Below are 143,521 nucleotides of genomic sequence, written 5' to 3'. Positions count from 1 at the left end.
CTCCTTAATAATACTCATATTGCTACTGAAGAAGAGAATATCATCAACATACAAACAAATATAACACATCCAAGGTTAGTAACTTTGATATAAACATATTTATTAAAGTCATTTATTGAAAATCTATTTGACAAGATGATTTGATCAAATTTCTCATGCCATTTCTTTGGGGCTTGCTTTAAACCATATAAGGATTTCATTAGTTTACCAATCTTATGCTCTTGACTCAGTATGACAAATCCCTTTGGTTGTTCCATATATATAATTTTTTCAAATTCGACATTTAGAAAGGCAGTTTTAACATCCATTTGATGGACTTCCAACTGATATATGGATGCCAAAACTATAAATACTCGGATTGTCATAATTTTTGGTACTAATGAATAAGTGTCGAAATAATCAAACCTTCCTTTGAGGAATAACCTTTTTCAACTAATCTTGCCTTGAATTTTTTTATGGATGCATCTAGCCGAAGTTTTTTTTTTTTTTAAATATCCACCTATAGCTTATAGGTTTACACCCCTTGGGGCAATACAGTCAAAACCCAAGTTTTATTATTTATTAAAGACTTCATTTCAACATATATGACATCTTTCCAAAAAGGAAAGTCTACAAATGATGTAGCCTCCTTGTACGTTCAAGGATCATCTTTCATTAGATAGGTATAAAAATCGTTTCTAAAATTTTTCTTTACTCTTTCTCTTTTGCTTTTTCCAAGACCTTCCATATTGATCATATCTTCTTCTTCTAGCTCTATCAAAATTGGAGTGCATTCAAAAGATATTGATTTATTCACCTTAATTTTCGAAGGTAAAATATACTCAAGAAATACAACATCTCTCGATTCTATAATAGTGATGACACTTCTATCAATAATTTCATATTTATTACTAAAATCCTATAAGCGACACTATCTTAAGAATAGCCCACACGAACTCCATCAATGGTTTTAGGTCTCAGTTTCTTCCTTTGAATTTTTGAAATTTTTACTTTTGCCAAGAACCACCACATTCTTAAATAATTTAAATTGGGTTTCCTGCCTTTCCATAATTCATACGAAGTTGTGTTTAATTTCTTTTAAGGAACTCTATTTAGAATATGATATGCAAATAAAAGTGTTTCATTCCATAAATTTTTTAAGAGTTCGGAACCTGAGAGCATATAGTTTACCATATCTAATAAAGTTAAATTTTTTCTCTTTGCCACATCGTTTGATTGGGGTGTCTAAGGTAGGAATATTTGATGTACAATTCCATTCTCATTATAAAAGTTTGAAAACTCTATAGAATTATATTCTCCTCCCTTATCTAAATGAAGAATTTTAGATTTTTTTTTCTTTCTGATTTTCAATTTCATTTTTATATGTTATAAACACAACCAAAGCCTCATCTTTTGTTCGAATTGGAAAAAAATAACAATATTTAAAAAAATCATTTATGAAAGTAATAAAGTATCTCTTACCATTCTTAGAGTAAACTTGAATATCATAAACATTGCTATACAATAACTCTAAGATTGCAAATTTTCTATTTACAAATTTAAAAGGCTTTCTAGATAATTTAAATTGCACACAAATTTCATATTTTTCATGCATGTTTATGTTAGATTTAGGAATAAGATCTAAATTTATCATTCTCTTAATGGACATATTATTAATATGCTCTAAACAACCATGCCAAATATTAGGCGAAAGAACAACAGTATGAAAAGAAAAACTATTATTACTTTCATTACCATGACAAATAACATTAGATACATTTAACTTGAAAAGATCATCGGATACATATCTTTACTGACAAGAGACTCATTTCTATTAATTACAACTTTATCGGAATCAAACAATACATTATAACCTTCTATAATAAGAAAAGAACCACCAATCAAATTTCTTCTAATGTTGGGAACATGTTGCACTTTATGAAGAGACAAGGTCTTCCTAGAAGTTAGTAATAAATCTATCCTTCCTTCTCCTTTCACTTGTGCGATTGTAGAATTACCCATGTTCATGTATTCTTCATCAATGACTTGATATTTTAAGAATATAGATTAGTCAGCACAAATATGGTTATTAGCACTGGTATCTATCCACCAATCGGTAGACTCAAACACTAAATTGACAACAAGAATGTTAGAAACAGACCTTTTGTCATCCTCACTAGTCACAACATTGATCCGTGAGATCGTTGTTTCAGACGTTTTCTAGCCTTTGGGATGTCGACAAACTATTGCTAAATGCCCTAGTTTTTCATAAGCAAAGCAACATCTCTTCATTTCTTCTTAACATTAGATGGTTGTTTACAAAATTTAACTTTTGAAAACTTTTTTTTTTCAAGTTTGAATATATCTCTTTTACAATGTTTACTTTGTCCTCAAACTTTTTAGACAGTTTATCTTTATCTTTGTGGTTTTGTTCAATTTGAAGAGAAACAATTAAATTGTCCATAGTCAAAGTCTCACGTTTGTGTTTTAGAGACAAAGCAAAAGATTTCCATTTTGGAAGAAGTTTTTCAAGCAAAGCACCCATATGAAATAAGAACTTGAAAAAGGTGTGCTTGATCCACATTAGATTTATTATCAGTCATTTTAAAGTCCATATATTTTCCTATAATATAGTTGTCAAGTCCTTCATCCTCTTTACCATATTTCTTTTCTAATGCTTCTCATGTGCAATTTTTGAGTGCGAAAGATATCGTAAAGATTACTGGACAAACAAAATATGACTATGACTAATGGTGGATCCAGGATTTTGTATGAGCGGTGGCAAGTAATCATACAACGTCATGGATCAAATGATTCGATTCGGAGCAAAAAATTAATCATTTTTTAAATTAAATTAAATTATAATATAAAATTTCATTAACAATTTAAATAAAAATGGTTAGATTCACCAATATTAATAGACATAAAGTATAAAGAAAAATTAACATTAGATTTTTACATTAGGCATCGTAAACTGTGCTCGATGTACTTTCATACTTTCAAATTCATTTATGACTAAATCCGTGCCAATGATCCTAACAATATTTTTCTTAATGTAAAGAATAAGTGAACTAGTAAGAAAATCATCTTCCATCTGATTATGCAATCTCATCCTTACAATTTTCCTAACTGAAAATGCACATTCTGTAGTTGCTATAAAAATTGGAAGAGTTAAGATAAGTCAAACCAATCGATTGAGGAAAGGATACACAATTGATTTTTCTATCTTTAACATTAACTAGCATAGCTCTGAAAGAGTTGAAAAATTTTGCAAATATGGATCTTACCTAATATCAAGATCAAAATGCTCCATTTTATATTTCATATGCAATTAAATGATCTAGGAGAAATATACAACTAATTTTTTTTACCTTTAACATTAACTAACATAGAGCTCTGAGAAAGTTAAAACACTTTGCAAACATAGGTCACGCATAATATCAAGTTCGATGTCATCAATATTGAATAATTAAATCCATCTTTAGGATCAAAAGATGAGTTAAGGAAAAAAGGGCAAAATAAAAAAGAAAAATAATTCCAAAATTTGGGCTTAAATGAGTTAAGGAAAAAAAAGAAAATAGAAAGAAAAGAAAAATAATTTCAAAATTTGAGCTTAGGAAAAAAAGAAAAAAAAAACATGAATCTCGCATAATATCAAGTTCAATGTCATCAATCATGACTAATTAAATCCATTTTTAATTCAAAAGATGAGTTAAGGAAAAAAAGAGAAAAAAATAAAAGAAAAATAATTCCAAAACTTGGGCCAAGATGAGATAAAAATAGAAAGAAAAGAAAAATAATTTCAAAATTTGAGCTAAGGAAAAAAAGAAAAAAAAATAAACATGGATATCGCATAATATCAAGTCCATGTCATCAATCTTGAATAATTACATCCATCTTTAGGATTAAAAAATGAGTTAAGGAAAAAAAAATAAAAGAAAAAGAATTCTAAAACTTGGGCCTATATGAGCTAAGGAAAAAAAAGGAAAAAAAAAAAGGAAAGGAAACAAATTTCAAAGTTTGAGCTAAGGAAAAAAAGGAAAAAAAAGAAAAATAATTTCAAAATTTGGACTTAGAAGGGATTGAACTTAGGCATTCAAAATTTAGATTAAGTTCCTTACCACTATTCCAAATCAACTATTTTAATTTATTTAGGGTGGTAAAGTTATATTTTTTTTTTTTACTTTGATACATACAAAAAAAAAATTGAAGGGTGGTGACCGTCACCCCCGCCACCCTTCTCCTTCTGCCTCTAACCATAACAAAGACAATCCTTATCTAATTGTGTTTGTGTGCTTGTATTCTCAGTAAAGTTAAAATCAAAATTTTGATTATGAAAGACCAACAAAATCAGGATTTTCATTTGAAGAAACAACAAAATTGGAGATAACAAGAAAAAGTTCTAAGATTGTTAACTAATAACGCATTTGATTTTGTCATCTATAATAGTTTTGTTTAGAGAATTTCTCTGGTTTTGTAGAAAGTTATTTTTCAATATAAGCCATTTTTATTAAAAGAAATGTAACAACAAATCTACTCTAAAATTGTTGAAATTTATACTCAATGAGATAAAGAAGAACATATGAAGAAATAACAGAGATTTAACAGTTAAAAACAAAAAGAAATGAGAAAAAGTTTGAACGTGAAAACCGATTCGAAGCATGCTATAGAAGGCACTGACTTTAAAGTAGATTTCGTTTCCAACTCAATGCAAATAGCAATTAATGATGTCTTACTCCTAAGATACAACGAACCACTCAAAGATCTTCTAATGCGCACTCAAATAAAAAATCTAGCGAACTCTGTAAATTTCTTTGCTACTCTTGAATGAATTTTAAAATGAAAAATAATAGAGTTTTTGGAAACATAAAATGCTTAGAATGAATTTTTCAAACAGATTGATGGATATTTATTGATAGTTTAACATCACCAATGTACTTCTTCATTCAGACACACTTATTCAGAAATGAACAAATGTGTTCTTGTAAAAATATATGCTTTTCTACAATCAAAGGTTATTCTTTTCTCAATAGACACATTAAATTTTGAATTATCAAAAATAAAATAAAAATTAAAAAGCTAATAAGAACAGTATTTGAATTTTATTAAATGATGCTATAAAAATTTTATTTTTACTCATTATTTTGATATAAATTTATTTTTTATTTCTTTTTAAAAAAAGAATATAAAGAATATACTACTAAAATTGACAATAGACGGCACCATTTCTTCAACTCTCCATGGAAAAAAAAAAAAAATTAGGGTGTCACACTCCCACATGCGTCCTCCCAAGTCTAAGGTAACCTACAGTACGCCATTTACTTTAATTTAATGTCAGGATGTGTCACCAAGATAATACGTGATTTGTTCCTTGATGAAAAGTTCCGGATAATTTTGCACTTAGCATTCTTTCGGGGGCAATTCAATCACAATCATACCCATCCAATCCAACCCTTCAAATCAATTGATATTTGACATTATGTGTAGCTTCCCTTGCTTTTCCATAGGTCTTCGCAAGTGCCCCACCCGGTTTAAAATCCGTGCTGCACGTAATCATAACCATTTACCTCCAATATTTCTCGCGCGTGCCCCATGATGCGCATGCACGATGCAACCCCCCTCTCTCTCTCTCCTCCTTTCGGACAGCTCAATTTGACATGATATAAGGTTGAAAGAGGTGCCAAGACCATGAAGCTTGCAACAGAATTGTCTGGAATCTATCTTGTGTCAGAGACAGAGTTCATCTCGGTCTTGCGTCAAGGGTATATGGTTTGTCTCACTCACACAGTCCGACTTCTCCCTCCACGATCTCTCCCCTCACCACATGCAGTGCCATTACTGTACTTTCCACTTCACAACAAAAGAAAAGGAAAAACATTTTATGGGAACAACGAAAAAGAAGAAAACGACTTTTTAACTACCTTTAAAGGGGTAAGGAATGTATTATTGATGTCAAATCCACTACTATTATTCTTCTCATTTTCCTGTGTTGATGGACGTGATGTAAAAGACAAAATTAGTTGTAACAAAGATTTTTTTAAGGTGTTAAAGATTGGATTAAGGAGGGATCATTATCTTAAGTTCATTGAATGAGGGATCAATTGGGATGATGTAATCTGGAGCCCTTTAGAGTTCGATTAATTGGTCTATGGTTGGAAACATATTTTCAAAGTGCATGTGTAAAATAATGAGAATAAAAGTGAAAGTGAAATTGGAAATGAGCAGCGTCCAAAGAAAATGCACCCGGAAAGTTGCTGAGCGTAGAAATCCGACAAGGGATGTCAGTAGATTCGATTACTATTGGAAAATCGACACCGCAAAAGGAAATGCAATGAATGCTCCTGCTCTCAGACCAAAAAAAATAAAGTTGGCCACACGCAATTTTCAAAGGCAAAAGTTTTTGGATAAGGTTGTTGATCAGACCAGGCTTAGATATTTATCGCCCTCCCCCATGCTTTGCATAAGGTGGAATGGCGTACACTGTTTTTTGATGTTTATACAAAAATGTTCTCCTTCCGATGAAACTAAACCAAGTTTCCTGCAGATTAATTAGCCAAATGGCAAAAATTAATGCCACGTGACTGCAAGTCAAGTTGTCAACAACCCTTTAAGCCTATAACCAGGGGCGGAGCCTCCTTAAGATATGCCCCCCAAAATTTAAATTTTTTTTTATATTATATAAAATTTTTAATATATTCTTTTAATGACCTTTTAAAATAATTTTTAATTTAATAATTAATACAAATAAAAAATAACAAAAAAATTCTACATGTCTCACTCAATTTTAAAATTTTTTTCTTCTTCCACTTTATATTATTTTTATTTTTATTCTATTTACTCATATGTTTTAAATTTTTATAAATTTTTTATCTAAATTTCTATGAAACATTAAAAATATCTTTTTTCTTTCTTTTTAGTTATTTCATATGTAGACTATCTTCTACTTATCATGTTTTCTATTTTTTTGTTATGTGAATTTTATTTTTTATGATTTTAATTTTTAAAAATTAATAAATTATTATGTAATTCTCAAATATAAGTTGTAGTATTTCACTATTGCTTAAAAATTCATCAAAGTATCATTTTTTATGAATCTTGATTAGATAAGAAGAAATAATCTTGAATATATTTTTTTATGTACTTTACATTTTATATTTAGTTAAAAGAAAATTATCTTGAATATGTAATCTTTAAACAATCTTAATTATATAAGGAAGAATTATTAATTCTGAATATCGTATTTAACTACTTATATTTCATGCATTAAAATTTTATATTTAGTATTATAAGTTTAAATATAAATAAAATAAAAATATTAGATATTGAGTGCATTAATTTTTTTTCAAGTTTGATTAAAATATAAGTAAGTTGAAAACAATTGATAAATTCTTTAAAAAAAATGTAAATCGTCTAAATGATTCTCTTACACTTGAGCTATCAATCTTCAATGCTTCAACTCACAAATAAGAGTAATGTGAATCAAAATGTTGAAAACTTAATTCTAAAGAAATAGATGTTTTTTAATATATAATTAATTAATAATTGATGAATTTAAATTAATAAAATATGATCAAACATAACTTTCTTAAAAAATTATTATAAGTTTTTCTTTTTTTTGATTTATATGTTATATAATTTAACATATTTATTTTTTAAATTTTTAATTTTTATTCCTCTGTCTTTCACTTTCTCAATAAAAAATTGGCTAAATGGTCGCCGCCTATAACCACATTTGGTTTTGGTATAAAGGGGAAAGTCCACTAGCAAACACGCGCCCATAGACCAAGAAACATCAATATGCCATATTGAAAGCAGAGGCAAAATCAGAAGAGGAGAATCCTCAAAGCAAAATCAGTGAAGGAAAGTTCGTTTGGAGGTCTCTCTCCCTCTCTCTGCTTATATTTTGGGCCACAAAATCATTGAAAACAGGTTTAGTTCCGCGCCCTTTTTGGGCTTAAGCCCATCCCAATTTAATTTGCAATATGGGTTTTCACCATTGCATATTTACATGTATGTGAAAAAACTATCAAATGAAAACAAATTTCATCGAAGACAAAAAAAAAAAAAAAAAAGAAACAGTAGATAGATGTTATTATGAAATGCGAATCATTCTTAGTTATTAATTTCCAATAACCATAGTTGTTAAACCGAAATATATATCGTGTATTGAAATTTTATTTTTTTAGTATTGAGTATAGAGTATCGTATCATATTGTAGGATACGGTAAAAAATTTTAAAATTAATTATAAATAACATATATATATATATAAAATAAAATAATTAAAAAATATTATATGTTTTTATGGAATTGAAGATTATAGGATGTAATTTGAAAAGATGATTGTTTTTTTAATTTAAATTTTCAACATATTCTTTAATAATATAGATTTTGAATAAAATATATATTTTTATATTAATTTATCAATTAAAAAATAAAAAACATTTATCATGTTAAAATTTAAATGGAATTCAATTTTTTTAATATTTTTTTAAAATCTAAAAATTGAAACTTATAAAATATAATTTTTCATATTTCAATTCAAAAAAATAATAAAACATATATTTTTTAATAATTAATTAAAATTAAGTTAATAAAAAATTTATCAACTGCATCAAACGATATATCTCATATCATAAAATATGAATAATATATTATACAATACGTTTTCGATACTTGATTAGATGAGATATAATTATAAATATATTTTACTAATATTATGTTATCTCATATGTACGATGATGATAATTATGTCAATAACCAATCCATTCAACGCTCCTTCCGATTGTTTCTGAATTATTCTAATTGTTTAAGCATCTCAAAGTAGATACATAGCTGAGAGCTTTTAGACAAATCAATTAAGGAACGCTCTTAATTAATAATCGTCAGAGGTGGGCTCTTGGAATATTCCCATTCGCGCCCTCGGGAAAGAAGGCCCCTGGCTTATGCTCATCGCCATCTCCGTACACCATCCTTAGAATCTCTGGCGGAGTTCTTGCATAGGAGAGTGAATTGGTGTCAGCTGATAGGACGTTACCGGTAGTTCGATTCTCAGCCCCAAGTTCCAAGGGTACTATTAGGCCTTCATCTTTGATACCACAGTTGGCAAGCTTGTTTCTTAGCCCTGAGATCATGTTTGTGAAGTCCGCTACCGTTATGTCATACGGTTCCACTTTCTCACAGGCCTTCTCATACAGCAGTGCTCGTAAAACCGCATCTTGCCCAGATTCCACCCCCAACAGTGACGCAACCAACTACGAAAAGTAACAATAGCTTAAAATATAAGAGTCATCAGAATATTCTAGCGAATGGGAAATTAATTTGTAGTTATGATTTGATTACATAAAACTCATATTATAGTAGAAAAAGCTTTTTAATTAGTTGATCACGTGTTTTGGAAACTTGATTTTAAGTTCAAAAAAAATTTTACAATAGCTAATATTAATAAATAATATATTTTATTTAATTTTAATTATAACATATTTAAAAGATATTATATTAATACAAAATTTATTTAATATTTTATAAAAAACCTAATTTAAATAGACAAGTCAAGCCGATTAAGTACATATATGGACACTTCTATCATTACGAGAAAAAAATTAAAATCTATTCTCAAATGAAAGTGAACAGCACATGGCTTTTATGATGACATCTAGTGTGAATTACAGAAGTTAATTTTGTTTAAATATACATATAAGTTTGATTTAAACATTTGACTTGAGAATTTGATGAATAGGATAGATCAGGTACGGGGCATTACCTTTCTTGAAGTGTAGTTGTGGAGGAATGGGATAGTGCCAACATAGCCTTCAAGTCCCACATAAGGGATGGCATATGATGCTAAGAGAAAGTTGTTTGTGTTTGCGTAAGGGTCGAATGGAGGATCCAGACAGTACCCTACTGCTTTGTCAAATAGTTTGGCAAAATTTTCAGAGCTGGTATCTAACAGAGGCCTAGGGATTCCACCTACTTTTGTCACGATAGCCCTGCAAAATTAGACAAATATATTTTATGCTCGTGTCAACATGTTACTGCCAAAGGAGGCATCTGATAATTTGGAAGGAAGGAGAAGTACCTGAGATGACCAACTTCCTGATAACCAAATTCCTCGATGATTCGACGAGTAACGGGTCAAGATTGGCCTTCTTAGCACCAATTGGAGGAGGTCCACCCTTAGCGAATTCGGGAGCATAAGCGCCTAGACCTTCCCCACGTGTGCCATTCATGAAAAATTCTGTTTCTAGGAATTCCAAGTTTTGAGCAAATTGAATTCGAGCCTTATCGTCGGCCTCAATAGGTGCACAGTCACAGAGATGATGAGGAAATCCTGCAATCGTGATAAGTTGCAATGAAAATAGAAAGAGAAGTCAAGCAAAGGAGAGTGATGGACTAGCCATTTCTAAGCCAAATGATTTTTAATTTGGCTACGTGCATGCAGGAAATGGACCACTCTGGCTATTTGCTTTTATGCAGCAGAAAATCCCCACACATGGGACTCGTAGTTTTACAAGATAAATGTTTGGGAGTGTTTTGGAGATGTACGTGTTTGCCATGTTTGGGGAAATTAACTCTAAAATTTTGCCAAGTTTTCCCTCTTCTCTTTAATAATGCAAGTAATCCTAAGAAACAAAAGAAGTCTTCTTATCACCGTATGGTTAGAAAAGGCTTGCGCTTAGCAATTGGTTAAGCAAATTTCTGATATTGCTACCGCAAACTGCTAAGTCCAAATTCTTTTTCATATTTGGGTGATAACCTAGATGCATGTTATTGTTACTTGACACAAGTTACATGGTTACTATTCTATTAAGGGTAATTCTTAGACGAAGTCTGCTTAAATTAGCTTAGTAATTTGACAATTGAAACTCATTACATGGCATGTATTTCAACTAATTTGACGATGGAGTTGGTAGAAAGCAACAGGTTTGTAGTTACAATTAGTTAAATAATTGAAGAAGGCCAGAAGCAACTTCAAATTATATATATCTACTCATCCCATGATCCCGTGCCCTACTCCACTTTGAAAGTGTCCTTAGTTAAATAATTGTTGGAGATGTTGGATGTCCCTACGGACAATGGTCATAGAGGCAATGCAAGTATGCTGCCATGAGTCTCTCGCCATGGATAGAGCAATAGACTCTCTTGGCAATATTTGTATCAATGTCCTCTCTTTTAATCAATAAAAATTACTTTTCCAAAGAAATTTCTAAGACTAAAACTAAGAAGAGGAATCTCAAAAAGAAAAAAAATAAAGTAAGAAGAAGATTTATTTACAAATATGTGAGGAGAGAAAGAAGCCATATACATTTTGAGCCGAATTGTTTCATAAATACTGGCATTCTTTCATATGTCGGCCAAGGACCATTGCCATTGATCACCCCTCTATCTAACACTTACATCCTAGAAACCTCAAAAATATCTGTCTCTCTTTTGGATCTACACAATCGAATCTCTCTTCATCTTGGACAATTTACTCTTAAAACGTAAGAATAATATTGTGGCTCAACAATTTAAGTAAGTATATATTTCTTTATAATCACATGTTATATCCAAATTAAGTCTGACTTTTCTGATCCACTATCTCTAAATAATTTAACTATCATGACTCCTAGCAATATGTAACATCTATGCACCAATAGAACCAGCTTGATTATCAAGAAATACAGCCTCTAATTAACATTGGGGGAGTACTCTCCATCTAAGATAATTCCAAATAGAGAAGAGTTTTCAACATTTGGTAAATTATGTGTCACTATATTTCATCATAAGTCAAAACCATTTCAACTTACTTTTACAGCTCAAAATTTGGGAATTCAAGTTACACAGTCACTTTTCACAACCTACAATTCCACAATTGTAAATCAACAACTCAACCAACAGTCATCATTTACTTTCTCATAATGCTATATATATTCTTTGACCTTACCATTCATTGACATTAAATAAAAATTAAGTCTATTCCTCAAAAAAAAAAAAAAACTTTGCATCGTAGCTAAGTGATAAAGCCTTAATTAATGCATACCAAACATATTCTCACTTCCCTCAAATTAACCTTCCGAACCAAAGGTTAAACTCTTAGTTGATAGGGACGTCAAAGCTCTAATCACAGCTTTATATTTCTTGGGTGTTTGTTTACTGGTAGTTACATACTGGCCCTCTGACGGGTTGATCGGGGATGGGATTTTGCCAAAGGTTGGTCAGGTGTTGCTTCGTAGTATAGGTGATGCCTTTTGTAGGTGTACTACTTTACGGGGGAAAAACTCGCTTTAGACTTTTGTTTTAGACGCGTCATTTTATTGAAGTTTGAAAAAAGGGTGCAAATCATTTTTTTTGAAAGGCGTGCCAAATCATTTTTTACCCCATATAACTCTACAAGTAGCGACCTTCTTAATACAATTCCAAAAGAAAAAAAAGGCACTCTCAATATTCGATTGAGCATCCAATCAATATAGCTATAAGAAATAATAAAATGATTATTTTTATAAAGAAACTCGCGAGTGAAATTGATGTGATCATTTTCAAATTAAAAGATTGTAGTCTAACATTTTTTTTCCTTTTAAACCTTCTACAAAAGGAAAATCCTCAATTATTTTATTGTGTATACCTTTCAATTACTTTGTTCACTTCCTAGATGAGCCCACACTTCATAAAAGAAAGTTGACATAATATTTAAAAAAAATTTTAAACTATCCAAAAAAAATTCAAATACATTAATTAATTGGTTGTGGCATCATTGTTTTTTCTGTTTTGGATTTTACTATACATAAACTACTTGAAGTTAACTAATTGGTTTGTTATTAAAAAATAATATTACAGAAAAGAAAAAATATTAAATATTTAAATAGGTTTTCAAATTATCTTAAAAAAATCAATTTAATTTCTATCATTTTATCACATTCAAACAGATAAAAACATTCTTATAGCGGTTATTCCACCATGGATATTTTGGGCCTGCATATCCCTAATCCCTTGATTGGCAATCTTTACAAGCTCCACCGAAAACTTTCATCTGGGCTTCTCTTCTTTCTAGTCCCCCTCTTTTTCACTAGCAAAAAGTATCTCATTAAAATCCCCCATGCATAGCTAAGAGAGTTGTGAACAAGCTCCAAGTTGTCGAAGAAGAGACTAATTTAGATGTCTATGCGTTGTATCTGGCATTCCATGAAAACTAGTAAAGCACCATTTTTGCCCTCTGAACTGCATCTTTGTGTCAATATGGTTCTTGGAAAAGAAACAACAGAAAGGTCAATATCTCTTTTCCATAATAATGCCAAGCCTCCTGCTCTCTCTATAGCATCCACACCAAAAGCTACTCTTAATCTCTCCATCTTCGTATTGCTTTTTCTTGTCTCCATTAAGAAGACAGCATCCGGATTTTGGCTTTTAAAATACTTAAGGAGCATTTGAATTGTTCGAGGGTTCCCGAGCCCTGACAATTCTAACAAATGATCTTCATTTATCTAACCGGTGCTGGTTGATGTGACCAATAGGCACCGCTGGTTCCATTTGTTCCCTCTCATTTTTTCTCCATTCGTTTCCCACTTTCCATGTCTTCTTTATTCAACATATCACCCTTGCTTTTCAGTCTATACGGTATTCGAAATCAACACTCCTACATGTAACCCAACCCATTCTTCACTAGAGACACATGCTTTTCATAATTTAAAGCATACTCATCGAATCCCTCAGACATAGGTTGAACATAGGGCTTACTGATCTCTTGTTCATGTGTCCTATTTCCAATCGCACCCGGGTCCGGTTCATCTCTCTCCTCTGACCTGTTTTGACAATCAGATGCACTATCCTCCATGTTATTATCTGACAAGATCTCATTCAGAGTCCGTGAAGTAAATCTGCTTTGGGCTCCTACACCATCATTGCTTCTAGATCTATCATCAGCCATACCATCTTTTGCTTTGTCCTGTCGTTGTGTAGTCCCTTCTATAACTATTTCCGTAACCCTTGTTCTCAATTAAGCCACTAAAAAAGAGCCGTACTGCTTTTGCACCTCCTCACCATTGTCATCTAAGCATGTATTCGTACAGTCCTTGTTGTGACCCATAACGCCACAATTATAACGAAACCGGGGTAATCTTTCATATTGGATTGCCAGCCACCTCGCTTTCCCATCCTCCATAGATAACATGATTCCTCTTCTCAATGGTTTAGATAGATCCAACAGTACTCTTATCTTCATGAACCTATCCCGTAAGTCCTCTTCATCACCATCTACTCTGATGAACCTAACAACCATATTACCAATGGCCTTTGCAACCTCTTTATTCATTAGCCTTGTGGGTAGTCCCGTTGTTTGTGGCCAAAACTCTTCCTTTCCAAAATCCAAGTCTTTGGGTTCCATGAATTCTTCGTCATAATCTTTTAAGACCATAACGTTCCTATCAAAACACCAAAGGTGTCCCTCCTTAATGCGATCGTAATAATCTTTCTCGACAAACCTGAATAGGAAATTGCTTTCTCCGATTTCCTTTACTGTAAGTTTCCCTTTTGTCTTACAAACAGTGCCTAGGGCTTTAATCATGGCTTCTTTGTTATCTTTCTTCCTTGCCATACAGAACCTAATAAACATTGACTCGTTTTCCATCAGAAGATCTAGCACCCGTTTGTTTATCAATTCTCAATTGAAAAGTCTCGTTCTCTGACAGTTTAAAGGTTTTCCATTTGTCTCGTAATTCCTCCATCGTTATCTCGTTTCATTAACAATCGACCACAACCGTCAACCAAGTAAAACACCACAAGACAAATTGATAACTTTGCTATATAGAGTTATTTTTAACAGATTTTAGAAACTTAAGTGGCTAGACCCTCGAGTTCAAAATTGAATTTTAACCTTTTAAGCTGTTTTGTTAGTGTAAGTTAGATTACATATTGAATAGTTAAATTATTTGGTATTAGTTTAATTTTACTTTACTTCGTCTTAATTTAATTTAGGAAAAGTGATTGTCTATTTTTCTCATGGTTTTGTGCAAAATATAATGAGTAAGGTGAAAGAAAGTTATGATAGCGTAAGTGTGGTGAAAGTGTCACTTGTATATGTTGCAGTAATTTGAAGATAACTTGTGTGATTTTTGATTCATTGGAAAGTTAAGAGAATGAACTACAATTTTAATGTTTATTACTTTGCCCAGTTTGAACTAGATCATAGTGAAAATCACGTTCAAAATTGATAAACAAATGCAGTTCTGCACTTAAGACAGCATAGATTGAGGTCGCGATCTTGAGTAACTCATGGCCGTGGCACTGAAAGTGAGACCACCGAAGCGCCAGAGAACCATGGTTGCGGCACTAAGCATCATGGGGGCATCATACAAACTCCCAAGAGCACGGAGCCATGGTGCTGAAGAACAAGCTCCGTAGTGCTACCAATGAAGACCACAGTGTCGCGGAGCCACCCAGATTTTCATAATTAAAACTGTGATGAAAAATTGGAAAGTATGGCAACCTTGTACATATTTAAAAGCTTTTTTTTTAGAGCATTCAGGGGGAGGTAGCAAGCAACTACTCTGGAAAAAAATAGCTTAGAACAAAGCAAAAAAACAAGATAATTGCGATCATAAAGCTTCAATAATTAGTTTCTTTCTCTACTTTTATGTTTCTTTTATTTTCTTTGACTTGGATTCATGGCTAAATTTATTTTGATGTTGTTTTTATTAGTTATTATGAGTTAAATTATCTTTCTAGGATTGTGGTGGACTTCAACATATAATTTGAATATTTGTTTCTTTTTTATTTACTATGAATGGGTACAATTTTGTTTATTCAAATTTGTTTTTAATGCTTTTGATTGCTTAGCCAACAGTTAATTGATTTGTGAATCTAATTGAGACTCGACAAAGAGATTTTAGATTGAATTAAGATTTGAATAGTGTATATTTACGTCATTTAGGTGATCTGATTCGCGATTCAGGCAAACATACGCCAATTGCTATACATAGCCACATTAGAACACTAGCTTAATAAACCTTATTCAATTGATTCCTATAGACATATAGTGACCCAATTAAGTTAGGTATTTGTGCAAGTATCTCGATGGAGACTTGTACATAACTTTGGATTCTAAGTTAGTAAAACCACCTATGAATGTAAATAATAAAAGAAGCTAATATCAAATGAAGTGTTGAATGAACCCATAATCCTAAGTTTTAGTCTATTGACTTTTTCAAGTAATTTTAATTTTTGTTAGTTAACTTAGCGCTTGTTTTAATTTTGTTTTAATTAATTTTCAAAAAATTTTAGTTACTTAAATAAAAATAATTTGTCATAAATTATAGTACTTAGTAAAGATTTAGGAACAAATTTTCATGAAAACGATACTCTTCTTCATCACTATATTACTTATTCGATAAGTATACTTACGTGTGCAAAATCGACAGCACAAATGCTAAAAAAACTGGTAGCTTCCTTGAACACACAAAACCTAAACTCCTATAAATCCTAGTTTGGGGAGACATTGTCATGTATAATATATTAATTTGGAATGGATGTTCATTTCCAATACTAATGAACTCGAGTGGAATTATGGACAAAATTTAGGGAGATACCTAAAAGAATATATTGAAATCAAACTCTAGCTAGCAAAGCAAACACCGAAGAGCAAAAGTTAAAGGAGGGAAACATCTAAACAAACAAAAGAAGACTTAAAAGAAACAGAAACGTAACTTCAAAGAAAGCTTTAAATGGATCTCCAATATATATATATATATATATGTAAAGACATTTAGGTGCTGTTTGTAATCTTCTCTATTGTTATTTCATGTTTTTACAATTGAGCAGCTTTTAAATATAATTTTTTTTAAAATGACTCTCAACATTATTAATAAAAGGATTTCCACTGACTGAGCAATGTTTGTGTATATATATATGTAAAGACATTTAGGTGCTGTTTGTAATCTTCTCTATTGTTATTTCATGTTTTTACAATTGAGCAGCTTTTAAATATAATTTTTTTTAAAATGACTCTCAACATTATTAATAAAAGGATTTCCACTGACTGAGCAATGTTTGTGTATATATATATATAAAGATGACTTAGTTAATTACCACCATGTGGGGAAGGAGAATATAAGGAGAAGTTTGTAAAGAAAGTGCTTGCACCTTAGATGGATAATAACTTAACCTATATAATTTTTTTTTAAGAAAAGCGTAACTTATATATATATATATATATATATATTTATATAATTCAATTTCACATCATAGTTAAGTTGTAAACCTAAGACTTGATAGTTTATTAGAACGAAAGAAAGACTGATAGTGTGCACGGAAACAAATATAATAACACTTTGACTATAAACGCATGGCGACAAGCTTATCAAAAAAAAAAATGCATGGCAACGATTAATGATGATACCACTATATCTACCATAAGTTTTTTTTTTTCGTTGGAAAGTTAGAGACTCTAAGTGATTAAAATGAGCGCATAAAATTTTGATGTGCAAAATAATGATAGAAAAGGCCTCAGCACTGGTCAGTCTCAATCACGTAATCCCAAAGCTTTATTAGTTATTGTTCAAATTACTACATAAAGTAACATAGTGCATGTGTTTCTTTTACATGCATGGTCTTATTTCAAACAAAAAGAGACTTATAAGTCTACATTTACTTTTTTTCATAACACATGCAATGGTAAAAACATATATGTAAAATGGTTATTGCCATCTAATAATGCTTCAAAGCTCATAGACAATTACTTGGCGAATAATGTTTAGGCCAATTGTAGCATTCACACCTATTGGAAAAAATCCACCGGGCATGCTTGTGTTGCCAATTCCAAATATGATCCTTAAGACCTCCTGTAATGACTGCTCCTCGATCACCAGCGGTGTTCGAGACTTCCGGGAGAGACCCGTCAAGTCTCAAACAAGCCTTAATGGAAATACTCATTGATCACTAGACACATCTACCAAACCATATTAATGCTTAAACCATATACATTTATATCATGATTTGAACAATAAGCATAATAATTCAATTTGACCTTTAAGTCTTAAAATCCTGATTATATACAATGAGTCCAAAAGCCCCAAGTTTTCATTTATATCAAAATTAATATATGTTTCCATAGTAATACCAAAGTGATACAACTTGACCTCTAACAGCGAAGTGACTCGGAATAGGGTACTATGAGATGCCTTTACCTACATCGTAGTGGACCATGAATGCTGATGAATAGTTCGTTGGCTGATCACTACCTGCAAAAGGAAAATGAAGATGTGAGTCTCACAGACTCAGTGATCATCGACTCCGTGAGTAGGGCATAGATGGGAAACAAGCATAAAGCAGAGAATTTGAATATAAAAAATATCAAGAGTAAATAAATAAAAATATTTTAATTCAAACGAAAATTTGTACCTTATATAAAAAAATCAATCGAAAATTTCTTGCAAGTTGTAATCAACCAAAATGTATATCAAATCAAGGTAAGTAAAATTTTCAGCATCAAAATAGGTTAATAACCATTTTCAAATCAAATCATTTCAAATATCATTTTAAATCTAGTGTTCATAAAAGTTCTCTGCCGTCAAAATTATCTCACGTATTACTCAAGTCAAATCGATAAAATTTAAGCAAGCAGCCACAAAACCAAATATTATTTAAAATCATATACAAATCATAAATCACCTCATACGCGATGAGTTAAAATTTATTTCACAGTAAAAATAAGGAAGCTGCGGAATATCGACTAGTTTCGTTTTCACCATGCAAAGAATTACAAGTTTGGAAACCCAAAGAGATGTCACTCTCGAGTAGGTAATAGTAATATAAACTCGTGATCTCGCTACCACGTAATAACATCCAGGAGTATCGCTTCTACCGGATTCCCACGTGCCATCGTAGTCTTAACGATGTTGGCCGACATCGGAGAATCAAGCAATCGTAACTGAGTAAATCATTAATGGTCTATCCACATATACATATATCACAAGCTGTGGCCCTCGCCACATCTATTCACCCCGTCGATGATCCAAAGGTTCTCTAACTAGAGCTCACTCGTGCATGAGGGTCATACTTAATCGAAGTGACAACCGGCCTACTCTCAAATCTCTCAGTTTATAAAACCATTTTAGAAATTACGCCATGTCTTTGAAATCTCATTTCAAAACTATTTCCAACGCAGTCAACATAAGGGCATGAAAAAAATATATTATTATTCTTTTTTATATAAAATAAATTCTGCGCATGAATTTTGAAACAACAATGGGCATGGTGAATATGCATTATAATCATGAATGCACACCGCACAAATATAAGGCACATTTTTTATGTAAATCGTCTTGAAAAGCTTGTTTCCTAATTTAAAACACTTTACGTATAATTTATACATATATATTCAAAACACATTCAAACATCATAGCAATCACAAATTTTCTAAGATTTTACCAACTCATGCTTTTCACAATTTTTGCATGTAAATTAAATCATACAGGTTATATATACAAACATAATTACGAAAAATTTTAAAATAGACACCTCTTACTCACCTCGAGATAGTAGGATATTACGTCGCTATTTTTACTTGCTGGTCGCTCGTTATTTCCTCCAGCCAGTCACCATAGCTCACTTCCTTTACTTTTGCACTTTCACTTTTTCTTTCACTTTGAACCCATTATGCACCCACGGGTTTGGTGGCTTGTATGTCACCAAATCTTCTCCAATCAAACCGATCTTTGCTTATTTCTCTTGAATCGAGTGCTCTACAATCCCACAAAGCCGAATCCTCTCTTTGCATGTTTATTTTCTTCCTTGTTTTTCTCTCACATGGCGGATTGCTAAAATCATTCACCTTTTTATATCTATTTTTTGTCTTTTCTCTTTATTTATTTATTTATTTTTCATTATTTTCTCCACCCATTTTCTCTCTCTACAGCCGACGTCCTCTCCCTTTTCTCTAACCCCAAAATTTTTCTTCTCTTTCATTGCTAACCGGCTACCGACTAGATCTCTTTTTTTGCCGATCACCACAATACCCAACTCTTTCTCTCTTTTTCGCCGATCACCACAAAACCTAGCTCTTTCTCTCTTTTCTACCGGTCACCACAAAGGCCAACTTTTTCTTTCTTTTCTTTCTCTTTTTCTTCCTCCCTCCTTGTTCCAACCGACTTTTTCCTTTCTCTCTCACAAACAGGTAGCAAGCTCCCTCATTTCTCTCTCAAAAACCGACAACAAGCTCCCTTTTTTTTGGTCCCATAAACGGTTGATGGCAAAAAGGAAAGAGACAAATAAAATTTTTACTTGATGTTGCCGCATTGTGGGGGCCGACAATGACAAGCTTACTTGTCAATGTCCCACTTTTTTTTTTTATTTCTCCTTTGGTTCTTCACTTGACCAGCCCCTACCATCCTTCACATGATTTAAAAATAGATTTGGATCCTTTGATTCACACATAGGCGGCTACCCATCTCCTCTGTTTTATATTCTTTTTATTCTTTTCTTTTCATTTCTTTATTCATGCTTCATGTACAAGTTATATTTTATTTAATTATTCTTTGACCCTTTCAAGCTTACTTGTCACATGTTTTAATTTTTCTACATAATCTAACCTTCCTTAGTTGGTAAATTCCCATTTAACTTCAAATATTAAAATTTACACAAATTCTCAAATTTTCCTTTATTTACTGTATAACCTTTCAAACTTTCATCTTTTACAATTTGGTCCTTCCAACACGTTTTAAGTTCCAATTTTCTTCTATATTTCTTCCTTTACACGTATATAATCAAAATATCGAAGTTGCACTTAAACACAGTATCACTATAATATTTAAATATTTACTTACTCACGCTAGCTCGATTTAATAAAAACACGTGGGTCTCATTTACGTCATTTATCTCCAAAATTCATTCATACTTCTTCTCCCCCACTTGAATTGACCATATACTCCTTCTTCATAACTAATTCCAACATCTGATAAAATATTAATATTTTAATATTATTTTATTAAATAAAATATTATTTTATTCTAAAATTTTTCACTTATCTTCTCTAGTCTCGAAACGTCTTATTATGTCCCAATTCACTTTCAAATCATCTTTTAGCTTGCTAATTCATCCATGACAAAGATATTATTATTTAATTATTATTTCTACGCGTGCGAAATATTTGACTCTTGAACATTCCCTTCACCTTTTATCGCTCTTTAGCACATAAATTTGCATCAATCAATCCTTCGTCTTATCGGGAGGGTTACGTTGACTACTATACGAGGGTACGAGGTGTTACACCTCCCATGCTGCTTGTGGAAGTAATAGGGAATTAACATCCGCTACAATGATGTTACTGGTAGTTTGGTTCTATGCTCCAAGTGCTAATGGTACTATCAAACCTTCATCATTCTGGCTATACATGCAAAGTGGGTTAGTCAATTGTGTAATACGATCAATGAGATTTGCCACGGTGATTTGATAAGATGGCACTGTCGCGTTGATCCTTAGCTAGAGTAGAGTTTGTAGAAGTCTATAGCTTGTAAACATACCCAAGAGTGAAGCACACAACTACGCCAAATGTGCCCACCAAAAAGAAACGATGAAATTACGAAAATGAGGGCAGAAAATATAATTGTTTTACCCAGAAATGAACTCTACGTACGTACTTAAAGTATTAAGACTTTTTGACCAAATAACATTTAATATGGGTTAAAGGAAGTAATTGATTAAATGTACATACCAAAATAATAGACTTGAAAGAAAGAGTACTTATGACTCGAAGTGTTGGTATATGTCCGGAAGCCAATTGGATTGATCAAGGGATATATTATCATTTAATATATACTTAATCGCATAACATTATATGATAGAGGTTTTACTTTATGTTGGTACAATAATAAGGAGTTAGTAAGTACTAATTGGACGAAGCCCATGAAACATAAAGGCCTTGTAAGAGAATTATAAAGTTGTTACAATTATGAAATCTCTATGCATTAAAGCCATGTTCTTAAAATAGTTCTTGGTCATTGTATTGTCAAGACAAGGCATTGAAAATGCTCAAAGACTGATACATGTTAAGCTTCCTTACCTAGGAAGTAAGCAATTGATCTCATAAATTGAAGTATATGGGATACTTGAAGATAACATGCGGCTGCTTGTTAAAGAACAAGTTCACTGAACATGACCCGTGTTTACACTAGTTATTTTTAGTAATATAGAGGTATTTATTTTATTTTTATAGTCCATTTTAAATGTTTATCAAGTCTAAAGATCAGTGGGCTTTTGGCACCACCAAGCATTATATTAGTGTCCATATAGGGAATATTTAGAAACTAAAGGAATAAAAATAAATAGATTAAAAAAAAGAGAGGAATAGTAGGACATCTGGCAGGGTGCGTTCGCACCCTGCTGGGCACAAATGTACCTTGCTAGACACAAAAAAATCATGTCAGGTAGAGAGTGGAAGCAGCACTCTTAGGCCCAGGAACCGGGTATAAAAGGATCCCTATAGCAGTAACATACATACGGAGAGTGACAAAAATCAAGAAAAATCCCAAGTTTTTCTAGCAATCAAAAACCAAGCCATAATTTACTATAAAAAAATACCATAGTCTAGCAACCACATTTACAATCCACAATCAAAAAATAAAAAAATAGGTCAAAAAATACAATGGAGAATGAGAGGAATAGAGTAGTTTTGGGATTTTTTTGGTTTGGGTTTCTAGGAGTAGATTTTTGTTTTCTGGTTTATTGGTTGAAGTTTAGAGGAGAGAAGTTTAAGGAGCTGTTTGTAGCTGGTAGAAGGGAGAAAAAGAGGGTTGAGCGACGTTGGTAGAAGAGAGAGAAAGATTTGGGCGTCGAAAAGGGAGAGCTTTTGGGTTTGGTTGTGCAGCATCAGTAGAAGGGAGAAAGAAAATGCTGCCGACGTAGGGGGCTGAGGCCATAGAGAGAGAGGGAGAGAGAAAGAGAGAGAGAGAGTTGGTGAGGGAGCAAAAAAATGGAGCCTTTTTAGAGAAAGTGTAGCATAAACGGTATAAGCAAAAGGAAAAAAAAAAAGGGAAAGGTAGCAGTCATATCCTAGTGCAGAAAAAGCTCCAAACAGTGCCGTTCAAAGGGAGTAAAAATCATTCTTTTGGGTTCCCACGGTGCATTTGGCAGAGGAGGTTCGGTGGGCTATAACGTTCCACTTGGGTCACTATCTGAGCCCAAGCTAGGTAACAAATGACACTTCTTTCTTGTGGATTTATTGTGAGTTGATTGAGTTAAATATATTGTTTGATGATGTATAATGAAATTAAATAATTTTAGCATAAGGCTTTAAAATTTTTAGATGATATTTAGAATGTGAAAGTTAGTGTAAGTAGAAAATATAAAGGTGAATGTTAATAGCGAAAATAGTAAAAAAAATATTCTAAATATTTTGTTAGTCATAAAAAATTGGGATTTAGGAGAACATACATATAAAATAAGTAAATAAATAGTAAGAAAACCAATAATAGATTTAGTTTAGTTTAAAAAGTGATAATAATAATAATAATAATAATAATAATAATAATAATAATAAGTGAGTGAGAAAGCTAAGATAAAAAAAAACAAAGAAGGAAATATTTCTAAAATAAATATATTTAGATACTTGTAAATATAATATATAAAAATACATTATACAAATATAAAATTATAAAAAATGAAATGATTATTTTGAGTGATCCAATGATAGAATTTTACCTAAAAAGGGTAAAGAGTTGCCTCTTTCGGGGTGGATTTCTTAGGTGAGGAGTTTGAGATGGATTTTCTCCGAAGTGTCGGGATAAATACGAACTCTAAACTCCAATACTCATTAACTCAAATAATCATTTTTTTAGTATTAGAAAAATAAATTTACATAATATTGCATTTAAACTTACATTGACATAGTTAGTTAATTAGCTTAAACAAACATCACTAAATAAAATTAACTTAACCATTAAAAAATTAATTAATTGTTTATTTGATAAACTATATAATTAAGTAAAATATATTAATCCATAACGTTAATTAAAGAATATAGATTTAAATAGAAAGCTCTAAAAAATGTATATAGTAAATAATAATAATAATAATAATAATAATAATATAAAAAATAAAAATAATAATAATAAATATATAAACAAGGTAATAGATTACCCTAAACTATTAAACATATAATTGCATGAATTATGAACCAATAAAATTAATAAATGAATTCATGTAGATATCATCATTTTTTTCTGTCATAGCATCCCACATTTATCTTGTTAATGGGGTAGGATTTCTGATGATGAGATTTCTTCGAAAAGCTTGTAGAGACGAGTTCTTCTAGAGATCTCCATAGGTGAGGAAAACTTTGAGACTTTACCAAAGCGTTAGGATGGTCTACGAACGATTTTTCAATAAAAGATTGTCGACCCCATTACTTAAAATTGAACAAATCATAACATCATTTCACGACTGCATCATGTGCATTTGTGATACTGAATAAATGACTCAATCAGCTAATTTAATAAAGAATTAATTAATAAACAAAGATTAAGAAAATATAAGAATAAAATCAAGGGTAGGCTACAATAGAATAACATAAGATTAAACGGTATCATTCATGAAACAGGCATCACGGGGGTGCTAACCCTTCTCCGTGTGTAACTGTACTCCCGAACCCATCTCTAAAAAGAAATCGTAGATCAGCTCTAGTTCTTTCAATGGACCTAAAATTAATTTAGGACTTCGTCAATTAGAATCGAGTTAATAAGTGGCCAATCGCACCTACATAAAAAAGATTGGTGGTGACTCCTAACTCGTTTTGTTTTCGTTGATGTCTAGCGGTCGGATCCTCGAATACGCACGTTACGACAACCCTCTAATATGGAATCACCCCAAGTGATATGAGAGGATGTATCTCACTTGTTCTCAATTCTTGATTAACTTGTATAAAGTCTTTGGCCAAAGCATGATGAATTTGAGGAAAGTTAGTTTCCTAAATTCGTAAGGTTAGTCATGAATTATGAGAACTAATATGGAATGTCATAAGTAGACACCGAGCCATACTTTATGACATATCCGAGATATTTGATGAAATGATCATATTGTATTGTGAGGCTTATCATTGAAGGGCTTTGTGAAATTTTTTAATTGACTCTCTAACATTTTGGTGGTTATGATATGTTGTTAGATACTACTTATGATCTATAAATATAAATCAATTATTAAATTAATATTTGATTATGATTTATATTTATTATCAACATGTTAGAAACCGAATAGGTCACACACATTAAGTGACATGATTAAGATTAAATAAGGATAATTAATTAAGTTAAGCTTAATTGAAATAGACCAAAATAAATTAAAAAAATTAATTAAGTTCACAAAGACTTAATTAAATAAAAATAAAAATGTTGTATTTAGAGTTATAATTTAGTTTGGCTATATAAATATGTTATGTCCGTGAACTAAGATTATGATGAAAAAAAAAACCTTCAGCCACTTCTTAGATTTTTCATAAAAATAAGAAAAGAAAAATAATTTTCTATGTATGATAGAAATAAGATTCCATAGAAACTTTTAGTCTTTTTTGTTTAGAAACAAAACTTGTTAGCACGAGTAAGACCTTACATTTGAAAAGATCTTATTTGATCATTGTGTGAATTACTGTTAAAAGTCAAACACTTGGGTGACTAAAGATTTGACAAATCTTAAAGGTGAAGAAGCAAAGATTTCGACTGCTGGATTTTAGACTATTTTATTCTCTTTTTCAAGTTTCCTACTTCATTACAAGCCTTTTTGGATTTAATTGGCTCTTAATTATGATATCTAGAGCAAAGTATGTAATACTTAAACTTATGAATATTCATAATTAATTTGAAAATTATATGAAAAACACAAACATTGATCTTATGGGATTCAGATATTTCTTTGATTAAATGCATATTCTATTTTTTTGATACGGTATGTTTTTAATTTCATGATTAATTTCATATTTGAGCATGAGGTCAATCCCAGCACGGGGTTCCCACTAAATTGATTAAGCTACATCGTGGTTTAAGACAAGGTTGTCCATTGTCTCCGTTCATTTTTAATGTAGTTGTGGAAACTTTTAGTTTACTGAGGAAAAAGGTAGAGAAAATTCAACTGTGTAAGAGGGTTGAGGTGGGTGTGAATGGAGTGAGAATTTCTCACCTCCAATTTGTTGATGATACACTAATTTTTTGCAAGCTAGATCTTGATATATTGAAGAATGTTAAGAGGGTTATAAGGAGCTTCTAATTGATTTTGGGGTTGAAGATTAATTTTAATAAAAGTTCACTTTTCGGTGTAGGGGTGGAACAAACAGTTGTGGAACGTTGGGCTGAATGCATTACTTGCAAAGTTGGTAGTCTTCTTTCAAGTTGCTTAGGTTTCTCGTTGGGTGTTAACCCTTAGTCAATTGCTACAGAGAAACCAGTTTTGGAAAAATTTGAGGCTTGTCTTGTAAGGTGGAAATCAAAGCTCTTTACCATTGGGGGTAAAGTTACATTGCTTTGATCTGTTATTTCAAGCCTCCCAATGTTTTACATGTCACTTTTTCAACTACCACAAGGGTTAAAAATGAGATCGACAAAATTTAGAAATGATTTTTATGAAGTGGGGGGGAACCAAAAAACAAAATGCATTATGTTGACTGGAACAATGTCTGCAAGTTTAAGGAGGGAGGGGGACTTGGTATCTTGGATGTCGAAATTAAAAATAGGACTCTCTTGAACAAATGGTTGTGGTGTTACGAAAACGAACAGTAGAGCCTTTAGGGAGAAATCATTGTTACAAAATCTGGTAGCAATCTACTTGATCTTATTCCATCTGCCAATACGGCTCAAAAGTGCTTCTTGGTATGGAAAAACATCCTTACCCCTTTATCCCCAACTAACAAATTTTTTTTGAAGGTGACGACAAGCATTAGGTTTGTGGTGGAAAAAGGTAAAAATATTTCTTTTTGGAGGGACGAATAGGTGGAAGGGGTAATACTTAAAGAAAAGTTCCATAAAGTGTTCACATTAGCAAGTAACAAGAGCAGTAAAGTGTGTGAGTAAAGGGGGTAGATTGATGGGGTATGGGTATGGAATGTTGAGTTAAGGAGCAATGTGTTTGGATGGGAAGAACATCAATGGGATAGCTTTAACAGTACCATAAAAGAGTTCAACTTAGTTGAGGGTGATGTTGACAAGCTGATTTGGAAACTTGAGGCAAGAAACGGTTATTTAGTCAAATCCTTTTGTAGAAAAGTCATTGGAAATGAGAGTGGTGATTGGCGAAATTTGGTATCATTTATGGGCGGGGAAAGCTCCCCATAAGGTTGACGTGTTCATTTGGCAACTGCTTTTAGGAAAAATGGCTATTAAAAAAGAATTAGTGAGAAAGGCAATGATTAGTACTGATCAAGCTAAGTGTGTGCTATGTTGGACGAAGGACGAATCAATTGACCATCTTTTTTTCTTGTGTAGTGAATCTTATAAGGTCTGGTATTACTGGTGCAACATATGGAACCTTCATTGGGTCACACTGTCAAGGGTTATTGATTTTTCTTGGCTTGGAAGGACATTAGATTTGACGAAAAGGATAAAAGAATTTAAGAAATGGCTTTTTTTTATATTTACTACACAATATTACTAGTATGGAATGATATTGTATTCAATGGTAATGTGTGGGACCTGATGCAAGTCTGTGACAATTTGAAACTAATAGTGGCCTCTTGGGCAAGGGCTCTATGGCCAAAAACGAATCTAACGACACTGGATATCTTCAGAAAACCAAAAGTTGTTATCTTACCGAAGAAACCAAAGAGATTGATTAAAGGTATTGAATGGAGAAAGCCAAAGGCGAGCACCTTTAAATCTAATATGGATAGTGCTGCCAAAGGTAGTTCGAGGGAGGTTGGTATTGGAGGAGTTTTGAAGGATGAAAACGGTGCAGCTAGAATTGTTTTTTCCAAGTCCAATGGGATTGCTGATGCTAACCAGGCTAAAGTCTGTGCGATTAAGGAGGCTATGACTATTAATGTAGTTTCTAGATGCACCTTCACGCACCATTTGATGGTGGAGAGTGATTCTTTAAACTCTATTAAGTGGGTTACCAATCCTGTGAATGCCTCTTGGAAATTTCGAAGGTGGATTACTTAAATAGAAGCAATGAAGAGTAGAATCGCCAGTTGGAACATTTAACATACTCTGAGAAAAGGGAATCAGGTTGTGGACAACTTGGCTTAACAAGGTGTCAACTGTACCAAAGATCGACTGGAAGTGTTTTCTTCTCAGGCAACCTCTTGAGTTCATGAAGGTTGAAATAATGATGCAGAGCAGGAGTGGGTTTGATCCCAGGTGTTTGTTCTTTGTTAAACTGAGGAGTGGTTTATTATGCCAGGCAAGTTATCTCATGGTTTAGACGCTGGATCTTGTTAATATGAATGTCCATAGCTTTCTTTGTTTGTTTTTGGATTTGTGCTGTAAGGGGCTACGGGTTTCTCTTTTGTCTATGACTGACTCTTTGTCCTCTCCGCTACTATGCTTTTGTTATGCTGGGTTTTGCTGTGATTTTGAGCAGGGGTTTGGTGGTTTGTATAAGGACTCGGGTGCTTTGTGTTTATTGAGTTGTCTATGTTTGACTCTTTTTTTTACTGGAATTTTAGGTTTGTATGCCCTCATCGTTTGGGTATAGATGCCTAATATTTTTTGTTCACTTAAGGTGAAGTAATTCCCTCTTTTATGAAATCCACTTTTCAAAAAAAAAAAAAAGTACTAGGCTAAGAAAGGACTTTTATTGCCAAGACTAAAAAGAAGCATGACTTCCTACAATCTCAAACTGCTAAGGACAAATCGCCTCAACCAAAGTCGAAATACAAGCGCAAAAGCTAACTGTAGGCAAGCATTAGATCGTGCAAGGTTTAGATTTAACACATATTTTGTGAAAAGCATAAGCCTTGCCCATGCTTTTAGCGCAATGCAAGAATCCTATTCATGCATTTAATCAAAAGATGAGTTTGACATGTACTTTTATCATATTGGAATTACATAGACGTCTTATAATCAACATGTTATCAAAATTTGTACAAATACCATTACCAATAATGCCAAGAACTATTGCCAATGAATTCAAGCCATAGCTCCTGATCAAGTCGAAACTTTGAAGTAAACTTTCCTAAGAACTCAATGATGTTTATGTATGAAACAGTTCAAATTAGTATCTTGAGTAAACCAAGAAAAAAAGATTAGTACAAAAAAAAAGAAAAAAGAAAAGGTAACATGATTGATCACCTGACGAATGAATGTAAATCCAACTATTCCAGTAAAGAGATAGTTTTTAGTCACTCCTTCGAAGCAATTGATTTCTTCTAGCTTCTAGCATTAAACTCATTGAATACTTGTGATTACAATAGTTATCAAACTCAAACGTTAATTAAAACTAAATGCAAATATGGTTTAATTAGGTATGCTTCAACATTAATTATAAGTCTCCTAAAAAAATAATCAAGTAAGATTAGAATAAAGAAAACCTTTAATCTAATCAATGAAGTAAAATTAATAGTAGTAAATCCAAATATTGACCTCAAAATTTTAGACTTCTCAACCAATACTTACTTAACACATTAAAAATGCATTGAATATCAAAGTATTCTTAACTTCAAAAGCCTGTTCCTTGTTACCATCATCCTTCAAATAGAGAATGGTCATGCCTATGAAGTGGAGTGCAAAGAGGACAATAACTTGGTACAAAGCATGAAATGACATGTGAAAAGATGAAATCCACAATCCACAAAATATATACACAGAAGGAGAAAAAAAGGATGGGAAAGAGAAAAAAATCTAATCCCCACTAAAGAAAATATAAAGACACATTAAACCACCATGGAAGCAACACAATCTACAGAGAAAATCAAAAAAGAAAATCCTAGGTCTAAGATCAAAACCCTTTTATTAAAATGATAAAAAGAAAACCTTAGATTTAAGATTGAAAACCTTATTTTTCAAAAACCCCAAAAAACCAAAAATCAATGCAGAAAAACTCTATTTTTCATGGTTTTTGGAAGGTTTTTTAGGCTTTTTGAGTCTTGAGTTTTTCAGAGAGAGAAGGAAAGGAATTTGAGTATGATGGAATCAATCAATGGAAATGTGGAGGAAAGGAAAAAGGAAACACTGACAAGAAGAGGGAAGGCCAATGTTCTTTCTTTATGTAATCATCAATTTCCTGAAGAAAATGCCTTTGATGTTTAAGGAACCCTATATCTTGTTAAGGGGAAATTTATGAAGGAATTGGGATTAGGGTTTTGATTATAAGAGAAGGCAAACAACCAAAGAATTTGAGACGGGTTTTGAAGGAATTTGACTTTTTTGGGGTTTGAATATTAAAAGATTTTGTTTTAATATTGTTTTTGCCTTTTAGGGAATTTTCAAATTTAGAGAGAAAGAGAGAGCACACGTGAAAATAGACTTGAAAGTACTACCTTTTTAATTGAAATAGAGAAATATAAAAGGCATTGGATTTTTTATGGGTTGCAAAATAAAAAAAATGCATCTAAATCTTAAAGCTCAAATACTATGACAAATTCTTTATATGCAAAAATGAAAGTGTAGCTAAAATTGTGTTGTTAGAAGTCATTTATGTTGTAGTGTTTGTAGATTTACATCACATTCCCAGTAAAGTACTTCTAAACCAAACATTGTAATGTAATCTTCTCAACAATCACATTTCTTACAATCATCATTTTCCCATGTTATACCAAATGCTGCAAAGTTATCTTTTTAGTAATCACATTCTCTGCAATCACATACTCAACAATCACATTTCTAACAAAATCAAATACCACCTTAAACTCCTCCATGTATTGGTGCCACCTGCCAATTTAAACAAGGATAATGTCAAATTAAAGTTTATACACCAATGTTAACATGCTCTCAAATAATGCAATATATTTGGCCTCTTATATTTTGTTTTCATAATTTTGTGGACCATTTTGCAAAACCAATATCCCTAACTTTGTTCATGTAGCCTAGGGGTGAGTAAAATTTAGTCAAAATCAAATTAATCGATAAATTTAGTTAATTCGTTCGATTATTTTGGTTAATTTGATTAAATCGATTAAAATGTTCGATTTTGTTATTTTGCTTAAAAAATTTTGAAGTCAGTTAACCGAATTAACTGACTTTGAAATTAGTATATTTTAAGAGCTTTTATTACATGTATGCACTGCTACAGTTTTTCAATACATATATATGAAACAAGGGCTAGATTTAATCAAGAGGGATCTTTTTACACGTATTAACTTACACATTTTTTCGATACTTATATTTGTGCTTAAATGACTTAGATTTAGTTATGAAGCATCAAAAAATACAAAATAAAATACTCTTTATTATCGAGAATTGATATAAATATAATTATACAAAAATTTATATAAAATTAAAATAATGAAAAATATAAAAAAAATTATACCTTAAACTTAAGTTATTAATATATTAATCTAACTTATTATATTAACTTATATTACTATTAAATTATTAATATATTATACTATATAGTATATTTATTGATCTACAATATATAGTCTATACTCTATAGACTATAGATTATAAGAACTTATTTTTTATAAGTTATTTATAGACTATAGTAATATAGTATAACTTATATAATTAATATAGTAAGTTATATTAAATTATTAATATTAGTATACCATAGTAATTGACTTATATTAAGAATTTAATATAGTAACTTATTAATATACTATATATTAATATTAGTATTCTACAGCAATATAACTTATATTAGCAACTAAATATAATAACTTATTAATATGAGTTACATATTAATATTAATGACTTAATGAGTTGATTTTACTATATTATAATAGATAATAATATATTATAAATATTATATAGTATAGTTATTAATAGGATACTTATTAATATATTAATTAGTCAAATTATATTAATATATTAGTAAATTTATAAGTAATAATGTAATATGTAGTAACAAAAAGTATATTATTGATATATTATTAAATAAATTAGAAAAACTGAAAAAAGTTAAAAAATTTTAATTAAATAAGTTAAAACTGATTTAACCGACTAAAGTCAGTTAATTTAAAATCGTTAATTTAAACTTTAAGTAAGTACAATTCAATTAATTTTATTGAAAAAATAAATTAAGTCAATTAATGATATTCTTTGACCAACTTAATTGTTTTAACACAAACCTTGCCCCAAAGACAGTTTATGATTCGTTCTTTCTACCGATTACTTGCTAAGCAAGCAATTGCGTCTATATAAATTAATTTGTGTCGAGAGATAAACGTCAAATGTAATGCAGTCCTGCTGATAATATTAATGACTAGTACCATATTGAATGAAGTAACATTTACTATTTTAACATCATCACCATATAAACAGTGAGAAATCAAAATTGTGGTGGTAATGTTAATGTTCTACTGCATTGTATATGGGACAGACTTAGAAGGCTACTGACTTCCTAATGAGAAGCCCCTAATTAAGCTTAATTAGTATAAGGTATACCTATCTATTATCATTATTATCACTGATATGAACTAAACTTTACAAAAGAAAGACTCTCCTATTTATTAAATTTTAGGGGCATTTTAAAAAATAGTCCTTAAAGATAAGATGTTTTTAAAAATAGCCATCTTTATAATTTTAATTATTTTTAGTTAAGTTGGACAAAATTACCCTTAATGAAGTTATACGCTATGATGTTATACATCATGTACAAAAACTTGTAACAAGCCATGGTTAGCGTGTTACGCGCTATGTACAAAAATATATGACACGCCATTTACAAAAATCTGTGACAAGCCATGGTTAGCGTGTTACATGCTATATACAAAAATATGTAACAAGCAATGGTTAGCTTGTTACATGCCATGTACAAAAATATGTGACAAGCCATGTACAAAACCTGTGACAAGTTATGGTTAGCTTGTTACACATCATGTACAAAAACCTGTGACAAGTCATGGTTAGCGTGTTATACGCTATGTATAAAAATATGTGACACGCTATGTACAAAAACCTATTATAAGCTATGGTTAGTGTGTTACACGCTATGTACAAAAATATGTGACAAGCCAAGTACAAAAACCTGTGAGAAGCTATGGTTAGCTTGTTACACGCCATATACAAAAACCTGTGACAAGTCATGGTTAGGTTGTTACACACCATGTTAAAAAAAAATACTGTTGTTACACGTCATCTAAAAAAATATGTTACACGCCATGATTAAAAAAAATTGTTACACGCTATGTTGAAAAAAATATATTGTTGTTACACGCCATGTTGTAAAAATATTGTTGTTACACGACATATTCAAAAACATTTTGTTCTACTTTAATGCCTAAAATGTTGTTATTACTTACGAATCAAAACTTCAAATCCTCTCAACTTTTTTTTTTTTATTTTTTTGACAATTTGACATAGATTAAAGTGTTTCTAACATGTTTTTATCAATCAAAATACAAATGTTTTTAATATTTTTTTATCTAAAACACCTACTTTGACTAAAAAAAAAAAAAAAAATTAAAAACTTAGATTTATAAATTTCAAAATTTTGAGTTTATTAATATCTAGGTCCCGAATTGATTCAATTAAAAACTATTTAATACATTTTTGATTATTTCTACTATTTTAGCTTTATCTAAAATACCTAAAAATCAAAATTTTCAAACAGCCACTCACCCAAGCACGTCAAAATCATTGCTTGGTGTCTTGAAAGCGTAAGAAAGAGAAATATGAAAACGCGGGAGAAAAAAATCAGAAGTATAACAGACGAATGCCGAACAGAGAAATTGATAAAATTTGAGAGACTGAGATAGTGAGAGAGAAATCTGAATGACAAATGGGGAGAAATAGAGAGAAATTGTGATGAATGGTTTACTTTATTTGAAATAGTTTAAAGGGTATTTTCGTCAAGTCATGACTAAATATTGTTAAAAATAATTAAACTTATTTTAATGGTTACTTTTAAAATATCTTTATCAAGAAAGATCATTTCTCATAATTTTCTCTAAATTTTACCTCTTCTTAAAAAAAAAACTTTAAAAATTGGGCATGTTAGGAATAAACAAAAAGTTGGAAGGTTAAAAGGATGGTTTGGGCCCTCGCCACAGCCCATTCACCGCCATTTAGAAATTAGATACAAAAATAGGATATAATTGATTAAGCCCTCTGCCAAGCTAAATTTGCAACCGAATGCATAGGGTTGCACCGCCTGCGCGGTTGGGGACCCAACAGTGCTACCTAATGGGGCCTTTAAAAGTGATGCGCCTTGCTCTACCAAGGAAGCAATGCGTTATAGAAAAGAAATAAAAAAGATACAAAATCTGCAATGGACTGAACAGACTAAAACTCCTGTCTGCAGCGTGGACATAATGTAAGAAAATGTAAAACTTAGAAATAAAAGACAGAAAAAATCTGGCTTTGAGTCGTTTAAACACACCTGTTTTGAAGACTTGTATGCTTTTAGGATACAGCCAAACTTCAAAAATTCTCTAATCAGAAGTAGTGAAAATGGTTATGGAGAAAGTCTCTTTTATAATGATAAATAGACAAGACTTTTGATTTAAACAAACATTTTTTTCTCAAACAGTAGATTTCATTTATTAATAGAGTTGCTTATCACCTCCTTTAGGTCGATTGATCTCTGACAATAGTTTCCAATGCACCCATGTCTTGAACTTGGATTGTTCACCCACGATAATGTCACACTCAAATCTGAGTCAATTACCGAGTTCTTAGAACCTCTCAAAAATGGAAGTGCTAAATAGATTTAGGGCTGTCATAATCGTTAGGGTCTCTGCACTATTGGGTTCCTACACATAAAGTGGACCAAAGAAAATGCTGATCACATTGCCCTTTTTATCCTCTAAGGCTTCTCCAAGACAAACCGGACCTGATTTTTCTTTTACTGACCCATTGACATTAAATTTTAAATCATCATTTTTAGGGGCTGCCAAACAATTCCTCTCCTGAGATCAAAGGTGTTAGGTTATTTTTTTAAAAAAAATATTTCTATAATGTATTTTATGTTATATTTTTATATGAGATTAGAACCTGTAAATTTTTATAGGAATAAACAAAATGCTGGAAGGCTAAAAGGAAGATTAGGCCCTCACCAGAGCCCATTCACGCAATCGCTATATGCCAATGGGCACAAAAATAGTAAGTCGGAGACTCTAGGTGATTAAAATGAGCACATAAATTTTTTATGTGCAAATAACAATAGAAGAGGCCTCAGCACCGGTCAGTCTTAGTCACGTAATCCCAAAGTTTATTAATTATTGTTCAAATTACTACATAAAGTAACATAGTGCATGTGTTTCTTTTAATGCATTTTTCTTATTTCAAACGAGAAGAGACTTATAAGTCTTCATTTATGTGTTTTCATAGTGCAGGCAATGGTAAAAGCATTTATGGAATATTGTTATTGCCATCTAATATAATGCTTCGAAGCTCTTAGACAAGTCCTCGGCGAATAATGTTCTCGGCAATTGCACCATTCATACCATTTGGAAAAAATCCACCGGTCATGCTTGCGTTGCCAGTTCCAAAAAATATCCTGAAGACCTCCAGTATTGTTCGTGGAAGTAACAGGGAATTAACATTCGCCGCAATGATGTTACTGGTAGTTCGGTTCTCTGCTCCAAGTGCTAATGGTACTACCAGACCTTCATCTTTCTGGCCGCACATGCCAAGTCGGTTGGTCAGTTGTGCGATACGCTCGGTGAGATTTGCCACGGTGAATCGATAAGGCGGCACTGTCGCGTTGACCCTCAGGTAGAGTTGTGTTCGTAGAACTCCATATCTTGCAGACTCTATGGCCAAGAGTGAAGCACCCAGCTGCACCAAATGCCCCCACCAAAAAGAAACAATGAAATTAAGAAGATGAGGGCAGAAAATAAAATCTTTTTTACCCAGAAATGAACTCTACGTACGTACCTTAAGTATTAAGACTTTTTGACCATATAACATTTAATATGGGTTAAAGGAAGTAATTGATTGAATGTACGTACCAAAATAATAGACTCGAAAGAGAGAGCACTTACGACTCGAAGATCGATGTTGGCAAGGTCAGGCAAAATTCCAAGGTAATATTGTTGTATCGCAGTGGGGATAAAGGTCGATGCCACCAGAAAGCTGGTTGTGTTGACGTAAGGATCAAATGGAGGAGACAAAGTGGTATTCAGTGCTGAGTTCATGAAATTGGAAAAAGCCTGTCTGCTGAGATTCAGTTGAGGCCCTTGAATTGGAGTAACTAGTCTGTTTCCTAAGATAGCCCTGCAAAATCATTTTTAATTTCTTAGAACATTTAGTGCATTGCCTAATGTCCCATTAATTCCAATTTATTGGATTATAAAAAATTATGAAAGGTGGGAGCTGCTAGGAACCTGATATTTCCGATTCCCTGATAACCCAATTCCTCAATAATCCTACGGGTTACATTATCGAGATTGGCAATCCTGGCACCGATTGGAGCAGGACCTGGGATCAAATTTGGTGCTAAATCATTGAGTCCCCTACCAATGGAAGCTCGCAGGAAAAGTTCTGTTCGCAAGACCTCCATGTTCAGAGCGACTTGCATCAGCTGGGCACTGGTACCCGGAACTTGTCTGCACTGTGGAGGAAGACTTTGCCCCTTAACCCTGGTGGATTGAAATGCAAGAAACAGAAGAAGAAAGGCGAACAAGCAGGATCGACTAGCCATTTTGTTTTGACTCACTTAATCAAACCTGCGAATACCAGATTCCGGATGGGTTGATGAGGGAACGGTTGGCCTGCTTTTATAGAGACTTGTTAGATATGAGCGGGAAAGGGGGATGAGAGAAAATCTGGTATTGGTTCATGCGACGTGGATCACATTTACTTTGGGGCTATAAAGGCTTTGCTTACGTTTTCAAATGGTACAGATATTAAGCTCCCTAGTCTAAGCCCATGTTTTGTTAACTAGTAATTATTAATGCAAATTAATATAACTAACGAAATTTGGTTCTAGTTAGATAGTCCAAATATAGCTGATTCGTAGAAATCATGATCATATCAGGAAGTGAATAAGAGCAAACAAATTTTTTAATTTTTTTTGTAGAATTTAAGTTTGAGTTTCATTCACAAACAGGGGAAAGGCCCCATAATATACACCATGGATTTGGGGCCATTATGCCTTACAAAGTGTGCATATTGATCGCAAACTCGTAGCACTCTCTGTAAATTCTAAATTTTCACTTGCTCCGCATCAAATGTATCCTCATATAACAGAAAAGAAAGAAAGGGTCCTGCTGCAAGAAACAGATCCTCCCTGTGCAAAAAACAACCAACAGCCTCTCTTACTTCAGGCTTTTACATGCCACCCAATCGATTTTCCATCCACTTCAGTCTCCCTTTTAAATGCCTTCCAAAAAAAATAAGTCTATCCTTTATAAATGATTTATTATCGTAATTGTGGGTCTTTCATTGTTTCTTTCTATTAAGTTTCAAAGGACTGAGCAAAAAATAAAATAAATTAATCGAAGAAGGAACATCTTCTGGCATAAAACTAGAATATAAGCATCTCGACTGGCCAAAAAAAAGTAAGAAATTAAATAAACATTTCCATTTCCACATTGACTTGTATAGCAGATACTTCCTCAACGCATTTTTTGTAATTTTTTTAAAAAATAATTGACTTAATTGGAGTTAAGAAGTACTACTTGAGTGAAGCTACTCTAAAAGTGTTATGAAGAGAAACTAAAGTGTTTAGAAAATTGTTTGACAATATTTAATTTATTTTTAATAAGTAAAAAATAGAAAATTAACTTCATTAAACCAAATCATAAGTTTTAAAATGAAAGAAATATATAAAATTAAATAATTTTTGTAATAAAAACAGAAAATGAAATCAATAGAAAATTTTGAATCAAATAAAAAATTAATGTGAAAAAATATAATTATTATTATTATAATTTTATGAACAATTGAAGAATAAAGTAAGAATATAAAAGAATCTCATTAAACATTTGTTATTATGTGTTAGCACTATTTGAAGAAACCTAAATTTATAGTTTCATCTAAAAATCCAAACGGTATAAATTAAGTTTTAAAGACCAAAATTTCTACTTTTATAGTAGAAAAATTATTCTATACGTTGGGGCAAATACAAGCTAAGTTGTTGTTTGCTAGCTTTAGCTAATTATTTCTTCTAGCTTTTTTTTTTTTGCTTTTCGCTTTTGTGAAACTATACTAACTGTTTTAATATTTTTAATCAGATTTCATTTTTCTCTTTCAAAATGAAAAATGAAAAATGAAAAATGAAAATGGAAATTGGTTTCGCTACTTAAGCTTGGTACCAACAGATTGAAATTTAATTAACTTAATTTGGATATCTAATAACACAGTGACCTAATTAGTCTTATCTTCGTTAACATTGGAGTTTCCTAATTACACTGATCATCAAAGCTGTTCCGTAACAATTGTGCCGCTCCAACACCGCCTACGATCTTCCGCCATAGCAAATCCACAACTAGTATGAAGCCATTATCGGAAATTAATTAACAGTAGAAATATCTCTTTATATCGAGTAGTTAATTTTGTTCTTGCCTACACACCAATATTTTATATAAATTTGGTTCAGCGAATATATATAAAACACCCTATTTTTTCAACAGAAAAGTCATACATATGAATCATTGAGACATATGCCAATTACCTTGCATTACTAAAACTGTTATTAACTTAGGTAATTGTAAATGCTGAGTCGCATGAGGAAGGAGGATTAATAAACTAAGTCACTTTCTCTTCTGCAGGTCGTGAAAAATAAGGGGAAAAGCATAGCGTCATTTGTGAACTACTATTTTTCTTTTTTACATTATTTGAACCCTTAATTAACTTATCGTAATGTATCATGTGATTTAACAATTGATATTTGAATTTAATTTTTTGAGTAAAAAAAATATCATCGATGGTTGAATCAATGTATTTTACTATATTTCAAGTTAGTTAATATCATTTTTAATAAAAAAAATTGATATTTAATAATATTTTTCTAATTTACCGTAACTAGTATACATCGATCATTGCATTCCACCAACAAAACTATATAATATGAATCCACTATTTTTAATGAAATTACCAATATTTACCATTGTAAAATTGTCAAACTAAAAGAGAAAAAAAAAAGTTAATGATTTTGGTTAGATCTTAAATTGATTTTTTAAGCTTTTCTAACCTCTGATTGGATATTATTATATTAATAAATATTTTTTTTAATTTTAATTATAAACTATACTTATAATTTTAAAATATTATTATAATAATATTTTTATATAAAAATATTTTTAATATTTTAATAATAAAATAAATTTTAAATGGACTGATCAATAGTCAAACTTGTAAGTGATATCTGACCAGATCCATAAAATTAAAAACATAGCCCAACCTTAAGGTTAGTGCCTTCTAAAATAAAAGCTCAGAATTAAAGAAAACCTAATTATTAACTTTTTTAGTCTAACCTAATTAATATTTAATTTTCATATATAATGATTTATTAGATTTTAGGTTAAAAAAAAGGTAGTTTTATGTAGCTCTACCCATCTTATAATTCTTACTCTTTATGAAAACCTAATTACAATACCCCGGTAAGTATTGATTAGTGGGATTTCCCATTAAAACCATCTTCCCGTGGCCTTATTCTTTTTTATTTTTTGGTTATAAAATAATTAATTAGTGAGGCATGTTTTCTTGGTTTGTGATTTATAAATATTTTATTTATTAATTTAATTGCAAAGAAATAACTTTAGAGTAGTGGCTCTTGGTGGCTTTTAATATACCCATGAATATTAATAAATTTAAAATCCTAACAAATTTTTTTTTGAAAATAAAAATCTGAACAGTATTTAAAATAGACAATTAATGCAAATAAGTATTAACCTTCCCTTTAATTGGATAATCTATGTTTTTGTTTATAATTTGAATAGTATAATCCTCATATATTGATATATATACATATAAATCATACCATGACAACGGATAACTCACTTTATTATTAGATTAATTGTAAATAGTGTTAATCTCTCGATGTCAGCGCTCTTAATGAGTACGTACAGGTTGAGCCCACTAACAGAGTGAAGATTGGAAACTACGGAAAGCCAATTTTTAGGTTTACATTTAAGTAATCTTGCTACTAACTTGCAGCCACTTTTAGGCAGAGTTGTTTTGTTATTTTATTTTTAGGTAATTTTAATTTGAATGTCATCAACTGAAAACATAAAAGATAAACTAAAATCCATTTGTTGCAGGCATGAAATTTTATAGCTCTTTCGTTTTATTTGATTTTAAAAAAGAAAATTTAGACATTGAGGCATCAATACGAACATTGCAAACCTTACAATCTTCATTACATATATGCTAATAAACAATTTTCTATTATACAAAATTGCAAATTGTAATTTAATGTATATACCATTTTTCTATATAATTGCACAACCACAAAAAATTGCAAATGACAAATTGCTTGTGTTTGGAAAATAAGTAAGTATATCAAGGGAGATTGTTTACAATTTAGTCAGTCAGCTAGTAGAACTGATTATTTACTATCATACTTGTTATATCGAGACATATATTGTATATCAAAATTTTATTTTCTAATATTGAGTATCGTATCATAAAATACAGTAAAAAAATTTAAAATTAATTATAAATAATATTTATATGTATAAAATAAAGAAAATAATTTAAAATGTTATATATTTCAACAGAATTGAAGATTATAGAATATAAATTGAAAAGAATATTATTTTTTTAATGAAATTCTCAATATATTTCTTAATTTTATATATTTTTGAATAAAATAAACATTTTTATATTAGTTTATTAATTAAAATTAAAAAACACTTATCATGTTGAAATCAAAAGGAGAATTCGATGTTTCATTATTATTTTTATTTAAAATCTAAACCATTGAAACTCATAAAAATTAGTTTTTTATATTTCAACTCAAAAAATATAAAATAAAAATAAGTTTTTAATAATTAATTAAAATTAAATTTATAAAAAATGTATTGACTATATTACGTATCACGATACATTTTCTATACTTGATCAAATGCAATATGGTTATCAATACATATTATTTTTTTATCAATATCGTATCATATCATACGTACATATCGCGTATCGTGTGATATTAATAATTATACTTACTGCACTATTGGTTACTCCTGTAAGATTGTTAGACGAATCTACTTGTAGTTGGATCAAGCTTAATAAATCAAGAACTATTGTATAATGAAAGTGGAGACAATCCGTACTCAAATTTAAGATTGTGTTTAAATTTAATTTTGTACTTCATGCAACCCACTTGGGTTAGGCTTGAGTGGACATAGTGTAACAATAATAAGTAATCCCTAATTTTGCATTAAATTGTGTACTATATCAACGGTTGACAAAATAACTCATACGTCGAGAGCATAATGAGACGGGACCAAATTTGGATAAGGACATGCTGAATCGGGACCCTTCAAAATGCAACAAACACAAACAGCGTTAACAATGCAAACCCATGTTGTTTACTCAAAGATTGAAATGCTTAGTTTAGGATTTGATTTCTACATCAATGTACTTTTCAGAACATGATCATAGTCTTTTAGTTTACTGAATCCGGGATTAAAGCTCTAAAAGTCCAAGAAATTCAAGAAAATTGTCAACAAAATTTGTTAAATCCATTAAATTTAGCCATGTATTTGTAAGATTGATAGGTAAATTGTGGCACTAGTGTTTATTTTTCAAAAAGTTGTGTTGATTTTTTTCGTGTTAATATAATAATAACAATTGTACTAATTATAGACTAAATCAATAAAATTTTATTAAATTAGGATTGCCATATTATCAACTTGATTCTCTTTTAAATTATTAATAATCTTTTATATATATATATATATATATATATACACACCTCATTAACCTTCTTAGAATTTACAATCAAAATATAAAATTTTTTTTCTTCTAACATAGTATTTAAGTCATATTATCTATTTTTATCTATTTCTAAAATCAAAAAAACCAACCGACCCCACAACCGCTCCATGTCATTACGCATCACCAAAAGAGCAACTCAGTGTAATCTAGCTACTTGAACGACTAAAAACTACCATACTTGCCCTTACACCGTTTCAGATTGTGTTGTATCCACGTCACTTTCTGGTCATTAAATCACAACATCGTCGTCATCAACTGCCCTACCTCTTCCTAATATGTCGGTCAACATTCATCGAAGCCTCATTGGACGTTGCTCGCACCCCACGGAGCTTGATGCGTCGATAACCCTTGTCTCATGCGCTCCACGGATCCACATGTGCCTCCATAGGTCGACAAGTGACAGCCCTTGTCTTACTTGCCTCACGCACCAGTTGCCTCTATCTGGACATCATGTGCCACACCATCTTAGTTCTGAATTAGAATATTGTGCTTTTGGGAATGATGCTTTAGAGTTACTTTGATTTCGTCAATTACTAAAGGATATGGGCATCACATATTCTTCAATGATTGTGCTCCATTATGATAATCAAAATGCTATTCAAATTATTCACAATAATGTGTTTCATGAATACACCAAACATATTAAAATTGATAATTATTTTATACATCATCATGTTATTCAAGAATCTCTTCATTTGATTCTTGTGTTCTCTTCAATCAAACCTCAGATAATTTTACCAAAACACATCTTTCTAACGATTTGAAGACTTAATTTCCATACTCATGTTAGCATCTACTAGACTACATTGAGTTTAAGAGAGAGTGTTAACATAATAATAATATTAATAATAATAGTAGTTGCACAAATTATAAGCAAAGTCACTGAGATTTTATTAAATTGCAATATTGTTAGATTATGATCAATCAAAATCGACTTTTAACACAATGCGATTCGATCGGTTGAAAGAGTTTAATTTTTTGATCAGTTTTATAAAAAATTGAACCAAAAACCGAACTGATCGAAGCTTGCTCTCCCCTAACGACTATAAGGATCTGTCCATGAGTGCAGGCCTGTAAGCCTGGCCTACTTCAGCAAGCCTGAGCTTCTCCCAGCCCAACTCCAAGTGTTTATTTTAGTAATGCATTTTTCAAAGCACAAACGGTTCATGGCTATTAAACAGATACGAGCCAGCCGTATCCTCGGTGAAGCGGGTTTTACAGAGTGTGTTACGCAAAACTCGGGATTTCCACCAAAATGGATTTCTTTGGTGAGAACATGTATCAGCACAGTAAGCTATTCTGTGCTCGTAAATGGGAAATCTTATGGTATTCTTCTCCTAGAAAGAGGATTGCGTCAAGGAAATCTGCTTTCCCCATATTTGTTTCTTCTATGCACAGAAGTTTTTGGAGCATTGATACATAAATCTGAGATTGCTGGACTAGTTCAAGTTGTTTCGGTTTGTAGAGGGAGTGCCAAAGCTTCGGTCTTTTCTTTGCAGATGGTAGTATTCTGTTTTTGAGGACTAATACAGAGCAATGCCATCATGTTCTGGTATTTTGCAAGACTACGAAAAGGTTTTATGGCAGAAAATTAATATTGAAAATTTCTGTTTTCTTTAGCTCCAAAACTACTAATGCTAATGCAGCAAATCTGAAAAATGTGTTGGGGATCCAAAAGGTGTTACAACAAGATAGATACCTTGGAATGCTACTGATGATAAGTAAAGCAAAGAAACCAGTTTTTTGAATGATCAAATAAAATTTGTTTTAGAGTAAGGGGATGGGAGGGTGATGGAAATCTCAATGATTTTATTATGTTTGTAGGTTATTATATGCTAAAGTGATGAAAGATGAAATTGAAAAATCAGAGAAAATAAAATGAGAGAAAAGGATGAAACTGAAAAATTAGATAAAGATAAAATATAATTAAACTCAAAGTCTCTCCATAGTTTATTCATTTAACAATACCGCTTACTACTTATAAATACATATATAGGAGAGAGAAAAAATATTAAAACAAAGCCGTAAGTAAAATAAAATAATAATATAGTATGCATGTCTTACATAACCACTTACTTGACCACAACATGTGGCCAATACAAACTCACTACTCAACATGCAACAACTATAAAAGAGAAAATAAAATAGCATTAACTAATAAACTAAAAACAGTTGAGAATAAATTGAAAAAGCCAAACTAACTCTTGATCTCTAGTTTTTAAGTCAAGTTTCATTCTTCAACACCCCTCCTTGAAATTGACTTAATGAACTCCCAGTCGTTCTCACAACAGCTCGATTTTGTTATGTGATTGGAACATCCACTATCAAGGAGCCATGTGTTTTTCTTCTCATCACTAGAAATCTTGGCCTTGAACAATTGCTCCTTTACCATATCAGTTTCTTCAACCACTGCCACCTTCTCATCAACATGATTACCCTTGTATTGGTAAACTTTCTCTGCATGAACAAGCTAGTTACAAGACCTAAACTTCACATTCGGCCTGGACCAACAAAATTTTGGAGTGTGATTACTCTTTTGCCCTATTAATATAAGGGAAACTTGTTACCTAGTTTGTTTGAGTTCCCATCACCATTTTCCACTCTTTGTTTCTCTTATCTCTTTATTTCTTTCTCAGTTTCTGTCACTAATTCAAAAATCCTTTGTCCTAGCTATTAAAGCATTTTCAGTAACATCATCATCGTGATAGGCCATCCTTTTTTCTTGAGCTTGTAAAGCATTTACAAGTTCTATCATCGAGAGTTGAGAAAAGTGTTTAGAGTCCTCAAGTGAGGAGATTTTTGCTTCAAAATTTTATGATAAATCACCAAAATTTTGTTGACGATCCTACGGTTTGACAATTACTCACCAAGGAGTCTAAGCTGGTTCACCAGCTTCATGATCTTATTTGAGTATTCTTTGATACTCTCATAAGCTCTCATCCACAAAATCTCAAACTCCCTGTGTAGATTCAAGGCCTACATTTGAGGAGTCCTCTCACTACCTTGAAACTCTTTTTTCAAGCAATTCCAAGCATCCTTAAGCAATTTACAAGCCATTATCCTTGTGAAAATAGTATCTGACACAACCGAATGGATGATGGAGACAGCTTTAAATCTTTCACTACTTCTTCACTGTATTGCTTCATCTATGCCGTTGTGGGGTTAAGTCTTTGTTCTGGTGGCTCACCTCCTACCTCCACAACTTCTCATAAATCGAAAGCTCTAAGATATGCTTTAATCTTCATGCCTAAATGTTACAATTTTATCTTATAAACACATGTAGAGCAACAACATTAAAACTTGAGAAAACCATAGTTATTTTAAAAAGCCTAAGAATGAATATTTGTAGAAAAAAATTGTTGGTTTATTTCTTGGTCCCTTAAGATCTTTTTTAGAACTCTGATACCATGTAGGAAATCTTAATGATTTTATTATATTTATAGACTATTATCTGCTAGAGTGATGAAGGATGAAACTAAAGAACTAGAGAAAGATAAAACAAGAGAGAAAATGTAATTGGATTCAAAGTCTCTCTACAGTCTTTTCATTCAACAATACCACTTACAAATACATTTATAGGAGACAAAAAATATTAAAACAAAGTAGCATGTAAAATAAAATAACAGTGTATTATGCACATTTTATATAAGCACCTACTTGACCATAACATATTGCCAATACGAACTCACTACTCAATATGATAATAACTATAATAGAGAAAATAAATTGGCATTAACTAATAAACTAAAAACAATTGAGAATAAATTGAAATAACTAAACTAACCCCTAGTCCTTGGTTCTTTTAGTCAAGTCTCATTCTTCAACGGAGGGCAAGATGTTATCAAAGGCAAGCTAAGAAATCTTAATTAAATCAATTACTCAGGCAACCTCGACTTACTATATGCACTATTTTTGTCTACCAAAGACTTGTCTCTATGAGATGAATATGATTTTGGCAAAGTTTTGGTGGGGAGATAATTCTGAGGGTAGGAAAATTCATTGGAAAAAGTGAGAGCTACTATGTAAGCCAAAGTCACAAAGTGGACTAAGTTTTAGAGATTGATGCTTTCAACCTAGCTTTGTTGGCAAACTAGGGATGGAAGAGTGAAATTCTTTCTTTGCACTTTAAAGTTGTTAAATCTAGGTAAATCCTAAATTGGTCAATTTTTTTTTCTAGATGTAGTTATGGGTGTAAATTACTCCGTAAAAAGAAGTCCTTCCTTTACCTGTCATAGTAATTGGCTTACATTTATTCATAATTTGTTTTTTTTTCCTTTGCATGCTAATTTGCTTATCTTGAAACAAACTATTATAGTACTATGCTTACATTTATTTTTTGTCTCTATCTCAACACTTTTGTTATTTTACATGAACTATTAGTGTTAAAGATATATAAAATAGAATCAAGCTAATAAGTTGATCTTTTTATTAGCCATTTATTTCCTAAGAAAAATAACGTAGAAGCAAACTAGTATGGTACTGACTTTGAGGTACTTTAAAGTAATAAAAATGTGTTTAACAAAAGAAGGAAAAGCGTTATGATTAAGGTAACATATAGGTACTTGCAAAGGGTTACTATTGCCATCTCCAAATATGCTTTCACTACACAAAAAAAAAGGCATTATCAACGAAAATTTCGAGCAGTAATAGTAAAGATTCTATCAGTATGTAATGACTAACGAAAATTACGATGAAAATTTTGGCGGAATTCCGTTAGCAATAGCGTGGTCGATAATGGGAAATCCATCGATGACAGAATATTCCGTCGTTAACTTACCCATGGTAATTCGATCGACAATGGGTCCGATCTGTCGGTCGATTTTTAGTTGATAATGAGCGAAATTCGTTGGTATTCTTCGTCAATATTACCGACAAAAATTTTCATCGCTAATTGCATTGGCAAATTATTTTTTTTCAAATTAAAACTTAATTTAACAAAATAAACTTTAGCTTTAATATTGGAGAAGTAGTTTGCAAAAACCAAAGTTATGACTTCCTACAGTGATCGGAGACATAAAGTTAAAAAGGCTGCTATGATGCTCATCTATCTGGCCACTACAAAAAGTCATATAGTTTTAGCTTTTTTGGCGCACTACTCTAATATTAAAACCAAAACTTAAATTGTGAATTTAAGTTTTAATTTGAGAAAAAATTTAACTCATACGTATCACATAACTTTCAATTATAAACCAGGTCATTTAACCACCTCTTCATCGTACAGATCTTTAATCTATCAAAAGCCGGAGGAATACATGAAATAAATATAATATAATATAATATTTCTTATTTAATTAATTGCTTAATTACTTACAACACTAAACCCTAAATATTTTTAAAATTAAATAATATTTCTTATTTAGTTAACTAGTTTATATAACTAAACCTTAAATTTAATTATATAATTAAATTATATGTTAGCAAATGTTAACATAAATATCAATTGACAATAAAATCTAACTTATAACACATGCAATATCTTAATACCTTATAACACATTATATTACTTAATTAAATAAATGATTTACTTAACTCATTAATTAACATCTTAATTTATTTAAAATTTTAAAATCATATAATATTACTAATTTAGTTAATTGCTTAATTACCAATACATAATTATTCATAATTAGTTAAATTAAGTAATTATTTCCCTAAACCCTTAATTAATTTAAATACATATAATATTATCTAATATTATATTGTTAAGTTATTTCTTAATTTCTTATAATACATTACATAATTCTTTATTAACTAAATTATTTAATTAACTCATTAACACCTAGTGGCAGAAGTAGAAGAGTGACGGTTTTAAATTTTTTTTTTTTTTATGTGTATAAAATAGCAAATGTATAACTTTGCCACCCTTAAACTAATAAAATATATTAGTTTGGAATAGTTGTAAGTCTATTTAGCTAAATTTTAAAAGACCTAGGTTCAATCCCTTTTAAGCTCAAATTTTAGAATTATTTTTTTTCCTTTTTTACAATTATTTTTTTCCTTTTTTCCTTTTCTTTTTTTTCTTGGGATTTAAAACTTGTTTTCCCTTTTTTTTTCTTTTTGCTAAAATTATTTGAGAAAAAGATTGCCAACACTATTGACACAGATTTAGTTTTTTTTTCTTTTTTCTTATTTTATTTTCTTAGGGTTTAAAACTTATATTTAAATAGTTAATAAAATTTTATATTATAATTTAATTTTTTTCAAAAGTGATTAATTTTTTTGCTCTGAATCAAATCATTGACCCAACCATGATCTTGATTGCTCTTTAACCATCCCTTGTACAAGATCCTAGATTCGTCACTATTAACATCTTAATTAATTTAAATATAGTTTAAATTAAATCCTATTACTAATTTAGTTAAGTGCTTAATTAACAAAAATATTTTTTCAATTGATTAACAACTAAACCTTAAATTATTTTGCATAATTACTAATAATTATTTAAATTATTCTCAAATTTTTCATCAAAATAGATTATTTAAAACAACAATAGATTTTTCAAAAAAATTCAAATAATAACAACAATTTCACACAAACAACAACCACAATTTCACTTATTAACCAGAAAATCTACAATATTTGGGCAGCAACAGTTCCATAAATTCCCAACAAGAGCCCACACAATGGGGGCAACAATAGCTTATATTTATTACCAACTCACCAAAGTTTGATAACTATACTGCTAGATTTAAAAATATTCATACTCCAATAAATAACTTTCAAATACAAGAATAAGCTTCAAATATATACTTGACAAATCTTACTGACAGAGCAACGATGAAGAGCAAGACGTCGACTGGAGGTTAGGGAATCGAGCAGGTGGAGGGATCAGGCAATTGAAATGTCAAAAGAAGAAACAAGCAACCAACGAAGGGCTTAAGTTCGACGTCCATGGTGTTTAAGTGTAGTTCGGTGCGTCGGCTGGAGCTTAGGGAATCAAACGGGCAGAGGGATCGAGCAGTCCAAACAGCGGGAGAAAAGAACAAGCAACCAATGGAGGGCCTAGGTCTGATGTCGACAGTGCTCCAGTGCACTTCAATTGACACATTTGGTGGCGGAGGTTGAGTATGGGGTGGGGTGACAAGAAAGGTAGAGAAGAGAGGAGAAGAGAAAATAGAAAAATAGACGAAAAAGAACCACTTGAGGGGTTTTATTAATTGAGAGGGCTCGTAGCTCCCTTTTCCCTCTTCCCCACGCCATGGTGTACCAACAGAAATTTTTATCGATGATTAAAAAAATAAATATGGGGAAAATGAACCGTTCAAAGCGCTCGGGTGGGTTTTAATTTGGTTCATGTTGACAAAAGTTTTCATCTATGTTTAAACAAATAAATTGGGGGGGGGGGGGAGGGGTTTTAATTTGGTTCATTGACAAAATCACCAACAAAAATTTTCATCTCTGATTAAGAAAATAAATGGGGAGAAAATGAACTGTTCAAGGGTTTAAATTTGGCTTACCGATGAAATTCTCATTGGTGATTTCGTCAAAAAATCTGTCGGTAACAAATGTTTTAAGCGACTAGACCACATTATCGACCATAAGTTTCGTTGGCAAACTTTGCGTTATTTTACTGTTTATACCCACTTTTGTTTAACTGACGGATTATATTCCGTTAGCAATTTTCGTCAATTTTTCATCTGTATTGTTAGTGCTCGAGTATCGACAGTTAAGGGTGAGCATTTGATTAATTCTATCAAAGAATATCATTAATGGACTTAATTGACTTTTCTTAAAAAATTAGTTGAATCGAACTGACTTAAGACTTTAATCGACTTCAGTCAGATAAATCGATTCTAATTGATTTAACCAAAATTTTTTAGTTTTTTCTATTTTTTTAAATCTATTTAATAATATATTAATAATATACTTGATGTTACTACATGTTACATTATTATTTACAAATTTCCTAATATAATAACATAGTATATTGTTACTGTATAGCTTTTGACTAATTAATATATTAATTAGTATACTATATAATATACTTGTTATACTATATATTTATTAATTAGTGTATTAATAAGTATACTATATATAGTGTATTAAGATATATACTATGTATAGTGTATTAATATATTACTATAGATTGTTAATATATACTTATATAGTATATAAGTATACTAAGAAGCAGTCTAATATATATACTATATAAAAGTACATTATTATATATAATAGTAAATTGTTATTGACTAATTAGTATACTGATAAGCATACTATATTTATACATAATATATTGATATATATTACAATATAGTCAATTATTAATATAAGTTATGTTATACTATATTACTATAATTTATTAATAATTTATAAAAAAATAAGTTACTATAGCCTATACTCTATGTGGTATAGACTATATATTGTATATTAATAAATATACTATACATAGTATAATATATTAATAACTTAATAAAAAAATAAGTTAATATAATAAGTTATATTCATAACTTAAGGTTTGTGTATAGTTTTCATTATATTTTTCTTTAATTTTACATTAATTTTTGTATGATTATATTTATATAAATATTTAATAATATTAATATCTAAATGAAGTGTATTTTATTTTTTATTTTTTTATGATTAAATCTAAATCATTTATTCATATATATATATATATATATATATATATAAGTATAGAAAAAATGTGTGAGTTAACACATGAAAGAAAATCCTTCTTGATGATTAAATCTAACCCTTCATTCATATATATATGTATAGAAAATATGTGTGAGTGTATACATGTAATAAAAGCCCTTATATGCTTATTTCAAAATTGGTTAATTCCGTTAATTGACTTCAAAAATTTTTTACCAAATAGAATTGATAAAACCAATTTAATCAAATTTTTAACCAATTTAATCAAATCAACCAAATTGGTTGATTATTTTGGTTATGACTGAATTTTGCTCATCCCTATCATTAGTAATCCATCAATAATTCATCGATAAATTTACCGACGAAAAATATTCCATCAACAAAACATGTTTTCTTTTAGTGTTCAAAGCGCTTAGATGGAAATTATCCTCCTAGCTAGTCACACCCAAAGGAAAACATCATGAACGGGTTGCATTGTATCGATTGCTTAAAGTTTGAACTGGAATCAATACCATGAATACAAAAGAAAATATTCTTGTGGAAGAAATTACAATAACACGAGATGTAATGTGAATATTCCAGAATGTCAAGGTAGGTTAATGGCCACAAGATCTTTACTCATGAGAGGTGATATGAAGGTAATGTTATAGATACTTGATTTTGGTTAATATCTATTTTTTAAAAAATTACTTTACAACATAATATTGTATAAAGAATAATAAGAATAATCATTACAAGTGAAGCAGTACTTTATACAAAATAATTAAAATAAGTAAAGTACTACTTTACATAGAACAAATGAAATACTACTTAACGCAGAACAACTAGAATAAGTATAGCACTACTTCGTGTGGAACAACTAATGTTATTAGAATAACCATTTCACACGTACAACTTCTTTTCTTGTACCTATTCAATACAGCTTCTTCTCTTATACCTATTCATGTACAGTTATTCTTTCTTAGCTTCTACTAGAGAATAAGTCTTATTACATCTTATTACTTCAATAGTCACATAATAGGTTTATAAGACATTAACTCTCAATAGCAGTTACCTAATATTAAAACTTTCTTTAATAATATAATTCATTACGTGCATTAAAACATTTTTTTGTAATCGTCACTTTGGCACTATATATAGAGCCTTCACAATTCAAGGAGGGCACTTTCACTTTCTAAACTAGCTTACTGTCACTCAAAACTTCTCTCTCTAGCCTATTCTCAGTCAGAACACCTATTTTCTTCTTGTTCTCTTCCACCTGCTATGACACTCAGTACTTTAGAAACCACTCCGATCTTTCTCTTCGTTGTCTTCAGTACATCCCTTACTTATTTGCAACGCTTCCTCTTCTTATCACAAAAACCCCCTTTACAAATGTCAACACCAGTTCCATCTAATATTGTTATACTTATAGTCTTCCTCATTTTCTGCGGATAGGATGTTACTAGTAGTTTGATTTTCTGCTCCAAACTGCCTGGATACTCTCAAACCTTCATCTTTCATGCCGCGGATGCCTCGCCGATTCCTATGTTGTGAGATACTATCGGTGAAATTCGTCACTGTTAGTCGAAAAGGCCAGTCTCTTGTATCAGCGCTCTGCTAGAAAAGTGTTCTTATTACTGCATCTTGTTCAGCCTCCACCCCTAAGAGTGAAGCAGCCAGCTCCACCAGCCAGTACCAAAAAAGGAAATTGAACTGAGAAAATGACGACAAGATATAAAATGAAGTGATCATCAAGCTAAAGCTTTGTGGCAATTGATATTTGAGATAGACGATGCAGAGTGAGAAAGGGAGTTTTAATTTACGCCTTGAAGATTTCTGTTGACCAGCCTAGAAATAGCGCCAACATAATGTGAGTCCCAAATAAGGGAAAAAGTAGGATGCCACTGGAAAGTAGATTGTGTTAGCGTAAGGATCGAATGGAGGAGACAAAGTGACATTCATTGCTAGGTTCATCATGTTGGCAAAAACCTATTCGCTGAGATTCAGTTGGGACTTTAGAACCGGAACAACTACTCCTCGAATTTTTAAGATAGCCCTGCAAAATCAATTATTTAACAACTTGTAATTATGTTATCGATAACTATTGTCCAATTAATTTCAACTAATTATTAGTGTTATGAAAAATATGAAAAGTGGGCCTGATGTCTCCAACTCCCTGATAACCAAATTCCTCAATGATCCTACGGATTGTACCATCAAGATTGGCGATCCTGGCACCCACTGAAGCAGGACCTTGGAATAAACCAGGTGCTATATCATCAAGCCCCTTGCCAAGTGCAGCGTACAGAAAAAATTCTGCGTCCAAGAGTTGGAAGTTGAGAGCTAATTGCATTCACTCTACATCGGTCTCTGCAATTGCTCTGCATTTAGTAGGAATTTGCCCCATAACCTTGATGGATTCCAAAGTAAGAAGCAGCAGGAAGGCGTGCAAGCAGCACTGACTAACCATTCTATTTGATTTACTTAATCAAACCAGCCCGTACCAGATTCCAAATGAGTTGATGAGGGAAAGGCTTTGTTCCTTTGATAGACTACTTGTCATATATACATGTATGCACGCTAAAGAGAGGTAAAGAATTAGACATTATGCAACGTTAATTGCATGAACGTTGAGGATAGCATTTGCTCACGTTTTCAAATGGTACAAAAAGTAGATCTGTGGTTATTGGACGAAGAAGGAGGGTAGAATTGGCCATTGCTCCCCTGGCTTCTCTAACATCCTTACTTATCATATCGAGTTCTCTTCATCCTTCCCTTTTATATCTTTACTAGAAATTGCATGGCTACTAGATTTCATGTTGAAATTGCTTCAAGTATTCTTCCCAAGCATAGGCGACTAGATTTCAACAAAAGTTCTTATAAAAAACTGCTTTAAGCTGAGACCTGAGATGGATATAATTACGGTGGAGCAAATAAACTTATGTCATGAAAAGCTTAACATATTATAGAAAGAAATGGTGACCATGGTTAAACATGAAACAGATTAATCCCAAGTCTTAAAGCAGCTGAAGTACGATTGTACAGAAGGTTAGATTAAGGCCAACTCAGTTATCTAAAAAGTGCAGAAAAAACGCGTATTTATTTTCCTGGTAATTGGCTTTCTGTTGGGCTGGGGACATGCATTACGTAATTCTTTTAAGGCTGCTTGAAGTTGAGCATAATTCCAAATTCAGCATATTGGGATAATAAGTATAATATTTACACAATAGGCTATTGTGAGGCCTGAACTTGTTAGTAAGAGAATGACCCCTGACACGCAAGTACTGCTTTTTTGATGAATATGTTCACTATACTTTAATCTAACTTAATAACTACAATGAAAGACTAAAATCATTTCGGCCAAAACCTAGAGTAAAACCATATGAAACCTGCTCTGTAAAGTACTTGAAATTGCAGTTCAACTTGTTTTCAGAATTTGGCAATAATAACAAATATACCACACTTCGAGTATGGGAGGGAGACAACGATATCTCTATACTTACAAAATTTTTTTTTTTTCCCTATGAAGTCAGAGATCTGGCTCAGAGGTTAAAACTGAGCAAATCTTATTATGAAGTACACAACAATGAGATGAGAGAACCTCACCAGTCACTGCTCAATCACACGCTTTGCTCCATCTAACGTATTCCTGAGCAGCATTGCAACGGTCATTGGGCCCACACCACCAGGAACAGGAGTTATCCATCCAGCCACCTTACATGCTTCGTGGAAATCCACATCTCCCACTAACCTATATCCTGACTTCTTACTTGGGTCATCAACAGCATTAGTCCCAACATCAATAACTGCAGCACCAGGTTTGATCCAACTGCCTTTGATCTGAAAGTTAAATAGGAGAATTAAAATTGTACAAACCAAGCACTGTACAAAACAACCAAAGTAGCATCATTCTACAAGCAACTCAAAATAACATAACTGATGAAGACCTAAACAGAGAAATTGAGGATCAATTCTGTGATCTGCGGCAAACCAGACAACACTAGGGTCTCTTCTTTTTTCCTTTTCTTTCAAGATGAATACATTCAATCAGGATCATATTATGGACATTTGAGGCTGTGTAGCCCTTCAGGTATAGTATTTTCTTGTATTTTACAATCATGTCATAAACCAACAGGACCAACACCTTACTTAGCACAATCAAGTTGTACCTAAACCTGACAGATAAAATTTTTTGGAAGAAGCAAAAACAAGGATAAAATATGCTAGGCTAGAGCAGCATAAGGTTAGGGCAGCTAAAAGGCAAAAATATATAGTTACCATCATAGCCTGTCCTGCTGCAGCAATTATAATGTCAGCTTCACGAACTAGCCTTTCCGGATCCGGCGTACGTGAATGAACAATGGTAACAGTAGCATCTGCCTTCAGCAGCAGCAATGAAACAGGCAATCCAACTATGTTACTTCGACCCACAACAACAGCATTTTTTCCCTTTATGCTTATACCACTGCGTGCTAGCAGTTCAAGGCATCCCTGAAGAAAAAAGAGGGGAAAAGGAAAAACATCTTAGCAAAAGTATTAGACAAATCATTAGAACAAATTGGAAAGCATGGGAATATTGCCTTGGGAGTACAAGGCTGAAAAAGGGGTTCTCGGCCTTTCATTGCAAGTTTGCCAATATTCAGAGGATGAAAACCATCCACATCTTTCGCAAGGCTAATTTCACTCAAAACTTTCTCTTCGTTTATATGCTTTGGTAAGGGGAGCTGAACCAATATACCTATTAATGTAACAAAAATAAAAATTAAAAACAAAGAAGGGAAACCTCCATATAAACAATTGAGCTATAATGAACGCTACTTTTACACTTCCCAGCTATAAAAGATGCTACTTTTTCCTTATTCATGAAATCATAATCTTCGTTAATATAAAGCTGGAAACATTAACCAACCATGTACATCCCGATTTGCATTTAACTCGTGAACCTTGCTGATCAACTCGGATTCGGGTACTTCCTCAGGGAGGTCCACATCAAAAGACTTAATCCCAACTTCAGCACACGCTTTTCTTTTCATCCCCACATAGCTTTGAGAATCTTTTCTGCCCCCAACAATTACCACGGCTAGGCCTGGCACCTGGTTAGAAGAATATCAAATTTCCCAATCTACCCATAAATTTCCCAATCAAAATTAAATACTAATAGTTTACAGTGAAATGAGGAAAAAGGGCACTAAGGGAGGTAACTTACCTTGCCGTATTTTTGGAAGAGGTGCTGCACCTCGTCAGCGATTTCGGATCTGATAGTTTGAGCGATGGCTTTGCCGTCGATAATGGTGGCTTTGTGATCAGATGGCGAGGCCATTTGGGTGATAGATTGCGGAGGAGAAGAGCAGTGTATGATTGGCACGGAGACGACGATTCGTAGAAGCGTTGCAATCACTTTAACGCAGGCGCTCGGGTTAAGGTGCGGCAGCTGCTGACACTTGGCATATTGGATTGTGCCTCTCGGGCTGGAGGATGACCCGCCCGCCCGCTCTCTTTCTCTTCGGAAATTTTAAGGATTGAAAAGTTGGGTGGACCATGGATTCTTTTTTGGGCCAGAAGATGGGTTGGGTTGTTGGAAAGCATGTAATATCTGACACGATACTTTTGCGTAATAAGATGCCTAAATTCAAATGGTATTGAAATTTAGTAAGTCCTTAAATTCAATTAGATCAATCTCCAAATAATGAAACCATGCTTATCTTAAGGGCCACATTTAGGGCTTTTCTATAGGAATTTACTAGTTTGCAATCATGCTTTTCTGCGGAACTTAGAACAATAAGATTACAAGGTTAAATTTTCACACAACTCAATCCGTAAAGAAAATTAATACTTTTTTAAGATAGTTCCCTGACATTTTCTTTTGTTAAGAATTTTATAGATATATAGCACTAGATTTGAAAAAAAAAATTCCTTCTCTCCTCTTCATTTCTTTTCTTCTCAAAAGAACAAGAATTTGCAAAATAAGTTGAGGACACCAAGAGTATAATTAAGTCACTTCATTTCTTTGTGATACTAAACATAATTAAGAATATAGTTTATTTCCTTTTTTTATTATTAGGTTAAATTATAAAATGAGTCTTTGTACTTTATCAAAGTCCTTATTTTTTTAAAATTAACATTATTAGTTCAATCGTTAACAATATTAAAATTTTACTGATGTGGTATTAAATATGATGATGTGATATTATTTATTTATTTCACAATTTTTTTTCTTATTTTAAATTATGGAGCACAAAAATTCAATTCTTTATTATCTCACAACACTTTATTCATAAATCTCATAAATCTATTCATATTTTTATTATATTTTTTTCAATATTGTTTAAAATTATTAACTCGTATTAGATAATTCATATATCCACACTTATAAATTTTATATCAATGTTTACTATTATTGTATCATTCATGAAATTTCACTTCATCGTTTTTATAGTATTAGCTTCAATGTAACATCAATAAGAAAATATCATATCAATACAGTCAAATGTTATATCAACAAAGATAACAAACAAATTTTAATTTATTGGACTAATATTATCAATTTAAAAAAAAACAATAACTCAATTTTTACAATTTATTATATAAATACTAAATCCACCACTTTAATAAAATATAGAAACTAATTACATAATTTAACCTTATTATTATTTGTACCGTTCATACATATGTTTCAATAACCAAATGAGTAAGTAATCTGCATTTGGTGTCGACTGTCCTGATGCTTTTGGTCTAACAATGTAATAAATAATAAAGCACACATAGTTTACGATATTTTCATCAAACACCTGCCACTCGACAGAGAGCCAAACCTTAGCTAGGTATGGCTCCAGGAACCCAAGAACATCATGGTTCTAATGGGGTCTTCGGTAGAGCACCTCCAACTTCGTCTCTCCACTACTTTGGAAATCAGAATCCTATGCCCTCTTTGAACCCCACTCGGAACCATGGCATCCATGGCCGCCTGGCACATTTGCTTCAACCTTCCCCTCCAGATCCTTCTCTCTGATTCACCGATCAGAGAATTGTCACCGGAGAGGCTTTGAGGCTTCATGCTTAATGCTGTTGTAATTTTAGGCTAAGATATTAGAACTAGAGATGCAACCGATATGGCTATATATAGAAAAATTAAAGGCAAGATGCCCATGGCTTATGGGTGGTAGGACCATTGTCCTCTCGGGATAAGATAGATTCCTGACGCTTGTGGGTGACAGGCTTATTCTGCAATAAAATTAAAGAAAATAGTTGCTTTCAAATGGGAAATATGTTGACATACTTGGCAGGTTTATTAGGATCTAAAATGAAATTAAGTATTCCATTTTGCAATGGAAACATGATATATTCCTTGGCCATGTGTTGAGATGCCCTCCCTAATCTTCAAATTTGCTTTTGAATGTACAAAATGACAAAACTTCGTGGATAGTCATCACATCAACTTGAAGCTGACAGCAATGGTCCACGACAAGTGTACTCACTAATTAACCAGTTAAATGTGCTCCAACAGTGGCTGAATTATAGTAGATATTCTCTCCGGACCAATGGCCATTTTTTTCCAAAGGAATCTCTTTTTATTTAGCACATTATTCCCCCTCCCCCTCACCCCCCTTTTTTTTTTCCCTTTATTCAATTTGGTAACAATATTCGCATATTATGCAAGGTCATTCTTGAGCCTCAGATTTTCTAATTGGGTCCAAAAAGAAGCCCGTTGCTTGCAAGTGGAGCCCTTTGGTGATATCAGTATTCATACAGAAAGTAAAATAAAGTTCACGATTAGGGTCAAAGAAAAAATGAGCATACCAAAACTGCCCAAGCCCTCTGACATTCTTATGGGCCTTCTTTGATCCTTTTTCTAAGCCCAAACCCTCTGACGATCATACGGGGCCTTCGGCATTGAAAAAATTGAACACGCAAAGAGGTTCATCCTTTTTTCCTTTTTTTATTTTACGAGAAATTATTACCTGTTGATTATTGCATTTTTTGTTATCCATGGTAGTTTTAAGCTCAATAATAAACATAAAGAAATTGACATCATTAAATTTTTAAAAGGATAAATTATATTAATTAATTAATTAAATATATAATTAACAGATGTTATTGGACAAATTTCATAGAACAAATCATTTGAGAATTTAATACTTGGAAATTGTTTTTGAATAACATTTATCCTTTCCAAAGGAGCATGTCCTAGTTTAAAATACCAAAAATCAAAACATTCATCTACTATATTACAAGCATTAACAAAGGAAGTAAAAGGAAATTTGATGACTTTGTCAAAACAGAACTTTAAAAGATCTTGGTCATCTGAGGTTTCTTGCATCAAGAATAGTTGTGAGAAGGCCTGATAACTCTATGATATAGAGTTATTTGAACTTAATTTTGATAATAATTTGGCTAAATTTTTGTAATAATGTATAGAAATTAGTAAGTTTTATTTAATTATTTTAAATTAGTTATTTTAGATGAGTCAATCTAATTTTGATTAATTTTATGCTTAATTTGGTGTTAATATGGTTAAGATAAGTTGTTATTGATTTATTTGTGTTTTTGTAGGTGTTTGAAAGAAGAATTTTAGTAAAAGAAGGAGAGCAATTTCGAGGTACAAACTTACACTGCATATATTTTGGTATTTTGGCTATAACTTTCTTTACAGAGCTCCAAATAAAGAGATTCTTAAACCATTGGAAAGCTAAGAGAAAGATATACAACTTTTATGTTTACTACTTTACCCAGTTCTGCTTGTAAAATGGTCAAAAATCTTGTCAAAGTTGACACACTGTAGCAGTCTTAGAGGAATTGCGATTTTTGTTAATTAATTTGGCAAAACTGCGACTTACATAGTTTAATGAGAAAATCATAACTGAAATTGACTTCTTTTTTCACCCAACTTAGTCTAACACCAAAGCCTATAAAAACAACCTTTCGGAGGACTTAGGAGAGAGGAAAAAAAACACCAGATTGACATTTGAGAGTCAAGCCACAAAGTCGTTGAAGCTAAGAAGAATTTACAAAATTCAAGAAGATTTGAAGATTAAGAACACAATTCTTGAGTTTTTCTATATTTTCTTTTATTCTCTTATTTTCTTGGTTTTCTTTTATTCAATGATAATGTGTGACTTGATGGGGAACTAAATTGTTTATTTAAGATTATGATTGAACTCAATATGTAATCTGAATTATTTATCTCTCTTTTACTTATGTTTGATAGATTTAAGTTGTTTATTTTATTCTGTTCTTAATACTTCTAATTGCCTTATCACCAATTAGATTGAATTGGAAACTTAAGTTAAACCTTGATGAAGGAGATTTAGGTAGACTTTGAATAAAATAGCGTATGATTGAATGCACTTAGTTGATAAGGTGATTTGATTTGCATATAGGATAGACATACACTTATAAGCCATACGTAGTCAGGATTAGAGCACAAACTTAATGAATCTTTCTTCAATTTAATTTGCATAAACATATAATAAATTAATTGAAAGAGGTATTTTATAAAAAACTCGACAGAGACTTGTAAATAATTTAAGACTCTAGGTTAGCAATTTAAACCATTAAACTGAGTTAAGAGAGAGGGACAATAATCAGATGAAGTATTGAGGGATATTATAATCTTAGGTCTGGTAGTTAAGTGAGTTTTATTTACTATTTAATTTTAGTTTTAGTTTATTAGTTTTAATTTTTTTATTTTAATTGTTTGGATAAAATTATGGTATTATAATTTTAGTAGTTAATAGTAGGAATTACACAATTTTCCGTGGGAACGATATTCTACTTCATTACTATATTACTTATTAACAATATGTGCACTTGTGTGAGAAATCAACAACAAGGCCCTAGCAACCCCAATCACTGTTCATGAGAAATGTCTTGAACAATACAATGCATTTCAGTAAAGAGAACATAAGTTTTCTTTGTCTTGGTAATTTGACCCACAAAAATGAAATTGAATTAGAAACTTGATACACATAAAACATTTTCTAGGGTCAGTGTTGAACTCAATTTAACTATTGCTATATGAGAAACAAAGGCTTTTCTATCATTAGGCAACTGAACAAAAAAATCTTTGACATCCTTGACATGTATAAAACTATCTAAGGAATAACATATATGATCAGTGGCAGTAGAATCTATAATCCAATGACTTTGTCTTATCAAGTGAATATTTTCATTTTAAAATTTAGTAGGTAAGTTATTTGATGTATTGAAAGAAGAGTGACCTAAAATAATACCTACAAAGGCTAAATTAACTAGTGAATGATTTCCCTGCTGAATGGTTTGTGAAATACCCTTACCATCATTACTGCATAAACCATTCTCATTTAATAGCTTCATTAGCTTATTGACTTACTACTTTATGATAGATATTTGAGACATGGAACTAGCCCCAGCTATCTCCTCATTCTATTTAACTTTATAGTCATCTGATCTTAGTGCATCATACACATTGGCCACATTGTTAACTGTAATTTTCCCTTTCATGAAGTTTGGTTTAAGTTTTGTGAATTTAAAGTTCTCTGGAAACCCAATGAGTCTATAACATTTGTCCTTAGTATGTCCTTCTTTCCACAGTAGTTGCAGATTATATCCTTTCTCATTTTCTTCTTTATATCAACTGTAATTATCATAGCAAAGGATTCTAGAACTAGTTGTGCTTGAATTAACAGGTTCTTTTGTGTTTCTTCCCTTAGCACAAGACTATACATTTTATTTAAAGTTGGAATAGGGTCTATCAGTATGATCAGTGACCTAATAGCTAAAAAGGACTCATTTAATCCATTAAGGAACTTGAAGACCATGTCTTTCTGATATTAGTCTATATATTTCTTGAAGCAATTACGGTCGTAACTTCCACACTCACAATATGGCAAAAGTTTGTGGCTTTTCAACTCTTCCCATATTCCTTTTAACTAAATGAACTATAATTCAACTATCTTAGTACCTTGGCTCACATTTCCCAAAGTATACTATGAGCTGCATACCCTAGTATCATCAGGTTGGGCAAAGTTTTGCCTCAATGTGTTCCAAATCTCTCGTGCTAAGTCCATGAAGAAAATAGTTAAAGCTATAGGTTGAGAAATTGAATCTAACAGCCAAGCTACTATCAAATTATTGCATTGAGCCTAAGGTAAATAAAGAGGATCCGTGATTGCTGGTTTAGGTATTGAACCATTGATGAAACTAGTCTTGTTTATGATGGATAATGCTAAGAGCAAAGACCTACTCCATGCTATATAATTTCTAGTATTCACTTTGGGATTAACAAGCTTTGAACCTAGGTTAACTATGTGATGTAAATAGTAAGGTGACTGAGGATATGCTATTAATGAAATATAGGTAATCTGTGTGTTAGTTTATGTACTAGCCTAGGCTCTAGATACAACATTTTCAGCCATGATTTACCAGCTAATAAAAGACAATGAAAGGTAAAGAACAAGAGATAATATTAGTGAGGATTTAAAGAACTTGGATGATGATATAAAAGCTAGAAAGCAAGAATCAACTACTCAGAAAGAATGTACTTTGTCAATAGTTGATAAACATTCTCTAGGTACTGAAAGAAGAACGTTGATGGCCTATTTGGATTCCTCTTTACTCTAATACCATGACAAAAATGAAGGTAGAAGAAAAGATAAATTGACGCAAAATTTGAGAAAAAATGTTAGGATTTTTCTCATTGAATCAAAGCTCAAAAGAGTTGTACATATACAAGTGTTTAAAAAGTAAAGTAAGAAAGAGAAGACATCATAATTATAGTTTTAACTAACATAATAGAAATTTAAAATCTTTTTACTGAAATGCTGCATTTCTCATTCATTTGGCTAGCTTTTTTTTTGTTTTATTAAATGGTGTGCTTTACTCTTTAACCTTTCTTTACTTTACTTAAAACGGTGCGCTTTGCTCATTCTTTATTTCCAAACTTGTTTTCCTTTCCTTCTACTCGAGCATTCTTCAATCTCTTACTCAACTCATCTTTATAATTTTGAGTTTATTTATCTTTAATCTATCCAATATCAACAGCTAAGAAAAGAAAGTTACCCTTTCCAGCTCATACTCAAAGCACAACAATTGCCTTTAAGTTAATACATGTAAACATTTGGAACTCTTATGAAACTCCTATCTTGTCTAATCAAAGATATTTTTCGATTGTTTTACTTGGATCTTTCTCATGAGAAGTAAATTAGATGTTTTATCAACCATACCCTCTTTTAATAACTATGTTCAAAAACAGTTTGTTCTTTTAATCAAATGCAGCAGGTTAGATAATGGCTTAAAGTTCAAATTAAATTATTTTTTTACAAAAACTGGTATTGTTCATCAACTCTCTTATGTTGAGACACCTCAACAAAATGAAGTTGTTGAACATAAGCATCAACATATCCTAATGGTGGCAAGGGCCCTAATGTTTTAATCCAATTTACCTGTTCATTTTTGGAGAGATGCAGTACTGACTGTCTTGCATATCATTAATAGTGTTCTAATCAAATTGCTTAAAAACAAATCTGCATTTCAGTTGTTGCATAACAAACCACCTAGATATGACCATTTCAGAGTGTTTGAGAGCTTGTGTTTTGTGTTTACTTTATCACATCATAGGAAAAACTAGACTAAAAGGCCATCAAATGTATATTCTTAGGGCATCTTAAAAACATAAAGCTTATAGGGTATATGATCTCAACGCAAAATGAATCATAACTTCAAGAAATGTTGTCTTTCATGAAGGAATATTTCCATTTCAATTTAAATAGTATACTATACAGTTCGATCCATTTCATCAAACATTTGGTATGTATATTAGATATTTGGATGATTTTGATTCAAATTTCTCAAATTATTCATACTAAGAGCCTTCATTTGCTGAGTTCCATTCCCCTTAACCTATTTCAACTTTAGAAACACCTTTAACTTCCAATTCAAATGATTTTCACCTAATTCATCTAATACAATTGGTTTTCCTACTACTATTAACAATGAAAATAATGCTACTGATAATGAAAACATTTAAAATTTACATGAGGCAAGTAATAATTTACCAAATAGAAAAAGCACAAGACCTAAACATACTCCCAAATATCCAGATGCTTATTATGTTGACATGCCATCATAGTCAAACACTATTATTACACATCCCATCACAAAGTACTTATTTGCTCAGCATTTATCATGTGTGTAGTACCTCGTACTTCGAGGCGGTGGCTAATAATGCTTACCCGCTGCTAATTGAGGTTGATTACCGAGTAAAAGAGGTAATTCAGAAGTGAACTTGTGAAACCTTGACCTTTATAGACACGTAACTAGAAGTAGATGCGATAAAATAGACTATGAGTAATTTCATCATTTTTTTTAGTGAGCCCCTAGAAGTATGCTTTCAAACATTACTAAGGCTTAAGTAGGCCTAAGGTACAAATGAATGATGAAAATAAGGATAAGATGACGAAGGAAATCGAAATAATGATGATTTCCAAGGTAGGGGCAACATGGTCATTTTGCATCTCGCGTCTAAATTTTTAAGTTTTCGTGAACTCGAGTACTTCTAGACCATTATGGACTTTGTCTCAGTGTCCAAAGAGTAAAAAGTTGAACCGAAGGAAAGAAAAAGACAAAGTCACCTTATGGAAGGCATTTTGGTAAATTACATGAAAAATTGGATAAACTTTAAATATAAATATCTAAAGCTCCAGCAATTTCTAGCAGCTTCTAGCCATTTCTTTTTCCCTTCCCATCTCACGTTTCTTCATCTCCATGGGAACCTCCTTTAAAGCTTCCATAACTTTTTCTCTCTCTAGCTTCAATTTTCATGCTTTCAAGTACTTTTTCATAGAACCTTTTATGCTCTTTCACTCTCCCACCTTAAAACCCTCAAAAGTCTTTGTTCAGTACTTTCTCTCACTACTTAGAAGTTTTAGAGAGAGAAAGAGAGACTTGCCATAGTAGCTTGAAAACTCTTGAAAATGAGTTCAACTATAAGTCCACTAAGGTAAGAGATGAGTTAGCGTTGATTTTAGGTGGTTAAAGATGGCTAATAATTAGAATTGTGGGCTGTTATATTTTTTATGGTTATATTCTATGTGATAGGTTCCAACGAGGCCTCACATGTCCGTTTGAAGCAATAATCGAAATTAGAGTCAATTAAAGATTCAATAAATATCGGTGAGTGAACTTGTATCAAAGTGTTTTTGAGAAATACATATGTGTTGGGATGAAGCATTTAAATGATTTTACTTGGTTTTCATTAAATTATGCATGGGAACTAACCCTTGATAAAATGCTTTGATGTTGTGAAAATGTGAAATGTGTAAAAAGATGAATCCTTGTGCTCTTATATTATGTTGGTATGTATATATATGAATATGTGTTGTGCATTGATGAATAATGTTGTGTGGCGATGATGACCCAACCATGTTCGAGTAGGGAGTGCGCATAAGCCAATGATGACTCGGCTATGTGCGAGTTGGGAGTGCGCATAAGCCGATGATGATGACCCGACTATGACGATGAATGAAATGGGGTGGTGTACGTGTTTATATATATTTATATATGTATATGTGATAGAAAGTTTATGATTATAATATGTGATTGAAATGAATAATGAAAAACTTGATTATTGTCAATGTGTTCACCTTGATGTACAATATGGTAGGAATGGATTTTGTGGCATGTGCAAATCCCTTAATTGTCATTTGCCCTGAATCTTGCTGCAACGAGAAACTCTCAGGTGGTGGAGGCACAAACCAACCCTGTTTTTCACTGCAGCGAAAAAGAATTCTCGCTACAACGAGGAATTTCTTTGCAGCAAAAATGGATTCTCGTTGCAGCGAGAAACTCTAGAGTAGTCCCAAAATTCTAGTGTAGTACTTTCAGTTTAACAATAATTTTGACCACATTCCAACTAGAACTGGGTAAAGTGATAAATATAAAATTTGTAGCCCAACCTCTTAGCTTTCTAATGGTCTAAAAATCATGTCAATTGGACTTTTGTAGTGAAAGATATGATTGAAAAATCGAAACATATGCAAACCAATAATATTTCTCGCTGTAGCGAGAAACTTGCTGTCATGCTTGTTACCTTGCTTGATTTTGACATATTTTTCACCCATTTAACTTCATGGATTGATAATAGGTTTTTGCAACACTATGAGGTTACTAATTAAAGTTTGAAATGAGGGGTTTTTAGTAAGAAATTAAATCAATTGCATTGTTTTTGAAACAAGTGCATAATGATTTCCAAGTTCTCCTTATCGATTGCTTGTTCCCTTCTTATGTTCACTCACTAAGTTTTATACTCACGTTTTTAAACTTCATGTTTTTAGATTTGGAGGCAATTGGGACCTAGATTGAGTGTCCACGTATGCTCGTCTTCTTGGTAGGTACTATGGCATCTCAGTAACAGTACCTTCACTTAAAGTCACTCCGTTGAAGGTCAAGAGTCTGTTACCTGTGAACACGTATATGTAATGTAATCTATTAGGATCCATGTTATAAGTCAAATATGTATATTTGATTACTGATGCCACTATAAGTTGGCAAACAGGTGATATTATTTTGACATAATAAAATGGTGAGTATTGGATCACTATAAAATGTTATTGAAATATTTTTAGTTGAGAATTACAATATGTAGTTTTAGAACTGATGATTGGGAATAATGATCGGGATTGCATAAATAAGCTTGCTTGGGCTTAGTGGGCTATGGCCATTAGGCCCATGCGTCGGTCATGGCCCGAGATTTGGGCTGTGATAATGTGCACACAAAACATTTACCACATCTTTATCACATATTTTTGAACCTTACACTTACCATCAAGTTGCTAATTATTCACATTGGATAGAGGTTATGGATGTTAAGCTAAAGGCTTTACAAGATAATGGCACATGGAGCATAGTACCTAAGCCTTTAAATTCTCATATCATAGAGTGTAAATGGGTTTACAAAGTGAAGTTAAATGTTGATGGACAAGTTGAACGATATAAAGCACGTTTGGTTGCTAAGGGCTATAGTCAGATGGTGGGATTTGATTATCAGGAGACCTTCAGTCCAGTTGCTAAGTAGACAACTGTTAAAATATTTTTTGCCTTAACAGTAGCCTTCAACTAGAACTTGACACAATTAGATGTGAATAATGCTTTTTTAAATGGTGATTTGGGAAAAAAAGTATTTATGGAACTACCACCCAAGTATGCAATCTAGGAGGAGTATCCAAAAGGGTCAAAGTTTGGTCCATAAACTCAATAAATTACTATATGGACTCAAGTAGGCCTTCAGGCAATGGAATGCCAAGATTACCTCATTAATTTTGCAATATGGTTTTCACCAATTTATTGTAGACTATTCTTTGTTCACTATGAAGATAAATAATGGTGATTTCATTGCTTTACTACTTTATGTAAATGACATATTGATTGGCAACACTTCAGCACAAGCCGTAGCTGATGTAGAATAGTTATTGAGTTCACACTTCAAACTCAAGGATCTTAGAATTGTCAAATATTTTTTTGGGGTTAGAAATAACAAGATTTTTTAAGGGCATTTCTGTATGTCAAAGGAAATACACCTTAGATCTCTTGTAGGAGCATGGTTTACTAGGTGCTAAAATAGTCTCAAGGCTCAAGATAAAGAAAGATTGGCTAATCCAACAGACTACAGGCAATTAGTTGGAAAATTACGTTATCTCATATTCAACAGGCCAGATATATCTTATGTAGTCCAGGAATTGTCACAATTTATGGACAAGCCTAGACTTGAGCACCTGACAACAGCTCATAGGGTATTGAAATACCTAAAGGGATCACTAGGTCAAGGCATTTTGATAAAATCAAAATCAGATTTGAAGATATTGGCTTATTGTGACAATGATTGGGCAGGGTACCTTGACTATCAAAAGGTCGATTACAGGTTATAATGTGTTCATTGGGATTTTTTAATAACATGGAAGTCAAAGAAATAGTCATTTATTGCTTGAAGTTAAGCAAAAGCTAAATATCGATCCATGGCTACCACATGCTATGAATTTATCTGGTTCAAACATCTACTATCATATTTTGGAGTGAAACATGAGGATGTAGTGGTGCTTTATTCATATAGTCAATCAGCTATTCACATTATCAAAAACCTAATCTTTCATGAAAAGATCAAGTATGTTGAAATGGACCGCCATTTTATGAGAGAAAAAGTGCTTGAAGGTATAATCAAACCAGTACACATTTCAGCTAATTTACAACGTGCTGATATGTTCACCAAGGCATTACAACCAAGGCAATTTCATAGTCTTTCGAGCAAGATGAATGTTAGTAACATTCACATTTCCTCTTGAAGGGGAGTAATGGACAATTTAATGATGAATAAACTTAGAATTGTAGAGATGAGCTGAGTACTAGACTGAAGAATGCTTGAGCATGAGGAAAGGAAAGCAAGTCTGGAAATAAAGAATGAGCAAAGCGCACTGTTTTAAGTAAAAAAAAGAAAGGCTGAGGAGCAAAGCGCACCGTTTAAATAAAACAAAGAAAGGCTGGCTAAATGAATGAAAAACGTAGCGCTTCAATAACAAGCTTTTTAAATTTCTGATATGTTAGTTAAAACTGTAATTATGTTGTTTTTTTCTCTCTTATTTCACTCTTTAAACACCTATATATATACAGCTCTTTTGAGCTTTGCTTCAATGAGAAAAACCCTCACATTTTTCTCAGCTTTTGCGCCGACTTGTCTTTTTCTTCTGCCCTTCATTTTGGTCATATGTAAAAGAAATTACTTGTGTAATGATTTCCATAGTATACAGTTGTTTTTTATTTCAAATATTCTTATATCACATGATTTGAATGAACGTGACATAATTTGAACATGAAATAATTGTTTTATAAAATCATTTATTGTAATAATATATTAAGTATAAAGGCAGTACAATTAAAATTTAAGTTTTTTATTCTAACTCCCGCCATTTTCAAGGCACTTGAAGTGATTATAAATAGCATAATATATAGATAAAAGTCTTTGAAACATCTTAATATCATGTTGTTAATCGAGAGAAACATAAGCGCATATCAAGAAATTTTAAAGAAGTTCAGAGATCTGCCAAATATTAGAAGAAAGTAGTATGAAAGTGCTCAAAATTTCTGAAAATTTGTTTTTCTTTTATAATTGACCCAAAAAAGTAGTTACTTAACTAGAACCTTTAAGGACAGAAAGCACTGGTCCAAAGAAGGAAAGAGTCAAAATTGAGCCAGTCCTAGCTTGGTGGCTCAGTCAAGATCCCATTCGTGATTCATGCTAGGTGGTGGTGGCATGAACTTAACCAGTACTACTACTCTATTAGCTCGTGACGTCCGATTGTGGAGTAGGGGTCCCTCACTTTGCGGGACTGAGGCGTCCCTGACACCCACAAAACAGATGAATTTTTATCAGAGACCATCTGTCTCAACCTATATGCCAAATTTTACCTTCCACACTGCCCCTTTCCTCTTTAGTGCTGTAACTCCAATTTCAAATTTTTATTTCAATCTCTTTCTTTTTCTGTTGCTCGATTGTCATTTATTGTTGTAATGCCACCACATTATAGGTTGGGATGCATACATTGTTGTAGAATCTTTATCGCCCTCTTTGGTTCCCATCAATCCTTGTAATTATTATTGCACTTGTGAAATCAATTCTTATCCATAAACACACTAGAACGAAATTTTATGTTGTCTATCAATCGAGACATATAAAGTGTATCATGATATTTTTTCTTGTCCAATAGCTTTTGTATTTTGCCTTTTTATTTTTTGTTGGCGAATGAATGATTAACCATAAATAATTGCAAGATCCTCGGGATTGATCAAAAATTTTTGGAACGAGATTTCCATGACCAAACAATCGGGTCAACCAAATTAAATAGTCACTAAATCAAAAACCTCATAGAAGACAACTAACGCAACAATGTAAACTAAGCAATTCACATTATTGGAATATATTAATATTATTCCACTTAGCTAAGCCCCTGCGACTACTAAAAGTGGGTTGCCAATATTAGTATGTTACCGGGAAGATATCTCATGGAACTTACTACTACAAGTTAATAACCAGGAAAGACAAAAGGTCTCATTTGGTCCGTAAGAGACAGAACAAGCTATGGGATGTATCTGCTTTTGAACTAGATTCCCTTTGCACTGATTTCTCCTTTGTTATCATGAACTGTCCAACATTAGCGTCCCAGTTCATTTTTGTTTCTGCTTTCACATCAAGAATCTTACAATATCTTTATTTTGTCCTTTGGATTTGCCCTCCAAAATCTTACTACCTACCATTCCATTCGGTCTCTATCATTGATTATAATAAAAATAAAGAAGGTAATTGTGACCTTGTACTCAGCTCAGCATGGAGTTAACTCATATAATTTGTCATTTAATCATTATCAGTCGGCAGAGCCATATTCGTTCAAATGTTTGCGAAAAGCTTGTGAATATTCTAACAACATGCATTTGATAATTATTTATTGCATTAGGAATGCTGATCTTTTGGTAGGAATTAGCGAACAAAGCTCGCTCTCTCTTTGTTATAATTTTTGCTACATATATAAATAGCTAGGGAGAAAGTAATAAGAAGAAAAAAGAAAAAAAGTCAGGACTTGGGTAAAGACAGAGTTGGGTGCTTTATAAATCATTGTCTAGAAAAAGGGTCCCAAAAAATCAGCATCATGTCATCATTCCATCTTTTCCCGTCTAAAAGGTGTAGGGCAAAATTTTGAATGATACTAGTAATAATCTTGTATTGTAAACAGGCAATGTAAATTACTAAGTTATCAACTCAATATTGCATGCTAATGCTAATCATACTGGATTTAAGGAAAAAAAAATTCTTGCAAAGCGGAAAAAGAGGATGAAGCTTGAGAATCATGTGGATATAATTGATGATTATATTGCAATTTGCATGCATGATGCATGTGAGGAAAGCACATATATGATTTGCACGTACAACACAAACTAGGCGCATGCGCTGTGCAAGATGATACGGACTTTGAATAATGATTAGGCATATGCAGTGGTGAGAGGATAAGTACATTGTGTTCGCCCAATTATTCCCTTCACGATATAAAAAGAAGTATAATCCACCATGAATATTCCGCTTCAGATAAAAGGTAAGATACTAGGGATGAGATCTGCTTGCCCTTTAGAAAGTTATGATTGGGTTTTAAGTTTCTCCGTTTTCCTTATAATTGAAGCAAAAGCTTATTTCAAGTAGTTCGTGAAAGCTGCTTTTCAACCTTTGCTTATTACTACTAATTTTATTATTATCCAAATTTTAGACATGTTTTGGAAGGTAATTGATTAGCTTAGCTGAAACTTTAGGTGGATAAATAAGGGAGTACTGTACTGACAAAGTACATTCAACAGTCGAATCCTAAACTACCCTAAGAGAGGTACGTAGTAGTAGTACTTGTTAAGTTTGGTCCCGAAGTCTAGCATAGGGAGGACTTAAAAGGAGAGAAAGCCAAAACAAATAGAAAAATTAAACAGGCTTTTTTTTTTTTTGTTTTTTTTTTCTTGTGGAGAAGTGGGAGCCTGCTAGTATCCCTCGATGTTGAAAGCAAAAGCCATGCATGTTCAACACAAAGATGATTTAACCAAAGGAAACAGTAGCTTTCTAAAAGATGTTTTCAAGAATTTCTTTCGATATATATCGCCAGTCTTCATCACAACATGCATTTTAAAAGCTGTTTCTTTTCTTTTTTTTTTGACAAAAAAATCTCGAATAAAGAAGGAAATTTATATGAGTCTTCAGTCGTTTTGTGCTAATTTTATATAAGAAAGTGAGAGGAAGAGAGAGAGAGCATCATTAACAAAATTCTCCTTTACACATAAGAAAGAGGGAAAGGGGAGAGATTTTGAGGTCCTACAATAGCAACCACGAAACGCCTCAAGAGGCTATATAACCTACTTAACGAAACCTAAAACAAATGCAAAATTACACATAACCTAAATAAAGACAAGCTAATAACTATAAAACCCTTGGAACCCCGATAAAAACAACTTTAGATTTCTCCCCAGCAAAGTACTAGTTTAATTAATATTTTTTACTTTATTTGCATCTCACAAAATTAATCCCTCCCCATACAAGTACAACTTAAAAACAAACATAATAATCTACATGTACTCGATTTCTTCAACATTTTGTCACATGATTGAGCACCCACTTTCATCATCATCGTAGTCATCATCTTCATTGAATTTTTCGATTGGATCGGACGGTGGCGGTGGTGGTCCGTATGCATTAGCATGCATGGCTGGCGCGTAATATGAAGAGCTTGAGCTAGGGTAAGTCGTGTTGTAACTTACTCCATACAATGGAGGTCCATAGCACATTGGTGGGTATGGATACATAGGCTGATTTGGAGGGCTCAGATGCATTGATGCCATTGGTGGGGCCTGTTCCGGAAGGGCCAGAGCAGCTGATAGGTTGTCTCCGAGCGCATCAGCGGTGGGACCAGGGTTCCCTTTTGGCCCTTTCTTTTTCTTCTTTTTACCTCCATTACCACCACCACTTTCGGCAGTGGCCGGTTCCTCGCTTTCACTTCCCATTTGGTCCCCTGCTGGAGGCTGATCATCTCTAGCAGGGCCTTTACCACCACCCGCACCGCCATTTTTGGCAGCGGCTAAGTTAGGCTTTTCTTCTGAATTATTCTTCGGGTCTTGATCACCGCCAGCTTCTCCGCCGTCTTCTTGTTTCTCATTGTTCTTTGGCTTTCCAGGCTTTTTCTCTTTCTTTTCAGGCTTTTCTGGCCAAAGTTCAACGTGTTTCCCAGACTTGGTTAGCCTCTTGATGAGAGTTTCTGCATCCACGCTGCCAGTAACTGTCACCTTGTGCTGTTGAGAATCTATGGTCGTCTCATAAACACCTTATTAAAAACAGATTAAGAAGCGTCAAAAAGAGAAAAGAATCTGCATTTGTTATAGTACTTATTAAATATGTAAAGAAAGTATAGGCAGAATTAACTTATAGAAGTAACATATACCATCAATGCCTTGAAGAACTTTCTTGACTTTCTTCTTGCAGCCTTCACAATGGATTAAAACTTTCAAGACCCAGGTCTATGAAACAGTTAAGACGGAGTCAACTAAATTAGAATTAAATATATAAAGCATTGTTGGTGTACCAGAAATGAACAAAGGAAGAAATACCCGGAGTTTCTTGTTGTGTTCTAGATTTGCTCACCTGGTATCTCAGTGCTCCTGCAGCATCTTGATCAGCTAGTTTAGTTGCCATCTGAGAGAGAGACAGAGAGAGGGAGAGAGAAAAGAAAGGAGGCTTCGAGAGACGAGAAGGGAATGAGAAAGGTTGGGAGTAAAAGAAGTAAGAGAAAAGCAATATAGAGAGCATTTGGTGTGGATGCCACATCACCTTTTCGCCCAATCTCTTACTCACGAGCTTAATCACGTGACTTTCTATTTGTACGGCTTTCTCTCTGTTAAGGCAGTCAAAAATTTTGAACTGCGCATTTATTTACGTAACCTAAGTCGTTAAGTTGGAAATAGGGGAGCTTGTACCTGGCCTAGGAATACTTTTCAACTTTTGTTTCACAAAATAACATGGGCAACTAATTTTGGAAGGCTAGGCTGCCGGTGAGCCAAAAAGATTCTTTGCCAGCTGATACGTGGTCAATACGTACTGCTTTGAACCTTAAACAACCAAAATTTGGCCTTGTTTAGAGTGGTTAATAACTTTTCTTTTGGCTAAGCCTAAGCGTTGCTCCTGCAGGCGCACGCTCCAAGTGCACTGGCTGCCTCCTTTCTTTTCTTTGGAAAAACACTCCTTGGTGGGATTACCTTTTTAGTTCACTTTCGATGGGATTTTTTACCAGAACGAAACAAAAGTTGAATAGTACTACTACATTGAGTAAAATTACAAGTATAACAAATTATTGAACTCCTTTATTGCAAAAAGGCGCGGACAAGACATAATACGAATCTCGTTTTACCCTTCCTAAGGCAAAACATCCATCTTTTTCCTTTTTTTTTTTTTTTTGTTTCGACTTTTATCCAAAGCAAATTCCATTAAGGAAATGCCCAGATTCTGCCCCCTTCATTTGAGTATGTATGCCTCTGCGCCAATTATAGCCTTTGAACTAACAAGTTTGAATTATCATCAATTCAATTAAAATTCATTACTATATTTTAATTTTGATTCTGAAACATCGATCATCTCATTCATGGCACTTCACCAGCTCCGACTTCCGTAATAAAAACCACTGGCTATGACATGTTATTTATTGATTTGAATACTCGGTAATAAATTGGCCTTAATTTGACAGCACTCGCCATCAATATAATCCCCTCCTAGTTCTATTTTACGAGGTAATGTGACCAAAGAAAAGGCAGCAAAAGCGCACACATATGTATAAACAGCCTGTTCGATTGGAAGGGAACATTATTATTTGCCATCCTCCTACAACTTCCTCCCAACAAGTATTTATGTTGTTCAACAATCGGTCAGATACTTTTATTTGTAATGGTACAAATTCCACAGATCATAAAACCAGACGATCAAAAACACAAACAAAAAAAAAACAAAAGTATTCCCTCCCTTCCCATGCGGCTCCACTTTTGATTCTCACATTAATATCTATCAAAAATCCGAAAAGAAAAATATAGTTTTCCTTCCTTGGCATCTCCTTTCCATTCTTGCCATTTTTAATTTTCCTTCCCTCTTACCAAGCAGTGTAAACTCTTATGGCGACTTTAACCTTTGATGGGTTTCAAGTTCAACCCAGAGAGTACCAACGTGAAAGGTAATCTCTCGATTCTTCTACATTATGCTTTCAACATCCAGACTTGAAGTGAATGATAAACTGCTTTGAACCTGAAATATCCTTAATAGAAAAAAAAAATCATAAAGTTATTTACAATATATATTATGTAGGTGTTGCAAACTTGCCAGCTTTGAACAAATACAGTACAAGCAACTTTTCAAATGAAATGGCAACTTGAAGTTAACTGGTTATGCTTTCTAGGGTTACACCTCTATACGGAAATAAAAAAAAAAGAAAACAATCATCACTAAGCAATCGGCACTTGGTTATATTTTCCCAAAAATGGCGACGAGAAACTTTCACGGACTTTTAAACCAGCACGCAATACTCTATTAAAGACTTAAGTCTCACTTTGTTTAAGCCAATGGCGCTGCCAGGCTTTTATGAGTAGTGTGACTCGTGACAACACTTGGCACTCACAATAAATTATTGCTTTTACGTCCTTTGAACAGAACTGGTGCAAAAGCAAAATGTTATTTATCATTAAAAGTCTCAGTCATCCAAAATCTCAAAAGAAGAAATCAATAAAATCTTATGGCAACAATAACCTTAATGCGGTACACAGCCTCACTGAAGAGGACTTATCTCAGGAGTGGACCACTGTCAAAGGCAAAGCAAAAATGCAAAAAGTCACATTGCTAAGAGTACTAGTATTCAACTTGACTAACTGAAGCAGTAGGATAAGTCAAGGTAGTAAATTGTGAAGCATATTAAAATTGGGAAGTATAATTAAATGGAGGTGTGCCAAGGACGATTAATGCAAAGTAGAGAACAGTCAATCATAAAAATGTATTTAAGTAACAACAGATGAATTACATTCACTTATCACAGGGAAAAACAAACTTACAGAATCAATCTTAGAAAGAAATCTGCAGCCAAGGATGCATCTTGCATGAGTAAACAGCAATTAAAATATCAGTTCCCCTCAAGAATTATCAGCTAAAATATTTTTCCACTATGATCAATGGAAATCTTCAGCCTAGTGTAAGTTTGAACCCAGTAAGGCTGCATTAGCAACCAACAAGTAACTAATTTCATGGTCCTAAATTAGCAAAAAGAATACCAAATCTACCAATTTCTTACCATACTTTCTATTGTTGGAAAATCATCGGTAACCAAATTCAACCTAACATCAGAAGTCCTTGGTCTCAGTAACAATATTGTCAGATACAGCATCTAAAAGTATAAAATGATAATTCATACAGAGCACCATAAACACAAAGTTAGATGTAATTCTTAGTTTCTGGGTATAAAAGTAATTCTGTTACACAAAAAGCCACTTCAATATTTAAAGGCAAGCAATCAAAAGAAAAACAAACTACATTCTACAATTCTTAACTTCTGAAGTAAAAGGTGCAGTAGTGGAGTCTCATGTATAAAATTGGAAAGGAATAAGTGTCATTCATCTTATTTGCTGTCATATAATATTACACCAATTTCTCTTCCTGTCATCAAGAATAGACAAGGGATATAACCAGTTTGAAACCATAAGTTCATGGTGATTGTAGCACCTATAACGTACTTAAAATTTTCCTACTTGCAAGAACACCTATAATGACACCAAGAAGAGCTGACAAGGCTCCGTCCCTTGAAAGCCAGAATTCAGTCCATGTCATAGGCCTTTTGACCTGTAACAATACCTCCCTGAACCTTCCCTGCAAATCCTCAAGTGATCCAGTGTTATCAATCAATAAGTCTGCTCGGGTTCTCTTAAAATCTAGAGACATCTGGGCATTTATCCTATTTCTGGCATCATCCTCTGTTGAATTGTCTCTTTCCATAAGTCGTCGAAGCTGTGTTTCAGGATCAACCCATACAACAACAATGGGTTTTGTCCACTTATCCATCTTGGCCTCAAACAACAATGGAATGTCAAGAACAATTACCTTATGACCTTTTATCCAAAACTTCAGAATTTCCAAAAAGATGCCAGAAGATATATAGGGAGCCAATAGCCTACAAGAAGAAAATTAACCACATTTTGAAATAAATACAATATGCAATTTCACTACAAGGTATATGATGATGGTAGGTTATCAAGACTCCGTGCAGATGACCTCCAGGCATAGAGGAGATTACCTTCCCGACATTTAGTCAGGGTAAATTGAAACATCTAAGTGTTTGAGATTAACCTGCACGACTTAAGGAGCAGAAGGCAACATAACTTCCAACTGCCCTTAAATCGTTAAAAGCAACCTTCTAGGAGATTATGACATCAATTTGCAATAACATCAGCGCCATGGGAACAAGTTGAGAAAAAAATGTTATGTACATAAGCAACTTAAAGAAGACCGAATATCACAATACAATGTCAATCCAATTTTGCATTTTGAAGGCAAAATCCCAACCTCCAAGACTACCAGAATACGTATAACAGTAGAGAAATCAAGTTTTAGAGCTTAAGCTGACATGAAAATAAATAAGAAGAAGCAAATTATAAAAATTTTACCGATTAAGGAGTTCACGCTTGGAGGCGTCAGAGAAGACGATTCGGCCCAATTTCAATCGATCAACTTGTCCATCATCTTGTAGAATGTCCGGCCCAAATGCGGCCACCACCCTTTTGTAACCGCCGGTGCCCTTCTTCAACACATCCTGCAAAATCAAAACTAATACTAGTTAAAAATGTGATCTGTAATGTCATCAAACAGGTGGAAGGAAGAAAAGAAGAAGCGTACACGAGCTATAACGTCAGCATCGACGACGGGAATCTGGTTGTACTTGAACATGGAAGAGACTGTGCTCTTTCCTGATGCGATCCCTCCCGTTAGCCCTACTATCCTCATTTTCGCTCAATCTTTTTCCCCTCCCTCTCTGCTTCAGCCTTTCCTTCTGACTCTCTTGTTTCTAGTTCTTTGTATCGTATGAACGAGATGCCGGTTTTAAATTTTTAGTGCTCCAATTTTAGAAGAAGTTTTTAATCAAACGGCCGCAAAGGGCATCTGGTGTAGTGGTATCATAGTACCCTCCCACGGTACTGACCGAGGTTCGATTCCCCGGATGCGCATATTTTGATATCATTTCAGTTATACTAGTAGTACTATTTTTTAAGTTGTTCACTTTCCTGGTGAAATGTGGAGGAACAAATGTGTAAATAAGCACGTTTGTTTTGTTCGCCCTTTCCTCAGTTACCGTAACAGAAACAGCTGCTACCACCGCTTCTCTCATGACATCTGGTTCGAACAGGATCCTTCACATGATAAACACCTGCACTTCTCCTTCTCACATTCACCAAATCCAAGCCCAACTCATTCTCCAAAACCACCTAAAGAACCCCTTCATAGCTCATCATTTCATCAATTCCTGCAACTCTTCAGGCCTTTTAAGCCATGCCCACACCCTCCTCTTCCTCTCAAAACCACCCGCACACGTCTTCATTTACAATTCCCTCATTAGAGCCTTCTCCCACTCTAAAACCCCACATCTTCCTTTCTCTCTGTATACCCACATGCGAAACGCCTCCGTTATGCCCAACAACTACACCTTCCCTTTCCTTCTCAAGTCCTTGTCCGATTTCCACCAGCTCCTAAAAGGCCAAATGGTTCAGACCCATGTCATAAAACTGGGTCATTCCCATGATATTTATATACAAAATTCCCTGATGAATCTGTATGCATCATCTGGTGAAATGGGTTTGTGTCGCCAAGTATTCGATGAAATTCCTGAGAAAGATGTTGTTTCGTGGACTGTTTTGATTACAGGGTATAGAAATGATAAAAAATATGATGACGCTTTGATTGCCTTTGAGCAAATGCAATATGCAGGTGTGGTGCCTAATAGAGTAACTATGGTGAATGCATTGGCTGCCTGTGGTAGTTTTGGTGCTACTGAAATGGGTGTTTGGATTCATGATTTTATAACGAAAAAAGGGTGGGAGTTGGATTTGATTTTAGGGACTGCGTTGATTGATATGTATGGAAAATGTGGGAGGATTGAAGAAGGTTTGAGAGTTTTCCATAACATGAAAGAAAAGAATAATTTTACGTGGAATGCAGTAATTAACGGTCTAGCTTTAGCTAAAAATGGGGAGCAGGCGGTTTGGTGGTTTTATAGGATGGAGCAAGAAGGGTTTAAGGTTGATGATGTAACTTTAGTTGGGGTGCTTTGTGCTTGTAGTCTTTCAGGTTTGGTTGATACAGGTCGAAAAATATTCAGTTTCTTAGTTGAAGGGAGGTATGGATTTTTGCCTGGTGTAAAACATTATGCATGTATAATTGACCTCTTGACGCGTGCAGGATTTCTTGATGATGCTTTTAGATTTATCCAGGATATGCCTTTTGAGCCTACGAGGTCCATATGGGGATCTTTGCTGGCTGGTTGTAGAACACATGGAAATTTGGAATTGAGTGAGTTTGCTGCTAAGAAACTTGTGGAGTTGGAGCCAGCTAATAGTGCTTATTATGTCGTGTTGTCCAATTTGTATGCGGATATGGGGAGATGGGATGATGCTGAGAAAGTGAGAGCCTTGATGAAAGAGAGGGGATTAAAGAAGGACCTTGGTTGTAGCTCTGTGGACTTGGAACCTCAGGAACAGGTTTATGAACTAGTAGCAGAGCAGAGCCCTTAACTTGCATGTCAAGAATGATCTTACTCCTGTCCTCTGATACATCTTAAAGGGGAAAGTTCTTTTCTGCATGGGCTGAGTCCTAAGTCTGGGTTATGAGGCTACTGTGCTTTGTGGTTGAAGTTGATATGCTTCTCCATGGACAACAAATGTACAGCCGAGGAGGGTAAATCCTAATCTGTTCACCTTTCACACCTATACGGCAATGGAAAATGATCTTGCAGCTGTTCATTCTTGCTGTTTGGAGGACAGAACTTGAGCCATTTGTGGTGTATATCATGAATCCATAATGTCTCATTTGACTGGTCTGCCCGCAATGAGCAACATTATTTCTTCAAGGTAAAGGATTCAATTTATTTTATGAGCATGAAACATGATACTTGAACCTCACTGTAGAGGTGATAATTAAATGAGGCGTCTTGTTCAAATTGATTGACCATAAATAGATTGAGTAAAATATTCAGATTGATAAGCTATTGTTTACAATCAGAATTGTCAGCTTAGCATCATGGTAGTATTATGACATTCCTTGGGTCTTGTTGACTGTACAATTTCACATTTTTAAGGGGATATGAATTATCCCCAACAACGTAGTTTCATTTAAATAAAGATATGACCTGAATTGTAGGACTCATAGGATCATATTCCTTCCAGCTAATGGGATTAGGAAAGACATAATATTTGGATTGAAGAAGATTGAATACTGGATTGATAGGTGTTACAGGAAGGAGTTTATGGATGAATTGAAATTATAAAATTAGATTTGAAGGAAAAAAATAACGAAAATGTTTGTTAAAGATTGAAAAAGTTGAATGATTCTTGAGAATATAGGAGTATTAGTTTATGTATATAGCTATTTTAACTAGTATAAATTTATTGATATAGATTTATCTATAGGGTAGTATATGTGATTAAGGATGTCTAAAAGGAGAGATTATTTGGAATCACATTGGAAGTTACTTATAGTGGTCATTAAGTTTGCTTCTACAAACGTATGAAGAATAAAAATCATCATTTATACAGGATTTTGGACCAAGACTTTAACCATTCAATAACATTAGAAAAGAAACGCTATTAAAAAACCCTTATTATTTGAATCCTCCATCAGTTATCAGTACATAATAAAACCTTATTATTGGATAATCATAATCTGTTATAAATCCAAACAAAACTTTGCTTTCTTATTAGCTTTTCCTTTTTTGGATAGCAACTCTACTTTTTTCTTTTTATAAGGACAGTGGGCAATCCCATAAAAGTTGTCTAAATTTCACCTTATCTATTAGCCTTACCCTTCTATTTCACGTTTTTCCCCTTTATAGCTCCATGTTCTTATCCTAGAAACTCCTGCATATTGTTGATTTCTCTTTACTTATAAGGAGATGTTCTTCAAAACAGACAAAAAAAATAAAGGTATTTTAGAGCCCTCAGTGTCGTTTATTTAGATTTCTACAATTTCTCTGATTATTATAATTTATTCCATGCGAATAAGAGAGCATTCGCAACAAAAAAGGCATAAATCTGCACACTGAAGTTTAAAGACACTAGACAGAAACCAAAGTACAAGGGTCAAGACATGATATCAAACAAGTTATTACTACTATTCTTCAAATGACTATGATATCAAGCAGTAGGTTGCGGCAAAATCCTTATTTATTTTGCACTTCGACTACCTTCGCCCATTTACTAACGTGTGGACGTGCTTCGAATACCGCCTTGGCTGGTGTGTTCATTAAGTAATGCACGACGGGTTGGTGGTGCACATCTGCCAAGCCGAAGCTGTCGCCTGACAGGTACTGAGTTCTACCCAACCGAGCTTCGTAGACGTCTAGAACTTTGCCAGACTATCTTGGAGCTCCTACGCTGTCGCTGCTGCTTCGTCGGTCATAGCCAAACCTATCATCGGCTTGGTAAAATACTCCTGGACTACCTTTGAAGCTACAGGATCAAACTGGTGGGCTTCCACCTCAACCACGATAATATGAGTGCTTTAATCCCCTTGTCAGAATACGTTGAAGCAATATATTTGCTGATTGCCCTTGATTCTGTGTATTCCAAGTTTAAATCTAAAATTTAGCTACCATACTAGTATATTTTATTGATTTAAAGTCGTCTCAGAAATTTATATATATTTTAAAAGAAAAATAGTACCGAAAAGCTTTAAGCCTCCATCCTGTAAAGCTGGTACATGGCCAAATGACTGCATCAAACGAAAGGGGTTACCTAATAATTAAACAATACACAAATTCGAACACCAAAGGCAGAGAGAAAATAGAAAAGGCAAGAACATTGTAGTATAAGTGGATATCAGCTAAACCATGGTAAGAGATCTATTATCAATGTGCTTACATTGAGGGAAAGGTAAGATTCCTTTTTATGTTCACGAGCTCCCAAGTCGACGGGGACCATTGGAATTCGAGCCCTTTCTGGTGAAGGACTGAAAGAGCCGTCATTGTAGCTGTTGAGTAAGGGCTTCCATGTACTTTGAGGACTCCAGTCATGATGAAGATGATGACCCCATGCTGTCTTTATTGTCTTTAATTTTGGGTACAGATCTTTATTGTCTCCATTGATAAGTCCAACAACCACCAGACTAAATTAAACTTGATATCCGGTTATATGTTTTCCCATTTTGAGAATTTCGCACAAAAACCAGCACAGTCTTCATAAGATAAAATTTTACAATAAATTTTCATTTATTTATCAACATGCCCCTTTTATGGATTAAATTGAAATCAGGATTTAAATAGTACTAGTTTTCACTTAATTAAACAAAAAAAAACATTAACATTACCATTTCGTGGGCCTTTTTATATATAAATAAAAAGATTATTAGATGGTAATGGCGCAATCAAAAGCATGGACGGATTCAGAAAGTCAAGCAATGTTTGACTGATTAGACTATCAAAGCGAAGGTTCGGTGGGTTCATCATGTGTCTTTTATATATATTCGAAACAAGCTTGTACTCAGCGGACACGTCGCCACATTAGTATTTACACAATTAAATAGCCCTTTCACCAGTCTGCAACTTTTACTGTGTTACTATTACCCACGTTCACCAGAACCTGAAACATTGCCCTTAAGAGGCGACGACTACAACAATGGAACCCATTAATAAATCTCATATACTCGCACTCAGCATTGATAGGATGCTGCTGTAAGTGATGATAGGTTGATGTACAAAAAGTTGGCAACTGGCGGCGGTGGGAGGATGCTGGGTTGTTCCTTGGTTCTTTTTTGTTGTGCGAGGGAGCAGGGTTTTTTTTTTTAAGCTTCTTGTCTCATCGGCAACCCGATTATTTAGCTATCTCCTTTTCATATATGCAGTATAGAGAAAAGAATTCAACCCATTTTATTATTAATAATTCAAATCAATATATAGTACATTGGAATTGAATTTATCCATTTTAACGATATATTTTTGTTAAAATAATATAAATTAAATAAAAAAATTGCAAACTATAATCCTCAATTATAGGATAACCATTTGCGTTTATTTGATGTGTCGCAAGATGGTGGTTTACTAGAAACACCAATCTTGAAACGTAGATAAGAAATTATTGAGGAGAAAGAGGTTTAGTGAGCAGGTCTGCAAGTTGATCAGTAGAGGCAACATGGGAGATCGGAAGTTGTTGACGTTGAACCTTGTCCCGAACAAAGTGGATATCAATTTCAATGTGTTTCATCCAGAGTGAAAAACAAGGTTGGCACATAAGTATTTAGTACTAATATTGTCACAATACACTATCAGTTGTTGAGAGAGTGGAATTGAGAGTTCATGTATAAGAGATTGAACCCAACATGTCTCAGCCATGGTGGAAGTGACAGCACGGTATTTAGCTTTTGTTGAGGAACGTGCAACAGAATGCTGCTTTCGCGAGCTCCATAAGATCGGATTGTTGCCAAGATATAGAATATATGCACTTGTTGAGGTGCGATCATCTTTGTTGCCAGCTTAATTTATAATTGAGAAAGCATGAAGTGTGAGCAGTGAATTACGAGCTGGAGAGAGCTACCATGATGTAGAGTTCCCTTGAGATATCGAAGAACATGTTTAGCAACATGGTAATGATTTGTCGTTGGATAATGCATAAATTGTGACAAATGATTAACAACATAAGCAATGTATGGACATGTTAAGGACAAATATTGAAAATTGCCAACAACATGTCTATACTCATTGGAATCGTTAAGGTGAGAACTATCATTAAAAGACAAGTTGGTGTTGGTAGACAAAGGAGTAGTAACAATGTTGGCACCACTCATGTGAATACGATTAAGAAGATTAGTGATATACTTTTGCTGAGAATGAAAAATACTTGTGGGAGAATGAATGACCTCAATGTCCAAAAAATACTGAAAAGTGCCAAGATCTCGGATGGAAAACTAGTCTCCGAGATGTATAATGAATCAACTGACAACCCCTGAATTACTACCTGTGACAATTTAATCATCAACATAAACAAGTAAATACAATGTGACAGTATAATAAAAGAAGATAAATAATGAGTGATCTGACTGTGAGTTGATAAATCCAAAATATAAGAGATATGCCTGAAGCTCATAAGACCAACCCTGAGGAACTTGCTTTAGACCATATAGTGCTTTGCAAAGCTTGCAAACATGAGTGGGAAAGTCTAGATCAATGAATCCAAAAGACTGTGACATAAAAACAACCTCAGAAAGGTTGACATTGGGCTATCAAAGATACTAGTTCTTGGACAATGCTATGCATAATACTATACGAACAATTGTGGGTTGGACTACAAGGTTGAAAGTATCAATATAGTCAAGGTCAAGTCGTCGATGAAACCCTTTAGCAACAAGATAAGCTTTATATTTATTGAGAGAACCATTCAAATTTCATTTGATATGAAATATCCACTTGCAACCAACAACATTTTTGATTGAGTTTCGGAGGAACAAGGGTCTATGTGCCATCTTTTAAATGTTTTTTATGTACCAAGCATGAAAAAGAGTTTAATTTATGTTTGAAAGTTTGTCACGTAGGGGCATGAGTAGTAGTGGGGAAGCTTAAAAATGGCGCGTCTGAACAGCCAACCAATTCTACCAGATCATCTTTTTCTGTCTATTTCTCTTCATTTTTTGCTCTTGCTACTATCAAAGCTCTTGCTACTACCTTGGTCATCTCTCGAACCCACATTTTCAACTCAAAAAACATGCTTATCAAATAGAGAAAGGTTTTTATTTATAAACCCAAGACTCACCCATCTTTTACTAATGTGGGATTTATGACATTTTATCCCATTCAACTCTACAACGCCTTCGTTGCATTAGCTCTTTTACTCATAGACGAGAGACACCATACCTTGGTTTGAGTTTATCTCGACTATGATATTTCTAATGGAGACCTCATATCAGTAAAGATTTGCATCTGGTCTGATACCACTTATTACAAACCCACATTTTTTAAGCAGGGCAAGCCATGATAAGAGGGTCTTATGTTTTGCTTGTGCAATTTTGCATCACTATTTAGAAAGGGTAATTTTTTTGTAACTTCTACTTAGTAATAAATCCACTAGAAATGCTTTTAAAAATAACAATAATAAAAAATATATATTAATATTTTCTCTTTTTATTTAAATAATATTTTTATGACTATCAACAAAGCAAAGATAACATGGGTTAATGCTTTATAATTTCTATTGGTTTGATCAATTTCATTTTTTTTTAAATTTAACGATTATAACTAGGAGAGAATAAAAGTTTATTATCTTAATTCCATGCATTAAAAGATAGAGGATTGATTTTTATTTTTGAGTGAAGTTCAAAAACTTATTTGAGGTTACGTTTGGTGTTTTACAATACAATCACGTTGCAGGGAATGTGATATAATGAATGTAATTGCTGGTTAGATAATATTGCAAGGTTTGATAAATTAGGAAAGTGTGTTTAAAATACTTTAAAAATAACATTGTAAATTTACAAACACTTTATTGGGAATGAAATGTTAATTTCCAGAATTACTTATATGTAATATACTTGCATGTTCTTTTATTGTAAATTTTTATATGATATCATTTCTTAAATAAATTTTCCAACAAATAAACTAAGTATCGAACAAATCCATGTTAATATTAATTAGAAAACAACTTTTTATTTGTTAGCAATATTGAAACTTTTAAAATATATTGTTATTATTATTTTTTTGAAATATTCCTAAAACATTAGAAATGGAAATAATTCTTTTTAGAAAAAAATCAAAAAATAAAAAACCAAAAGAGATTTTTATAAAAAAAATTGAAAGTATGAAAGAAATGTTTTTTATTTTTAAAATTTTATTAACAATTATAGAAAGGAAATAATTTTGATAATTTTAAAAAATTATGAGCATAAAAAATAATATCTTCTATTTTTCAAAAATTCTAAATATATTTTTTGTTTTATGGATTTTCTAATCTTTTAAAATTTCTTGGAAATAAAAATTATTTCTATTTTTATTGTTCTAGAATTTTTTTTAATGATTAAAAATTATTTTTTAAAAAAAATAAAAAAAATTTATTATTATGTTTTTCAAAATTTTTAGATTTTTTAAAAAATCTAAAAATATTTCTAATTTTTAAAATATTTTTAAAATGATAAAAATTAAGTTTTTTAATTTAATTAATCAAAAAGGGTAAAAATGTCAAATCAAATTTTATAACAATGCTACGTAATATGAAATTGCATTAGTTTTTTAGTACATTTACAGTACAACCAATAATGTAATCACATTACATCTATTGTCTGTAATGTGATTGTATTACAATCTTACGTAATGTTGGTTTGTTTTAAAACAAATACTGCAATATAATTCAATTGAGTATATTGAAAAGAATGTGGGTACACATCATGATACTTAAATATGACGCTGTAATAACTAAAGTGGGCTAAATTTAATTTAGTTTTCATGTCGTGGTGGTCCTTCATATAATCCTTTCGCCTACCTTATCCTTAGTTTCTCCTAAAGTTTTTCTTTAGTAAAGAGCAGATGAGGGTTGGGAAGGAACTGTAACACATTAATTGCTGTCATTGTATAAATGCAAAACATTTTTCTAAACTTAAAAAACCCTTCACTTCCTTACCGTTTTTCCTTCCATCATTTTCTCTCCCTTGCAAAGTTTTTGATTTGGATACATATTATCATTCAGACTGCAACCCATGTACAACCCGTAGTCTCTAACCTACAAAACTTGGCTTAAAGCGAGCTATTATATAAAGATGGTAATGGTATCTCGTTATAAGGTATTCGCGAGTATTCAATCCAGTTATATAATATTAATATATCTTGTTACAGGATACTCGCGAGTATACAATCCGATTATATAATATTAACGTATCTTATAATTGAGTTTGGATAGTAATTTTACTATTCGTAGCAAATTCGAGTACTACCCTTTAGGTACTTGATATTCTGAACCGATTATATTTTTTTTTAATTTCACATAATTAAAGACAAATTTATATTGTTAATTAAATCAATTCATAAAATTATGATTATTAATTAACTTATAATATCTTTTAATACATATACTCTATATATTACGTTAATTTATAAAAAATATAATTACTATTATATATATACTTTAAATATAAATATATTTACCTTCTATTTTGTATTAACGTTATATAAATTATAACTTATAAAATTATTAATTATAATATATATACTTTTATTATATAAACTTATAAAATATATACTTAAAGAGAAGTTGTGAGATTATAATAGTTTTAGAACATAATTTTTTTAATTTCATGCAATTAAGAACAAACCCATATAATTAACTAAGCTTGTAATGTTGTTTAAGTTGTTGCTTGGATATTTATTTTTAATTATTTAAATTGATATTTGAGATATTTATTTTTGATTATTTAAATTTAAATTTTATTGTTTATGTGCTTTTATAAATTTAATTATTAATGAATTATACAAAATAAAGGTATAAATTCAATTTTAGGTAATTAAGTACCCATAAAAAATATTTTAATAATATTTTACATAATCGAATTTCTAAACGAATTCAGATAATTATCAAATAATTGATATGCATCAAGGTTTGAGTTCAAATAATAAATTTAAATAATATTTAAATAATTATAAAATTCGAATATCTCATTTATTAATCAAGTTTGAATTCAAGTAATTTCAAATTATCAAACACCCTACCCATGAAATCTCTATTATTATAGATAAGATAAGATAAATTAAACTATTCTATACCCTAATGTTTTGGCTTCTTTCTCGAGGTTGCACGATTTACTTTGTTTTAGATTGGAAATGTTAAAGATAAATATATTAGACTGGCTTTGTAATTCAAACTACAAGACAAGATTAACAAAAGGTTATTGTTGCCGACAAAAGCGAAGACATCATAATCAAAAGCAGATAGAATTGTAGTTGCATTTCACAACAGATGGCACACAAACTCAATCCTTCAACTTGACGATTGAAGGCAAAAGACACCTAGACAACAGGAGACCCGAAAGCATAAATCCAATATTCAAGGTTCAAGGCAACACTGGAACCAAGATGCAAAAGATTACATGCGGCCTTATTCATTGACTGCTAATAGCGTAAGGTAGCGGCCAAGTATTTATTGCTTTTGCATAGCGAGGACCTTACACCAAGCTGGCCTTGCTATGATGTCAGCGACCCAAGCGCTGACATGGGGCCGTGAATCAAACAGCCTCTTGGCCGGGGTTCCCAACAAACATTGAATGTTCGGGAGGTGATGCAAATCTGCCAAGGTGAAGTAGTCACATGCCAAGTACTTTGACTGAGACAATCGAGTCTCATAGACATCTAGAACTTTGGCAAGCTTCGGTTCGTATTCCTCCACAACTGCACTGTCAGTAGCCATGCCAAGAATTGGCTTGATAAACAGCTCCCAGGCCAGCTTCGAAGATGCAGGATCAAACTGGTGGGCTTCTACCTCCTTCCACAATGATAAGACTGCCATACTCTTATTAGAGCCGGGCAATAGCAGTTGGGTGCCCTTATCGGTGTATTCATGGGCAATATATTCGGTGATTGCCCTTGATTCTGCATGTCAAAAGTTCAGAGCTTAGAGGGGTTAGCTAAATAGTAGTAGTGGTATTATTTTCATGCCTTGCAAACAATTTAAGGGTACCGCTCATAAAACTTTACCAAAGAGCTTTAAGTTCCCTTCTTCAAAAGCTGGAACTTGACCAAATGGCTGCATCAACAGGATGAGAAATATTAGATTCACGGTATTCTCAGAAACGGGTTTATGGAAAATGGATTAATTAATGAAAGAAAATCTCCTAGCGGTAATTATTGGAATCAATTTTAGCCTCAATAATTCGGGTTCGTGCAATTCTGACTAAAATTGGGGTTTTCTATTTCATTGCTGCTTTTGCATTTTGTTTTTCCTCCACAAATAGCAACCATGGAAAGATTGGTTTCTGAGAAAAGATTTCAGTGCCTGATAAGAAATAGTTGAGCTGTTGAGGAAATCTATCGCCCAATGAGAAAGAAGGGTTAAAGTGAGCTGGGTTTCTCTGCAGAGCAAGTTCCAGTAGCAAACAAGCAACTTATGAAACAGGTACTAATCCAGAGTAGTGTAAAATATTTGTTAAGCTAAAATAGAAGGAGAGATCTGTTTTCCGTACTTACATTGAGGGAAAGGTAGTTTTCTGATTTATGTTCACCAGCTCCCATGTTTACAGGAACAAACTGAAACTCAACCTCTTTTTCGTAAAGGCATAAAAGAACCCTCTGAGTAGCTGTTGAGAGAAGGCTTCCATGTGCTTTGATGACTGCCATAGTTGTCCGACCGACGACTGAAACCGAACCAGGAACTGCAAGAGATAAGAAATGTTTGTGGGTTTTGGCAGAAGAAGCGTTTGTTACGTGAATATAAATAAAGGTGGGGCGAGGAACCTTTCCATCATTCTAGAATGCTCCAATTTGGATTTAGTAGGCAGAATCATTAGATTAATCTCTTATCAGTAGATTAAAGGTTGCTAATTAGAAGCAGTAATTACGTAATTACTGACGTTAAATCCTAATTTAATTCCCTTAATTATTTTTACCTCTTTTCGGATTCTTCAATTCAGCCGTTTACGTTATTCCAGAGCCCCAGCCGAAAGGTTAGGCAACATCTTAGAAATATCTTAAATTTCCACCACCGGAATGTTAACGTATGTTCTTATGTCACATCAATCCCTCAGCCACAAGGACAAAAAATTGGAAACCAACCGAGCTTCCCTCCAAAACACTTTGCACACCCCTTCAAAACGTGCTGTAAATTTTCAATTTGAGGTAGGTGAGACCTTAAATTTTCAGCCTGGATTGGGTGGGTCTGATTTGTGGATTAGACTAGTTTCGGGCCAACTACTAACCATAGAAAATTGCCCAAAATGGGGACAGGAGAGCAATCAGTCAATATTTATAAAATCGAAACATCCAGTTGAATGACAGCTTGGATTATGCCTTGCCAAGTTCTAGTAGTAGCTGTAGGATTTTTTCTTTTGTGTGGACCTTTGAGAAAAGGGTACTTGTTTCTTACATTGCTGCTTTCAGAAGCACCAATTATGTTCAGACAGCCATGATGTACGTTGGTTGATTACCGATTAATATAGTATTACTCCTTTTCCCTAATTTTTTATCTATATCTTTTAAATAATTAAAACTCTTATTTTAATATTTTATAATTTTTTATTTTTTACATTAAAAAATTTTAAAACATCGATCTTATAAGAAAAAAAATAAAATTTGATATTAAATAAATTAAATAAAAAATATATTTTTTTTAAAATTTCATCAAAATCAAAAGAAGAAGATACACATATGATAAGAAGTGCATAATGTGGACACGTTAATTCCTTCAGTATTCGTTTTGGTTACATGGGCTGACAAACCCCAACAAACACGCTACTTTGGCATATGGAAAAAGCACATAATTTTTTAAATTAGGCATATCATGGCCTAGAAGTAAGTTGATGTTTGATTAATTTATTTCTCCTTTCAAAAAAAAAATCAGAAAGATTCCTTTAAAAAATAGTAAAATGTGGAAAGCAGTCAGGCATGGTTGTATGAACAGAAATGCAATCCATGTGCTGACCCTTGCACGCGAGCTTATCCTTTCTTTTGATCCTATGTTTAGTTATTGTGGTGGGCACATCATCCTTTCTTTAATTCCCCTTTTTTTCTTCAAGTGTTCTTCCTTTGAACTCATACTCGCTTAGATCAATGTTATTGCTAAGATAGTTTTAAAATATAAAATTAATTTTAATTTTAACTGGATTAGCAAATATTTTGAATTTATTAGATTTCTTTACAGAAATTACTTTTCAAAGTAAGGGGGGATAAGTCTCGTCAATTCCATCACCCGAGCAAAAGTTTGGAAGGGTCTTGACATTTATGGATATTTGTAAATCCAGCAATCCACTGCGTTGGAGGAAAACTAAGAAGAAGAGAATTTCGAACTTTAGACAACAAAACCCTCTTGAAGAGGGATAAAACCAATAAACTAAGTTTGGATTGTTACTTTGCTTTAGTTTTGTTTAATAATTTTTCTCATTTAACCCAAAAAAGTACTCGTTATAAACTTTAAACATAACTGCCAAGGACATTTATACATACATTCAAAAAAAAATACTCTGTAAAAGGAAGCAGGATAGATTCCAAAGAGAGTTAGCTAGAACAAAACGATCAAATCTAGAGAGACAGCAAAAATGTTGCATACTGTAGCTTTTAGCTTGCCTTCTTGAATCTCATATCTTTTCAACCATGTCCACAACCTTAGCCCAAGCAGATCGAGCCAGCAGATCTCTGCACCAGCCACTGACACGGGCCCGCTCATCAAAGAGCCGCTTCACGGGGGTCTTCATGAGATAGTACAAATTAGGGAGGTGAGTGAGATCGGCAGAAGTAAACTTATCGCCGCCCAAGTACTTAGAATCTTTAAGCCACTCTTCGTACACGTCCAAGACCCTGGCCAGATTCGCTTCCGCTTCTGCTACCACTTGCTTGTCTGCTGACATGCCGTTCAGTGGCTTCTCCAAAAGCTCCGTCCTTAGCTTTGAAGCTGGTGGGTCGAACTGATGATCCTCCACATCAATCCAGGCTGCAACTATGCCTTGTTCCTTAGGTGCCTCGTAGACTTGTTCCTTTCCAGGTTTCGGGTAATGGTGGGATATGAAACGCATTATAGCCCTTGATTCTGAGCAAAAAAAGGAAAATAAAAGTATTTTGGAATTTATTGTTGTTTGATGAGAAACGATGCAAATGTAATTAACACTTAAGCTATGATACGGATTCTATTTCTTTCTTCCTTTAGATTTACCGAACAAAGTCAAGTCTTGATCATCCTGAAAGACGGGAACCTGGCCAAAGGGCTAGAGTCATGAAATGAAAAGACGATTTCACAGTCAGTACGGTCTAAAACTAACGAAAGAAATCGCAGCTAGCTAAGAAAAGCTATAAAGAGAATTTGATGTAGATCAAGGTTAAGTGATGAGAAGTTACGCTTAAAGAGAGGAATGACTCCTTCATGTGATCTCCAGCCTTGAGGTCGACGTATATGAACTCAAAATCAAGGCCATGCTCCAGCATAGAAGCCAGGACGCGCATTGTGGCTGGACAAGCAGGGGTTCCGTACACTTTTTTAACAGCCATGGAAGGAGATTGGAAAAGCTGAAATGAGGAAGAGGATCTCACAAGGCTAAAAATGACGCTTGCTACAATTTGAGTAGACAGTAAAGTTTATGTGCTGCAAAAGTTAAAGTAACGCATGTAACAATATAAAAAGGTTTTTCTTTCTTTGAGGAAGAAATACAAATTTAATTTCATTTTATATTGAAAACTCAAAGCAAAATTTCACACTAGTCCGTAGTGTTGTAGCCATCTGCATAGACAAGTATTGGCCACGTTGATGTCCGCAATTGGTGTCCCATCAAATCAAATTGCCTATTGAATCACGTGAAGTTAGTAAGCGCACAAACTTTGGATCCAATCGCTTTTCTACTATTATTCATCACGGTTTTTGTTTTACGTGACAAGAAAATATATTATGACCAAATAATTAGCTAGCAAACCAGTTTTTCTTTATGTTGCCATCGGAGCTAGCAATGATAAAATTTTTACCATTGAATAAATAACAATCATATTTTGCATAAATACAATAATTTTAATTAATCTTTTACAGATTATTAATGTTTTCATTCAACTTTATCAATTTATTGATTTTGATTTTCAAAATTAATTTTCATTGGCTCGTTTTTAAGAGAAAACCTTATACACTTTGACTTATAAAACTTTATCTAAGTTTTGTCCTTGGATTAATTCACATGTAGCCATGTAGATAAATTTTAGTAATACCATAATTAATTTCCATTTTACAAAAACAAATTATATTGTAGGACACTGCTGCTCTATCTTAACCTTACATAAGCTTAATTAATTTGTATTTCCTGGACAATCCATAAATTTATTTAAGGTTTGTCCTTAGATTAATATGCAAGTAGCATGTACATAAATTTTACTAGAAATGCCACTAACTTTGATTTTGCAAAAAGAAGTTATATCGTACGACTCTGCTACTCTATCTTAACCTTACATAAGCTTAATTTGTATTTCCTGGACAATACATAAATTTATCTCAGTTTTGTCCTTTGATTAATATGCCTGTAGCATGTACATAAATTTTACTGGAAATGTCACTAATTTTGATTTTGCAAAATGAAATTACATTGTAGGACACTGCTACTCTATCTTAACCAGACAGAAACATAACCAGAACTGAAAGACCATGCTTAACATACCTTTTACAAAATTAGCTTGAGATATCGAAGTAAATTAGTCCTTATTGGAGGTTATGAATGAAGTAGGTGATAGTTGATTTCTTAAGAGCCTAAGCTTGAGCTTTTTGCTGCATCTCAACCACCTTAATCCATGCGGGTCGAGCAAGAATCGCAGTACACCATTCGCTCAAACGAGGTCGGGAGTCAAAGAGCTTCTTGGCCTGAGTTCCTATGAGAGCCTGGATATTTGGTAGGTGAAGCATATCAGCAATGGTGTACTTGTCAGATGCCAGATACTTGAACTTGGAGAGCCTTGCTTCGTAGACATCAAGGACCTTGGCCAATTTGGCTTCAGCCTCAGCTACCGTCTCTTCATCAGGAGTCAGGCCCTTTTTTGGCTTGATGACTAACTCCGAGATCAATTTTAGCGCCGGTGGCTCAAAGTGGTGGTCCTCGACATCGATCCAGTTAGCCACAACGGCTTGTTCTCTTGAATCCCAGTATATCAACTCCTCTCCTTTCTTGCCGTATTGATGACCCATGGATCTTATTATTGCTCTTGATTCTACATATATAAATAAAACAAAAAACAAAGAAATAAGGGCTTCTTCTTTGTTAACGAAAAAAGGTAGAAAAGTACACCTTATTACCAAATTGCTTAACGTCCCCGTCCTCAAATACTGGAACTTGTCCAAATGGCTGCAGGAAAACAAACAATTAAACAATTTTCAGGCATTTCAGTAGTCCTTTTTCTTCTTTTCTGGTACTCTTAGCTGCGAAGAACTTGAGAGAAACAACATATTTAAAAGAAGCACTCTCACCCTAATAGCTGATAATAAATTTAAAAGAAGAAATATATAGGCAAGTGAGCTTACATTCATAGAAAGAAACGGTTTCTTCTTGTGCTCTCCGGCCTCCAGATCAATAGGAACAAAGCCAAAGTCAAGATCATGCTCGAACAGGCATGCCAAGACCTTCAAGGTAGCCGCTGAGTTCAAGCTACCATACACTTTTTTATTCTTCATTGCCAACAACACTGCCGTTTGGGTAAATTTCCAACCTCTCTACTTCGCTGGAGACTATATATGGATCTTGAACTCAAGAGGTTATTTATACGGATTCTGTTCATGATAATGGCCCTTCTTTTGAGTGTGAAGATAAAATAGCGAATATACATTTGTTTTTTCTTAAAACAAAAAGAAGAAAAGAAATCAAAGTATTAGACTAATAATAAAGAATGGTGATAACATTAATAGCAATGCCAAATAGGATATTTATATATATTCTTTTTGCTTTATAATGTACCTAATATTTACCTCCTCGTTTTATGTATTTATTTTGAATGCTTAAACTGTTTGTCTGAATTTGGGGCATTTGAATGATTGATGGTCCAGTGTCGATCGCTTAGTCGGCTGTGGGGTCAAAGGGAATTCATAATCGATGGAAGGGACGTTTTACCTACCCCCCTGTTTGTTTTTTTTTTTTTGAAAGGCAGCTACCACCCTGTTTAACGACCGCTAAAGAAATTAGATACTGATGTTTGGTACATACTGTACCAATATATCAATTGAAATCTCCAAGGTAGGAATATATCATTCAATATAAAAATAGCAAGAAATATTGATAAAAATGGTGATATAAATTTATAATAAAATTTAAACTGAAATTTTAGTAATGTTTATACATATTTAGAGTCACAATATACGAACTATAGCTTACTAAAATGCTATACCGACCATATTAGTAAATCTTTACACTGTCGAAAATATAAATAATCAAGATTAATATATCATATTATAACTTATAAGATAAAAATAGAAATAAACTAAATAAAGTTGTCAAATCTTGATTTCCAATAAAACCAAATAGTATAAAGTTCAAGTGTTTAATAATATCTAATATCATACTGAATTTCTTGAAAGCTTAAAAGTACTATTATCACAATTTGTACTTACTTCACTTTTATTAATATATTGATTTATTAAAAAAAATAGAAACCATATTATAACATTAATTTTGATAACCAATTCAATTATTTTACATATGGGTAATATATTCCTTTGGGCTATCTTTTTCTTTACTTTACCTTTTGTTGTGTGAGCCTGCTGTTTCTTTGATGGTTTGGTACCAGTTGCTTTGCTGTATGGGAATGGCTTGGTGTGAATGACGAACGATGATGAGGTTAGGTTACTGTGATAGAGTTCTTTTCTTTGTCGTGTCTGGTTTTTGCATTGTCTCTATGCCTGGAGACGAAAGGAGATGCAGGGTAATTGTGCTGAAGGAACATGGTTTTTGTGGTTGCATAATTTTGATCGAGTAAGTGCTTGAAGGGAGGAGTGGGGCAAAGGTCAGGGAATTGGGGTTGCTATAGGAGATTTTTGCTGATGTGAGTAGTTTTGAATGTAGGAGTCTAATGCTCAGGGTTCACTTTTGCAATCAGTGTATGTGTTCATGCTGTATATGCTTTACACCTTTTTTGTTATGGTCACCTTGTTAGGACTGGGAAATCAGTGTCTCTCCAAAATCTTTTTTGTGCACAGATTTAGGGTTTTGCTGTGTATAGAGGGGATTTTGGTAGGAGTGAGAAATTGATCGGTTCGATTTATTTGGTTCATTATAAATAAAGATCAAATAGATCAAATATTTTTAAAAAATCGATCAAAATCGATTAAACTTAAAAGAAAATCAAACCAATCAACATTAGATTGGTTTGATTGGTTCGATTTTAAACCAAAAGAATCGTAATTGTGACTTTTATCCTATGTAAATTATAATATTAAAATTTATAAACTTCATCCATAATTATAAAATATACAAATAATCTAAACATAAAAAAAAAACATGTCCTTTCACTCACATATTTATGTCCTTTCACATAAACCATCAAATTAATATTCAAGAGTTTTAACCTTTAAGTTCTAATATTCAAGATTCAACATAACCAAAATAATAATAAGGTCACCTAACACAAGACAATCTAGTGGGTAAAGGCTGGTCATACATCAAATACAAACAAAATAATAGTAGAAAAAAATAAACAAATAAAATGCACCTCACCCTCTTAGGATCTCATTTATGCTGTATTAAGCACCAAATCAAAATATAAAATAAAGCCATATGATCATATCACATTACTTAAACAACAAAAGTTGATGAATCTTTTATTAAACCAACAAAACAGCCTTGAAAGACTCAACCACCTTAGTCTAGTTGTTGCAAATCAAAGCTGTCCAAGAAATATTAGTGCAGCTTCTAACGATAATCTACACCAATGAATCAGACAATCATTCTCTAAAGATTAGGAGTGTTATCGTGTCTATGTGCTAATAAAGATGAGTTTCATAAACTCAAATCTCATACAAAACAGTCTTAGGGCCGAACACACATTATACAAAGTGAAAGAAAACGATTTTATCTTCCTAAGGGGCGGCTAGGGCAAGTGTGTTTTTCAAGTGTATAGGCTTCTCTTGTGTTGGGAAGCTATAGCAAGGTATTTATACCTTTGATTTATATAACCTTAATTAGGTTAATTACATAACTTTTTATGTAATTGCTAATTAATCAAATAACTTAATTAAACTATTTAATTAAGTCCTTACGAAGCTTATAACTTCTAATATGACTAAGTCCAACTTAATCACCTTCTCCCATTTTATTTTTAATAGTCATTTTAGGTGTATGACTCATTAGGCTTTTAACATGTTGGTAATGAACTTAAGATATAATCCTTAAATTAAACTTAGGATTAGATAAATTTAAACTATTTTAAATTTATCATTAATCAAATTAACTATCTAAAGTTCATAAACCAAAAGCAGGATCTAGCAATCTATTATGGCCACCCAAATATTAGAAGAGTCAAGATGGTTTGACTTAACCTTTTAGTAATAAACCTTTTAATGTAATTCATTATCTCATCATATATTCCAGAAAAAATAAAAGTATGATGCAGTGTTTGTTCTCATTAATCCCCATATTTGATCTTGCAATTAGATTATTAGTTTTAAAGAGACTTATGAAACTCCTTTCATAATTTTTAAGTCGCATTGGCCAAAGACTTCAATAAGTTAATATTAATCGAGAACAATTAGAATATGTCTCCTAAATCACTTGGGGTAATAATTCTTATCTTGACCACTCATTTGCCTTCACATACTTCATCTTATACCTAACAACATCTTGTTTTCGCATGCTTAGTAGGACCCGTAAGAACGAAATCAAAGTATAACACTCCACATATAAAACAACTTGATGTCTCAAGTCTAAAAAGTATTTACACGACTGACATATGAGAAGTATTGCATAAACACAAGAGTGAGATACCAAATGCACTTCTCATAACGAGTCATGTTCGATTAACTTGTTCCTAAAACAAGCACCCACATTCTAATTTCAAGTATCTCTATACTTTAACCTATGAGATCAATTGATTTATTTGCAACCAAAAAACATAAAATGTACCAGTCTCTAAACATCATTGATGTTCAGTTTCAATGATACATTAATCAGAAATATTTAGAGATTATACTTTGATGCATAATGATCTCATAATTGTAACACTTTACAATTCCTTTGCAAAGCATATTAATCTCATGAACTTCATTCAATAAATTAATAATCATTATCTTATTGATGAATTAAAACATTTAATTATTTAGCATAAATGATATGATTGCATAATTAGATCTAAGCCTTGAAAATCCAATTGGTCATAAGGCTCATTCCAACACAATTAACCATTGCACATCATCAACTTAGTAATAAGAAAATATATATTTTATATAAATTTAAAATATATATAATATTATATATATAATATTAGTTTATTTTTTAGTCAATTCGATCTAAAAATTTTAAAATCGAGAATTGACTAAATAAACCAATTAGATTAAACATTTTAGACGAATAGATCCAATAAACTAATCAGACTCAACTATTTTATCCAAATTATATTTAATTCAGTTGGATCATTGATCCAGTCCGATTTTACTTGTCTTCAAATTGTGGATTGTTATTCTTGAATGGATAAGTAACAAAATGAAATCACCTTGTTCTTTTAGAGGAGAACAAATTTTCATTTGATTTTAATACAAATTGAAATTAAAAAAAAAAAAAAGAAACTTGCACCACATCTAAGCAGAAAGAATTGATTATAATCCCCCTATCGATTAGTTGGTTTTGGGTTCTAATAAGATCACAGCCACTTGCCTAGATATTTCAGCCACATACAAAAATAAAAATTGAAGAAAATATCAATTATAACAACAAACATTTTCCCTACAACAAATCAATTGATCAAGCATGAAAATTTTTGGAAGGGTCAGGGTAGAGGACAAGGTAGGGGAGATAGAGTAATAATTGACAAAAGGGATAGTCTAATTGTCAGGATAGTCTAATTAAAAGAAGCAAAGCAGAGAACTTTTCATATGTATAGGACTCAATACAAGATCAATTATCATAGAACCAAGCATGGGGTTTACATTGTTGACGAGTAAAGCAGCCTACTTATCTTCACGGAGACTGACATGGACAAGCTCAAATTCTACACCTTTCTCATGGAGACATGTGATAATTTTATTTTATAAAATTATTTTATTTCATTTTGTTGTAAAAGCTAGCTAAATTCTTAAATTTAAATTAGAATTTAGTTATTTTTAGTTATTTTTTAATTAATTTATTTTTATTTAGTTATTTTATTTTATGCTATTTTTATATTTATTTACTTTACTTTAATTATTATTTATTACTTTTTATATTTTTGTAGATTCTAAAGAACAAGGGTTCAAATTGGTGAATAAAGGTGATTCAAAGACCTAAGCTCTGATCATATATGTTGAAGTATTATGATCATATCTTTCACTACAAAAGTCCAAATAAAGTTATTCTTGAGTCATTGAAAAACTAAGAGTCAGAGTTACAACTTTTATATTTATCACTTTGTCTAGTTCTGCATTAAAGATTGAGAACAACTCATTGAAAGTTGACCGAGTGTATTAGTTAGCAAGAGAAGACCTAAAGCCAAGTGAGCATCGTGGCATTGAGGGGTTGTGTTGCGGAGTCAAGAGGAAAATTCTAAAGGATTGGTGCGGGAAAGAGAAGGCTGCAGGCTTGTTAAGGGTATATGGGCTTTACACCTATTCTAAAGCCCATATTAAGAGCTAATTAAGCCCAATTAAAGAGATTAGATTATGATAGTGGTATTTAAAGAGAGTTTAAGGAGAAGTTAGTCGTAAGAAGACAACGAAAGATTCAAGAAGTTAGAAGTTAAGGTTAAAGATTGCAGATTGAAGCTGCCAATATTTGCTTTTCCTCTTTATTAACTTTTATTATTCTTGTAACTCTTGATGGCTAAACTTCATATATTTTTAATTATTATTACAATTATGAGTAGCGAATTTATTTTCTCTAAAATTACAATTGAACTCACATGTAGTTTAAATTTTTAATCTCTTTCTTACTTATTATCAATGGAATTGAATTGTTTATTCCAATTTGTTCTCAATATTTTTAATTGACTGATCACCAATTAAATTGATTTAAAAACCTAAACAAAACTTAAGAAAAGGAGTTTAGAGTAGACTAAAAATTAAAAAAGCATATGATCATATTTATTTACTTGGATGAATAAATTGATTTATATCTAGGATAGAGATATACATATATACTGTATATAGCCAGTATTAAAGTTTGAATTTAATGATTCTGTTTTAATTTCAATACACATAGAGATATAGTATTTTGATTAAAATAAATATTTTTATAAGAGTTTCAAGAGAACCTTCTAAATAATTGAAAATTTTAAGTTAGCAATTGAACCCATTGGAATAAATTAAGAAAGAGGTAATATTTAGATGAAATGTAAAGGATATTGCAATCTTAGGCTTGTTTGAGTTTATTTTTATCCAATTTTATCACTGCTTTGATTTTTTAGTTTAAATTCTTATTAATTAGATTTAGTTAATTTATAATTTATTTAGTTACTTGATTTTCATTGTTTGGATAAAATTAAATTGTATTAATTTTAATATTTAGTGAAATTTTAAATTAATTCTCTTTGATATCGATATTTTACTTATCAATATATTATTTGTACGATATGTATATTTATATTGGTAGAAAAATAGAACAACAACAGATCAGCACCCATGCTTTGCATGTGGACATTGCAGCTCCATATAACTAAGCACCGACTTAAGAGAGTGCCAGAAGAGATTGGGAGATAGATATTCTGTTGTTGTTAAAACGTTAAGAGAGGAAACGTAATGATGGATTTGAGGATAGAATCTTACCAAACTGATCATGCATATAAAATTCAAACAACATCAAATGTTGTTTAGAGTGGGCGTGAGATACCATGAAAAAAATTTGCCACGAGACAAATGAAATATCCTTCTATTCAAAACATTTAACTCGGTCAACCAATTCAGCAACTTGAGCATGTTCGCTTTTGCATTGAAATCCCAACAAGCTTTATAGGAAAATGGCAAACCATCCCTAACAAGCTTTATACAAGTTTTGAAATTCTTCACAATTCCTTGAAACTAGAGTCCTTCATTTAGGAAATTTTCTCATTGCTGGCCAAAAGTCACCCCACTTTATTGAAAGAATATACGTTACAAGTTGGTTTTGAATCCTGACCTTTCTGGCTTTATAGAAGCATGAGTCTTACTGTCCTTACTCTTAAAACTGGTTTAAAATGGGGTTCACTCTTGAGTATAAGAGATGAGGTTGATGGAATGGAAAAGTATTCACTTGTTTTACATTTTAAAGTTGGTAAAATTTCTAATTTTAGTAGTAGTAGTAGTATTTTATCTGTTGATGTTTTGAATGTAAACGTAAGTGTAAGTGTAAGACTTCGTTATATAGTTGCTTAGGCTTGTATTCATCGCAAGACTTTGTTTATTTTTTCTGCTTTCCAGCCTAAGATCAATGGGAACAAACTCAAAGTCAAGATCATGCCCAAACAGCCCTGCCAGAACCTTAAAAGGCGGTAGGTGAGTTGATTTAGCTGACCAGATACCGTTTACCTTTTATTGCAATCGTACCGTACGTTAGACTACATTAGAGCAATTAAGAATTCAGGTTAAGATTGATATTATGATTGAAACCCAACAATGATATCATAATAACTTTGGTGAAGGTTGCAGTGTTATGCTGTTGGGTTCAATCTGCATCCACATTTGAGTCTTGACCAACAATACTTGAGCTTCTTTGAGATTTTGGTGCCTAATGAGATCACAATTTTTTTCCTTGAACTTAAATTTTCAGCCCACGTGCTTGGATTAATTGTTTTAGATTCTGACATGAACATTTCCCCATAGCAAATTCATGAAAAAGAGTTGACAGGATTTGGATTAAGAAATGAAAAAAAGGGCGGACAATGGAAAATGGCAAAGAGAGACTTGTAGCAAAAATTGATGATGGTCAAGTTCAGGTTGAAAGAGTAAAATGAGGGATGAAAACCCACCACCGTATGACCAAATATCCGCCTTATGTTCCATTTGAAGGAAGCAGACAGAAAACTGAGAAAGCACACGCTGGAAAATGGAAAGGCTGTATGAGACGAGGCGTGGCCTTTCCATTCATATTGGCAGGAGATGGAAAGCTTCCGGTTTTCACAGCTCAGAAGACCAACCAGCTAGCCAGAAGGAGAACAAATTCTACTCGTCTAGACCTTTCTGAAGGAGACAAAACAGCTGATTCGCAATGGGTGTGGGACAAAGGGAACTCTATACAACTTGAGTAAGCTTGAAGAGCTTTTATGGAATATTATATGCTCGTGCACTTTTATAAGGGGGATTTATATCGGAAATTCAGATTAACAGTCAAAGATACGTGGTTCCACAAGTGTATAATAGCATCAAGGGTTTAGTGTATAATAACACTGAATCACCTCGATAAACTAAATCACAATCTCCGATGTATATCATAATCAAACAATCATGATGATAATGATTCCGTTTAAGTAGTTAATTCAGTCAATGAAATCAGCATCTTCAGAACATTGTCACTTGTGTAGTACAATAATCACAGAAGAACAGAGGCAGGGAGATTGAGAACAAGCATTACCCTTTCAAATTATTAATTCCATAACGATAAAAGTGAAAAACCAAAACCCAAACGATGGCAAAAGTTCTTTAAGTTCTTAAAAACAGTAATACTTTGATCAGTTTTGTTTCTCGCCGAAATTCATAGCTGAAGCCACTTTGAGAAAAGCAGGCCTTGAAGAAATATCCTCCCACCAAGCCTTAACATGTGGACGGTCATTTATCTGATTTGCCCAAGGAGTCTTCATGAAATAGTAAGTGTAAGAGAGGTGGAACAAATCGGCCAAGCTGTAAAAATCTCCAGCAAGGTACTTGGCGCGGCTCAGCTTATCCTCGTATATATCAAGCACTTTGCCAAGTTTCTCCAAGTTTTCATCAATGATTGCTTGTTCAGGGGATTTGCCCTGGAGAGGTGCCACGAAGAACTGGAAGACAATTGGAGAAATCGCAGGGTGGTATTGCTGGGATTCCACCTCCATCCACACTTTGACCTGCGCACCCTCTTTCACGTTTTGGTACCTGATCAGATCATAGCCACTTTCCTTGAACTTTTCAGCCACATACGCTGAGATTGCTCTAGACTCTGACACATGTATAGACATACCAAAAATTATCAGAAGAAACAGATTTCTTTATACCTTTTCTTTGTTCTTTTTGTAAAAGGTGAATAGACACAAAAACATACTACAAAAGGATCCGCGTCAGCCTATACAAGTGATCAAGTGTTTTGACATCCTTTTCCCACCTCCTCTACAAAGTAATAGATGTTTCATTTCTTTGATTTTTGGAGCAACTAAATGGTTCCTTTAGTTCCTCCTAAAGTTATATTTAACCAGTTAATAAGCCAAAGATTCCACTGTCCTCCAGGTTTAGAGATAATGACCAAGAACAGTATGGGGTTCACATAAAGCGCTATCAAGGGAACAGATCGAGAGAGACAGCCTACCGAAAAGAGTGAGATCACCGTCTTCTAGCACCGGAATCTGACCGAAGGGCTGCATTACAAAGAGAAGCCATTCTTATTATTTAAAAAAAAAAAAAAAGGGGGGGGGTGGGTGGGGGGAGAAGAAAAGAAAAAGGTAATGCGAGAAGCTAACATAAAGAAGACAGGGTAAAGGATTTTACGTTTTTCGCGAGGAATGGAGGCTCCTTGTGTTCACCTGCGAAAAGATTGACAGAGATAAACTCAAAATCTGCTTCCTTCTCATGCAAACAGGTCAGGACACGCGAAGTGCACGTGGACATGGCAGCTCCATACAACTTGAGAGCCATTTCCATGAGATTTGAGAGTTTAAGTGAGAGAGAAACAGTGAAGAAAACAATAGCAAAAACAGTGATAAAAGAAGCCAAGAAACCTGCCGAAGTGTTTGTGAAAGTGAAGGGGAGAGGAACAGTGTTTATATAGTAGTCTGCAGTAAGTGTGAAAGAGATGACCCAATCTTCCATATTAATCGCCTCGCCTTTTGCCTCAATATGGCATGTGTACCAGCTCTCCTTTACTTTTCTCCTTTTCTTTTTAAAGAAAAATCATAATAAAAAAAGAAGTGGTTACTAATGCCTTATAATTTCTCGCCGTATAGTCTGACTAATAGCAATCTTTTCTTATTTTTGTAGAGAATAAATATCATATATATTCTATTATCCAAGCATTGATTAGATGAGCAGATTTCTTTAGATTACATAACGGTACAATGATATGTTCATCGAGAAGCACTGCAATTTTTGGAGCACTTTGGGGGATACACTGAGTCACCTCGGGTGTATTAAATCCCAATCTTCAAGATCTTAGTCAAATACTATCATTTAATTAAGATTTGATTGAGACCCTAAGATGATTCGAGAGGTATTCAAACTTTAACATTGCCATAATTTTAGTCTAAATAGCATAATACTCAACGATCATTCTCTTTCAGGTAATAATAAAGTAAATCTAATAGTACCAAAGTGAAAAGGTGAAAACAAAGGGTTCATTTTCGGGAGCTCAATGATTTCAAGGAAAAGGGGAATTTAAATGAAGAATTCATAAAGTGAGGCAACATAGACATAGTAGTCACACATAATCAACCCGAAAAATAGAATAATGTAAAAAGTATGTATATATTCCAAATGACAATCAGAAAGAATAAAGCCTGCCCAAATTAAAGAATCCAATGGTTTTGTAAGATTAATTGGCAAACCACCCACATGATCGAAAAGTTGGCTTGGGGACCCAAATTTTGATTAGAAAACTAATTTAGCTAATGACACAATCAGGTACGATCTGGTCAAACCACAGTTTTCAGTGCTTTGAATGCAAAAATAATATAAACGGTCAAGTGACATGGAATTCTGGGTAAATTATTGTTCGGACATTTTAAACGAGGAGAATCAACCGCTCTTAGTTAACACTGCTATAGTCAAACAAGTAGAAGCCACGTCCATACCCACCAATGATTTTGCTTTAGCTAAATTCTGTTTGGATTCAGAGATAATCCAACCACTGGACCATAACATTAAAACTAAAGGGGGCCCTTATAGTGATACAAGTATAATTTAAGAATTAAATATTCACATAATTAGAGTTCTACATTATATATTTCTGTTTAAACAATTAAATATTTTGACCCTAACAAAACCAGTTCGACTAAAAAGCATTCCGATAAAGAATATTATTTTTACAACGGAGAGATATATTTTTAATTGAAGAAGAAAATTGTGAGTTTCTTTAAAAACTTCGGCAATTATGCTTCCATGGAAGTAAAATTTGAAACTCTTCATGAACTTGTGACAGTTAGCAAGACGTATTGAGGATTTCAACATTGTAACGGCGCCTCTCGTCTAAACAAACGGGAATTAAACTATGAACAGGTGAAATTTATTGTTTTTTTTTTTTGGGAGGGGATAAGCAGTTACAAACTTTACAAATCTATACTTATATTATTTACAAATTACAACATACATTAGGTGAATCATGGTTAAAAAGAAAAAGAGTAGGGTAAAAAAGGTGGCAGAAGCTTAGAAGATACAATATATGGCCGAACAAATAGAAAATATAAATAAATAACTCTTCAGAAAGCTGCCTCTGGCTTCAGAAAGTTGTGATATTCCAGCTGAGTCATTTCCCCACCAGTCACTGGGTCAAATTGGCATCGGTAGAAGCTGCATTCATAATCAATTGCACTTTTTCAAATAACTGATCCCATCAAGTTTCTCCCTCAACAAAAACAAGCACAAAAGGACAAAGTAGATGCTACCAAGGGAAAAAAAAAGAAGAGAAAAAGAATCAAGTGAGCTCATGTGGGGAAGTCAGAAAAGCAGGGGGGTAAGATGGAACCCATCCAGTGGCATCATCGTGATGACCTTGTCGCTGCAAGAAAATTTCCTAAGAATATACTCAAGCAACTCTTCACAAATTATGCTTTGACAACGAATAACTCTAGGAAAATGGGTGGGTCAACAACCCTACGCCAAGGTTGCTGAGTAATTACCAAGCATGCTGCAAAAGCTTTCAAAGTCACAAAATACCTCCAAAGTCCCCCTAGATGTTGGTTAATTTACCAGCATATTAAATTCAAATTAATCAAACAACATATAAGTTTTAAACTGATGGATGGTTGTTCCAGCCAATTTTTGGCATCCCTATTAGTATTTGTCTTCGCTTACCTTCCGTCAATGCCAAGAATCACCACTGTATTCTTTTGGTGACCAAAAGCAACGATGTACTGAGAACCTTCAACCAGGCGGAACTGAGCCACTGACCATTCTGAGCTGAAGTACTTGGGTAACACTCCTGCAAGCAGAAAGATAGTTAAGATGCGTATCATAGTTGACACCCCAAAAATTTAAAAAAAAAAATTCTCAAATGCCTACTTTCTAGACATGATCTTGTTAGTTCTCACATTCTATTCAAGTGTTAGTTTCTCTGCTGGCTGAAGTACTTGGAAAACTGTCCAATAAGCAGAAAGCCAGTTTAGATGCTCATCATAATCACTCACAAATTTTGAAGATATTGTCTCAAATGCCAAATTTCTAGTAGCTATATTAGACACACACTGGTTACATACTATTAGAATGCTAATTCTCCACTGGATCATCATTCATCATCCAACTAAAAGTTGTATTTTGTTTCTCATGCCATAGGTGCAAGATACTCAAAAGATCAGAAAAAGGAAGATGTAAATCGCAATCACCATGGATGTTCTTGTTCCCCAATAGATTCTATTTTGTTGTACAAAATGTAATATTCCGTCATTAGAGAATCTGAAGCATTAGCATCACTAATGCTAGGAAAAGATATAAAATATAGTATTAGATCAACTTTCATAGTGATCCAGTGACTGAAGACAACATTGCATTGTTCAAATCAACAACAGAAAAACCAGCAGGCAAAAAAAGGCATTTTACCTCTGATAAAAGAAAGAGAGGAGTGGGGTGATGTAACAGGGTCCGATGCACTTTGTGACCTATCAGAGCCTGGAGATGCAGCATTAATCTTAAGGCTGAAAACATGGACGGTGCCCTTGTCACTTGAAACTGCTAACCACTGGGCGTTTAAAGAGAAGGCCAAACTATAAATTTCAGCTCTATCTGCACCCCTCCTTACCTATATTTATTGAACAAGAAAACTTTCAGAAAGTCAGAAAATTTTGTGGAATCTCCATTAGTGAGATATAATTATTTTTAGTTTTCAATGCTCCACACCCCCTCAAGAAAAGGGTGGACATCTTTCATCCACTGCATATAGAAAATGCAAAAGAAAAAAGCCTAACAATCATAACACATCCGATGATAAAGGAAATATAGTAAGTACAGAAAACATGGAAAGACCATAATGGTGAAAAAGGTTACAATCCACATTCATTTGACATAAATACCTTCGTTTTGCTCCCAATTTGTCACATATTTAAGTAAATCAAAGGAATATATTATTAGCTTGCTCAAAGCTAACAAAATCATAAAGGAAATAGAATAGATACAGCACACATACTAACGCCTATGTTCGGCTTTATAGGACAAACAATCTAATGAAATTTCTTGCAAGTTTTGTGTCTTTACACTAATTTGACTAAAAAGAAAAAAAAACTTCAAAACAATTCCAAAATTAATATCTGTGCTAGAGGCTCCACTTAAAGCATCAAAATTATACTCAATTTACCTAATTCAATTAATCAATGAACAAAAAGGAAGTAACGAAATAGCGGCTATTAGTATTAAATGACATACCTCTTGCAGCAAGGTACCGTCAACGGTATTAAAAATGCGAACCAGTGTCCCTTTAGTGCTCGCAGTAGCGAGCAACTGCCCATCCTGCGCAAGTGCAAAGCACGCAATTCTCGAATCATGAGCCATAATAAACTTAGTCCTCTTCGAGGCGTAATGCTCCACCCTAACCTGGCCCTTTTGCAGTCCAGGACAAACCAAAACCAAGGACCCGGCCCCCTGGGATACTGCGCAAAGTCCCTTCGGATTCGCTATGGTCTCAATCTGGTGCAGCACTTTCAAATCCGCAAAATTGTATACGAATATTTTCTGTTCCAAAACGACAACGATTCGGTCTCTCCGAAGCCGAACCGATCTTACTTCCGAACGAAAAGAAAGCTCGCCGATGCATCGGCTCTGGTGGTCGTCCCAGATCATAACCTTATTAGGCGGGTATTGCGGGTTGGGTCCACCGCCAACGAGTGCCAAAATATTGCACCGAAAAAGCATCTCGACAACGCCGATGCCGCCGCCGCCGCCACGATCGAAATCTCGGCGAAAGATCTCGCGGAAAGGATCGCAATTATAGATCCGGAAGCCCTGGTCGATGCCTGAGGCGAAGCAGCCGTGGTCCTGGTTAAAGGAGAGGTGGAGGAGAGAAGGCTGCGGCGCGGCTGGAGAAATCGCCTCGGGTGGAGTCGAAAGTGGGGTGTGAAAATTAGGATTAGAGTTGGGGGTGGGAGTCGCGTTTGGGTCCCCGTCAGGAGAAGCGTGATGCTGGATCTGAGGGAGAGATTCCTGGTTGGTTTGATCAGTCGAGGAAAGAAAATTAGGGTTAGGGTTAGGGCTAGGATAAGCTGAGAGGGTGGCCATGGAGGGATGTAGAAGGAATTCGGAGGTGTTCTAGGGGCCGCAAAAGGAAAAAACCATCAAGAAAAGAGGAAGAAGAAGGTGAGAAGAAGGGAAATTTAACTGTTTCTAAAAGAGCAAATTACGATGTTGTCCTGTTGGGAGAAGGAACAGACGATCTGTTTTGGGAAACATAATAAGTAGACAATAGTTGTGTTGGATTGGATCAAGGATTCGTTAATCGTAGGACACGTACCGACAAGAGATGTAGAGAGTTTTGCCTCGACCCGACGCCAACTGCCTTCAACACTGAGTCAGAAACTGCGGTCTCTGTTGCTTTTGGGTTGGGCTTTGGCTCATACACTTCTAAAACAAAGCCCAAAAACCTCTTAATCAAGTTTACCTCAAAATAGGATTTCTTTTTTTTTTTTCATAAGAATAAATCTTTATTGCCTCATCAATCAAGGAAAAGAAACTCCAATTACATCACTAAACAATAAATCCTTCTATGCGGTAGTGGGATAGGCTACAAAATTTTCTATAATAGAGAAGCTTTTATTGGCAAAAAAATTTACTATTATATTTCCTTATCAAAACACATGATGAATCTGAACCTCCTAATATTTTTTAATCCAATTTCGAATGAATTGAATCAAGCATGAATTTGCTCATGAATGAACAGTTTTGTGAGGAGAGTGCTTGGACTACAAGTTTGCTATCAATTTGCAAGTCGATATTTCAAAATCCAAGCTCCCATGCATATTTAAGCCCTATGTATACTCTTCAGAGTTCGACTTTGTAAGTTGAACATTATTCTGTCGACGGTTGATAAGCACCATTTGAGTTTAATGCAACCTGGCCAAAAGAAGGAGCTTTCAAACTAGCTAAGATTTCTTCTTGGGATTATGTTGGACCTCCCCTATTCACAATGTTAATTGCCTCACTGATTTACAATGCCAAAGCCATTCTATATATAATTCCCATTTTTCTATCAATAGGGAAATCTACATTTTCAAAGGTGAAAATATTTCTCTATTTCCATAAAAACCAACAAGTAGTCCCAAAAATGATATTCCATCTGGTGTCGATATCCATCACATCAATTTTCCCCAAGTTAGTCAAAAACCACTCTTAAAACTCAAGGTTAAAAAATCTACCATGCATCCTTACAAGTAATAGACTAACCACGTCACAATAGCTATAAGATAGTCTTAGAGCACGTGACTGATGATCTCCTCTTCGACCCCACATTGCAAACATAGAAAAGTATTAATGAGATGTCTACAACATTGTTCTATATTCGTCAGAAACTTGTTGTTAAGACATTGGTGAATAAACGTCCAAATTCTTTCTAGCCCATCCCACTTCCATGCTAATTGCCACTTCCTTGAGCTAACACTTGAGTTTGAATTATTAAGGTTCCTCAAGAAATGGAAAGCTAAAGGCACTATAAAATATCTCGAAGATGATAAAGCCCAATACGGTTTGTCACGATGATTAAGTATGGGAACAATGGTTTTCGAGAGTTATCTAATTTCCCTCGGTGGAAGATAATTCAACAAGTTATTGAAGTCCCACTCACCATCTTTCAATACAAAACTTTTAATGCAACAATGATCTTCGAATGAATTACCCATCGACCTCACTACTTCGACAAGAGAGCGATCTCCGACCCATGTGTCCATCCAAAATCAAGTTATGAGTCCATTCCCTATTGTCTATTTAATTTTTTTTTAAATGTCTCCCATAATTTACAAATGGATGTCCAAAAATAAGAAAAGCCTTTACTTTGTAGATTATCAGGGCGTGCAAACCTCACATATTAGGATTTCTGAATTTGAAATTGGAAATTCAACTTGGATAGGTTTGTTTATGACTATAAACTAATAGTAATTATTGAGTAATATTAAGTTTATAAATCAAATACTTATTTATATTATTAGTATTTGTTGTCACTACATCAAACGTGAATTTATTTATTTATTTTTATTTAATAATTATATATATAATTTAAATATTTCCAAAATGTAAATTTGAAGTATAAATATATAATTAAAATTTTGTAAAATTAATTTATAAATTATTCAATTATTAGATTAATTAAAATACTTTTTTAATAAATTCATTTAATACAACTAGAGTTATTATTTACAAATTGAATAAATCTTATTAATATTTATAATGAAAAGATATTTTTAATGATAATTATTGGATGGAATTAGAATTTTTATTTATGAATTGAAGAAATTTTATTAATATTTATAATAAAAATATTTTATATGATAATTTAGAAATACAACAAGTAAATATATATCTCTTCATCGGTAAGAATTTTTACCAAGATCTGTGCTTTTTTTATATATGGATATGGATAGATTATAAATATAAATAGATACATATAAGATTGTAAATAAGTTTAGGTATCATTTATCAAAAAATAAAAAATTATACTAGTTAGGTCTAACTAAAAATAGGATAAGATAAACAATATAAAACATTAAAACATTTATTATCTGTTGCAATCCTATCAAAATTCTATATCGTGGGGAGTTTTTCTTTTTTCTTTTTAGTGTAAAATCCATTGATTGTGATTTTTTAATTTTTTTCACATAATATTTTCAATTAGCATTATGTGCATTTTATTTCTAATTGGTATTATATGGATAATTTTTGTTCCTACAAAGAATTAGACCGTTAATTTATTTAATAAAATTATAAAAATATCTTTAAAGGTCAACAAAAAAGTTAACTTTGAATTGAGAGATTTTGATATTTTTACTGGGTGAAATTAATGACTTAAGCTTAAGGGGTAATATAAATTATTCACAATATGTTAATTATGAAAAAAATATTTATATAGTTCTAATTGTGAGAAAAAAAAACTTAAAATATAATGTGAAAAAAGTTAAATGATGAGAGAAGTGAAATTAACTTTTTTTAATTTAAATAAAAATATTTATATACATTTATTATATAACTCTAGAAAATTATGTACATTTATTATATAACTCTAGAAAATTAACCCACCTAAAATTTCTAAGATTTTTGTATTAAAAAAAGGTAGTATATGCAATAATAAATGCAGCATTACAAAAACAAAAAGTTAGGCTACCAGGTATAAATGGTGTCTATTTTCTGTCGATTACCGTCATAAATGAAGGAGGTGCAAGCGGGGCTCATGTGGCGAATGAGCAATAATGGTGCTATTTGAGTAGCACATGGCTGATACTCAAATGCCGGCCCAGTTGGGTAATTAACTATGCGAAAAAGGGGCGAAATGGAAGGAGGAGATAATACTTGCAATAAATGATAAATGAAGAAAAGCAGTATAAAACCAAAGCCGCATATTCGCTCATTAAATCGGATTCTGACAGAAAGACTTTATTCTTAAGCAGACTGCGGGGCCAATGTAAAATGCTCTGCAGTGGACAACTCACCGCTGTCAGTCTGTCACCACCGTACCAGCAGAGGGGTCCAGATACAGCGGGTGGGGGTAGAGGTGGCAAACGGATGAATGCTGATACATGAAAGACAGCCTTTGTAAGCTGGTAGTCACCATTTGTGTATAATTGTGACATTATATTATATGATCTTATCTTTTTTTAATCTTTAAATTTGTAGGATTTCAATTTTTATGAATTGCCTCAAATCAATTAGGCAAATAATAATAGGACTAATGTAGAGGGTTCTTTTGGTAAGAAAAAAGAAGACGTATTGCAATGAGTGAATCAGAATGTGCTAGAAATGACAGAGAAGAAGATTGAAGCAATCTTGAAAGCGTAAGTGCTTTGGGTGACAGGTGGTGAAAGATGAGTAAAGGTGAAAAAAGCGACAGATTACAACAAATGAGAAAGGTTGAATAGAAAGATTGTTTGGAGGAATCTAGAGAGAGCTTTGAGGATAATATTTGTTGTGTGTCTAATGATTTCTCCTTCCCTTTTCCAACTTCCAAAGCTCTCATATTTATACTAATCAGGAGCACGAGTAATTGAGAGAACACGTTCAATCATGAGAGAACGTACTTGTCATGGAAAAACAGTTAAAGAACGGTTTATAGGATATTAAGAAAATGGCAATGTAGTTGAGTAGTTGGCATAAGTTTTGGGTAATAGAATAGTGACACTTGATAGTGTGTCATGTGTATTTTTAAGAAAGAAAGAAAAAAAGAATAAAGCACATTTACTTCAAGAAAAGGTTAAGAGTAAATCCTCTTAACTATTTCCATATGAACCTGACACTTATTTTGATTTATTTTCACTTTCTCGTACAAACAATTGTTCCATGCTTGTTCTTGAGTGTTTCTATGCTTGGAATATTGTTCTTGAGCAGTTCCGCGCTTGGAACACTCCTCGGTGCTTCCACGCTAAGAACACCTTAGGCTCTCCTACGTTTGGAATACCCTTGAGTGCTTTTTTGCTTGGAACACCCTATGACGCTTTTGTGTTTGGAATACCCTTGAGTGCTTCTCCGCTTGGAACACTCTTGAGTGCTTTAGCATTTGAAACACCTCTGAGCGCTTTTGCGCTAGGAACACTCTTGGTGCTTCCGCACTTCGAACGCCCCTAATGTAATTTGCTTAAAACACAATACTTCAAAATAGTTAACCAAAATTGAACATCTACAACTAACTTCCTCGACCTTCCATTTCATTTGAAGTATTACTTTGGACATAAATCAATGTTAAATTGACTTTGGAGCTCCCCGACCATTTGTTCCACCTAACCTATTTATGAATAAGACTTAGTTCGTTTAGGGAGCTCACTTCCAGTCAAAGGAAATGCAGATTGAATGGAAAAAATACTTAGGTGTTCTCTTACCTATATATTAGGGAGCCCATTTTTCATCTTAACACAAGTGGTCATATAGTTACTAGAAATTGTAGGCTCCATTTTGCATTAAGAATGAGAGAGTCAATGCTCATTAGAACATAGATGATGTCCCTCAAAATCTTCACTTAATTATTTATAAAAAACTTAAAACCATTATATAATCAACTATTTAGACACATCAGACATGTGACGCAGTTGACAATAAATTTGCCAGTTTAGTGATCAGTCGTCGGTCAATTTGATTGTTCAAGTCAACCCGCTTGCAACTTGCATGCTAAAATGATAAATTTCTGTTTTGAATCCAAAAACAATTTGCATAGTTTGTAGAAGCTAATGGACAAGTTATAATTCCTCCTTCAACATTCAGCTTAGCTGTCAAAAGGAAATTAGAATGGCAGTTTGACAAGTTTCGCAGACGTTAGGTTATGCATCTTGGCTCCTTTGGCTAGCAGCAAAAGAATAAAGATTCATCCCCTCTTTTCTTAGATCAATCTTTCCAGCACCTTGATTATGACGCTTTGTTGCTCAATTTATTTAATGCAACATCACCTTGGCAAACAAACCAAATTACAGCAGCACAGCCAGACAAACAGGTAGGTAGAGAATTTGAAGTGCATTTGAAAGCCCAACAGTAAAGAAAATAAAACAAGAAAGAAAGAAAGAGTTTATATGTAATCAGCAGCATTCGCATATGGGTCACAATCAGCGGCTGCATCAGCCACCATATCTCCTAGCAAAATCCCACCAAGCAATCCTCCTAACAATGCTGCGGCTCCCAACGCTAATCCATCACCATTCTCATTCCTTCTCTCGGGCTGAACAACCGGCGGGTATCCGTATCCTGGCCCCACCGGCGGATACCCTGCCGGTGGCGGAGGATATGATCCTGCAGGCCCCATAGGAGGAAACCCCGCAGGTGGTGCTGACGCTGGCTTGTATCCTTCCTGAACCGGCTGTTGAAACCCTACAGGCGGATAACCGACTGGTGGGTAAGCTGGCACAGCTGCATTATGTGGCTGAGGGTACGGTGGATAATTCATTGCTATTCCACCCACAGGATATGCAGTGACTGCGCTTAGGGTTTTCTCCCCAAACCTGAATAAAAAGTTCAGCTCACCTTTCGGCTTGCCGCAAGGTTTCTTAACCGGGTACGTAACGTACTTAGTAGAGTTGCTGTTACCGGCATTGTCAAGGAGTTCCTTGACAGAAACTTGGGCTAAATAATCTCTTTGTCACCACGAAAGGTGCGGCAACATATGAGCTTGAAGGTGATGACCAGACTAATTGTTTGAGCCAGGGTTTCGTTGATGGTGAACTGCATGGGATGGTTCCACTTGGGGCTGGTGCCGCCGTCCTTGTGCAATGGTGTTTTCTGCTCAGTGCTGGGGTCTCCTGAAATTTTGACGACCACATACACGTCCATTTTGGAGAGGTGCTTCACCTTTTTGAGGCCTTTTGCAGAGATTATGGTTATTTCCAAGGGTCTCAGTCGCTCCATTTCCCCTTCCAAAATTATCAGGTAGAATTAATCGTTTTAGGGTGATTTGGGAATTGAGAAAGGGAGAGATTGAGACAGTGGAGATCAGGGAATGTCATTGTAGGTGATGATGAAGCCAGTAGATTTTATAGAAGGTATAGAGATTGACTTCGAAGATGAAGAGAAACTTCGTTTTCTGATCATTGCTTGATTGAGGAAGTCAACGTGGAAGTTGTTATCCCAATAAAAGTCAACGTCTGAATAAGTCAGACAGCTTCAAGAGTCCAGGCCACGAGTACTGCTCCAGAAGCAACAAAAAGGGAAAGCAGTAGTTTGCATTTGAAATAAAACATAAAACACATTATCAGCTTGCAATGACAAAATTGACCATGAACAAAGCTGGTTGCTAATTACAAGTGGCACTGCTTTTAAGATTTAATGTACGACAATGTTAAACAAAAGATTTTTATTGCTTGAGCTATACAGGGACTCGAAATATGGGATACTAAACCCTGTAAAACGCACACACACACACGTCCTGCTATACTGCCTTATCTAAAAGGGGTCAAAAGGTACACGATGCCAGAAAGAAAAATGAAGGGAAAATGAGAATTTGATTTTTATTCATTGTTTAGGAACTAAAAATTAGTTAACAAGAAACTTCCGTTTTGCACTATGAATTCTATAATGTTCTACCAGAACTTCCTGGTGCATGTTACAAAAATTCTAGGAGAATGTTACTAGTTACAACCTAATGAAAATAACAAATCAATATTCAGATGAAATAGGACTTTTTACATGGCTCTTTGATCATTTCTAGCGATCATGTGACCTTGTCCAAGACGCCAAAGAATGAAGTAAACATTCATTTCCTCCCGGACAGGCCCAAACTAGCTATTTCGGAGAAATATGTAGATAAAATAATGTTCTCACCTTGACCCATGATATCAACTTCCTTCCTGTCATAAAATAAATAATTTTTCTGAGGTCTTTACAATTATTTATTACTTATATTGATTCAGGCAACTAAAAAGTGGCACAGATCTGCTAGGATCAGATTTATGGAAAAAAATAAAGCCAAGGCATGCATATCTTTAATATTAATTATACACAACACCAATTTCGTCTGAGAATTAACCTTGTCATAAGGTTTAAAGTTCAGTGTGCATACCATGGGGGGTGAATGCAAATCAAGTTTCCAATTTCAAGGTCAACATTGCCGCATATTCGTTGATTGAAAATAACTGTTCCCTTTTGTCCTTCATTTTCCAATATTTTGGGGCTCTCTGGCTGCCAAAATCCCTGCAGAAACAGACATATAACTTCAGTTTCAATTTTGGTTCTGATAGAGTGGGAAGTCCAGCAACTTAAACTTCTTTCAGATTTCAAAACCTCTATGATCTTGACAAAAGAGCAATGACAGACTGTCAGCTTTGCATCCAAATATCTTGACACGATTTTCACAGTGATGCAGCTTGGTTCATCTGAGGAGAAATAGAACAAAGACAGGGACTGTAAGAAATGTGTAAAACAAATACACAACCTATTTTTGGATAGTTGCTCATCTGACAGTCTTTGTGAGTCAATTTTGCTCCAAATGTTCTAAAGGGGAAAGGTAAACAATTACATGGCTTTACTTTTTAGGCTAGCTCCATTCTGCAATTTCTTCAGAAAAAGTGTATCTGTCTCCTTTTCACGCTCCATGACCTGCTGCAACTTCCCAAATAGTCCAGTGCTGCAAATTTTGGGAGGATAAACAACTCACGTATAATTCACTTTTCCAACATCTACAATGCACATAATAGGATAGTTCTAGCCAGATTATTTACCTGAACGCTCTGGGTCTAGTGAAAGAGGCCCCTTCATCACTCAAGGAGGTGGCACCTAACGCTTCCTGAAACTTATCTGAAATAGTTGGCTTCTTCATCTCAGGAATAGCAAGTTCTAGATTTTGGTAATCATCCTGCTTAACCATGTCAACGCAAGAAAATTCACTTCATAATTTCAAGAAAAAGCTATGACCAAGCTACCACAGGCATGTAAATACCTCGTCATTGCTTGATGATCCACCACTGAACAGCTCGTGCAGGTCTTCACTTTCTATGCTTCTATCACCCAGTGAACATATACTTCTTTTGAGAGCAGCTTGTATCCTTTTCCCTCTTGCTCTGCAACCCTGCGAAATACATGATTAAGAACAAGCAGCAACAACAGAAAGAGAAAAGCTTATGGCTCCAAAACAATGAGAACAAAAAGGGAATACCATTTTAGAATTCCCTCTTAGCAGACTGGTATTGTCCTGAAGCTCATCTAAAAGCTCAGCCATTGAATGCTCAATAAATCCATGACCAGAAACTTCTACATCAGGAGAAACAATCTCTAACTGCTTTTCCTCTTTTCCATGGATATCTTCAAGAAGCTCAGGTATTGAATGATCTACAGATCCATGATAACTGGCCTTCAATTTTCCAGGCACTTCATCAGCCTTAGTTGACACATCATTATCATTACTTGAAAGAGCAGGCCATGAAATTCCTTTATGTGGTTGGGAGCCAAAAGAAAATCTAGGCCTCATTTTGCTTTTGGCACCTGCAAAGCACAAAACCAGGTTGCCATATTAGACTAAAAAAAGGAACATCTTTCAAAGGCCAGATATAGCCCCATAATAACTTGGTTATGTGAAAGAGTTTAGAAACTGCACTCGTGGCACAATTAACTCCCTCAGTGATATTCAGTTAGCAACAGGTCTAGCTATTACCATGTACTTTTTGGTGCAAAAGCATATCTGTATGTAAATCAACCTATGTTACCACTTGGATATAACTGAATTAAAATAATGATATAGTAATTTCATAAGGCCTCAGATCTCTCAAAATATTCTCTTGCTTCTTTCATTCCTTGTCCTTTTCCCCTTTAAATGGAAACATGAGCTGACTGAAGGACAATGCAAATGGCAAAATTATGTTGGAAGGCACATGAGTCTGGTAAGATAATGCATTAGCAGAAAGTAACCCTTGAAGCAAGAAAGAAGACCTTTACAAGATTTGTCTGCTTAGGAGCAAATAGAAGGAGACAAAAAACCTGAAACATTTTTGTCCCACTGGATCAGTGACTCAGCTTCTTTAGTTACAATAGACCACACATTTCCCCCATCTTGCCCCCCAATTTCATAGCTATTATCAGATCTTTTAGCACCAGAAGCAGTGGAAAATTTTGAGCACATAACCTTCTCCTGTCCAAAACAAACCTAAACTATAATAACTTGCAACAAGGACAAGAAAAGAAGTGTAATGCCTAACCTCGATGGTTATGAAGTAAAGCAAGCAGATACCATCGTTAGAAAGCTAGATAATCCACAAGAAAAAGTTAATTATGTAAAACTTTACTGATTACCTCGCCATCAGAGATAAGTTCCTCATTGGAAACTCGTGTAAATGTCTTCCTAGAGAAGAAGCAGTCACCCTCATCGGGGGAGTCAGGCACTTCAACATCCTCTTCAAGATAACAGCTCGAAAGATCGTCATTATACGACTGGTTGTTATCACATTTTTCTAATACAGAATTAAAAAAACATGTAATTAATACACCAAACTGTTTAACAAAAAGAATTGCTACGACTCAAATTTAAAACAGACCAAAAAGAAGAAAGAAATTAACTGGAAAGTAGATACCTTTAAGTGTTTCCAGTCTTGATTGAAGTTGTAATCCTTCCTGTTGATGCACAAAAATAGAATCAAAATCAAATAATAAAAAATTCAACATTTACATAAAGTAGTAAGTAGAGCAACGACCTCTTTCTCTTTCTCTTTTCCAAAGGAAACACAATTTTCTCGAAAATCATCGATGAAATCCTCCTCGTCTGCCGAATAATGGATCACAAACCAATCTACTGATCCTCAATATATAAAGAAAAAAAATATTGATAACAATTACCGGAAATGCTCTGATCAGAATCCGAATTTTCCTAAAAGCAAACCAGTGGTGAGCAACTGATGACAGGAAAAGAATTAAAAACCATAAAAAAGACGAGGCAGTTTTTCAGATTTTACCTGAAATCTGTTTCGCCGCCACATTTGTTGTACCGGAGCTCCGTCCAGTGCAGTTTAGAATTTTTTTTGTTTTTGATAAAGGTGCCTGTTTTTTTTCTTCTTGAAAAAGGGATTTTTGGGTTTGAGGCCCAAAAGTAACAGTAAAATTATGGCCTTACTGCGCGATTTCCCACCAAAAGGAGGAAAGCTTACGTAGAACGCAACGAAAACGCCCTATTCCCTAAGGAAATCCATTGCTGTCAAAATTTCTAATAAAAGAATCCAAGCAGTCAGATCCTTATGTACGGTTCAGATTCAAAGATTTGATGATCTTACAATAGTCCCCATTACTCTCGATTCCGCCAACCAATAATGCAACTGCCCGCGCAATTTTAAATCTTTTTCTCCATCTTTTCTCCCCCCACCAAAAGGTAATAGGAAAAAAAAAGGAAAAATAATATGGAAATCCATTTATATATCTACAAGAGCGCAGAGCATAGAGAGAGAAATTGGGGCGTGTTTGGGTTGGTTGATGAAGAGGAAAGTGGTGAAGCGGGGTACTAATAGGAGGAGAGAGAGTGGGAAAATGAAAGGGACATTAGGGAGGCTCTTGCAGGTTCAGCTCCACCATCACCAATCATCTTCCGCCAACTCATCCTCTCTCTTCGCCAGGAACCTTCTAGATTCAGAACCCGATGATCCTTCCACTTCCGCTTCCGCTCTAGACCTCGACGCCGCCGACGACAAAGATTTCATTCTCAGTCAAGACTTCTTCTGGTCAATCTTCTCTCCTCTCTCTCTCTCTCTCTCTCTGTGCGTGCGCGTTTATATGTTTGTATATTTATTTATTTGATTTCTTGTTTCTTCACATTTTGGATGATGGATGCAGCACTCCTGATTATATCACCCCTGATAATCAGAACTTGATGAACGGCTTTGATTGCAACAAGGTAATTGTTAATAGTTTGTCAATGATGTAGAATCTGGTAATTTTTTCTGCTTTGGCTTTTGAAATCGCATTTCTTTTCTAATTGCCTCTTCAATTAATCAATTCCACAGGACAATATTCCTTGCCCTAAGTCGCCGGAGAAGCTGCATACTCTCAAAAGCAAGAGACCTCGACAAGGTAAGACACAAGTAATTGGTGTGAACTAGATTATTAGACGGATTGTATTTGTTGAAAAGTTATGATCTTAATATTTCTGCTTTACCTTTTTGTTTCTAGTTTACTTTCAAAAAGTAGTAGCATGAAGCTGCATTCGAAAGAGATGTTTAATTTAGACTTTCATTAGTTAAAAGTGAATAGTACAGATAAACTGTGATGTCCAAGGTTGTTAGGATTTAGGACAATTAATTCATGTAATGGTGGAGGTAAATTGTCAATGGTGAGGGGTTCTGTACTTCTATTAGGAAGCTAATTAGTTCTAATTTCTCTCATGATACAAAATTTTGCATATTCATTGTGGAAATTGAAACCTGGACAAAGAGCATTTGCTTTCAAATTGGATCCATCCTGGATTAAGGACACTGGACATGTTTAATGACCCAAACTACAATCTTCTGTATGAAGATATAGCATGGTGAAAATTAGAAATGTTGTCATATCTCTGGCCTGAAGTTCAATGGAGATGGGAAACTTTGTTGCGAGTCCAAACATGATTCAGGATATTGCTAATAGAAATTACTCATTGTTTTTGTGTGGAATCCATTATGAATGGAACATTTGGGATAATTGTTTTAGTTTCCCTCTTTTTTCTAAGCATTTTGCTGTTCTTGAAAGTTCTACCGTTTATCATTGCTCATTGATCTCTTAGCACATAGTATTAAATTCAAGTCACAAATTTTAGACGTAAGCATTTTCTCTTTATATGTTTATACATACATAGACGCACAGACACACGCACACACACATATACATACATATACACATATATAAGTATATATATATGTGTGTGTGTGTGTGTGTGTGTGTAAATTGCAAGTGCAAAAGTGTTTTTTGTCAACCCTTTTGCAATTGAATGTCCATGCTTTTCTAAGATGGTATCCAGGTAAATCCCCTCAGTCCTATATTATCTGGCTCTCAACAAATAGTGGAACTTGCCAAAGACAACTTTGATGTGGATGTAGTCAACCTAGAAAAAACAGTCATTCCTGGAGTACAGAAGACTAAAAATTATGTTTCCCAATCTGCTGTTGCTCTAAGGTGTCGGGTTATGCCACCTCCCTGCATTAAAAACCCATACCTAAAGGATGCCTCAGAAATGGACACGGATCCTTTGGGAAATCAAAGATCAAAGTGTGCAGGTATAAGACTAGTTTTCACAGAAACATTCACATTTATGATATTGTTGAAACTTCCATTTCCATTTTCCCTACCCGTTTGGAGAAAGGTTAGTGCACTTCACATTCTAAATTTCTTTACCTAAGAGGACTAAATAACATATCCTTGCAGGTTTTTTCCCTGCAATTATTGGTGGAGATGGTCTTTCACGCTATCATACAGATTTTCATGAGATTGAGGTGTCTATCTATATTCCTTGAGTTTCCAAACTTAGTTCGAATCATCAGTTCCAATATTAAAAATCTAACCTTCTGGTTCTTGTACAATCTCTTTCTTCTTGCCTTGCTTTCCAGCAAATTGGTACTGGGAACTTCAGTCGTGTTTTCAAAGTTTTAAAGAGAATTGATGGTTGCTTGTATGCTGTCAAACATACCACACGGCAGTTGCACCAAGACACTGAGAGGTAGTTTTCAGAATATATATATTCTTTTGCTAATTGGTAAGAAAATGTAGCTATAAAATAATGTTATCCTTTTGCAGGAGGAAAGCCTTAATGGAAGTTCAAGCTTTGGCAGCATTAGGTATACATTTGTGTTTACTTTCTTTTTTGTAATTTAAGAGAAGATTTAGTTGTAACTTTACTTCAATCTTTGACACTAAAGCAATCTTTCTAATGGTTCTACTTTTCTGCCTTTGCAGGGTCTCATGAAAACATTGTTGGATATTACTCTTCTTGGTTTGAAAATGAGCAACTCTACATTCAAATGGAGCTTTGTGATTACAGCTTGTCCAGAAATACATCTTTGCAGTTGTTCACAGAAGGAGAAGTGCTGAGAGCCTGGCTTCAGGTTAGCATTGCACCGGGGGGGAGGATAATGTTTTGCAAAATGAAACAGTGTCATTCCACTTTATTAACTTGGCTGGTTTGAATTACCCAGTTATGAAGTAACATCAAATAAGTATCAATGAAAATGATGAGAATTTTATAGTGTTGTTTCTCATTCTTCATGGTTATTAAGAGAATAAATCTAATTTCCAGTTTCTGCGAGGACCAGCGCCTCTAAACCTTTGTAACTGGTGCTAATACGTGCACTAAGCAATAGTTCCCACTTACCCTCTTTCATTATTCCCCCTTATACTTAGCAATTTGTGCTTTTGGATGCATGTGCATCTAGCACCTTCAAAGTTAGTAAGTTCTTTGTTCCTATCATTATATTCCATCTCTGATGTCAAAAATTGTGCAGATTGCAAAGGCATTGCAGTGTATACATGAAAGAGGAATAGCTCATTTGGATGTAAAACCTGATAACATATATGTCAAGAATGGTGCTTATAAACTTGGTGATTTTGGATGTGCAACTCTCCTAAATAAGAGCTTGCCAATTGAAGAGGGTGATGCACGTTACATGCCTCAAGAAATCCTAAATGAGAACTATGATCATCTTGACAAGGTTGATATCTTCTCTTTGGGAGTTACTATTTATGAGCTCATCAGGGGTTCACCTTTGCAAGAATCAGGACGTCAGTTTCTTAGAGAAGGAAAGCTGCCACTGCTTCCTGGGCATTCCATACAATTTCAAAATTTACTCAAGGTATCATGCATTCTGTTCTTTCTAAATTGTGCTCAAACCTTTCTTTAACTATAAGTAGATATTTCTGTTTTTTCTGGCTGCATAAAAAGCATCTGTGAAGATCATTAGTCCTCATTTTCCTTCAGATATGCCAGTGGTCATAAATTTAAAAAATGCAAGGCAAAAATACTTTCTGATGAAGATGTTCTGTTTAAATTCTTCCGATTCTCGTTTTTAACTTTGCACTAAAACTAACATTTGTTTCGATTCAAACTGAAACATGATGCTGCTGTTCAGATTTTTGAGTAAATCTTTGAAAGCAATTCATGTGGAGCATGTCCTATGGCTGGCATTCAGTATTAGGCCATTCTTTTGAATGGTTTTCAATAATGAGGAAGAGCATGTTAGAAAAAGATGCTCTGATTTTCTGATAGTACAATAAAGTTAATGGAGGGAAGTATATCTAGTTTATTCATCAGATTAGAACGTATGTAAGGATACAGGATTTAAGATTAGCTTTACAATTGTAATCCGATCACATATGTTCCATACAAATTTGAAACCATATACAGGATAAAGTAAATTGCTGAAACAACGGTTTATCTCTTTTGATTCATCCTTAGCTGGACCATGTTGACTAGATTGATTATAGTCTCTCACAGAGGTAGGGTAGCTAGAGCTCTGTTTATTTCATCTGATAGTCTTGTAATGTCATCAGGTCATGGTGGACCAGGATCCAGTTCGACGGCCTTCTGCTAAGGAATTAATAGAAAATCCTATATTTGACAAGGTTTCAAATAATGCAAAAGCCTGAGCAAATTTATTGTCCCGGGAGTATGGAATGCTTCATGTGTGGCTGCTTGCAATCGGCTGGCGCTGTTTGAGTTGAGGGCACTGGAGTGGCAATGACAAACCTAAACTATTAATTTATGCACCAAATTTTCTCCCTATACTGGTGCACATTTTGTAAAGTTGGGATAGAGCCACGCTCAAGATTTGTTGTATTATTATGACTAAAGCGAGCTCCTGCTCTAGTTTTTTGTTTGGCCACAAAGAAGAGCTCCTGCTCTAGTTTTATGCACCAATTTAAGTTTCTGTAGTGGTGCAAATTTTGTAAAGTTACAAGGCAAGCAAAAGAAATGCCATGGTTCCTTCCTCCTTTGATATTTTCGCACCAAAATTTCTCTTCAAAATAGTGTTGTTACAGTTTTCCGTAATAGCAAAGACAACGTATCTAACCTGTTAGCTGTGTGTTAGAACTAGATTAATTAATTAAACTCGGTTGACATTTGTGATTGTGTTGCAAAATTAAAGCATAGACGCGTATGAAGCGAATAATATTTTGAACTAGAAACTAGGAATCTCAAGGATGTATACCTGTTTGAAAAATTGGAAATGAAATTTAAATGCAAAACATTTTACAAGTCAACGACAAAAATTTTATTATTTTTGTGTAATATTTTGTGACAATAGCAATGAATTGCATTATGGTGATAATGTTACTGTTTTATATTTTACCATTAAAATAGTAAATATGTTGTTATTACCATTAAAAAAAAGATTTTTTTATTTTTATGTTTCTTGTCAACAATTGTCATTTATCATATTAGCACTTAGTCAATGTTACATCTGCAAAAAATACTATGTCAATATATTTAATTGTTAAAATTTAAAGGGATTAGAGTTAGAGATTGAAATTAATAAATTGAAAAAGTAGATAAACCCAATTTAGAGAAAATTATTGCACAAGAGTAAATTCACATTTTTTTTTAAGGATAAAGACTAATTAGATAATTTAAGCAAAGATGAAATTATTTAGCCAAGCTATTTTCAAATTGTTGCTCCTGACCAAGGATGTCCTTGTTGCTTCTTTTTTTCCTTTTCTAAAATCCCAATCACAATCCATTTTTAAAATCCTTTTAGATAAAATAGTGTAGAGAATCTGTACCCACTTTCCTGTTTTTCAATTTGATCTCAAATTTGCAGTTTTTCTTATTTTGGGTTGAAAAATGTTATAATTCTCTTCAATTATTTTTTCCAGAGAAGTAAATCTATTTTAGTATATGTTTGAATTTCTTGCATCCTTGGAGGAACTCCGTGGACTTTTAGGGATTGGGTTGCTTTATGTGCCGCGAAAATATGTTTCACATCTCTATTCGCTAGTTTCGAAGATTTTGCTTCGCAAAACAACTTCAATCATTCCTCAAAAGGAGGAGTTTTGAGTTCCTCAATCAATGATACACTGGGAAGGTTGAATAACCTCTTCCTTGGAGTTGAACAGGACAGCTTGTCGACCATGTGTTCTTCCTCAATTATTGACAAATGCGGATGGGTTTTGAGGAATCTTTGGTTTTTTTGATAAGTAATTTTCATTTTTTATATTATTTTGGCTTGATTTGTAATGATAATATCATAGAACTATTATTAGAAAAAAAAAAATAGTACTAAAGATGTGATTCTGGAGGGTGAGAGGGGTGGAATTCAGGGGCAAGATGAGGAGAGGATATGAAATGAAAATCTGGGAGTGAATATTGTGTTGACAGAGCATCCATTAGTCTGATCTGTGACAAAATTAATGCCCTTTGATGTTGCGTGGGTGAATGAAGTGGGAACTGAAATTAAGGCCCTTGCACTTCATTGTTGTTTGGTCCCATTAAGGAACCGGATGCGAGAAGCAGGATGTGCAGGGCATCTGCTTGTAATGCTCTGTGAATGACAAACAGGGGTAACATCACCTCTGAGAGCTATGTAGATGTGTTACTGAGATATGATGTCTTTTCGCATATGGAAAGCATGTGGGGAAGCATTATGTTCATTGCCGCATCTGCAACTACTTGCTCTTTCCCCAAAAGCTGGCACTAGGCCTTAAAAGTTGCTCTGATTTTAATTGATCTCCAAAGACACTTCAAGTTCAACTTTCTGAAAAAATGACTTGAAATTGAGCTCATATTTAGGTCATAACCAATTTAACATTCCTAACATGTTTATATTCTCTTCAAACTCAATAAAGGGCAAGATGTTGAAAGTCAGAAATTTAATGCTTGAACTGAGCTACTATTATTAGTTCAAAGGGAAACAATGACAGGTTGATATGAAACAAGAGAAAAAAAAAAAAAGAACTGTATTATGGAACACAGAACAGGGATAAAAGTTAGAAACAGAGTCGATGGAAACAAAGTTGCATTCTCATCATAACATCAGCAGTAAATACAACACTTAAATATGAGACATAAATGTTAAACACTTGTTAAAAGCATCAGACAAGTGTTTAACGCAGAATTAACTCAAACATGCAAGCTAACACATCATGCGCATGACAGCTTGCATTTACTGTTTCAAGTACAATGAAGCAAACTGACATCAAAGTCAAAATACGTGTTATTTAAGGCAAGTATTACTTCAACACTCCTCCGTAATACTTGCATCATCAATATTCAGCTTGCTTCTTAGGTATTTAAACCACGGCCTTGGAAGAGTTTTGGTGATAATGTCAGCTATTTGATCGCTGAATCAGAGACGGCTACATAAGTTTAAAGGTCTGAAGCGAAATATTTAAATAAGATTTTTTTATTAAAATTTAAAAAAATTATTAAAATTTTATTTTTTTAACTTTTTGAGATGTAAAATTTTTAATTAAACTTTTATAATCAAGTTCTTCTAATATTTTTTTTCAATTGATAATATAACCAATTCATTTAATCTTTCTTAAGACATTGTTGATCTTAAATAAGATTTATTAATTTTAGTTTTGAAAAACTTCTTTCTCCTAAAACAACACTTACTGGAATTGTTAATATCATTTTAAAAGCAATATATGCATTTGGAAAATAATCGAGTCTTCTTATATGATTAAGTATGTCAATTGGACTGTTTTCTTCTTGTATAATTTTTTTAAAAATTTTTAACTCTGAAAATAAATTTAAACCATCAATATCAGAATAGTTATTATATTTTAAGGAACATTCAAGATTAAGGCAATATTCTTTGAAACTATTATCATCTAATGACTTTAGCTTTTTACCGCTATATAGAAAACCAAAAAAATAATTGGTTTTGTATATAGGAAAAACAAAGTTGTTGAAAATTATTAAATGAGTTGATCGGAAATAAAAGAAATAAGTGAGAAAAAAATAGCTGTTGGAAATGATTAAATACATATGACCGTTAGTTAATTGGAAATAAGAGAATATAGTTGAGAATTAATAGCATTCTAGAAATAAGGAAGTGATAGAAAATTGAGATTTATTAGGCACATAATTAAAAAAGTGAGAGAACATATAATTTTATTAATTATTTTTTACTTTTATATATTTTTTAATTTTTATATATTTTTAATATAATTAATTATATTATAATTATTATAACATTATAAAGCCTCTCCAAATTTGAGGCCTCCCCAAATTGGGGGCCTAAAGCCCTTGCTTGGGTGGCTTCACCTAAGGGCCAGCTTTGTGCTAAATAACAATATTTTCATTCCTTTCAGCATCTCTAATTGCATGAAATTTTACTCTTATATGCTTAGTTTTCCCATTAAAACACAAAATTTTTAGTAATTGTAATTACTAATTTCTTATCAACAAACAAATCAGTAACTGAATCTTGTGTAAAAGTCAAATCATTATTTAAGACTTTCCTCAATCATATGGCTTGATTCATAGTTGCATTGTGAAATGCCCCATACTTTGATATGGTGATAAATAAAGTTGGTCGGATGCGAATTAAGGCATAATAAGGAACTTTGGGAACCAAAGAGACAAGATAAAATTTTTAAAATAAAATAATATTTTATTAATAAAATAATATTTTATTAATAAAATAATATTAAAATATTAATATTTAGTCGGATGTCGAAATCAATCATGAAGAAGGATCATATGGTTGATCCAAGTGGGGGAGAAGATGTCGAGCCTGAATCTATAAAATATTTGTCATGACATACATGTGGTGGATAGCATGTTTGCATGCTAGGAGAGTCCCAAAAAAAAATTGACAAAAGTCGGTATTGTACTTAGAGGTACAACAAAGTTGATTTAAGCCTCGAACTAGATCAAATAGAGAATTTAAGATGAAATTAAGAATATTAAAGTCCCAGAATGGTTTAATATGGTGATTTGGAGTTCGAGGATTAATTTGGAGTCAAACCGAAATTTTCACTATCTAGGGGTAAAATGGTAATTTTGTCATATGAGGATAAAATTGGAATATGAAAGAAGTTTTTGATCAAGATTGATCACATTTGACTCATTGGAGTATAATTTAAGGTTGATAAGTGAAAAAAAATTGTAATCTCGGTATTTTCGAAGCATAGGGGTAAAATAGTAATTTTGCTACCTCAGGAGTAAAATTGTAATTTTACACACCCGACACTTACCCAACACATGAATTTTATGCAATATTATCATGGATAATTGAAGGAATTTAAGTGGTGGAGAGAGAAAGCTTAATAGTTAAGAAATTAAAATGGACCAATGGGATGGTGACATGTGTCAAGTTAATATCCATTTTTTTGTTTAGCTTTAAAATCAGCAAAAATCAGCTTATTTTCTCTTCATGTGGCTGGCCATAGCAAGAACAAAGAGAGGAAAAGAAAAACAAGAAACCTAGGTGGGAAAATTAAAGAAAAAGTGTGGGATTTCAAGGAATCAAGCAATCAAAGGTAAAATTTCTTGATTTTGACTTGTGATCTACCTTTCCCATGCTTTTCTCCTTATTTTTCATGGTTAAATTTCATGTTTTCATGGTGAATTCATGGCTGTCCAAATGGGTATGGAGAGAGAATGAAGTTAGATTGATTTGATTTGAAGTTATGTTAGTGTTTTTAGTTAGTTTAGCATATTTAGAAACAAAACAATAAGAAAAGAATTCATTTTCCCCCATCACCATTATTGGCCCAATTTTCTAGGGAGGATATTGTGGCTGAAATTGATGATATTTCATTATATTTGGGTGATATTTGATGTTTGGTGAGACTAGAAATTAAATGGGAACTTTTGGTGTGAAAATCTGAATTTTTACCAAATGTGTAGATATGTGTGTTTATTAGTCCAGGACTGATAAATTGAATCTCATTCACAGTCACTGAGGTAATTTAGGTATAATTGGAGTGTAGAAAGTGAGAAGAATTGATTTGGAGTTAAATTAGAGATTTTAGCCGATTAGACTGAGTATAGTGTGACTTAGGTCAAATATCACATTTAAGTGATTAATCAGACATTTTGCATCCCATCGCATGCATTCATTTAGATTTAGAGAGCCTGAAATAGTTTATGATAAATTGACACAATTTATTGAAATTCGTGTCACGTATGATGTATAAGTGGTGAGCCCTCTAACAAGGGTAGAGAGATTTTGCCCGAAGATCGGGAATAGGAGTATATCGAACTCCTAGTATTGTGAGTGACCTTGCCATCATTTTTATTATCTAAAGTATGTTTTTAATCGATTTTGGTGAAATTTTATGAAAATGAGTTTAAATGGTAAATCTTTGTGTTTTACAAACAAAATGTATTTACATGAAAGGATTTTATAAATTGTCTTGAAATCGAATAATGATTTTGAAAAATAGAGTAATTGGAGACCACTTGTTACATTGTAAATTTATGATTTGAAATCGAATGGCTTATGACAATATTTGCATGTATGGCTGAATTGATATTTGTGTTGAAATGTATGAAATATGTATTTAGCCTTGAAAGGCTGTGAATTACAATAATTGTCATATCATGTTATTGAATTTTATTGTATGGTGGGTTTAGCTTACTGTAATGGGCGAATTCTGTGGACCAGCCTATTAGAGAGGCACAGAATCCGGATATATATATGTACCTCGGTTGAAAAGGCGCGTAGGGTATCTCCTAAGATATGGACAGAGTTCACGTCACGCTGAACCACCTCATGATGATGAACTTCGCTAACGCCAAGGAATGACTGTGTTTTTCAAATTAAAAATATGTTTTACGTGTATACAAAATTTTAACAACCTTGGCGGGCTAGAGTGTACGCCTCTGATCAAGGTGTCATCGAGTACTATTTGATGGCATGAGCCAAATGTTTATGGAAGTCATAAGCCTTAATAAGAAATTAAATGAAATACAACCGTTTGCATGGGTTGGGATAAATTTTCAAATTGTGAAATACTTAAAAATGATGGGATATTTTAATTGTCTCATTTTACTCGGCTTTAGCTGATTTAAATGATGTTTGTTTACTCATTGGGATTTTATAATCTCACCACCTTCATTTGCTCCCATTTCAAGATCAGAGTAGGCTATAGATAACTGGTTCCATCGGGGATTTCTATTGGATTGCGTCTTCCAAATTGTAAGTTCATAGCTTCTTTAATTTTGGTTATTATGGGCCCTCTTGATATTGTAAATTTAAATTAATTTAAATACTCTAGTTTATTGCGTTACAGTATAAATGAATTTATTTTGTTTTTACGTTACAAAAAGTATTTACGCATAACTCCAAAACTACTGTTTATAAGAAAATAAAATATTTTATTGAATATTTTGTTTTATCTTCTTATTATATTCAAATAATTATAATTCCATTTTAAATAAAGATTTTAGATGCCTAAACTTATTTTTAATTGTGAATTATGCGATTGGTACTTGTTTACTACATTTTTAACTGGTTTCAAAATTTTCAATGAAAAATGACCAAAATGCCCATTTGAGACAAAATTTTTTAATTTATCTGTTTTAAGTTGGAAATAGCTCAAAATCCTTTGAAACATAATATTTGGCAACGGTTACTCATCGGGGGAAATGAGAAACTAATATTAAGCTTTACGGAGTTCCAGTTGGCATTCTAGGAGATGATTTCCCATCGGGGCACCGCGGTGGTTGTCACAGGCTCGAGGGGAGTTCCAGGTCGTGACACATTGACTGCAACATATTTTGCTTCTGCAGTTAATTGTGCTACAATCGCCTACTTGTGAGAGTTTTAAGAAAAAACACTATTGTCAAAGGAGAAAATATATCCAAAAGTGCTTTTGGAATCCTCCATGCTCCATGCCTGGTCACTATTAGAACATCCAATCAACTTTAGCTTCTTCATTTTGCAAAAAATAAATTCCATAACTCAAACTGCCTTTCAAGTATCTAAGGATATGTTTTGCTGCCGTGAGATGAACATAAATAGGTTGTTGCATGAATCTTGACAATAGGCTCACTGAATACATTAACTCCGGTCAAGTGGAGCAGATACATAATAAGCTTCCAATTAAACTTTTGAAAATAGTAGTATCCTTCAATGGACAACCTTCATTAGCAAAAATCTTTTGAGTCACAACAAAAGGAGTAGCAATTGAATTACAATCAATCATGTGAAACTTTTCCAAGAGTTTTTTTACATAATTTCTTTGATATTCAAAAATGCCTCTATCAATATGGCAAATTTGTATTCCAAGAAAATAACTCATCAAACCAAGGTCAGACACCCTTTCAAAAATTAAAAACCAAGGTCAAACATATTAAAGTGTTTTATCGTCTTTGACTTGAATTCATGTACAGCATTGTCATCCTTGCCTATCACCAACAAATCATCAACATACAATGAAATAATTAACTGAGTCTCACCTTTAACCTTGCAAACATAAAAGGTTGCTTCATTGGGACATTTTACAAATCCTTGCTTCAACAAATAAGCATCAATTTTACGGTACCATGAACAAAGGGCTTATTTCAAGCCATATAAAGCCTTGTGTAATCGGTAGACTTTGTTGGAATCTGATTTGGTTTGAAATCCCTCAGGTTACTTAACATAGAGTTCTTCTTGAAGTGTAACATTGAGAAAGGCATACTACTTCACATCTAAGTGAAACAATTGCCATCTAAATCCAGTAACTAAGGCAAGTAACAATCGAATAGTATCATATTGAGCAACTGGATCAAATGTCTCCTTATAATTGGCACCAGGCAACTGTGATAAACCCTTAACTACAAGTCGAGCCTTGCATTTGTTCAAAGTACTATCAGGATTATTTCTTCTTGAAGGCTCAGTTTACTCCAATAACATATTGATTTGCAGGTCTATCAACAAGTGTGTTAAATAAATAAGCTTAAAGTAAAGTAACCAAAAATGTGGGTGAATTATTTATCAAATAAAAATTCCTCCTTTTCCAATTTTCAATGCAGCTCAAGTATAAAGAACAGAGCTATAAAAACAGAGTATAAGCTAAGCAAGTAAAGTGTAAAAAATTAAAGAGAACTCAACCAAGTTTTTATAGATTTTCGGCTTTTGATACCTACATCTTTTCTCTTGATAGCACAAGGAGTTTGAAACCACTATCAACTTTCCTTTTAACACAGAATCAAACATAACCTTTACAACCAAATGCCTTTTCAAGGATCAAATACAACCTCAACCAAAGTCACTGCCTTTTTAAGATCAAGCACAACCTTTACAATCAAAATGCCTGTTAGGGATCAAGCACAACCTTTACAATCAAAATACCTTTTAAAGATCAAGCACAACCTCTCTACCTTTTGCTTGGAGGCATAACATTACTAATACCTTTTCAAGGAAGTAAAACCTAATACAATAGTGGATTCTTAAAAAAAATCTCTAGCTCAAAACTTCTAATAAGGTTGGTAAGGAATTTGAGTAGAAAAAAGAGAGAGCTTTCCCAAGAATGATGAATAGTGAAGTGAAGTTTAGGCTTAAGAAACTCTAGCTAAAAGATAAAAATGTGAACTTGATTTTCTTTAAAGGAAAGATTTTTCTACTTTAGGCTCTCTTTCTTGTTTTCCTTCTCTTCTCTACCCTTCAAAATCGTTCAAATCGTTCAAATCGTTGCTTTCAGAGGCTATTTCATTAGGTATTTATAGGCATTGAAGAATATACTTGTTGGAGTATATTTCAAAATTATTTTCGTATGTTCTAGCCAACTTGCACATTTTTGTCGTATATGTAGAATTGATTCTTCCTTCTAGAGAGGTTGGTTCTTCCTCAACTTGGTTCAAAGGTCACACTTTTACACTTTTGTAGAATCGATTCCTTTATTCCAAGGTATAGGTTCTTCACTGTGGTTTGATGCTAAAATTTGAATTTGAATTTGATCTTTGGCGCTCCAATCTTATCCATATGTACCATCTCTTTCTTCTTCGCCAAGTTTTTGATTTTTGTCGTTGGTGCTTCAAGAACCGATATCTTTTTCCTTAAGAATCAATTCTTTGTCTTTAGACTTGTGATCTTTGATTCTCACTTTGAACCGATGATTACTTCAAGGAGAATCGATTCTTTCATGCTTGAATTCTTCTTTCTGCATTTTGTTCTTTCAGAATCAAACCTTATTCTTTGAGGTGTCGATATTTTTCAAATCCTAAAGCTTCTATCTTCCAAGAATTGACTTAATCTTTTTTCAGAATCGATTCTTCCTATAATAAAAGAATAAATGTTGCTTTCCATTCAATTGTGAATCAATTCTTTTTAATCAAAAGATTGATTCTTAAGGTTGGGATTTAGAGTTTGAGTTATCTTAAAATATTTTTCTATGCAAAATCAACTTCAAAACTCTTGAGGATTTTTTTCAAGTTTAAAAACATTTTCAAAGCACATTTAAATCAATTAATTTTGTCATTTTAAAACCAGAATAAAGCTAACAAAGTGACCATGTACGATTCTTGTTAATCATATCCAATTCTTCTTGCATTGCTGATCTCCATTCTACAAATTCTAAAGCTTTATTGTATGAATTTGGTTCTACAGAGGCTATAAGACTTCTGTCATAAACTTCTTGTACTAAACAAGTGCCCATAACATGAAAGTCATCAACATTATCTTCATTAGACTCAATCTTAACCAAGTTTTGTTGATTTGTATCGATTTTTTCATTGTTGGGAAGAAAATCAAAGTTAATTGGTTGTTATAGAGATTAATTCCACTTTGAACTTTCATCAAACACATTGTTTTTACTGACCACAATCTTCTCACATTCAACTAAATATACTCTATATCCTTTTGATTGAGAGCTATAGCCAATCAAAATACTAGGTTAACACTTATGCTCAAGTTTGCCTCTTAAGCTTTCTAGTGTTAGATGATAACATAAACACCAAAATATTTTTAAATGATCAACTGTTGGTTTTATTCCAGGCCATGCCTCATAAGCTGTCATTCCTAATAAAGCTCGAGTTGGTAAAAGATTCAACAAGTATACAATAGTACTAACTACCTTTGCCTAAAATCTCTTTGGCAAATCTTTTTCAAACAACAGACATCTCACTATTTCAAGAATAGTTTTGTTTTTCCTTTCATAAAACCCATTCTATTAAGGAGAATAAGATATAGTTAACTAGTGATGAATTCCATGATCTTCCAGATAAATGGTGAATTCTACACTCACCACCATTGTTAGAACACAAAGTCTTAATTTTTCTGTTAACTTCATTTTCAACTTTGGTGTTGAATTTGACAAAGACATTAAGGAATTCATACTTGAATTTCAAAAAATATATCCAAGCCATCCTGCTATAATCATTAATGAAACACACAAAGTACTTGCTGCCGCTTAAGGAATCAACACTCATGGGACCAACAACATCAGTATGAATTAGCTGAGCTTATTCTTAGCTATACTAGAACTTACAATGGGAAAGGACTTTCTAGTTTGTTTTCCAAGCTGATAGGTAACATCAACAAAGGTCGACTCATTCAATTTTAAGAGCCCTAATGATGTTTGAATCTCAACCATCCCTTTCCCTCCTGCTTATAAGTAAACATTATTTCCTATTTTGACTCTAGCGTGATGATGAATGTCCAAGTCAGAAAACAATGTTGGATTTGGTGTTAAATGATTCGAATAACCACTATTAAGTAGCCATTTTGAATCATCAAAAGCATGACCATATGTTGCCACAAAAAGCTGTTCTTTTGCAGTTTCAACTTTCTCAATTACAGTGGAAGATTTTTCTAGCAACCCATGTTTGTTTTTATAGACTTTTTCAACATGGCCTAGTTGATTGCATGCATTACATTTAACCCAAGCCTAAACTAACAAAATTCTTATGTATGACTTTTTTTTTTTTACAATGAGGACTGTAGATACTTGATTTTGGTTAACATCTATTCTCTAAAAAATTGCTTTACTGCATAATATTATACAAAGAACAATGAGAACAACTATTACAAGTGAAACACTATTTTACGTAAAACAATTAAAACAAGTGAAGTATTACTTCACACAAAACAACTAGAATAAGTGGAGCATCCTTCACGCATAACAATGAAGATAAATGGAACAACCACTGCACACTGATAGCAATGAAATTAACTCAGAATAAGTGGCAGGATTTATGAGTTACTTTTATCTTAAAATGTTTCAAAGAGTTTTGGCTTGGTGACTCAGATATAGAGGTAGTTAAGAGGTCTTCCTCTTAACCTTGTCCTGAAGTACAAGTGTTTTCTCCTCTTACCTTGTTTTCTTGTATCTGTTCATGTACACTTTCTTCTCTTAACTTGTTCTCATATAGTTTTTCATGTATATATCTTCTCTATTACCTTCTACTCGAGAACAATTCTTATTACACCTAATTACTTTAATAGTCATATAATGGGTTTCTAACTGTTACTCTATATTAATTCTCAGTAATGGTTACCAAACATTAAAATTCTTCTTAATAATGTCGTTCATTACATGCATTAAAGGCTTTTCTTGAAACCATCACTTTTGGCACTATATATAAGGCTTTCATAATTCATTCAAGGACTTCTCTTCCGACCAAAGCTAACACATTTTTCTCTAGAGTTTCTCTTTCTAAATTCTCTCTTTAATTCTCTTCAACTCCCTAATTTTCTTCTTATTATCTTCCACCTTCCACAACACTCAATATTTCAAGAATTGCTTTAATCTTCCTTTACATCGCCTCCGACGCATCTTTTACTTGTTTACAATGTTTTTTCTCCCTATCACAAGAACCCTTTTTACAAGGACATACTAGAAATTTCATTCTCTTGTTTTGAAACTTTCCAGTATATATAATGCCTTTATCCTTGCCTTTGGCTTCAGCTATGTTCTTTGTTTGTAAAGATTCTACACGAGCCTTTCCTTTTGATTTTACAACTAAAGCATTATCAATTTTTCCATTTCTCATAACTGCCTTCCTTTGCTCATCAGCTTGCAATGTGTTGACCAATTCAGTGATTGTGAAATGAGAAAGATTCTTAGATTGCTACGAAAAAGAGACAATAGCATCAAACCTTTTTGGTAAGTTGATTAACACCTTCTCTACCACTTTAGCATTTGTCATATTTTCTCCCATAAGTTGAATTTGGTGGACGAACTTCATCACCAAATCAACATAGTATTTCACTAACTGATTATCTTTCATTCTCAAAAGTTCAAATTCTTCTCAAGATTTGGCAAATGTATTTGTTTTGTAAAACCCGATCCTATAAACACATGTCATGACATACATGCACTGAGTAACATGTTATTACGCTAAGAAAGCCCCTAAGAATAGACGAAACTCGGTATTATACCTAACGGTACATTTGAGTTGATTTAACCTCGAACTAGTTCAAAAAGGAATCGTAGGACGAAATTTAATATTTTACAATCCAGGAAGGACTAAAAATGATTGTTCGGAGTTCGAGGGTTCATTTGGGGAAAATTGAAAATTTTGATGTTCAGGGGTAAAATCGTCATTTTGCCACCTAAGATAATAATTTGATCATGGAGTGAAATTTTTGACCAAGATTAACTATTTGGAGTATAATTTAATGATAGAAAGTGAAAATTTTCAATTTCGGTAATTTTTGAAACATAGGGGCAAAACGATAATTTTATCGCGTTGGGGTAAAACCGTAATTTTCACCACCCAAAACTTGTCAAAATCATAGGATTTATTTATTTTTGGTTTGAATAACTATGGTATTTTAAGTGGTGAAAAAAATTGAAGTTTAAAGGATGAAATTTTAAAAACGAGCCAATGGAAAAGTGATACATGGCACTTTTTAATGATTTAATATTATTTTAAAGGAAAATCAGCTCATTTAAACCCCACATCAGGTGATGGTCGGCCATAAGGAGAAAATAAGAGAGAAAATAGAGAGGAAAGGAAGAAAAGAGAAAAACCAAAGGAAAACTAGAAAATTCAAAGGGGAATTCGCGTTTTTCGTCCGTTTATGCGTTTAACGGTAAGATTTTTCGACTTTAGCTTGATTTCTACCTTTCCTATGCCTTTGTTTCCATTTAGCATGCTTGAGGAGAGAGATCAAAAAGTGATACCAAGGGCTGGCCGAATTTCAAGGGGAAGGATTTTGAAATTTTTATGTTTTGATTCTTAGTTAAATTGGTAGTTTTAGTTAATTAAATGTGTATAGAAATCAAATAGGGCAAGAAAGCATGAAATTCTCACAATACCCACCCTTGGCCTAATATTCAGTGATATACAATGATGATGAACTGATTTTTATTCTAAGAGAAATGAAGAGAAAATGATGAAAAATGGTTAAATGTGATAGAAAAACAAAGTAGAAAATTAACCGAGTTAATGTCCTATTTTTGACCAAATTTTCTAAGGAGGAAAGTGAGCTGATTTTGGTGATTTTAGAGGGTTATTGGCTGATATTTAATGGTTAGAAATGTTGGAAAGAAAATGGGACAATTTAGAACTAAAATGGAGCACGTTAGCAATTTATCGGGTAAAGTGCCAAAAATAGGTTAATACCGCGTTTAAGCTGTTTTAGGCTATTGCATTTCATACCATGAATTAGTATAGGATTTAAGTAAATTATATCGTGATTTAGCATCAATGTGGTGAATTGTATAATTTTTGCAATGTGTCTAGGAGGAGAGCCTTCAGGTAAAGGCAAAGAAGTCGTACCCGACGAACAGTGATCGGGGCACCTAGAAAGCATTTAATTTGTACAAACTGTGAGTAAACCTATTATTATTGTAAATTATCTAGAGTTTATTTTTAAATGCTCTTTATGTATTTTATGAAACGAAAATGAGATTAAAATGGGACTTTTGATGTTTTAGAAATAAATGTGACAAATAAATATATTGTGTTGATTATCTGAAAAAAGAAACTTTTGATCATGAAATTGAGTAATTGGAGGCTGTCAGTTGTCTTGAAAAATATATTTTCTTATGAATGACTTATGATATATGAGTATATGTGGCTATATTTTATAATTGCATTGAGAATTTATGTAAGATATCTTTTACTATGCAGGCTGGATAAATAAATAAAAGCCACGTTATACTATCGAAATTTTATTAAAATTGGTGGGTTTAGTCACTGCAGTAACGGGTTTCCATGGACTGCCTATTAGAGGGGTACGGTAAACTCGGTTGCATAGTTACTCCTGTTGTAGAGGCGATGAGGGTAACACCCAGGGTAGTGTTAGAGCTCACTTCACGTCGAACCCCCACGTGAATGTGTAACTCGGCTAATGCCAAGGAACGGCTTGTTTTCAAAACTAACATGTGTTTAACATGTAAATATCTTAACAACCTTGACAGACTCGGTTAGATGCCTCGGCCAAGGTATCTCTGAAGACTAGTTTTTGGCTTGAACCTTGTTTCTAATAAAAGTCATAAGCCTTAACAACTATTTTGCTAAATTACAAATATTTTATGGTTTAAGAAATAAATTGAAAACCTTATGAAATGGTTTGTGATTTGTTATTTAAACTTGCCTCCATTTTACTCGCCTTTAAATATTTATAATAATGTCTGTTTACTCATTGGGATTGCAAAATCTCACCCACCTCCTTTTCAAATATTTCAAGCCTGTGGTAGCTTGTAGATACCCGATTTTGTCGAGGATTCTAATTAACCCCTCTATCTAACAGACAGTAGATTACTATCACCAACACTTGGTGTATTTATGGGCCACTTGTCATTGTAATTATTATTGTACATTATAACTTTGTAAATTATTGTATGTATGAATTTATTTTACTTCCACGTTACAAAAGATTACTTACACGTGTTTCTATAAATATTATTTTATATAAAATGCTATATTTTAATCAATATTTTGAATAGTAATATTTGTCTATAAATCTTTTTTTAAAAAATAAATAAAATAATTTTTGTCTTTTGATTTACTTGAGCCGAAAACGACTGGTAATTATTTAAAACGGAATGTTTAACAACGATTATTCACAGGAAATGCAAGAAACTGATATGTAAGCCTTGCGGGATTCTGATTGGCATTCCGGATAATGAGTGTCAGTCGAGATGTCGTGACGGTTGTCATGGCCCGAGAAAGGTTTCGGGTCGTGACATGTTTGGTCTTGACACACCCCAAAAACTCCTCCTCAAGCTTATTCCAAGCTTGCTTTGTTGTTTCACACCCCATTATTCTGCTAAAGATAGATTTTGACACTGTTGAATGCAAGGAGGATAAGGCTCCATAATGTTTTGCAATATCTTCTTCATATTGCTTTGCCTATGCTTGTGATGCATTGTCTCTCAATGTTGGTGGTTCATTCTCATTTTCAACCACACTCTAGAGATTGTAGTCTTTTAGAAAGGCCTTCATCTTGATGGGCCAAACTGAATAGTTAGTGCCATCAAAAATTGGTGGAGCTTGGTGAGAAACAGTAGTTGTCATCTGTATCAGGAAGGGTAGCTGCGAATAGGTATTGGAGAGAGTATAAAAGATTGATTTCTAACTTTGTGGGGGTCCAAAGATCGGTTTAAAGCTATGATACCATGATATAAAACAAGAGAAAAAAAAATGAACATTGCAGTACAGAGCAAAGGGACTGTATTATGGAACAAAGAACAGGGATAAAAGCTAGAAAACAGAGTCAATGGAAACAAAGTTGTTTTCCCATCATAATATCAACACTAAATACAACACTTAAATATGAGACGTACATGTAAACACTTGTCAAGAGAATAAAACAAGTGTTTAATGCAAAATTAACTCAAACATGCAAGCTAACACATCACACACATGACAGTTAGCATTTGCTGTTTCAAGTACAACGAAACAAACTGAAATTAAAGTAAAAATACATGTTATTTAAGGCAAGTATTATTTCGATTCAGATCAACCAGTGCTAAATTCAGAATTTTTGAACCTAAAGAAATCCATCGTTTATTTTCTTCTTTTCTCTTTGATTTTCTGACTTTTCCAATTTTTTTTCTCGATTGTTTTGGATCTTGCTTTTTCTATCCTTCTTTTTTTCTGTTTTTAATTCAATTACTATTTTTTTTTCATTTGTTTGGTATCTACACCTCACATCAACCCAATAACACTTGATCGAGCCAACTCCTGCATACTCCCCAACCTCTCTGCGTCTGACACAGAGGGGTTCTTGACATATATATAACAATCCTAGTTTTTAGACTCAAGAGAAATGTCCAACACTGGTGTCCAGGAAGCTATGGAAGAAAGCCATGTGGAAGTTCCCGAAGACCAACGGGAAGGAATTAACGGTGGCTCATTACAAAAGTTGCGCAGCGGTGATTCCCTGGACCTTGAATCAGGCAAGGTTCCAGGCCGCAACAGCCTTGGCTCCCAGGTCTGCGACTGCGATCCCCTTGCCTCTTTCAGTCTACTTAAATTTGGAAGACAAAAAACTAAAATGTTTGATGTGCTGGTAATATTATATTCTAACATGGTTGAAATGGTTGAAATGATTTTGGAGGCTTTAAAATGGTCGGTGACCCTGCATCTAGCATTCCAGAGCATTGGCATCGTTTATGGAGATATAGGAACGTCCCCGCTCTATGTCTTTGCTAGCACCTTCAGCAATGGTATAAATCACAGAGATGACATATTGGGGGTTCTTTCTTTGATCTTTTATACCCTCACCCTCATCCCTCTCGTCAAGTACGTCATCATTGTCTTACGAGCCACCCATAACGGCGAAGGTACGTAAGATAATCAAAAACCTCCACCAATACTTCTTTTAGTTACAATTAATTAGCTCCGAATGAAACTATATATATTGTTCTTCATTTTTGTCCTGCTCTATCCTTCCTTTTTTGGTAATTCGTCTCGATTTCATAGTTTTGACTCTGGTGTTGACGTTTTGTTGACATTGCCAAGTATTCTTTTGGACTTTTGGGCACGAGTTAAAACTATTTTACTAGTGAATTACCGCCAAAACCCATATAATTAAACACCAACAGAGTGTTTATGCATGAGGGTCTTTGTTGGTTCATTTTCATTTTCTACTATGGACGCTAAAATTGATCTTTTCTTAATACTAAATTATTTTGGGAATTACATAAAAGTTTTATATGGAACGATAGGTATCTTGTTAATACTTGTAATTTATGACATTATTTCATACTACAAAATTGTTTCCATAATTATAATCAGCACGTACCTAAATTAAAGCATGATCCATCTGTCTCCAAAATGAAAAAGCATGACCCATCTCACACGTGTTTACTAGGAGGAACATTTGCCCTGTACTCGTTGATATGCGTACATGTAAGGGTGGGCTTGATGCCGAATCAACAAGCTGAGGATTGTGACGTATCTAATTTCCGACTGGATTTGCCCGGCAAGCACTTAAAACTAGCATCAAGACTCAAGTCCAACTTAGAGAAGAGCCAATTTTCCAAAATTTTCCTATTATACATTACTATGCTTGGTACTTCCATGGTCATTGGCGACGGTATCCTCACGCCATGCATATCAGGTTTTTACTATTTCTTGTTTGTATATTATTTTAGATTCTATTAACATTAATTATTGAAAGCATTATAACAGAAACTAAAATTTGCTTGTGACAACTTGGCTTGTAGTCTTATCGGCTATGGGAGGCATCAGGAAAGCTACATCTGCCATGACTGAAGGTACATATATATGTTATTTTTCTCTCGGCCATGCAGCACTTCAAGATAAATTAACCTGATTATATGCTAAATTTATCATGTTTAAACATTTATAAAGAAAAAGAGATAAAATTTAGTTCTTTCTATACATCCCCAAAAGCCCAGAAAAAGTTAATTCAGAACAAAAGGCAATTCTTTAATGTAAATATATATGCTGCAAACAGATAGGATTTTTTGGATATCAATAGCCATATTGGTCTGCATCTTTATGGTTCAAAGATTTGGAACTGGCAAAGTGGGATATAGCTTCGCTCCCCTAATTTGCATCTGGTTCGCTCTCATAAGTGGAATTGGTGTCTACAACTTCATAAAATATGATCCAACAGTGCTGAAAGCCATAAATCCCAAATACATTGTAGAATACTTTACCAGGAACAAAAAGGATGCTTGGGTTTCTCTTGGTGGCGTAGTTCTAGCCATAACAGGTTTCACTTTTCTGTTCCCTTCTTCAATAAGCTATTTCCCCCATTCTCTCACCCTCTTTTGGCCTAAGAAAAGTTTCTAAAATTTGATACAGGAACGGAGGCACTATTTGCTGATGTTGGCCATTTCACAGTTCAGTCTATTCGAATAAGCATGTGCGCTGTGACCTACCCTGCTCTGATTTTGGCGTATACAGGACAAGCCTCTTTCCTTCGCGAACATGAAAATTCAGTTTCAAATACCTTTTACGAATCGATACCAGGTGAATAGTAAATGTCCATGGACATGAATTTTGTTCTAATTTCCTTTTCTGTGGTGTTAGAGTTGCTACTTGTGATCTATGCAGGCACTTTGTACTGGCCAATGTTTGTGGTGTCCGTGTTGGCTTCGATTATAGCAAGTCAGGCAATGATTTCAGGGACTTTCTCTATAATCCATCAGTCACTCTCCCTAGGGTGTTTCCCTCGCGTTAAAGTTGTGCATACATCTGCCAAGCACGACGGACAAGTTTACATTCCTGAAGTCAACTACTTACTGATGCTGGCTTGTGTCGGGGTCACTGCTGGTTTCAAGACCGCTGAAAAGATTGGCCATGCATATGGTAATTCACAAGACTGCTTCCTCAATTTAAGTTTCAACCTCTTCTTAATTCACAATAATTTAATTATTTCTAGATAAATTAGACAAATCTTCTAATAGCTTGAACTTCTTGCATACAGGAATTGCGGTCGTATTTGTTATGACACTTACATCATCCATGCTGGTCCTCATTATGATCATGATATGGAAAACTAACATGGTTTTGGTAATCTCCTATGTTCTTACCATTGGATCTGTAGAACTACTCTATCTGAGTTCAGTTCTCTACAAATTTTCCCAAGGAGGATTCTTGCCACTGGCTTTTGCGGCAGTTCTAATGACTATAATGTATGTCTGGAATGATGTATACCGAAGAAAGTACTATTATGAGCTTGATCACAAGTTTTCTCCTTCAAGATTAAAGGAGATATCTACCAATTCAAACTTCTGCAGAATTCCTGGACTTGCAATGTTTTATTCGGAGCTTGTTCATGGTATTCCACCCATATTTCAACATTATGTGTCAAACGTGCCAGCATTGCATTCGGTTCTTGTTTTTGTCACCATCAAATCACTTCCAATTAACAAAGTTCCAATTGAAGAAAGATTTCTTTTCCAAAGAGTAGAACCAAGGGAGCTTAGTATCTTTTCTTGCGTTGTTAGATGTGGATATAAAGATGTACGATATGAGCAAGAATTCTTTGAGAAGACAGTAGCTAGAAGATTGAAAGAGTTTATCCAAGAAGAAATATTGTCTTCTCAAATACTAAATGAAGAGCAAGTTGAACATGAACAACAGATGGTGCAAAAGGAAATTGAAATAGTAGACAAAGCACTGCAAGCTGGTATTGTCCACTTGATCGGAGAGACTGAGATAATTGCAGGCGAAGGAGCCCATATTGGGAAGAGGGTTTTGATAGACTATGCTTACAATTTCCTGAAAAAAAATTTGAGGCAAAGTGATAAAGTTTTTGACATTCCTCACCAGCGCATGCTTAAAGTTGGCATGACCTATCAGCTTTAGTATAATATAACTTGAAGTGAAATAGGGCATGGACTTCAAAAGGTGGTTACGCCTCAAGTACTTGAAGAAAGCTGAAAATTAATGTATTAAAAAGCCTGACTTTCATTAATTAGTCTAATGGAGAGCGTTATACTTTATAGGATATGATAAAAACTTTTCATTCCTAGTGCATCCATACTTTGCTCCTTAATTACATGTTTAATTTTTTTTTTTTTTGTTGAAAAGCGATCTGTTATAGAAAAGAACAATGACATAGTGCATTATGATGATTTAAGTCCATAACCTTAGTTAGACAGAAGACTTATTTCAGTTTTAATGACTAACAAAGAACAAACTGATCTAAAACCTCTATACATTTCTTAAAATACTCTTGTTTCATGATCATTCTCTCTAATCTCAGACCGTTACACTTGGTGATAGCACTCAAATATCTACTAACCCCACAAACCCACCCTCGACCATTCATGCAATGATATTAAAGTATCTAATCTCGATCCATCACACGTAATAAAATGTTTACCTCTCTAACAATCCATCTAATCCTATATTTTTACTATAAGCACATTGAAATTGAATGCAAATGAGCACATCTTATTTTCATCTTCAATGCTACCCTTTATTCTATCTCTTTATACTTTATACCCTGATTTATAAAGCTGGAGCAACAATAATGATCAAATTGAGCTACAAGAAAAAATAAGAGGCAAAAATGTTCGGTTAGACTTGTTTGGCCATTTAATTTTTAATGAACAAAGAAAATTATTTTGTATAGCTGTCTCGTAATGGCTTAGACTTTAGAATCTTGCCTTCTAGTTCAAGGGCCAGATACT

General features: G+C 33.2%; 13 protein-coding genes and 3 pseudogenes across 14 annotated transcripts; 3 read left to right on the top strand and 13 right to left on the bottom strand.

Annotated features, from left to right (window-relative positions):
* Positions 1-8,863: 8,863 nt before the first annotated feature.
* Positions 8,864-13,306, bottom strand: LOC18613528 (ferritin-like catalase Nec2; annotated as a pseudogene).
* A 21,973-nt stretch (positions 13,307-35,279) lies between these two features.
* LOC18613526 (ferritin-like catalase Nec2) lies at positions 35,280-36,699 on the bottom strand. Its single transcript, XM_088802462.1, has 3 exons — positions 36,349-36,699; positions 36,007-36,238; positions 35,280-35,800 (listed from the first exon to the last, which is right to left on the bottom strand). The coding sequence occupies exons 1-3, from the start codon at positions 36,663-36,665 to the stop codon at positions 35,417-35,419; spliced, it is 933 nt and encodes a 310-aa protein (XP_088658588.1). The 5' UTR covers positions 36,666-36,699; the 3' UTR covers positions 35,280-35,416.
* Positions 36,700-51,632: 14,933 nt separating this feature from the next.
* On the bottom strand, positions 51,633-53,405 carry LOC148764783 (ferritin-like catalase Nec2). The gene is made up of 2 exons (XM_088810733.1): positions 52,606-53,405; positions 51,633-52,094 (listed from the first exon to the last, which is right to left on the bottom strand). Exons 1-2 carry the CDS (start codon positions 52,833-52,835, stop codon positions 51,878-51,880), a joined length of 447 nt encoding a protein of 148 aa, XP_088666859.1. The 5' UTR covers positions 52,836-53,405; the 3' UTR covers positions 51,633-51,877.
* Positions 53,406-53,872: 467 nt separating this feature from the next.
* Positions 53,873-55,901, bottom strand: LOC18613523 (Amino acid dehydrogenase family protein). The gene is made up of 5 exons (XM_007050798.3): positions 55,689-55,901; positions 55,392-55,575; positions 55,063-55,220; positions 54,761-54,973; positions 53,873-54,322 (listed from the first exon to the last, which is right to left on the bottom strand). The coding sequence occupies exons 1-5, from the start codon at positions 55,800-55,802 to the stop codon at positions 54,092-54,094; spliced, it is 900 nt and encodes a 299-aa protein (XP_007050860.3). The 5' UTR covers positions 55,803-55,901; the 3' UTR covers positions 53,873-54,091.
* A 15,384-nt stretch (positions 55,902-71,285) lies between these two features.
* Positions 71,286-72,806, bottom strand: LOC18613521 (uncharacterized). The gene is made up of 3 exons (XM_007050796.3): positions 72,663-72,806; positions 72,463-72,538; positions 71,286-72,345 (listed from the first exon to the last, which is right to left on the bottom strand). The coding sequence occupies exons 1-3, from the start codon at positions 72,711-72,713 to the stop codon at positions 71,624-71,626; spliced, it is 849 nt and encodes a 282-aa protein (XP_007050858.3). The 5' UTR covers positions 72,714-72,806; the 3' UTR covers positions 71,286-71,623.
* A 2,826-nt stretch (positions 72,807-75,632) lies between these two features.
* On the bottom strand, positions 75,633-77,112 carry ATCOAE (dephospho-CoA kinase family). The gene is made up of 3 exons (XM_018113875.2): positions 76,935-77,112; positions 76,706-76,851; positions 75,633-76,212 (listed from the first exon to the last, which is right to left on the bottom strand). Exons 1-3 carry the CDS (start codon positions 77,040-77,042, stop codon positions 75,768-75,770), a joined length of 699 nt encoding a protein of 232 aa, XP_017969364.1. The 5' UTR covers positions 77,043-77,112; the 3' UTR covers positions 75,633-75,767.
* A 192-nt stretch (positions 77,113-77,304) lies between these two features.
* Positions 77,305-79,306, top strand: LOC18613519 (pentatricopeptide repeat-containing protein At5g66520 pseudogene; annotated as a pseudogene).
* Positions 79,307-80,466: 1,160 nt separating this feature from the next.
* LOC18613518 (glutathione S-transferase F8, chloroplastic-like) lies at positions 80,467-81,270 on the bottom strand (annotated as a pseudogene).
* Positions 81,271-87,191: 5,921 nt separating this feature from the next.
* On the bottom strand, positions 87,192-88,690 carry LOC18613517 (glutathione S-transferase PARB-like). Its single transcript, XM_018114303.2, has 3 exons — positions 88,456-88,690; positions 87,967-88,015; positions 87,192-87,861 (listed from the first exon to the last, which is right to left on the bottom strand). Exons 1-3 carry the CDS (start codon positions 88,603-88,605, stop codon positions 87,413-87,415), a joined length of 648 nt encoding a protein of 215 aa, XP_017969792.1. The 5' UTR covers positions 88,606-88,690; the 3' UTR covers positions 87,192-87,412.
* Positions 88,691-90,439: 1,749 nt separating this feature from the next.
* Positions 90,440-91,602, bottom strand: LOC18613516 (glutathione S-transferase PARB-like). The gene is made up of 3 exons (XM_007050788.3): positions 91,312-91,602; positions 91,130-91,181; positions 90,440-91,006 (listed from the first exon to the last, which is right to left on the bottom strand). The coding sequence occupies exons 1-3, from the start codon at positions 91,459-91,461 to the stop codon at positions 90,558-90,560; spliced, it is 651 nt and encodes a 216-aa protein (XP_007050850.3). The 5' UTR covers positions 91,462-91,602; the 3' UTR covers positions 90,440-90,557.
* An 885-nt stretch (positions 91,603-92,487) lies between these two features.
* Positions 92,488-93,736, bottom strand: LOC18613515 (glutathione S-transferase PARB-like). The gene is made up of 3 exons (XM_018114262.2): positions 93,461-93,736; positions 93,236-93,284; positions 92,488-93,150 (listed from the first exon to the last, which is right to left on the bottom strand). The coding sequence occupies exons 1-3, from the start codon at positions 93,608-93,610 to the stop codon at positions 92,696-92,698; spliced, it is 654 nt and encodes a 217-aa protein (XP_017969751.2). The 5' UTR covers positions 93,611-93,736; the 3' UTR covers positions 92,488-92,695.
* Positions 93,737-101,637: 7,901 nt separating this feature from the next.
* ATGSTF13 (Glutathione S-transferase family protein) lies at positions 101,638-103,118 on the bottom strand. Its single transcript, XM_018120043.2, has 3 exons — positions 102,758-103,118; positions 102,579-102,627; positions 101,638-102,215 (listed from the first exon to the last, which is right to left on the bottom strand). The coding sequence occupies exons 1-3, from the start codon at positions 103,076-103,078 to the stop codon at positions 101,752-101,754; spliced, it is 834 nt and encodes a 277-aa protein (XP_017975532.1). The 5' UTR covers positions 103,079-103,118; the 3' UTR covers positions 101,638-101,751.
* Positions 103,119-104,464: 1,346 nt separating this feature from the next.
* ATATG18A (Transducin/WD40 repeat-like superfamily protein) lies at positions 104,465-107,863 on the bottom strand. Of its 2 annotated transcripts, XM_018114210.2 has the most exons (4): positions 106,835-107,855; positions 106,016-106,214; positions 105,275-105,401; positions 104,465-104,770 (listed from the first exon to the last, which is right to left on the bottom strand). In XM_018114210.2, exons 1-4 carry the CDS (start codon positions 107,681-107,683, stop codon positions 104,680-104,682), a joined length of 1,266 nt encoding a protein of 421 aa, XP_017969699.2. In that variant the 5' UTR covers positions 107,684-107,855; the 3' UTR covers positions 104,465-104,679. The 2 variants fall into 2 exon arrangements, with proteins under 2 accessions (XP_017969699.2, XP_088659032.1); XM_088802906.1 differs by lacking the exons at positions 104,465-104,770; positions 105,275-105,401 and adding an exon at positions 105,499-105,557 and having other exon boundaries at positions 106,835-107,863.
* A 6,697-nt stretch (positions 107,864-114,560) lies between these two features.
* On the bottom strand, positions 114,561-118,252 carry LOC18613511 (kinetochore protein). Its single transcript, XM_007050781.3, has 13 exons — positions 118,015-118,252; positions 117,899-117,929; positions 117,757-117,824; positions 117,637-117,676; positions 117,359-117,516; positions 117,047-117,197; positions 116,229-116,554; positions 116,013-116,141; positions 115,795-115,928; positions 115,603-115,700; positions 115,358-115,449; positions 115,137-115,267; positions 114,561-114,924 (listed from the first exon to the last, which is right to left on the bottom strand). The coding sequence occupies exons 1-13, from the start codon at positions 118,036-118,038 to the stop codon at positions 114,831-114,833; spliced, it is 1,476 nt and encodes a 491-aa protein (XP_007050843.3). The 5' UTR covers positions 118,039-118,252; the 3' UTR covers positions 114,561-114,830.
* A 215-nt stretch (positions 118,253-118,467) lies between these two features.
* WEE1 (WEE1-like kinase) lies at positions 118,468-123,007 on the top strand. Its single transcript, XM_007050779.3, has 10 exons — positions 118,468-118,770; positions 118,883-118,943; positions 119,053-119,119; positions 120,031-120,297; positions 120,446-120,513; positions 120,628-120,737; positions 120,815-120,855; positions 120,974-121,122; positions 121,519-121,866; positions 122,564-123,007. The coding sequence occupies exons 1-10, from the start codon at positions 118,526-118,528 to the stop codon at positions 122,657-122,659; spliced, it is 1,452 nt and encodes a 483-aa protein (XP_007050841.3). The 5' UTR covers positions 118,468-118,525; the 3' UTR covers positions 122,660-123,007.
* A 17,197-nt stretch (positions 123,008-140,204) lies between these two features.
* LOC18613509 (potassium transporter 5-like) lies at positions 140,205-142,860 on the top strand. The gene is made up of 6 exons (XM_088810439.1): positions 140,205-140,469; positions 140,576-140,626; positions 140,830-141,090; positions 141,183-141,350; positions 141,435-141,689; positions 141,808-142,860. The coding sequence occupies exons 1-6, from the start codon at positions 140,274-140,276 to the stop codon at positions 142,689-142,691; spliced, it is 1,815 nt and encodes a 604-aa protein (XP_088666565.1). The 5' UTR covers positions 140,205-140,273; the 3' UTR covers positions 142,692-142,860.
* The last annotated feature ends 661 nt before the right edge of the window (positions 142,861-143,521 follow it).

Source organism: Theobroma cacao, chromosome 1, assembly GCF_053813885.1.
Source record: "Theobroma cacao isolate CCN51 chromosome 1, ASM5381388v1, whole genome shotgun sequence".
In the NCBI taxonomy this organism is placed as follows: Eukaryota; Viridiplantae; Streptophyta; class Magnoliopsida; order Malvales; family Malvaceae; genus Theobroma; species Theobroma cacao.
The sequence above is the reverse complement of the archived record's forward strand: the minus strand, read 5'-3'. Positions and strand labels throughout refer to the sequence as shown.

Bases quoted from the DNA above. Each gene is read 5' to 3' on its own strand.
- LOC18613509 (XM_088810439.1), top strand. From the start codon at position 140,274: ATGCCGAATCAACAAGCTGAGGATTGTGACGTATCTAATTTCCGACTG. The intron at 140,627-140,829 runs GTACATATATAT...TGCTGCAAACAG, and splicing joins TACATCTGCCATGACTGAAG to ATAGGATTTTTTGGATATCA. The intron at 141,351-141,434 runs GTGAATAGTAAA...TGATCTATGCAG, and splicing joins CTTTTACGAATCGATACCAG to GCACTTTGTACTGGCCAATG.
- LOC148764783 (XM_088810733.1), bottom strand. From the start codon at position 52,835: ATGCAATTAGCTCTCAACTTCCAACTCTTGGACGCAGAATTTTTTCTG. The intron at 52,095-52,605 runs GTTGAAATTAAT...TTTCTAGCAGAG, and splicing joins TTTCATAACACTAATAATTA to CGCTGATACAAGAGACTGGC.
- WEE1 (XM_007050779.3), top strand. From the start codon at position 118,526: ATGAAGAGGAAAGTGGTGAAGCGGGGTACTAATAGGAGGAGAGAGAGT. The intron at 118,771-118,882 runs GTCAATCTTCTC...TGATGGATGCAG, and splicing joins CTCAGTCAAGACTTCTTCTG to CACTCCTGATTATATCACCC. The intron at 119,120-120,030 runs GTAAGACACAAG...TGCTTTTCTAAG, and splicing joins AAGCAAGAGACCTCGACAAG to ATGGTATCCAGGTAAATCCC.
- LOC18613517 (XM_018114303.2), bottom strand. From the start codon at position 88,605: ATGGCAGTCATCAAAGCACATGGAAGCCTTCTCTCAACAGCTACTCAG. The intron at 88,016-88,455 runs GTAAGTACGGAA...CTGTTGATGCAG, and splicing joins AAAACTACCTTTCCCTCAAT to CCATTTGGTCAAGTTCCAGC. The intron at 87,862-87,966 runs GTAAAGTTTTAT...TTTGACATGCAG, and splicing joins AGGGAACTTAAAGCTCTTTG to AATCAAGGGCAATCACCGAA.
- LOC18613521 (XM_007050796.3), bottom strand. From the start codon at position 72,713: ATGGCAACTAAACTAGCTGATCAAGATGCTGCAGGAGCACTGAGATAC. The intron at 72,539-72,662 runs GTGAGCAAATCT...ACTGTTTCATAG, and splicing joins CAGGAGCACTGAGATACCAG to ACCTGGGTCTTGAAAGTTTT. The intron at 72,346-72,462 runs GTATATGTTACT...GTTTTTAATAAG, and splicing joins AGTTCTTCAAGGCATTGATG to GTGTTTATGAGACGACCATA.
- ATATG18A (XM_018114210.2), bottom strand. From the start codon at position 107,683: ATGGCCACCCTCTCAGCTTATCCTAGCCCTAACCCTAACCCTAATTTT. The intron at 106,215-106,834 runs GTATGTCATTTA...CAATAAATATAG, and splicing joins ACGGTACCTTGCTGCAAGAG to GTAAGGAGGGGTGCAGATAG. The intron at 105,402-106,015 runs GTAAAATGCCTT...TTCTGCTTGCAG, and splicing joins CTCTCTTTCTTTTATCAGAG to GAGTGTTACCCAAGTACTTC.
- LOC18613523 (XM_007050798.3), bottom strand. From the start codon at position 55,802: ATGGCCTCGCCATCTGATCACAAAGCCACCATTATCGACGGCAAAGCC. The intron at 55,576-55,688 runs GTAAGTTACCTC...TCTTCTAACCAG, and splicing joins TCTTCCAAAAATACGGCAAG to GTGCCAGGCCTAGCCGTGGT. The intron at 55,221-55,391 runs GTTGGTTAATGT...TTACATTAATAG, and splicing joins TGCAAATCGGGATGTACATG to GTATATTGGTTCAGCTCCCC.
- LOC18613511 (XM_007050781.3), bottom strand. From the start codon at position 118,038: ATGTGGCGGCGAAACAGATTTCAG. The intron at 117,517-117,636 runs GTATCTACTTTC...ATTCTGTATTAG, and splicing joins AAGACTGGAAACACTTAAAG to AAAAATGTGATAACAACCAG. The intron at 116,142-116,228 runs GTATTCCCTTTT...TGTATTTCGCAG, and splicing joins TAAGAGGGAATTCTAAAATG to GGTTGCAGAGCAAGAGGGAA.
- ATCOAE (XM_018113875.2), bottom strand. From the start codon at position 77,042: ATGAGGATAGTAGGGCTAACGGGAGGGATCGCATCAGGAAAGAGCACA. The intron at 76,852-76,934 runs GTACGCTTCTTC...TTGATTTTGCAG, and splicing joins ATGCTGACGTTATAGCTCGT to GATGTGTTGAAGAAGGGCAC. The intron at 76,213-76,705 runs GTAAAATTTTTA...TTCTTCTTGTAG, and splicing joins AAGCGTGAACTCCTTAATCG to GCTATTGGCTCCCTATATAT.
- LOC18613516 (XM_007050788.3), bottom strand. From the start codon at position 91,461: ATGGCTGTTAAAAAAGTGTACGGAACCCCTGCTTGTCCAGCCACAATG. The intron at 91,182-91,311 runs GTAACTTCTCAT...TCATGACTCTAG, and splicing joins AGTCATTCCTCTCTTTAAGC to CCCTTTGGCCAGGTTCCCGT. The intron at 91,007-91,129 runs GTAAATCTAAAG...TTTTTTGCTCAG, and splicing joins TCAAGACTTGACTTTGTTCG to AATCAAGGGCTATAATGCGT.
- ATGSTF13 (XM_018120043.2), bottom strand. From the start codon at position 103,078: ATGGAAGATTGGGTCATCTCTTTCACACTTACTGCAGACTACTATATA. The intron at 102,628-102,757 runs GTAAAATCCTTT...TTTGTAATGCAG, and splicing joins CTCCATTCCTCGCGAAAAAC to CCCTTCGGTCAGATTCCGGT. The intron at 102,216-102,578 runs GTAGGCTGTCTC...TACATGTGTCAG, and splicing joins CGGTGATCTCACTCTTTTCG to AGTCTAGAGCAATCTCAGCG.
- LOC18613515 (XM_018114262.2), bottom strand. From the start codon at position 93,610: ATGAAGAATAAAAAAGTGTATGGTAGCTTGAACTCAGCGGCTACCTTG. The intron at 93,285-93,460 runs GTAAGCTCACTT...GTTTTCCTGCAG, and splicing joins AACCGTTTCTTTCTATGAAT to CCATTTGGACAAGTTCCAGT. The intron at 93,151-93,235 runs GTAATAAGGTGT...TTATATATGTAG, and splicing joins CGGGGACGTTAAGCAATTTG to AATCAAGAGCAATAATAAGA.
- LOC18613526 (XM_088802462.1), bottom strand. From the start codon at position 36,665: ATGGCTAGTCGATCCTGCTTGTTCGCCTTTCTTCTTCTGTTTCTTGCA. The intron at 36,239-36,348 runs GTTCCTAGCAGC...ATGATTTTGCAG, and splicing joins CAGGGAATCGGAAATATCAG to GGCTATCTTAGGAAACAGAC. The intron at 35,801-36,006 runs GTAAGTGCTCTC...CATTTGGTGCAG, and splicing joins CCAACATCGATCTTCGAGTC to CTGGGTGCTTCACTCTTGGC.